The sequence below is a fragment of the Microcebus murinus genome, chromosome 8, assembly GCF_040939455.1.
Source record: "Microcebus murinus isolate Inina chromosome 8, M.murinus_Inina_mat1.0, whole genome shotgun sequence".
In the NCBI taxonomy this organism is placed as follows: Eukaryota; Metazoa; Chordata; class Mammalia; order Primates; family Cheirogaleidae; genus Microcebus; species Microcebus murinus.
In genome coordinates this window covers 80,605,549-80,747,416 of record NC_134111.1, presented here as the reverse complement: position 1 = coordinate 80,747,416, position 141,868 = coordinate 80,605,549, and the positions used below count along the sequence as shown (strand labels likewise).

Here is a 141,868-nt window from a genome sequence, read left to right as displayed (position 1 = left end):
ACAGGTTACCCTCACATCTTGATGGAATGGGACTCAGGAGTGAACATGACAGAAGAAAGATAATTCACTGTGTTAAAGGAAGACATGGAACATCACCTGAGGTTAGATCTTCCTGAAAATATGTGTGGAATTAAAGCTTCAATGTTGTTGGGATCAATGTGATTAAAGGATGAAGTCATGAGACTTTGCTAGTTACTTCAGATCTCCATCCACGACTGTGTAGCCTGTCTCCCCAAGAAGCATGGTGCAACGTTTATGGATGGCTATGGGTGAGACAGCCCTGCAGCCAAATCCACGTTCTGCCACTGCAAGGACCATCTGTGATCCTTGGATAAGATATTTAACCTGAGAGCACCAGTTTCCTGCTCTTTGTAAAACAGAGTTGTGATCATGTAAGCACTGACTGAGACAGATATGGTCTCCGCCTGTCAAAGAATAATCACTTAAAAAGACTGCAATATTGTGACATCCTCTAGGTGTAACGATATGATGGTATAATAAAGAAGCAAAATCACCCCAATGTTATTTTGCCTCAAGTATTTTCATAATGAAAAATGGTCATCTAATTGGAAAAAAACAGAGCTACATTTTAAAGGGAAGATTAAATTCTAAGGGAGTTAAATGGCTCTTCATTTCTGAAGCCCCAGGAATTTTTCCTAAAGGAAATAAAAGCAACAGGGTCAGAAGCTCCAGATGTCAGGCAGGTGGGGACAAAGAATATATTCATAGTATGGTAGAGACTTTTAGGAGTGTCTGTCATTTGTGAGTGCAATGTTATAAGTCAGAAACTTCCCATTGGATTAATATGATTTCATTTGATATGGATGTCTGAATGTGCAGCTAGGAAAACAGGACTGTTTATTTAGGATTTGGCACCATCATGTTCTAGCCATATAATCTAAGCTACCCTAGACTCTCTCTAGAGATTTAGCTGTAAAATAAAAATATATGTCCTTTCTATCTCATAGAATGTTTTTTGAAAAATCAAATTTGATACTGCCTATTTAAAACATATAAAGTGCTATCTCTTTACACACATAAGATGGGATGACTGTGATGATATTATAATAGGGCAAATAATGATCCAGATCTCAAAAAGCAGAGGACACTTAGTCAAACTGCTGTCCCTTTGTATAAAGTTCAAAAACTAAAAAGTCAAAAAGAATTTTAAAAAAGAGAAAACACAGACTACAAATTAACACTTAAACTTAAAATTCTTCTAATTGTTAATGATCTCACACATGTAGAATACAGACTCTTGAGATCTCATACCTCACCTGTCATAAGCTGGATGCTTCCGTCCCCTCCCTGGAATTCTGTGTTGAAGCCCCAACCTCCAGTGTGATGGTGTTTGGAGGTGGTGCCTTTGGGAGCCAGATATATGGAATGAATTAAAGATCTGATGATTCAACTATTTTCTGGCACTTTCTGTATCTGGAGAGACACAGGAAAATGGAGGACAAGGGACAGTAATCCAGCTGCTTAAAATAATTACCTACAGAATATGGTCAAAACAAATGCCCAGATTTCTGGGTCTCTGAGTCAGGACAGGGGTGGTAATTTCTTCATATGCGTTTTAGTTGGCAAGGGCTGCTTTGTTTCATAAGAAATGCTTTTCTTTGAAGTTTTTCCTCAATGGACCTAGTAGTAATTTTGGCAATAATTTCTCTATCAGACCTGGATATGTTTTATGTTCTATGTTTTATTCTGTGTCTAGGTCTTCCCAGGCAGTTTACCCCAAGTTGGGACTGGCCATATCAAGGCCGAAAGCCTGATGTCAAATCTAGAGTCCCACAAATAAAGTTGGCATAAGAGATTTACTAGCAATATGTGGCTGAAAATTAGAGAATGGACCACTGCAAATAAGACTATAGCCCAGGATAAAATTGCTGCTTTTCCCTGGCTTTACTTTGCCTTCATACTTTCCCCCAGATGACCACAGATCTATGGGGCAAACCCTGGAAATGTAAATGCTGGGTCAAAGCTTAAGAACATTTTTTAGAATTTCTATTATGTACATCAATTTCCAGAAAATTTACATAATAATTTTAAAACTACTAATTTGAGAGGCAAAAAGGGCATCTCATTATTTTAATTTGCATTTCTTTGAATATTAGTGAGAGAACTTTTTTGGATGTGTTTATTAACCACTTTTACTGCTTGCTTTTTAAATGACCGGTTCATGTCCTTTATCCAAAAGGCCTATTTTAAAAATAATCACAGCACACTATAATTAAAGGACACAGTTTCTTGGAACAGATCATTTCCCTGTATATTGTAAAGAAAGGTACTACACAAAGGTATTGACATTGTCAGGTAGTGAATGTAACTTGGAGAATAATAAGTACAAGTAAAGTTCTTCTTTCTACTTTTTTAAAGCACTAGGCTTTTATTTCTGTTCTAAGAAGGGAGTGATGGAATATAGGTTAGTGTTTTCCAAATGTATGTGCTATTTGTGCTCATGCCTTTTTATTCCAATTCTAAGCACTGAGAATTAGTTTGTTATACATACATAACAATAATCTCTCCTTTTGGAGTTATCAGCTAAATGTTTCATTATTTTATGGGACTATAAAACTTTGTAGTTTTAACTAACAGCTCATCTATCTAATAGAAAATTCTCAAGAGAAAAATGTATGTGTTTTAAAAAAAACTACCATTCAGCAGCAGCACTAAATCAACAGTCTTTTTTACACTAAATTGTTATTAAGGGAACCATCCCTTGAGAGAGAGGTAATACAATCGTAACATGTTTTGGGTTTACCCATCCTGCATACCCAGATTAGACTGAAAAACAGTTTTCATTATATTTCTCCCCAAATCTCCAGAACCTCTAGTTAACACTTCTCAAACTTTTTGCATACTATCTCATACCCTACTCTTACTGGTTTTCCTGACACATATACTCAAGCTTCCTCAAGTCCACTGGCCTAGCCTCTTTTTAACATAAGATGTCCACCCTGTCTCATTCCACCAGTCCAAACCCTTAAGGGCCTGGTCAATTCTCACCTTCCCTGAGAAACCTGTTCTAACCTGTCCAGCCTACACTGAACTCTCATTGTGTTTAACTGCTATTGCATTTGTTTTCTGTGTCACACATGCTACTGCCTGATCACATGCTCTCGTTCGGGTTTTGGGTATTTTTCACATAGATATCTTCTCTTCCAAATTAAATATTAAGCAGAGACACTTGTTCCCTACTCCTAGCTATATACACAGCACTTAACATATGACCTACCAATTCTACTCCCGTGTATCTACCCAAGAGAAATGAAAGCCTATTTCCACACAAAGACATGTACATAATAGCTTATGGAAGTTTCACTCAAAACAACTAAAAATTAGGAACATCCAAATATCCATAAAAGTGTATGGGTAAACACACTGGATATATCCATAAAACTCAACAATAGCTCTACGTGTGAGATGCTGAACAAGAGACACCAGATACCCCTGTGTTCCCCATCTATTCATATCCATGCTTTTTAGCAAATTCCTGCCCAAGGTCTAAGAATCAATTGACACATGCTGTGCAAACATGATTCCATTCATGACATTCTGCTTGTACCACTGAAGCCCGTTTTCTTGCTAGGATTAGGTTAGTTTCACTGACAATAATCTCCCTTTTGAATAACTCAAAGTCAACTTATTAGGGCAAGTCACTAAGAGGAGGGTATTCATTGTACAAGGGCGCGGGTCCCTGGGAGTCATCTTAGAATTCTACCTGCCACAAATAACTACCATAAAAGGCTTCCATTGCTACACTGAATTTTCAGATGTGACAGCATTTTGTGATTTATTCAAAATTTAATTTGAATAAGTGATTTATTCAAAATTTAAGTGCAGAATAGTTATTTTATATTATAAAAATTCTAAAACTTAATGAAAAAATTATATCTATTACTATCAATTATGACGAGATGCCAATTTTTAATAAATGGGAAATAATAAACACCTGGAGATGTGTTTTATCCAGCAACCTACTGGAGATACCTGCAAGGTTCGAAGATTAGATTTTTTTTAACTGATTCTAATACATTTAGGGGAAAAAGGGAAGGAAAGAGAATTCAGGCACTGAAATAGGTTCTTTGCATATACTTTATTAATAATTCTCACAATAACCTATCGAGGTAGACATTATTAACTGTACTTTTCCAGATAGGGAGGTAAATAAATTCTGAGGGGCTCAATAAATTTCCCCAAGTCAGAGTTGGTAAGTGGTGGCTCAACAAATACAGGTTTTAAAATAAATAATTTATGTGAAAGGAAAGTGAGATGAATAGATTGTGAGATTTACTGCAAAGAGTGCAGAACTCTGTGTCTGAAGATTTGGGTTTACTAACCAAGAGAACTTGGATTAGTCCGTCAACTTTTTAAACTTTCATTTGCTTTAGTTGTGCAGGGGTTCAAGAGGAAAAAAAGCATTATTTTTCTCACCAATGTGCAGAACCAATAAAGTCGTATACATAATGGCTTAGCAGACTAGAATGTCACCTTTATTACTGATGAAGCCAATACTGGAGAGGGTGGCTTAGGTCTACCAGCCAATAGTCCCTACCTATTAAGTGTAGGTTTCCAGGCAAATCCACACAAGCAGCAGCTAGTGCTCTACAACAGACACACTCGATAGTACCTGGATTAAGAAATCAGAAAGAGACCTACATTTGTGGGCTTTTATTAGATGAGGTTCCAACCACTTGAGAAACATGGCTAATGGCTGCACCTAACAACCAGGTAACTCACTCCATTTCCAAGGAGAACGGTAAGATCAGGGCAAGAGGCAGGGGAATTTAGAAGTCTTCATTCAAGTAGAAGGGAGAATGATACTTTAGGTAGCAAGACAAAACAATGTATAATATATAGAGAATGCACTGATCTTATTTCCAATAAAACATACTTTTTTCCCTCAATGGTGAGGATAAAATTCCTGACATACATAACTCATAGACAGGGTTTTTATAACATCCAAGACAAGAGGAAAAAAGGCATTACTAAATTATAAATATTCTTATTAATGTCTGCCACTGTCATAATTCACATACAAGCATCTTGTAAATTTAAAGCTGACATCCTTTCACTTTGGACTGCTTCCTCTGCTATGTAGCTTTCCTGAGCTACAATGACAGTTTACGTAAACTGTCATATTGAATGGAAACTTGCTAAGAAAAGTTGACATATTAAATGGGAACTAGCTAAGGAAAATAACACTTACTGAGAAGCTACTCAGTGCCAAGGAAATTTGGTACATGCTGTTCACTGAATCCTCACGCTGTCCTTTAATTAGGTTATTAGAGAATTCCTTGGCTCATAGAGGTCATGTACCTCGCCCATGTTCATAGGGCTAGTGAGGATGAAATCAGAAAATGCCAATGGCACTGGAAAACTGGTTTGGGATGATTCTGTGCCTTTGAATTTTTCTGATGCTAGAGACTTGTGGATCAGGAATGCTCTGTGCAGCACACACTTACCAAGGGTCTCTTCATATGAAATTTAACATCCACATTTTTATTTTTTTTTTTTTTTTTTTTTTTTTTTTTTTTTGAGACAGAGTCTCGCTTTGTTGCCCAGGCTAGAGTGAGTGCCGTGGCGTCAGCCTAGCTCACAGCAACCTCAAACTCCTGGGCTCCAGTGATCCTTCTGCCTCAGCCTCCCGGGTAGCTGGGACTACAGGCATGCGCCACCATGCCCGGCTAATTTTTTATATATATATATCAGTTGGCCAATTAATTTCTTTCTATTTTTATAGTAGAGACGGGGTCTCGCTCTTGCTCAGGCTGGTTTTGAACTCCTGACCTTGAGCAATCCGCCCGCCTCGGCCTCCCAAGAGCTAGGATTACAGGCGTGAGCCACAGCGCCCGGCCCGACATTTTTATTTTTTATTACTGCAGTTGACTACCTGCAGAAAAACACAGGCTGAAATGATTACTGAATATTTCACTTACTCCAGGAAGTCTTCCTTTGTGAATCATTGGAGAAGCAACTATAAAACTCTGACCCCAAATTGTGTCAATGTACATTTACCCTGATTCTTCCTTTGTGCCTTACAATGTGCAACAGCATTTCAACAAAGTCTCCCGTATTCCCATGAACACTCCCAGAAATCAGCTGATGCCTGAATAAAATTTTTGCGTGGCTAGCCTGGTGTCGAACACGGTTATTTGTTAGACACCAAGTGATAATGGTGGTACGAACCTCAGAGTCATACTTTGCAGAGTCACAGGGGCATGTCTCCCTCTCCCCTACTGTCCCAGTCTGTTCAGCCTGCTATAACGAAAATGCCACAGACTGGGTGAATTAAACTACAAAAATTTATTTCTCAGTCTGAAGGCTGGGAAGCCCAAAATCAAGTTGCTGGCAGATTCGATATCTGGTGAGTTCCCACTTCCTGGTTCATAGACAGCTTCCTCGCTCTGTTCTCAAATGGCCACAAAGGGCGAAACAGCTCTCTGAGGTCCCTTTTATCAGGGCACTAAACTCATTCATCAGGACTCCACCATCATGACCTAATTACCTCCCAAAAGCCCTAATACTATCATATGGGAGACTAAGATTTCAACCTATACATTTTGAGGGGACTGCTGAAAGCAATCACCTATCAATCCTGCCTTAGATCCCTGAAAGAGGCATTTTTCATTATTACAGAAGGGGTGGGAGTGGGAGCCCATAACAGGGGCAGATGGAAGAGGGACTGAAGAACTTCAGAGAATAGAGCCCATATTTAAGAAGATGATCAAGGCATGTACTTAATATTACGAGATCAAGAAATAAAATGATGTGTCATTGGGTGGAAGCTACATTTTAATAGATGGTTCAGGGAAATGTTTTCTTTTTTCTTACTCTTATTACTTAATTGCTTGTGTGGGATGGGGAACAAGTCCAAAAATAATAGTCAAAACCTTGCAGGTATTCTTAAAAATGGATTTGCATATTGTAAATGAATTTCTGCTGACCAATTCATGTGGTAACATGAAATATTAGCTTCACAAAAGAACAAGTCTTACAAAAATACTTAATCTTCAATCAAGCAAAGCCTATCTTATGAAAACCCCATATTTGCCAGCCCAGATTTTATTTATATGTATAAACACACATTACAATCTAACAGTAGGTGTTTTAATTTAAAAAAGAACTATTCTAAAACATGGATAATAAAATTCCTTCTCAAGCTTACCTGGTTGGCTTTCTTTGTAACACTTTTTAAAGTGCTGGTTTACATTTTAAAACCTAAGATTTCAAATGAACTGCTTAACGCCATATTATCTTGGCAAAAATGCAATCATTACTAAAAGAAAAACTCAAAAACATCATAAGGCTAAAAATTAATGGTATGGTAAATTGGCACATTGTTACAATGTATGAAACGGCAGTGAAGCATTCATTAATTCCTTTTAGAATTATTGTGCCTATATATTGCATTAGACTCTGACAGGGCATAAGGAGCAGGCCATGCCCAGGTTACCTGATGTGCATTTATTACGTGTATGTGAGGAAGAAAAGAAACCCTGGAATCCATTTGGACCTTATGAAGAGCCAGAAAAGGTTTCCCTATTCCTGAGAGAATAGTAACCCAGGCAACCCAAAGAGTGCTGGAGCCGCCGGCATCTGGTCACCCCTCCGAAGCCAGCTCTCCCTTGCTCCCTGCTCCATCTACTGAGGCCACCATAGTAGTGATGCAGCTTCCCTTCCAGTTCCTCCCTTTACTGCTTATACACACAGTACCTGTTTCTACTGCCTTCTCTGGAAATCAAAATGACCGAGAAAGAGAATTTCATCGGATCCATAGGTACCATCCAATGTGGAGACTTTCTGTGGAACAGAGTCCTCGAACCAGATCTCCTCATAGGCTGGGGGCTCTGGTACATCTAACCTACGCAGAAAGTTGCTTTAGGAATAAGAAAAGGGTGGATTAATCAGCAATGATCATGATAATCAACACACATGACAAAAATCATGGGGCTTATACAGAAGAAAATGCTTGTGGATCTTAATTCTGAAGGGAAAACAGCCATGGCAAGTCCCTAGAGTTCCATGGCCTTGTGGCTAGCTCACCAGTATGAACACATGTTATGGAGAGGAAAAAATGAGTACAGAAAGGTCCCTGCCTTCATAGAGCAGCTAGTTTCAAATTATTAACAATGTGCTTTAGCTGGGATTATATTAATATTTAGGTGTCTTCACAAGAGTTTTGCATTATCTTCTACCTAAGCTTATAGAACTTCCCTCCCTGAGCCAAACAGCATGTTTCATGAGAAACACTTGAAATTAGATACTCAAGTTAAAATTTCTTCTTGAAGTTCATAGGAGGGATGCACTACTTTACAAGGATACTGCATTAAGTTTACATCTTTTTTTGTTTGCTTTTTTTTTGAGACAGGGTCTTGCTCTGTCACCTGAACTACAGTGCAATGACGTCATCATAGCTCACTGCAACCTCAAACTCCTGGGCACGAGCCATCTTCCTGCCTCAGCCTCCTCAGTAACTAGGACTATAGAATCGTGCCACTATGCGTGGCTACTTCTTCTATTTTTTTGTAGAGATGAATCTCACTCTTGCTCAAGCTGGTCTCAAACTGCTGGCCTCAAGCAATCCTCCTACCTCAGCCTCCCAAAGTGCTAGGATTATAGGCGTGAACCAGCATGTTCAACTGCCAAGTTTACATCTTTAAAAAAAAAAAATTCAAAGATTTTTGTAACCAACATGATTCTCTAAATTTAAAAAAGTAAAAACAAGTCTCATTTCTATATTCACTTAATGACATTCTTTAAATCAACAAACTTGTCATGTTGCTAATAAACAATCTCTGAGAATAACATTTGCCTCTATCAATAAACCAAACCTTTATCAGTCTTTATATCACATCTTATGATTATTTTATAATTATTACCATCACTAACCTGCAAGTTTCTTGAGGCTAGGAGTAGCATCTTTCAACTCTGCAGCACCAGTACCTAGCCAAGACTACATGTTTAACACGTTTGTTGATTGAATGAGTGAAGGTACCGCTTGGATTTAGTTGCTTTTAAAAATAAATGCCTTTTCAATTCTAAAGCATAATCAATATGCATTTAGGCCATTAGATTTCACAAGTGTGATAAACCAAAGATGACCCTCATAGAAGCAATCAGTGAGTGGTAGAAGGAAGATTACAACTAGTGAGGAGAGTTAGTATTAATATAAGGTAGCAGTGAATGTGGTGTATGCCTTCTATAATAGAAAGTTTTATAATATAAAAACCAAGTAAAACAGAAATTAAAGGCATGTTAAAAATAGGGGCTACTGTTTGGAGAAAGATCCAGAAGACAGGACAGTAAGGGATGAAGAGCAAAAGAGGAGAGAAGAGTTAATCTTGGAGAGGAAAAGGAACTCTTTCTCCTTGGGGATAGGGTTAACAGTACTATGGATGATTTGAAAAATAAGTTCATCTAGTTCACACAATATATTAAAAATGTTATAGACTATGTGAATAGACTATCTGTACTCTAACACTGGGTCTGAGGAGGCATGAAATTCCACCTAAAAATTATATTTTGTTGCTGCCCTGAAAATATATAAGAAAGTTCCTCATTCATACATATTTTTTCTGGAACAACAGTAGGACTGTTAATTCTTAGTCTGCAAATTTTAAAATCATTGGATATTGTAGTAAATACAATTATCAGAATTAAAACCTGTAAATCTCATCTATAAGATGATTTAAGCATGAACATTTTAAAACCATCAGCTTATTCATATTGCTACATGAATTAATATATTCTTGATCAGAGGCAGTTTCTGTTATACACAATTTAGGTTTTCTATGGTTAATTAAACTTGGGTGGAAGCAAAACAAAAACAAAAAGCATGTTAGCACCATTCAGCTATGTTAATAATTATTTATTATGTTAATAATTTTCTCAGTGAATTTGCATACCCCTGTGCACACACACAGAGCAATTAGGGAAAATGCTGCAAAATCAAAAAAACAATTGAGAACAAAAGTAACATGAAGCAAAATAGCCCCGATTGATTTATTCCAGAAGAAACTTCTATTCACTAAGTGGTCCTTACTGCCAGTATAGAGCAGGAAAGTGTTGCTAAAAAAGTATTGTGAATAGCACATACCACGTCAATGAGAAGTGGCAGACAAAACTCCCAGTCTTAAGGCAGGCAGACAGAATGTGTCTGATAGCAGCTTCTAGGCCTGGATTAACCTTTAAGGCAGTGAGCATCCCTCTTCCATCATAACCAGAGAGCTTGTATGTCTGAGAGGTCTCAGCCTGCTTCTTCAATGTCACCTACAACTGCGTTCACTTCCAACAGAAAGAAGAAAAGAGCAATTCTCTGAGATCTGAGTAATACTTGTAATTTCTACCTAAGGCATTTAGTAATGTGCACAGAAAAGATAAAACAGGGCCCCTAAACAGTAGTGGTGTGATCAGACAGAACAGACATTACTAGAGGAATCACTTACAGAACACCAGGATGGGTCTTCTTTCAGCAGTCTGAGCCAGCCTCACCTACGAAGTCACTCTTGAATGAAACCATGCTTAAAAGACATGACTTAAGGGGGTTAAACTATCAGATTCTGTGGGACTAGAGCTGTCAGATGGGTTTCTCCCAGATGACGTGGCATGTTAGCAGCAGAAATGCCCATGAAATTCTATGGAAAAATCTATAAAGGTACCTACCAAGCTCTGCTGCCTATAAGCTAGCTGCTTAAGGGACTTAATTATAACTAGACATTCTTGAACAACCCTGAAGTTCTGCTGCACTTTCAAGACAAAGAGAGGCAAAGAGAGTAGCAATTCCAGGGTTATTTGCTCCCAGAAGGGGGCTATTAAGATAATTATGTATATCCATGTCCATAGTTATAACTATGTGATAGGATCTCAAGGCATATTTTTGCATATTGAGCTAATTAATTTTTTTCTTCCCACTTATGTTATTGTCTGTTCTGATTTGTTGCAGAAAACAAGAGAAAAAACTCATTTTTAAAATAGTCGTGAATAAAGAAATATTAATGCCTTTTTTTTCAACAGAGAAAACATTACATCAAATAGTTGATACAATTTTTAAACACAATCTTTATAAAATTTCATCTGATATGGGTTTCAACTTCTGGCCAGGGACCAGATTTACCCTCCTTCCTAAAACAACTAAGAAAACCAGGCAAAGTATATAAAACTACAGTTTTTAAGACAGTGGATATCATCCAGTAAAGGACAATAATCCTTGGGAAATGGAAAACAAACAAGGTAAGTCCTATCTATCCCAAATTATACCTGGAAAGTTTCTAGGCTGAGGTACAGAGAGGAATAACTGAGGAGGACCCTGTTCTACTCTCTGGGTTAAGGACATGGAGTTAACAGTCCAGGGAGAACAAGGCAGCTCGAGTTCATAGGAGAGAATAGCCGAGGGGTGAGAGCTGCACAGAGAGAAACCCCCAGAGAGCTGTTGAAGATCCCACTCAGGTACCCCGCAGAGAAGTGATCATATCCATGAGAAAACTACCTGAGGCCAGGGAAGGAGCCATCAGAAACGGCAGTACATTCTCTTTTCGCCTTTTTCTAAACTTAGAACAGTTGGTTCTTTGAATTGGGAAAGAGGGAAATATTTTGACAGTAAATGTAAAGAGCAAAAAGGATCCTCTCACTTAATTTCATTAAAATCAAAGTCTTGCCTTTCCACACTACCCAGAGAGGGGCCCATACAGTGCTGTTCTGGATTCACGCCATAACTTAAAAGGAAACTTTCACAATGTCCGGAGCCCCTGACGCCCTGCAAATGAAGGAGGAGGATGTCCTTAAATTCCTTACAGCAGGAACCCACTTAGGTGGCACCAACCTTGACTTCCAAATGGAACGGTACATTCACAAAAGGAAAAGTGACAGCATCTACATCATAAATCTGAAGAGGACCTGGGAGAATCTTCTGTTGGCAGCTCATGCCATTGTTGCCACTGAAAACCCTGCTGATGCTAGTGTCATATCCTCCAGGAACACTGGCCAGCGAGCTGTGCTGAAGTTTGCTGCTGCCACTGGAGCCACTCCTACTGCTGGCCGCTTCACTCCCAGAACCTTCACTAACCAGATCCAGGCAGCATTCGGGAGTCACATCTTCTGGGGGTGACTTATCCCAGGGCTGACCACCAGCCTCTCACAGAGGCATCTTATGTTGACCTGTCCACCATTGCTCTGTGTGACACAGATTCTCCTCTGTGTTACGTGGACATCCCATGTAATAACAAGGGAGCTCACTCAGCGGGTCTCATGTGGTGGATGCTTGCCCAGAAGTTCTCCGCATGCGTGGCACCATCTCCCGTGAACACCCGTGGGAGGTCACGCCTGACCTCTGCTTCTACAGCGATCCTGAAGAGATTGAAAAGGAAGAGCAGGCTGCTGCTGAGAAAGCTGTGACCAAAGAGGAATTGCAGGGCGAATGGACTGCTGCAGCGCCTGAGTGCACTGCTACCCAGCTGAGGCTGCAGACTGGTCTGAAGGCCTGCAGGTGCCTCTGTACCTATTCAGCACGTCCCCACTGGTCTGCAATTCCTACTGCTCAGGCCACTGAATAGGCAGGAACAACCACTGAGTGGTCTTAAGTTCTTCCACAAATTCTTAAATAAAATGGAAGTAACATTGACGGAAAATAAAAATGAGTTGTTTTGTTTTTTCCAAAAAAAAAAAAAAAAAAACCAAAGTCTTTAAGGTGGGGCTATTCCTATATACATATATATATACATATATATATATATAATTTTTACAAACAGCCTTGAATCTATCATTTCAATGGTGGATATATGAAGCAAATTTGTAAATGTATATAGATATATAAGGCAAATATATAAAGCATTTAAAGTTTATTTGCTTTCAAAGAAACTTTCAGTCCTACTTTCTTTTTTCTTTATTTAGACAGAGTCTCACTCTGTTGCCCGGGCTAGAGTGCTGTGGCATCAGCCTAGCTCACAGCAACCTCAAACTCCTGGGCTCAAGCTATTCTCTTGCCTCAGCCTCCTGAGTAGCTGGGACTATAGGCACACACCACCATGCCCTGCTAATTTTTTATATTTTTAGTAGAAACAGGGTCTCACTTTTGCTCAGGCTGGTCTTGAACTCCTGAGCTCAGGCGATCCTCATGCCTTGGCCTCCCGGAGTGCTAGGATTACTGGCATGAGCCACCACACCCCACCTTTACTGCTACTTGCATTTGGAAAAAAAAAAAGAATTACATTTCTGAATAGAATATATTAAACTATTTCTAACATAAACCTCCACCTGAAAACTACAAATTCCTAGATGTAAAAAGTTGTTGTGAAGGAATAACTTAGAAGACATTTAAGGCTCAGATAAAGATGTTTGGGATTGGGCTCCCCTAGGCCCAGTTGTCACTGTAGGGCTTCTTCCGCTCTGAAGAGCAAATACAGAAATTTTAGGATCAAGTACTTTAGGGCCCTCTAGTGGCCACTGCTCACCACTGCAATCTCGTTTTGGTCCATCTTGACCCTAGCAATCTTGGAAATACCTTCTTCCTCCAACCATATGAGCAGGAACAACTTTTACAGCATCTTGCTAAATGCCATTAGCAATTTTTACAGCATCTTGCTAAATGCCAATGTCCTAAAGGTTAGAGTTTATCAAGTTACACATTTCTTCCACTCTTACACAAATATTCTAGAAAATGTGAAATTTTTCAATGCAACAAGCAGCAAATGACAGCAGGGCCAAATTCAAGACAGCTAACTCAAAGGATGAAATAAGGGACATTACTACAATAAAATTATCTCTTCATAGCTTTTGAGTTTAACAAATCAAAAATATAGATTTACGGCCGGGCGCTGTGGCTCACGCCTGTAATCCTAGCTCTTGGGAGGCCGAGGCGGGCGGATTGCTCAAGGTCAGGAGTTCAAAACCAGCCTGAGCAAGAGCGAGACCCCGTCTCTACTATAAATAGAAAGAAATTAATTGGCCAACTGATATATATATAAAAAATTAGCCGGGCATGGTGGCGCATGCCTGTAGTCCCAGCTACTCGGGAGGCTGAGGCAGAAGGATCACTCAAGCCCAGGAGTTTGAGGTTGCTATGAGCTAGGCTGACGCCACGGCACTCACTCTAGCCTGGACAACAAAGTGAGACTCTGTCTCAAAAAAAAAAAAAAATATATAGATTTACAAAAAAATTTTAAAAATTCTTTCAATAGTGAGGACATTGAAAACAATTCCTAGGGCAGCAACCACTGATTCACAAATACATTGTTATTCTGTGGCTTATCAGTTTCAAAACACTTCACTTGGATCTCTACCTCATCTTTCTTCTCTTTTATTTTAGCCTAAGACATCAGAATGTATGTTATAGAGCATAAGTTTTCTTTTGGGTATACATTGCGGATGGAAATATTGTTCCTAATTTCATCATTTTTTTTGTGTACTCTTTTCCTTTATTTGCCTGCAATGAACACATTTCCCAAAACTTATAACTATTGCCTAGAGTATCAGTTCTCCTTGAGTTTCATTAAATCTTTTGTAGTTGATATGCCCTAGTTTATATAACCATACCTTCCTAGTATATTAGGTATTTGTTTCTAGTGTTTTACTATTACAAACAGCACATTACTTAGCATTTCTAAAAGTTTGCCTACTTCTGAACACTTCATTAAAAGACTGTTAATCCAAAAATCTGATCAAATTTCAAGTATGTTATTATTACAAAGTATTCTAGACAAGAAAACTACTTACATGCCATGATATGCACTTACATGGCCTAGAATGGATTTAAACTGTAATAAACTTGCCCTAAACAGAGGTACTCACCCAGCCCTGGTTGATCAGACTTGGCCAAGCATCCTTTCTAAAAAATAATCCCTAATCTTTTAAATGACAATCTCTTAAATCAACCAAATAACTTAATAAACAGGAAAATCTAACAGTATCTATCACATATAAACATATCAAATGTCAACTACTGAAAATTTCTACCTTGCACTTCTGCAACATTAGTGGTGAACCAAAAAGGAAACAAGCAGGGAAAGTGTGGAAGCAAAAGTGACATTTTGTTCTGTCCTTACTATAAGTCTGTCAAATGACAACACCCAGTGAAAGGGGGAAATTTATACTTTGCAACCTACGATAACCTAAAAAGTCACCTCATTCAGTTCAAGTTCCCCAAATCAATGAAACTTTGGGCATTTCCTGAAAGTTACTGCAACTCTAACAAATACATATTATACCTGATTATGTAATCTCTGCAGACATAATACTTTAAAAACACGTTTTCTACCCTAAATAGACTAACTGTAAGCTTGGTCATGTTGGGAGGAAACCTTTCCCTCTGCCAATTTAGGTTTAAGTGGTTTTGGGCTTGTGAATTAATTGACAACAGATTAATAGGAGAAAAGCTTATTCTCCGTGCATGAGGGAACACTCTATAAGGAGTCAACTCCCAAACAGCTAGGGCTTCAGTGGGGAAGTATGAAAGGTTCTGATAAGGTTCATTTACACAATTTTTTTTTTCAGAATGTCACAGTTTTAAATATTAGTCACCACCCTGTCTGGAAACTCTCTCAGAGAGAATTAATGATAGCAGAAATCTTGGACGGCTTTGCTTTTTGTCAGAAAAAAGGCTTCTTTCTATAGCTATTGTTTATTCAAGTGTTTTCAGTTTAAAGCAATCTTTATGCCTTTCTGGTGGTTGTTGCTTCCTTCATTTCTACCATTTGAAACCACGCATGAAGTTTCACAAAGAGCTGGATGACTTGCAATGGAGAAAAGACTTGGATTAGAAATTGACAGGTAAGAGAGCTGCAAAATGAAAGAAAATAGATTAAAACAGAGAGAAAAATCTAAACACACTGCCCCATGAAGTCACTGAACCAAGCCTCCCAATCCTGGGAATAGGTCAGTCCAATTAAATGGTTGTGCCTCATTTATCTGACATAGAATGTTGACCTTTCCTTTCAAATGATGTAGATTAGACACTATTTGTCTTGTCTGATTTACACAGAAACAGCATAGTCGCCAATGAATGCACAAATTCCTCTTTGTTGGGCAGTCAGCATATCTAGGACACAAATTTGAAGTACAACAAAGGCTAAACAGCTAACCTCTTTTTCTTTTCTTTTATGGTTTTATTTTTATTTTGTTTTATTTTGTTTTAGAGACAGGGGTCTCACTATGTTGCTCTCGAATTGAACTCTTGGACTCAAGCAATCCTCCTACCTTAGCTCCAAAGTTGCTGGAACTACAGGTATGAGCCACCACATTTGGCTAACCTGCTAACTTCTAATTGGCATGCTTCCAAGGTCTGTATAGTGGCACTAAATCCTTGTTCCATTACTTTGGAAACGCTTAAGATTGTTCTTTCTAGATCACAAGTTTCCAGACTTGGAAAAAGCATCCTCATTACTGAATGGAACTTGGTGTTGCAATACATGAGTGGATTTGTCTCATCCGGTACATCTACGTGGTATCACTGTATGTATGATGGAGGCCAGGTTTGTAATTTGGCTAGCATTCAAAGTGGGATACCTGGTGAGGAAAGGCACTGGACATCCGAGTCCGCATGGCCCTGACCACTTAGGTAAAAACCCTTTACCTCATTTCCATATAAAAATGAGACCAGTGTTGTTTACAGGCAAGGTCAAGGTGGAACCTGTGACCCACCAGGTTGTAGTCCAGTCTTTCACGATCCTTGGCATCAGTCATATTGGGATCTGCACATCTTCACTTTCAATGTGCCTCTGTCAGGCTATAAGAGCAAAACAAGTTGTAAACACCTGGTGGAGAAACCCTTCAGTTTGGCCTTTGTAACTATACAGATGTATTTTATTTCCTCACAAGGTCAGGCCAGAATTTTGGTCCATCCCTCTGTAGTCATGAATGTTGGGCAAGCCAAGTAGGGAAACAGTTAAGCCATTCCATATCCCACTAGTTTTTCCTACAAACCAGGAGTACTGTCCTATAATTTGACATTCATTCACACTGAAATAATTAGTTGCAGTTTAAGCAACAATGTCAATGGGTCCTGAAGTGCTATCTGTGAAGTACAACCATAGAGTTGGATTGCAATAGATTTCTGAAATGTTGCCCAGAAAAGGTCCAGTGCTGTATTTATTTTATTTCAGCATATATGGGGGTACAAATGTTAAGGTTACATATACTGCCCCCTAACCCCTCGAGTCAGAGCTTCAAGTCTGTCCCTCCCCCAAATGGTGCGCATTGCACTCATTATGTATGTATATGCCCATACCCTCCTTCCCCCTCCCATCTGCCCGACACCCGATCAATGTTATTTCTATATGCGCACTTAGGTGTTGATCAGTGAAACCAATTTGCTGGTGTTTACTTGTGGTGCTTATTTTTCCATTCTTGGGATACTTCACTTAGTAGAATGGGTTCCAGCTCTATCTAGGAAAATACAGAGGGGCTATATCACCATTGTTTCTTATAGCTGAATAGTACTCAATGGTATACATATACCACCACATTTTATTAATCCACTCATGTATCGACGGGCACTTGGGTTGTTTCTACATCTTTGCAATTGTGAATTGTGCTGCTATAAACATTAGAGTGCAGATGTCTTTTTTATAGAATGTCTTTTGTTCTTTTGGGTAGATGGCCAGTAATGGGATTGCTGGATCAAATGGTAGATCTACTTGTATCTCTTTAAAGTATTTCCATATTGCTTTCCAGAGAGGTTGCACTAGTTTGCAGTCCCACCAGCAGTGTATGAGTGTTCCTATCTTTCCGCATCCACACCAACATTTTCAATGCAGAGATATTTCCTTCCAATAGTTTTACTTGGGTGAAGGGTTAACCTTGAGTTTCCATGGAGGTTTCTCAGTGTCAAATTAATTTGCCACAGAAGGAGATAATTTTGCCTTCCTACTTATGGATACTATACCCTTTTACACATCCATTGTCCAAAATAAGCCCACCAGGTATTTGCATTGGTGATAACAACAACCAGTTCAGGTTTTTCTGCATTATCTGGATGTTAACCTAACAAGCAATTAGACTAATTAGTTAAGATGGGTAGGATTTGGAAGACTAGCACAAGTTGGTGTTGGGTTTGTGCTAGAATTGTCAAAAAACAGTAAGGTTTAGTTGAACCAAGACCCACACTGAAAGGAAGACCACTGTGGAGGTTAAGACAAGCAATCGCCAGCTAGTCTTTCCATAAATGAAAAGGAAGGGGTTTTGTTAAAATTTCTAGGTCAAAGAGTTTTTCAAATCAAGGAGGGAAAAGGTTTTAAGGAAAGATAGGTGGAAACAAAGTTCTTAATCTTAGATCTTGGGTAAAGCTGTCTATGTTATGATGTCATCTGCCTCTGAAGCCTGTAAGTTGGTACTGGATAATCTTCAATTTGAGCTCACTCATAGATACGGTCTTCTAATTGCCATGGTAGTGATTATCTGGGGTCATGTGAATCCAGGAGGCCTTTTATTTTGATAGCAGTGCTTCATAAGTTTCCTCCTAGTGAGATAACAGTGCATGTTTTCTCCTTCTTCTTTTTTTTTTTTATTTAAGAGTTGGGATCTTGCTGTGTTACCCAGGCTGGAGAGCAGCAATGTAATCATAGCTCACCACCACCGAATTCCTGGGCTCAAGCAATCCTCTTGCCTCAGCCTCCTGAGTAGCTGGTACTACAAGTATGTGCTACCATGCCTGGAAACTTGTTAAAAATTGTTGTGTAGAGATAGGGTCTCATTATGTTGCCCAGTCTGGTCTCAAACTCCTGGCCTCAAGCAATCCTCCCACCTGGGCCTCCAAAAATGCTGAGATTAAAGACATCAGCCACCATGTCCACCCAATTTGATGTATAATCTGGTCAAAAGGAAAGGCAGAGTTTGGAACCTGGTGAAGGCTATGCCTTTTCACCTATACATGACACATTCCAAGTATGTTAGTTCTTGGATATACCTAGCCATAGCATTGAATCACTCAAGTCCCCCAGATGTTCACTCAATCCAGTAATAAAAGGTTTAGAGATGCCAGTAGGCATAGTACGGCCAGAAACTGTTTCAAAAGGGGTCAATTTACATCCCTTTCTTGGTATATTTGGATCTTTATAAGGGCCAGGGGTAATGCTTCTGGCAATTTGAATACAGTTGCTTGCAGGTTTTTCCCAGACTTTTTTTTATGTTTAGATTTTTACATTCCACTTGCCCTGAGGATTGGGGATGATAGTGTGTGTAAAATTTTTAATGATTACCCCAGACTCTTTGCAAGAAAATGACTTATTTCTTCTGTAAAGCAAGTTCTTCAGTCCAATTCAATCCAGAAAAGCAGGCCAAAATGAAGAATAATCTCAGTCATTAGTTTCCTTGCCATTGTTGTGGCATTAGTACATCTAGTCAGATGGCATTTAGTCTATCTACTAAATATGCAGGCAATAACCAAACAGTGAGAATAAACTAAGGTTGGAGGTAAATCTATAAAATCTATTTGGAGTGTCTCAAAGGGCAATGTAAGTCTTGGAATATTTCCTAGGCTATGCTAATTACTCCAGAAATTTATTGAGAATTATAAGTCATACATTAGGAAATAATGTGGTCAGAAATATTGTGGATGCCAGGGCAGAACCAATTGTCTTTTAGCTCCTACAGCGTCCCCCACTTGCACATATGTCCCAGTGGATGGGACACAAGTGCAAGCCAATATGTCAAAGAATACAGGGCTATACAAAGTCTATTTGGTCCAAAGTACAATCTACCTGACAATTGTTTGGCACCCTTTTGTAGCCACGTATCTTTTTCAGGTTGTGGGGCATTTGCCTGATAGTTGATATTATTCATGAATAAGGGCTGGGTTGCAAGCTGGGTGTAGGAGGTATAGGGGGTCAATTTTCAGCTGCCATTTAACAGCTTTGTCAACCCTATCATTTTCTAGAGATATCATGTCAGTTTCCTTAGTATATGCTAGACAGTGAACAATAGCAATTCTAGTAGGAAGATGAACAGCCTGCCATAGAGTAAGAATTATATGCCCATTGGAGATACAAAAACTGGCAGACGTCAAGAATCTGTGGGACCTCCAAATTATTTAAAAATAGGGCAGACTCCAAGGACATATCTGGGCTCCATGCAAATAGTAGTAGTTTCCTATTTTGCCAATGTACAAGCTCTAGTAAGAGCTATGAGTTTGGTGGCTTTGGCTGATTTTTGTGGCAGGCAAAGAATATGTTTCAAATGTTTCATGTGGAAAAACTATGGCATAGCCAGCTATTATCTTTCCCTGAGAATTTCACTGGCAGGAGCCATCACAGAATAAAACATGTCTAGATTGCTCAAGGGTGTGTCTCAGAGGTCTTCTCATGATTTAGAAACCATTTTTGTGTTCATAAGGCAATCAGGTGGAAGGGAGTGGGATTCTCCATCATCAGAAAGGACTAATGGAGTGGCAGGTTAAGAATATTACAACAGTACAAGATGATGGAACGGTTGGTTAGTAGAGCCTATTCATAGGTGATCTGTCATCCAGCAGATATACCATCTTTTGTGGGCTTGTAAGAGAGCTGATACAGCATGGGGAACATAGAGGGGTATGGGGGCAGCAGTGTATGGATACTGGCTTTGTCAATAAGGGTGGCAGCTGAGGCTACTGTGTATAAACATAGAAGCATGCCTGATGCTAATTAATACGAGAAATATGCTGTGGGACATCTACGTTGACATGAGAAATATGTTATGGGGGGAAAAAGATTATCCTATGATGCCCATAACAATCCCATTGTTTTTATGGCAATATAGGTGAAAAGGGTTGTCAAAATTGGGTAGTCAAAGGGCAGGGGTTATGGACAATGCTAACTTCAATGCTTCCAAAAGGGCTAGTGCCTCAGATCGCCAGGTAAAGCGTTCTGTGGCTGTAAAAATCTGAGAGGAGAGCATATAATGGTTAGGCAAGAACAGCAAAATTGGGAATCCACTAGCATCAATAGCCAGCTGCCCCTAAAAATTTGCATAAGTATTTCTTTGTCTTTGGAAAAGGGATGGATAAAATTGATTCAAGGCATTTGTGGGTGAGTTTTTAGCACCCTGTCTGGTTTGTTTGCAAAGTAGAAGGTCATCAATATACTGGGAAAGAGTGGAGCCTTTAGTAAATTTTATAGAGCCTAAGTTGGTTTTGAAAACTTGGAAAAATACTGAGGAGGATTCATAATAACCTTGAGGTACACAAGTACATTTTAATTATCTGTCCTTAAATTCAAACACAAAGAAGAACTATAAGTCAGTGTGCAATGAATGGTATCGAGAAGAAAACTGGGCAGAAGTCAACCACTATAAACCAGGCTGTGCCAGTAGAGACTGAGGTAAAAATGGTGGCTGGGTTAGGAATTATTGAGTTGTGAAGGATCACAAAGGAGTTCATGAACTATTAGATCTTGCACAAATCGAGAAATATGATTTCCTCCTGAATCAAATTCGCCTTCTTTCTTTAGTAGTAAGATAGGGGTATTACAAGGTGAGGAGGTAAAAATAAGGACATCTTGCTGCAAAAAGGGAGCCTATAATAGTTTTAATTCCTCATTCTGCATGACCAGTGAGGAGGTACTGGGCTATAGATATAAAAGGATTATAAAAGAACATTATGAACTATGGCAACAAACTGGATAACATATAAGAAATAGACAAATTTCCAGAAACAGACAACCCAGCAAGACTGAATCAGGAAGAAATAGAAAATATGAACAGGTCAGTAACTAGTAAGGAAATCAAATCACTAATTAAAAACCATCCAACAAAGAAAAGCCCAAGACCAGATGGCTTCACTGAAGAATTCTACCAAACATTTAAAGAATTAATACCAATGCTCCAAAAATCCTTCCAAAAAGTTCAGGAAGAAGAACACTTCCAAGACCATTCTTTGAGGGCAGCATTACCCTGATACCATAGCCAGACAACAACATTACAAGAAAAGAAAATTATAGGCCAATATCCCTGAAGAACATAGATACAAAAATCCTCTACAAAATACTAGCAAACCAAATTTAACAGCATATTAAAAGGATCATTCACCATGATCAAGTGGAATTTATCCTTTGGATGCAAGGATAGTTGAACATATGAAAATCAGTATAACATACCACATTAACAGAATGAAAGACAAAAACTACAGGATCATCTCCACTGATGCAGAAAAGCATTTGGCAAGAGTCAATATCCCTTCATTCTAAAAAACACTTGACAAAGTAGGAATAGAAGGAAATTATATATAATAAAAGTAATTTATGAAAACTCCACAGCTAACACCATACTCAGTGGTAAAAGACTGAAAGCTTTTCCTCTAAGATCAGGAACAAGGCAAGAATGTCCATTCTGGCCACTTCTATTCAACACAGTATTGGAAGTCCTAGCCAGAGCAATTAGGCAAGAAAAAGAAATGAAAGGCATCCAAGTTGAAAAGGAAGAAGTAAAATCATCTCTGCAGATAGTATGATCGTATATGCAGAAAAGCCTAAGCCGGCCGTGGTGGCTCGCGCCTGTAATCTTAGCACTCTGGAAGGCCAAGGCGGGAGGATCGCTCAAGGTCAGGAGTTTGAGACCAGTCTGAGCAAGAATAAGACCCTGTCTCTAATAAAAATAGAAAGAAATTAATTGGCCAACTAAAAATATATAGAAAAAATTAGCCAGGCATGGTGGAACATGCCTGTAGTCCTAGCTACTTGGGAGGCTGAGGCAGAAGGATCACTTGAACCCAGGAGTTTGAGGTTGCTGTGAGCTAGGCTGACACCATGGCACTCTAGCCCGGGAAACAGAGTGAGACTCTCTTCAAAAAAAAAAAAAAAAGAAAAAAATCCAAAAATAACAAGTGTTAATGAGGATGCTGAGAAATCGAAACAGTTGTGCACTGTTGGTAGGCTTATAAAATGATACAACCACTATGGGAAACAGTATGGAGGTTCCTCAAAAAATTAAAAATATAACTACCAAATCCAGCAATCTCACTTTTGGGTTTTTACTCGAAAGAACTGAAAGCAGAGTCTCAAAAAGGTATTTGCACACCCATGTTTACAACAGCATTATTCACAATAGCAAAGAAATAGAAACAATCTGTATCAGTCAGTGTTCTCCAAAAAACAGATCACACACATACATATAGATAGATATCATATATATTATATATAGATACATAAGAGGAGATTTATTATGGAAATTGGCTCACATTGATTACAGATTTGAAGAAGTCCCACAACATGCCATTTGCAAGGTGGAGAGCCAAGAAAGAGGGTGCTGTAATTCGGCCCAAGTCCAAAGGCCTGAGAACCAGGGAACCCTATGGTGTCACTCCAGTCTACTCTGAAGACCAAAAACCAGAGAGCCCATTGGTATAACTTCTAGAGTCTGAAATCTTGAGAACCAGGAGCTCTGATGTCTGAGAGCAGGAGAATATCAATATCCCAGCTCAAGAAAGAAGGAAAGGGGGTGGGTGGAAGGAGACAAACAAAATTGACAAACAAAATTAACCATCATACAACCCAAACTTCTGTGGAAGGATAAACAAAAGGTAGTACATACCGTGTTTCCCCGAAAATAAGACAGGGTCTTATATTTATTTTTCCTCAAGAAGATACCCTAGGGGTTATTTTCAGGGGATGGATTATTTTTTTAAGTATGATACAGCAATCTACATTTATTCAAATATAGTTAAGTCATCTTCTTCTGGAATATCATCATAACTCTCCAAACCCCAAATTCCATCCTGAATTTCTTGCGACTCTATCTCCTTTAGAACCATTGGCCCCAATCTCTCCTGTCGAGCAACAGAGCTCTCATGGGGCAGATGAGAAGGGCTGCTTGTCTTCTTTACCACTCCTCAAGGAAATGTAAGAGCTGTGCAAATGCTGGGAAGCCACGCCCATCATTAGGTCTTATTTTCGGAGTAGGGCTTCTATTGCAAATGCTTAGAAATCCTGCTAGGGCTTATTTTATGGGTAGGTCTTATTTTCGGGGAAACACGGTATACATAATGGAATATAATTCATCCTTATAAAAGAAAGAAATCCTATCACAGGCTTCAACACGGATGAACCTTGAGAAATTAAGTGAAGCAGCCAGTCACAGACAAACATAGTATGATTCCATTCATATGAGGTATCTTAAGTAGTCATATTCATAGAAACAGAAACAGAATGGTGGTTATCTCAGGCTTGGGGGTGGGGAGAAATGGGAGTTAATGAGTTGTACAAGATGAAAAGGTTCTGGAGATCTGTTTCACAGTATGATTGCACTTAACCTTACTGAATAGAAATCATTAAGATGGTAAACCTTATATTATGCATTTTTTACACCCCCCCCACATACACACAAATCAGAGTGCTGATTCAGCACATCCTGCCCAGAGTCCGCAGACCAGGGCGCCCTGAGAAGCCACAGCTTCCTGGTGGAACCCCTTCAGCCGCCACCTAGAACAAGGACCACACCCAGGTCGCTATCTGCCCCCAACAAGGAAGTGCACAGAGCAAAAAGCAGAGCAAAGTGGGCCAAGGTGCACTAGCTCAAGTAGCACAATATGCAGGTGAAGGCAACGACTGGGCCCCCACGAGTAATTTCATGTGACCTGTGGTACAGACTGAAACGCCCACCTGTGGACACTGAAGGGCCGCTCGCGGGAGCCCATGCTCGCTGCCCCTACATTCGCTGCGTCCCCAACTAGAAGAAGTTTGCCGCGCGGCGCGGCTGCCGTGTCACCTCCATCTTAGTTGAGCAGAATAACTGGTGAGTGTGCAAGCACATCAACAAGCCCATTCACTCCACCATCCTCAGCCTGGACCGGCACCCCAATGGGAGCTGGGTATTCCCAGCGCACATCAAAGAGGTGGGGGAGCAGCCGACACTCAGACCGTGCGGCTCCAAGACGCCCTTTGGAGAGCAAGCATCCGGCAGTAGCTGCAGCTGGGTGCGCGGCATCTGCTTCTCAGCCAGCTGGTGGCGCGGGGCTGGGTTAGCCACGCAGCACTGTGTGCCTGGCCAATGCCAACAAGAAGGTGGCTATTGCGGAGACACTGCCTTCCTCGCCCAGAAAAAGCCTGGTGGGAGCAGCCCGCGGCTGCTTCCCGGTGCTGTCTCCCAAATGGCGCGGCAGGACGATAAGCTTCTGCAGACGGCTGGATATGCCCAAGCAGAGCCCTCAGCACAGTGACAGCCCGAGAGCGACTCCAGAACCTCAACAAGAAGGCGAGCAGGGAGGCCAGGGCGGTGCCCCCCCCAACTCAGCCTCAGCCAGAACTCAGATCTCGGGGCTCAGCGCGGACAAAGCCAAGAGCTCGCAGCTCTGCACCAACCGGACTGTGGCATGAGCGCTTCAGAAGTGAAGAGCTTGCGGTCAGCCTTGAAGGGCCTCAAGATCAAATGACCTGAGAGCAGTGCGTCGCCCTGCCCCTGGGGAAGGGGGGGCCAAGAGGGGCTTGGGAAGGTCAAGGGTCGCTTTGCTAAATGTTTTTAAGGTACCAGTACATCTCTTCATGGGGGGCATTCCCTCAGAAGGGGAGCGGACATTGGGGCACTTTTCTTACCTATTCAAGAAACATGCGCCTTTTTCTCAAAGAAATGTTTTCATTTATGTAAAAAATGCCCCCACAGCACTATGCTGGTCATGAACTGCATTAAAATATAAAAATGTAATTATGGGGCAAAAAATAATTTTTAAAAACTTTTTAGTTTCCCTAAGCCATTAACCCAGGAATTTTATAAGATAATTAACTTCCCACACAAGAGACTTCTGGGTGAATGGGGACCGGAGAACTCGCTGCACCTCCACCCACTTCTTTTGCCCTGCAGGAAAAAGCGGAGGCAGCAAGCCAGAGGTGCCCACGGCGCCAGTCTGCGACCTCCCCACCTCCCGGCGCAGCCCAGCCACCTGCCCAGCCACCTGCCCAGCCTTCTCTACCCACCCACTCTCACCTTTACCCCACGAACCCAGGGAGAAGGTGGATTCACGGCTTCACGCCCACAGCTGCTACAGGTAGTCGGAGACCTGCCCCCCACTACACCAGAGAAGCTATAGCGTGAGCCACGCCCACCCTCAAATTCAGCCAATCGCAAATAGGAAAGGGCCGGACTTCCCTGAGTGCCCTATCAGGAAAGCGAAAACACAGGAAGGATGGGAAGGCCAATACAGCCATGCCCATCATTGGCCAAAATGAACCGTGGTTTAAGTGAGACACCTTCTCTACTTGTAAAATAGAGGTGAAGAGAATGGACAGAAAGGACCGACGGTGGAATTGCCAGGCCAGGCTTGTGCACCAAACTCCATTCATTCTCTTTTGTTGTTAATTTCTTCAAGCAGATTCCAAACTAAGTGGAGTAATCAGATTCTCAGTTTATTGTTAAGTCTTCTTTATTTATAGTACAAGTCTCCAAAAAGTCAAGGCAGTTATCTTTTAAGTAACATGTCAATCATATAAAACAGCAAGAATCAAAGTAGAGAAATATATACAATATAATACATTAAGTACTTTTGATATTGTTGAGTTTTTCATATTAAATAAACTGTTATGATTTACAATGTCGTTTCTCTAGTTTAAAATTCAACCTGTCAAAAGATAAAATGTACATTTGTACAAAACTGACACAGCAGTATTAATAAAACTGCTAATGATTGTAATTTTTATTTTTTTTATAATACACGCACTTATGTTACAAAAACAAAAAAACATTGCACTAGATGGTTTGAACACTGCGTAAGTCAGTATGTTAACACTTAAGGAACAATGAACGGCTTGATCTGTTTCACCACCAGGCTCATTAACAATAGTTTTACTCAAGCTCAGCAAACTTTTTCTACAGGTAAATTATATTCATTGGTATTTTTATATAAGCCCATTGCTAAAAAGTAAAATGCCAAGAAGCTGATGGCCACAAAGCCATCTCAAAAGCTGATGTCAATCTAACCTTACTAATTACATTACCCAATAAAAGCCAGAGCTAGAAAACTACTCACAGCTAAATCATGGAAAAAAATTATTAATATAAGACATTTTATAGTAGGAAATTTTGAATATCTATAAAGTATTCAACAAACTACAAAAGGGCTTGCAAGAGCTTATTCTCAGTAGGCTAGAATAAGAAAACAGTAAATCCTTTCTAGTTTTTTAAAATAAGTTTTGATGGCATCAAAAAGCTTCACATTTACAAATAAGATTTTTATACAAAGCAACATGTTGACATAGTTTTCTCTTGCTACTATCAATTATTCTCAGGATTCACGCTGCATTCTAAGGAAGGACGTATTAAGATTTCTTCCTCATTCCTAACTTTTCAACACTAATACTCTCTAGGCCTTGAAAGGAAATTCAAGAGAGGAAAATAGTCAATGCCAAACATTGAGTAGCATAACATTTGAAACATCTTATATATATAATAGTGGTCTACATAATAGCAGCAAGAGGCCAGGCATATAGTTCTACCACTCAAAACAAATGGTTAAATTTTATATTCCTCCTTCATTAACACAGCACAGACATTATTTTTAAAGGGACAAATTGCCCTTGTAAGGTGGTAACTACTGGTTCAGAATATACTATATTAGAATTTTTTAACCATAAAATTACCTACAAGGCAGTACTTTAAAACATAAGTTTTTTAAGTCATGGACAAGGAAAACAAAATCAACATGACACATTACTGTCAGAAGCCATTCCCATGAAGCATTCCTGCTATACATATAGTATTGAAAATAAAAACAAGGAAATAACTTTGATTACAGCTAGGGGTAGACACCATATACTTCAAGTGTTCATGACTAGGGGGGTACAGGAAATGAACAGGATAAATAACCCGAAGTATCTTGACTGAAAAAGAAATGAACAGAGAGACAAAACAGTGTTGGCATTTCAAATCAGACAGAAAATCCATTATTCCTGCAAGCGAAAGAAGTTAATAATGTTCCACATATCTTTCACCTCTATACAACTCCTTTCCTAGTCTTTGATGTCAAAACTAAAGTCAATGTTTTGTGTATCTTCAAAAGGCACATACACATGTTTTAAAAAGAGGTTGGGAGGGGTTTATCATCAGACCAGTCGTAAGTCCTTGGTAAAATTGCTTCCAGCTTTTATCCAGAACAAACCACATTTTTAATAAGCACCAAATACCAAACTACTACCTTCATTCTCTAAAGCAAACTTTCCAAAATATTCCTACTTCACGTACTTATGATACACTCTATAACTGAACATATCCAAATTACTTATTATGTGAAAATTAACATGCTATTATAGGTAGCTGAAAGAGTGGAATACTTAAAACTTTATAAATCCACAAATTATCCTTGTTAGAGAAAGAAGACGAGAGGTAATATTGTAGGGTCATAGTTATCTCCTCAAAGGCAGTTTAGTACTTCCAATCACTTTTAAATCAAACAAAAATGATGACTATTAAACAAGCTCCTTACTAAGAATAATTTTATCTCTTAACATTTCTCAGTAGTCAGAACTAGCCAGTATGTAGCAAGTTAGAAAAATGAGGATGTCCCTATCAGAAATTTTTTAACTTTATAGATGCCACTTAAATTGCTGGTTGTATCAGCAAAGACATTTTACCTCTATAAAAAACAAACAAGTCTTTCCTTCTCACTCAATTTTTTGGATTGGGCCTAATTCATTTTTTATAATAAAAAAATTTCTTAATGATTTCTTGATTTAGGGATTTAATAACTGTAGACTCATTTACTAATGATAACTATGTTTCCCTAAAAATGGAGAGAAAACCTAGAATATGAGCATATGCAGATAAGTACAGTTTAATATATTAATTACATAAAAGTTTTAAACAAGCTTAAAAAAATAGTTCCAAAAAAGGCTTAAAGTTAATGGCTCTAGTCAACTGTCACCCACAGAGAAGACAGACTTTTTAAAACATTAAACACACTCAAGAACAAGTCAAATTGAGAAGATAGAGAACCTTACAAGATTCCTAGTTTAAGTCAAATTTCTCAATAAAACAGTAAGTGCCAACCTGTTTAACTGGCCATTTATGGAATAAATCAGAATTTTTCTAAAGGTTTCAGAAATTCTGATAATAGGCAACATTAAATTATTACATAAAAAACACAAAACAAATTCAGCAGCTTTACAAATGCTTTCTAAGTAAAGAACATGTTAAATGTGACACCACGAAAGTCACAATCTATGACACATTGCTTTCTTCTTAAAACAACTGAGTTAGCAACTAAAACAACGCATTTTTTCACTCTATCTACTAATCTCTAATCTTAGCCCTTTCAAGTCTTAGGTGAGAAAATTTTCATGCAATTTCCCAACCTACAGACAGCTAATCCACAGGTATCAAAAACCAAAGTGCAAATCCATGGAATTATTACCCTTCAAAATTATGGATAGTCTAAAGAGCCACAGAACTCAAAGGCCTTTGCACAGAGTGGTGAATATGATTAAAAAATAAAACATATAGCTTATTTTTGGTCCTTTGTTCCTGCCCTCTTTTCCTTTATCGTCCATTTCAAAATATGTGCTTGATTGATTTCAGCAATTCAGACCCAGGCCTGTCCAGTGGTCTGGTACCATCAGGAAATACTTGTCCATTGCTTCACAAAATCTAGTTCTGTACAACTCTGGAGAGACCACAGTTGGCATTTTGCCTAAGATTATGAAAGAGAAAAGTGAAAGAAGCTATTATATAATTGATCAGGCAACCAACTATGCTCTTTCCTATAAACTGCCATAAGGATACATATGGAATGAGGAGATAAGGTTATCAACTATGCCACATGCCATGGGACAGGGGCCTTCCTGATAAGAGTTTCTATTTTAAAAGACTAGCTTTTGCCTAGTGATGAGACATGTTTTAAAGCAAAAATGAGACCAGCAGTGCTTAAAGAATGCAGAAGATCTCAAGTGTTAAGAACAACCTCTTATTCAGAACCTCTGGCTTTTTTTTTTTTTTTTAACTTTTTATTTTGAGAATCTCTGGTATTTTAACACAAATTTATACCCAGTATTTCCCTATCTATACTATTCCTCTTATTATTTGGTCATTTTAGAAATGACAATGAATTAAGAGATAGTCACTTATTTTATAGAACTAAAAAAATAATCAGCACCCACTTTTTAAATTTTAACTAATAAGAAGTACATGAGAAGAGTTTAAAGAGTAAACAAAACAAAATTTCTGCTCACCTTGTCCTCCTAAAATTCCTGTTGATTTTACAACCATCTCAAGCTTTTTGTCCCATGTAAATGTTCGAATATAATCTGAGGGTAGAGGGCAGGAGGTGAAATTAGCAGTAAAGTCATGCAAATGATTATTACTACCATGTCTAAAATAGTTAACTTTCATGAAGTGCTGATGATATGTCAGATGCTCTTCTCAGGGTTTTCTCCATATTAATTTATTTAATCCTCATAATAATCACAAAGGGCCTCATTTATTAGTGACTTTTTTTTTTTTTGGAGACAGGGTCTCATGCTATTACTCAGGCTAGAGAGCAGTGGCATCATCAGAGCTCACATTAACCTCAAACTCCTGGACTTAAGTGATCCTCCTGCCTCAGCGTCCTGAGTAGCTAGGACTATAGGTATGCACTGCTGCATCTAGCTAATAGTGACTTTTTTAATTCACATTTTTTGATAAAGATAATGAAAATGGAAATCAGGAAGGTGAGTAGAAGGGGCTAGAATGAAAAAACAGTATTTTTGAAATTTCAAATGAAAGTCTGTAGAAGTAGTCAATGAACTATTACTAGACCAGGTTCAATAGAATCTTTATGTTTTATTCTATCTTCAATCATGAACTCTAAGTAAGGCAGACTTATTGACTTACCTATAATTCCGACTACTAGCTCATTGCTAGTATCATCTCGCCCAACCAGCAAAGAATAATCTATAATGAGGTGGCTAGAAAGGAAATGGGAGTCGCTATGGATCGAGGTTCTCAGCACAGCTTTGGAATGAGAACGAATATACAGAGGATTGTCTCGAACCATCTTTAGGAGATTTTCATCCAGCAAGACCACATCACAGCTCTCTTTCCCAGTATCAGTTTTTACATTTCGATTCCTAAGTGAGCCCTTCAAATCAAAAACCTAGCAGAAAGAAAATCTTTGTCATTTATGTGTGAGCTGCCAAAAATGGTTAATTAATTCAATTTAAAAGGCAGAAAGACTCCTGTAGTTACCATCATTACATACTCTTTTGATCTTTAAATTTAATAATTTTTATAACTTAAGTCACTAAATACATGCTGATATAATTGTATAATATATAAAATACTTGGTAATATAATTATTCTTTTCTCTTTTTTTTGAGACAGAGTCTCACTCTGTTGCCCTGGGTAGAGTGCCATGGTGTCAGCCTAGATCACAGCAACCTCAAACTCCTGTGCTCAAACAATCCTCTTGCCTCAGCCTCCCAAGTAGCTAGGACTACAGGCAGATACAACCACACCTGGCTAATTTTTTTCTATTTTTAGTAGAGACAGGGCATCACTCTTGCTCAGGCTGCTGACCTCAAGCGATTCTCCCGCCTCAGCCTCCCAGAATGTTAGGATTACAGGCATGAGCCACAGCGCCCAACTTATGGTAATATAATTGTATCACATGAAATTAATACCTGGGTACTCAATTACTGAAACATTTCAGAAATACACTGGCCAATTTAATCAGCTTTAAGATACATTAATGAAAGTAACTCCAAAAATACATCTGGATCATAAAAGCAGCATTAAAAAATAGAGAGATGCAAACAGTCTAGGAAACAAAGTTTTGATAACAAACTCTTATAATGGCAATGCAGAAGCAACAGCGTTATTCCAGGAATATTTGGGTGGTGTAGGAAAAGCAATGCATTCAAAGGTTAGGACCAGTACAACCTGGAGGGTACTCCACAGACCAGTACTGGTCAGTTGCTTCTGGCTCACACTGATATTAGGGAACTAGTGCCAGAATGTAAATCAATTACATCTTTAAGTACACTGTTTAGTTCAGCTGATGTTTTTCTCATAGCAAGATGTTCTCAAGGAAGAAAGCACTACAAGAAATTACACTCTAGCACAAGCTCCTTAACTCATCACAGACTGGAAACAGTTTAAGGATCAGCACTTTGCAAAGCACTATTCTAGAACCTAGACCAACCTAAGTTCTAGGAATAGCTAAGTGATATTAATAAAGTACTTAATTCCTCTAGGCCTCAGGTTCTTAATCTTTAAAACTGAGATGTTGTAAGTAGATCTGCCTTCTTATTCTACCAATTCTGTGATTGTATAATAGAATATTGGATATGTTAAATTTTAGGACCAATCCACATCAATAATTCTTCTTTATTCTTTCCTCCAAGGCTCAACAAAAGTTAATTTTGGAATAGCAACCATAGTTAAATATTTACTATAAAATGTTATTCTCTGATTCATTATATTCAAAGACCAAAAGTACAAAAGGTTCCAGTAGCCAAATGTTTCACATACTCTAATATCCTTACCTGTGCCATCTTTCTCCCATAGAAAAGATTTTCCATGACAAGGAGATCTAACTTCTTCTCAGTGTTGTTCTGAGAGTTCTTATAACCAATTCTGTAAACTCCAAGAATTTTGGCCAATGCAGTAGGCCTCTAATCAAGAAAAGAACAAAGTAAACTCTTATCAAAAAGAGTTATTTATAATTTAATACCAATACCTAGATTATCTGCATAATGTCTGAACATGATTTTCTATTGATATGACCAGCCAAAGGACCTTGAATGAAACTCAAATCTTTGAATCTCAGAAGTACGTATAGCAGCAATGCCAATAAAAATATCAGATCCTTAACATTCTTCCAAAAGATAACCCTTCGGTTGCTCAATTTCAAAAACTTAATTAGGATATGTAATTTCCCCCAATGACAAATAATAAAAATAAATCATAATTTACAAAAACCTATGTAACTCTTTCATAATCTTACAGGGGGTGGAGTCACCACTCAATGATAGGTGGGCAAACCTGGGCCATTGGCCTCTAGTAATGGGAGGCATTCCCTCATTTCTCAATACATGTTTCAAATTTCTCTCTCAGTAAAATTACTGAATGTCCAGCTAATTTCACCCAGTCTTAATGTCTTAAGCTAATTTTTATTTACATACTAATGAAAAGCAACTTGCTCAAGATATTTGGTTCCTCATTGGCAAAGGTAGGAAAAATATGCTTTGAAATCTCTGCATTCTATCACACCTCAATAGTACAACAGAGATCCAGTCATGTCCTGTTCATATCTTACCTCAAGAGAAAACTGCCATTATGACTAACCCTCAGGATGTGAAAAAGCCCAGCAAACTCTGATTATAGACCAAAGTTTGGGATTTCTACCTTTTGTTGAACAGCATTTGTAATATAATTGAAGTAGTGTGGTGCAAAGTCGAGGAATGACTGGACTTCCAGACGAGGCATTTGCTTCAAAATGAATCTATCATCTAAAAGGCAGAAATTTCATGTGTTTATTCAATCACAATATATACTGTAATCTGTAATACATCATTCCAAAGATCTCAAATGATTTGGATGCTTTATGATTGTAAGAGATATTTCTGATGTCACAGTGAAAATTGTGATTAGAGAACAATTCTCCACTAACCAAAGGGCTAGAAGGGATACTGAAGATTTACACAGTCAAGAACCCTCTACTTTTGGCAGCTGCATACCTAAATTCATTGCTAGATGATCTACTTTTTTAGAACTACTAAAGAAAACTTTATAAACTCCCTTGTTAATAATCCAGTAAGTCACATTTATGAAAGTTCTTATCAAGCAACATCTCTTCTGTTGCATTTTCTCAAATAATTATGTTTTCAATGGGTATAGAGAATGGAATGTGAAGTACAAATTGTCATGATATTCTGTAAACCTTTATAGGTTAAGAACTTGGCCTTTCTATTTTGAGGTTAAATATTTCTATTTTTACCTTTCTCTCACCAGTTCTGAGGTACCCTTTTGAGTTTTCTAGAAGTTCTCTGTTATTCTTTATATTTGGAAAACTCAGAACTAGAAAGAATTTAGTAAAGACTCGATCAGTGCCTGGGTCTCATTACAAACATATACATGTATATTCTTTTCAGTATTTTATCACATCCTTTAAAATTTAAGAAAAGAAACAGTTTGCCAATAGATGATACCATACTACCTCAGTTCAAGTGATTCATAAATCGCCTGAAGGGAAAAGATAGAGATTAACCTATAAATGACTGGAAAAGATTTACCTTCGGTCGCATAGAAGGCAGCTCCTGATTTGCCTCCTCGGGCCTGCCAGGGCGACGAGTGGGAAAGGGAACGAATGAAATCTTCCTCACTGCTGCCCAGAATCACCTCACGCATCTTATGAAACTCTCCCGCATAGTAGAGCCGACAGTAAAACTTTGCATTTGCATCAGAAAATTCTATAAACAGAAGTTTTTTTTGTTTTGTTTTGTTTTTTTTTAAATGTGTTTTGTGATTCAGAAAACATCTTTTCCTTCTCCCTTCCACTCCCAGCCCTGGCCCAATGCAACCATTTAAGTTTCTCCATGATAGTATTTTTCATGTTAAGTCTAAATCCCTGTTTATCACAATTCTGTTAAAGTGGTCTTCAAAGGAAATTAACCTCTTATGACCACCCTCACATTTTTTCAGAAAAAATATCAAACAGTAATAAGACTCATCTAATTTTATATTAGTTACTATAGTTTCATCATGGTACTTTTATAGCAATTCTTAACAAAAATCTTAAAATTTACTGTAAATGATATTATTCTTGATCATATATTTCTGGCAATCATATATACAATTCTGAATGTTCTATCAATGCTCTATGGCTCTAGATTATACAATAATATTTAAATATTAGAAATTAAATAAAAGCATATTTTATAAATTAAATTATAATTTAATTAAGTTTCTAGGTTAAATTTCTTTATAAATTAAATAATGTAAATCTATAAACTAAATTACAGTTCACATATAACTCAGGTCAGTACGCAAAGTTAATATTCATTTAAAGAAACAGGATATTTATCTAAAATGAAACTAGAAGTCTTAATAATAGAGTTTAACCCAAATACAGTTCCCTTCCCCCAACCAACAATATATTATTTCATACTTACGAAGTTCCACATGAGGATTTGTGATTTGTTTCTTTTGTGTATCTCCTCCATCTACCTCATCTAAAAGGTTTAATATCATTAGTAAAGACAAAGTTTTAAGTAGTTATCAGTTCATTTTGCCCTTTTCCCCCCCAACATAATAAAAATTAGCAAATCAAAGTAAAAATATCCAAGTCAAGTCACTATTAAGCAAGCATTAAATACACAATCAAAACTATGTAAACAATTTCAATGTATCTTTTGAAATTTCAATTTTTAGATTAAAAAAGAGAATTCAGGTTGAATAATGTTTTTTACATTTTTGAGTGATTTCTATGATAGAAATATAGTAACTCAGCTCTTATACCAAGAATTTCCATGGCTTCTTTATCAGAGTTTTATGGCCAGATTTCCTCATGTATGTGGAATAATGCTTCCCTGATAGTTAGTGCCACCTTATCATATAGTAAGATATACATATAATAATATAAAATGTATTAGTCTACTTAGAGCTATTTTGTGTGTTTTATTTGTCTGGCAAACCTACTGCCAGATTCACTCTGTTTAATTACCATAGATTTGAAATACATCTTATTATCTTGAAGAACAAATCATTCCCTAAGTTTCACATTTCGAAATCATTTTTTCAAACATTGAAGCCTTCCAAGGATCACATTTAAACACCTACAGCCTAATAACAACCTATAGGATACTAAACAGATATCTTAATTACTAATTAAAATTTATTATAGCAGTTGCTATTTTTTAAACTACTAATCATGGTCTAACACAGGGATTAATAAACTATTTCTATTAAGGGCCAGAAAGTAAATATTTTATTTAGTTGCAACTATTCAACCTGCCAATATAATATGAAAGTAAGCATACAATAAGTAAACAAATGAGTAGTCCTATGTCCCAATAAAACTTTATTTACAAAAACAGGTCAGCATAGTCTGCCAATTCCTGGTCTAAACTCATAACCAAACACAATGAGGTAGATATAGATTTTTAAATATCAAAATGAAGGTGGACATAAATAGACACAACCTTACAGGGATAGGAAAAGAATGAAAACATTTAAGGGAATAACAGAAGGAAAACATTTGAGTATATATTCATACTATGAATTATATATTGAGATAGATGTTTTACCTGCGTAATGTCATCTAAACCTTGGAAGACATTTTGCCACTTTACAGATATAGAATCTAAGGATTTCTGATGCTACTACAGAGTGATAGCAATGAAATCTGTAAACAGACTCTCGAAATTCCATGCTTTTGCCACTCTACCACACTGAGGAGTGAGAAGAGGGGAATGCCACAGCTTCCGCAATAAGAATTATCTACATAAGGCTCTAAGGAACATAAACAACTAAAATAAATAAATCAAAGCCTAGAATGAGTACATTTGGTCTCCTTTAACACACCTTGAGACTCAAGGCCTTGATTCTCTGTCCCCTCCTTGCCCATCTGCCCAACTTGGTAGTATGCACTATCTGCTCCACGTAAAGTCTCTCTCTTCTGGGAAGAGAGATCAGGGCTTTTTCCTGCTGTTCCTCTGAAGAAGGACAACATTCCAGAAGGCTTTTTGGCTTAAAATAAGAAAATAACATATTAATTTTAGGTACAGGTCACTGCAACTAGAAAATAAAAACTTTCAATTCATTCCTTTGTTAACAGTAACCACAAATCTGAGTAATGCAGACACAGTCAGTTGCACAGATTATTATTCCATGTGCTGCTGTTTTTGAGTAGTCAAGCACCCTTAGAAACACAGATGGAAAGCAATACTCAGCTAGTTGAGTATAAAAATCTGAGAAATTCTCTAGAAACCCTTTCAAAAATATCTTTCAATGACAGTGAATATCTTAAGCAACAAGATTAAATTAGGGTTGAGTTCTTGTCATATTGCAATATAAGGCAGGCTCAGTGGCTCACACCTATAATCCTAGCTCTCTGGGAGGCAGATGCGGATCGCTCAAGGTCAGGAGTTAGAAACCAGCCTCAGCAAGAGTAAGACCCCGTCCTTACTAAAAAAACAGAAAGAAATTAATTGGCCAACTAAAAATATATATAGAAAAAAATATTAGCCGGGCATGGTGGCACATGCCTGTAGTCCCAGCTACTCCGAGGGCTGAGGCAGAAGGATTGCTGGAGCCCAGGAGTTTGAGGTTGTTGTGAGCTAGGCTGACGCCACGGCACTCTAGCCCGGGCAACAGAGTGAGACTCTGTCTCAATCAATCAATCAATCAATCAATCAATCAATCAATAAATAATAAATAAATAGTATTGCAATATAGCTAATTAAACTAACACAAAACAATTTCACAAGCTAAAAAAATTCAGTTACAGGTAACATATTTGTGTCATTTGTGTTCCTACATTTTAACACAAGAAAATATAAGGTTCATTTTTAGCATTCTTCAAAAAAAAAAAAAAAAAGGGCAATAGGACGGCCAGGATTTAATAAAGCTTGTGCTATACTTTTATTCCTAGTTTTGAGCTTCCTTCATCATACTGTTAATATGTATGCTTCTAATCTTATAAATTTACCATTTATAAAATCCATGGAAACTATACTTAGGGTGGTAGACACTATTTTGGCCTCCTCAGTATCTACTATCTGGTTATAGCTAACAGAATTCTGATTTTGGGGAGCAGGAGACAGCTATGTGTGAGCCCCAGGAAATGGATCATAATTTGTATGAGCCAACCAAGATGTGCTGATCCCTGCTCTGTCAGTCTCCTTCATATCAGAGGTGGCCCTGAGACTCAGTTCTGACCAATGAAACTAAAGAGGGAGTTTCTGCTTTCCTAATAAAAAAGAATAGCTGCAGCTCACACCACCCTTCTTTCTGTCCTGAAAGTGGACAAAAATGGAACATTTTTGACCATGAGAAACTTAAAAGAATCATAGAGAAATTATCCCTGTACTGAAATAACAACACTGAGCAGCTAGACTATTGCCAGCAACTGCTCATGTCCAGGTGTAATTATTTCAGAAAAATAAACTACCATTTGTTTAAGCCCTTATAGTCAGGTTAATTTTCTGCCACTGGTAGCCTGAATACATTTCTAACTGACACAGTCAAAGAGACCCAAACCCAAATTCAACTCCAGCTCCATCACTGACTATCTAATCTTGAGCAAGTTACTTAATCTAAACCTTAATTTTCTTTCTGAAAAATAAGGATATGACAAATAATACTTTGAGGTTATTATAAGGGTTAAGATAATAATGCATAAAAATTTCTTTTCATAGTGCCAATAAGGCTATAAAACTAAAAAAACTTTAAAAAAATAACTTGCTATTTATATCTTAGGTGGTACATTTTACACTGAAAGCTCTAGGAAGGAAGATTCTCCTTTTTGCATAGACCAAGGAGCTTCTAAGTGTTTCAAATTCAATACTTCAAATTTACACTTAAGGTAAGAATCAAAAAGGAAAAGTAAAACATCTATAAAAGACATATAAAATGTTTAAATTTCTATATATTTCAAAGACCAGAAGTAGTAAATCCTTGCCAGATAGCACTGGTTTTTATGTGTTTTCTTTTTCAAACCATAATTTTAAATAAAACTAATTATAAATACTTCATTTGTAATCTTACTTGGTTGTAGATCTGCTTCTGCAGAACGGTTTGTCTGTCCGCCACTGATTTCAGGTAATCTAACAGGGCTGCTACTCTTTGGTCTGCTGTCTAAAGTACTAAAATGAAAAACAAAGGAAAATTTGGTTGTATACTAGTTTTAGATAGAAAATAGCAAGTAATCTGATTCCTACATTTATTAACTTCCCACCTAACCCCACCCACAACATCACAAATCTGATTCATAATTCATATAAACACAGGTTGGAACATGGAAGAAAAAGTCTTTAAATATCTACTGTATATTAAAAAAAGTAAAACACTATAACTATAAAAACGCATGGAAGTATAGACTTTTACAATATTTTCCCCTAAGTCCATTAGCATTAGATCAGCACCTGTAAGTTAAACAATACAGAAAATGCCAAATTCATTTTTCTCACACTAGTTACCATAATAATTCAGATGAAATTTTATCATGTTAGTAGAGCTGGAAACCCTATTTCACTAAGAATCATAACAGTAGGCCTGCGACAATTTCTACATAAATGTCTAAAATACTGAACACGCTAAAAGAACTGGTTTGGATTTTTTTTAAACTATTAGGATCTTTAGCTATAATGAACAATTCACAGATATTTTGGATTACAAAGCCATGTAGTAGCTTACCAATTTTATAAGTTACTATTTTTTAAGTAACAACAACTTTTTCATTTTTTTCAAAAACATTTAAAGTTTAAACCTGTAATATATATTGAATAGCTATAACAATTATCAGAAAACTGTATCCTAAGGGACCGTTTAAAGTTTTTTGCTATATTTGAATTTTGTCTCTATTATTTGTTGTCTCTATCAAAATATGAGTGTCATTATCTAGATATTAGAAATTTTTATACTGATAAGGTGCTGTAATAAAACTAAAGTACAAGCATATAGAAAATGATGATCTAACTAAATCAAAATAGATTCTACTCAATCATGAATCACCTATTTGTTGGAAGCCCTTCTTCGGCACTGTTCCACAGAGTCGCTTTAGACAATTCCTCTAAGGCATTTCGGTATTCTTTACAACTTAGGGAAGAAATAGATTGAAAAATGTTAAACATTAAGTTCTACTTTAAAAATAAATCCTGTGTTTTAGAGTAAGTTTTGCTTTATAGAAGCACAATCATTTTAAGTGCACATAATTAAATACATTTTGGTTAACTAACAAAAGCAATTAAGCAGAAGCTTTACAAGGAAGGTCAATGTCTTCACAGAGAATAGAAAATACAACCCACCAACTCACCAAGCAGTATCAATATCTTCAGCAAAGATTTAAAAAGCCTGTGTACTGACACTTGGATCAAATGACTTCAGGGGTTGAACAGGTTAACTTTAAAGTCTGAATTCTCAGGGTTTAGTACTATAGAGAATAAAGAAACTTCAGAGTGCTTTTCTACTTAAAGGTATTAAACTTTAATGGAAAAAATTTATTTTTAATGTTCTATTATCCAAAAATAATCTGACTCTTAGACCAGCAGTCTGGGAGCCCTGCTTTAGATAAATCTAATGGCATGGAACAATAGAGGCATGTTAGGATATATTATTTTTCCAAGACATTGAAAGAAAATGACCTCAACTAGAATACTTGCTTCCTAATAGTAAAAAAAATATTTTTGATTTGGTTGACTTTCCTACCTTTCTTATCTATTATCAATATAGTGAGAAGCAAATACTATCTTCATATAGGCCAAAAGGTAAAGATTTCATCATATGGAATCTTACAAAGGAAAAAATTCCTAATTATACAAACAGTAAACTCTAAACTCCATAAAGGTAGAGGCACATAAGTCTATTTCTTTCACTCCTACATATCCAATACCTACTATATCGTTTTGTAGATATTTAAATATTTGTTGAATAAATGGGCTTCATATAACCACTATCTAAAAAGTTTGATCTATTTCAATGGAAAAATTTGTAATTAAATATCCTAGATTCTACTTAAAATAACTTCAACACTTCCAAGATACTCCTAGGATTCAAAAGTTTTGCTGTTTTAGGCATACTATATAAATTTTTTTTTTTTTTTTTTTTTGAGACAGAGTCTCGCTTTGTTGCCCAGGTTAGAGTGAGTGTCATGGCTGTCAGCTTAGCTTACAGCAACCTCAAACTCCTGGGCTCAAGCAATCCTTCTGCCTCAGCCTCCCAAGTAGCTGGGACTACAGGCATGAGCCACCATGCCCGGCTAATTTTTTCTATATATATTAGTTGGCCAATTAATTTCTTTCTATTTTTAGTAGAGATGGGGTCTTGCTCTTGCTCAGGCTGGTTTCGAACTCCTGACCTCGAGCAATCCACCCACCTTGGTCTCCCAGAGTGCTAGGATTACAGGCGTGAGCCACCGCGCCCGGCCTATATAAATATTTTTAAAGTAGGATACCTCTTTAAGATATATGATAATGGTGTAAATTAAAAAGTCAGAAATGTCTATAAGGTAAGGCATAAGAACAGCTTACAGTAGGACCCCCTTATCCACAGTTTCACTTCCCATGGTTTGTTACTCAAGATCAACTACAGTCTTAAAATATTAAGATATTTTCAAAGAGAAGGAGAGATTACATTCACATAACTTTTATTATAATGTATTGTTAAAATTGTTCTATTATTGCTGTTAATCTCTCATTGTGCCTAATTTATAAATTAAACTTTATTATATGTATGTATGTATAAGAAAAAACATAGTATATTTATGGTTCATAACTATCAATGCATTCAGGCATCAACTCGGAGTCTTAAAACACATCCCCCATGGAATGTGTTTTAAGGCACTACTGTACTCTAAGTAGGAACACTTTACCTCATATGTGTGTGTGAAGCAGGAAGGAATGGGGGTGAAGAATATTAGTAAGCGAAGAATATAAGAAAAGATATTCAGATGATATAAGGCAAGATGGATGTTCCAAGTATTATGTCAATAAGTAAATTGAAGGAAAGGATCAAGAGCCACATATAACAATGGTTAGAGAATTCAAGAATCAGTAAATAACTTGCCTACTCAATTTAGTTATTAGGAGCTTGCTTAAGAATCATCCTATACCCCATTATTTGGGTAAAGGAAAGGTTTTCAGGTACAAAGAGAATAGGCTATTATGACTAAAGATATATTTTTGCTTATAATTAATCATTTTGCTTATACAATGCAAAAGATCCCCCCAAATAAGATCTATGGACATACATAAAATACACAGATATAATCACAGGTGAAAAAGTCTCACGAATAATTACCTGAGAGCAAAAGCAATGATGGAGCTGGGTTCCTTCTCACAGACTGCAATAGGCACTCGTTCATGTTCATACATCAAGTAGTGTTTATCTGGATCACTGTTCAAATTTTTTGATTACATAAGTAAATAAGAATAAACTTTGCAAAAAATCACACATAAAAACCATTAACACATTACGAGTAAATCTCAGAACAATTCTGAGTTAAATAAATACTGTACAATAAGAATATAATTAAGAAAGCCGAAATGTATGCAGATTCTGATAACGTGAATCAAATAGGCTACAAAAAGATATCAAGAGAAAGTTGTTGAAGGCAATTAGAAAATTATCAAAATTAGGTTTCAAATCGGAGGGTTCTGAAATAGTCACTTCAAAGAAGTTTCCATACTACCCAAGACTTTGGTCATATTAATCTCAAAAAGAATTTACAATGAACAGTGGAAGTCTAAAATATTTTGTTCTATTATAAGCTTTAGAGAAGTCTTCTAGAAATTGTGGAGAAGATATACTACTAATCCAACAACAAATAATACAATATAGCCACTCTATTATAATGTGGAAACTCAATTTTGTGCACCTGACTTCTACTCTAACTGCCCTAGGCACTGTTAGGCACCATCATTCATTTTATTCATATTTAGGTGCTATTTTCCAAGCACCTAATGTGCCAGGGATATAACATGGAGAAAAGCTATTATTAAGCACCTTACATGTGTGAGATGTTAACAGTTACAATGGTGAAAAAAATAGGCATCACAGAGTTTACAGTTTTGTGAGGTAAAGAAACAAATAATCCTACAAATAAATATAATCACTGTATAAGTGCTATGGGGGAATTACTGTGGAATGAACATTTGCGTTCCCCCTCCCCAAATTTATATGTTGAAATATTAACCCCCAATGTGATGGCATAAAGAGGTGGGCACTTTGAAAGGTTATTTAGGTCATGAGGTCCTCATCAATGGAATTCATGACCTGAGAGAGCTCTCTAACCCTCTTTCTACCATGTGAGGAACAAAGAGAAGATGACAATCTACAATCCCAAAGAGGGCCCTCACCAGAACCCAACCATGTTGACACCCTAATCTCAGACTTCTAGCCTCCAGAACTGTGAGAAATAAATTTCTGTTGTTTATAAGCCACCCCGTCTATGGTAATTCATTACAGAAGCCTGAACTAAGATAGGAATCACCAGAACATATAACAAAGAGAACTAATCTGGCTAGGGGAAGGGTTGGGGAAGGTCCTAGTAATGTTTGCCTAAGAATAGGACTTAATGATTAAGAAAAAAGGTAAGAGTATGAAGGATCACAGCCCATTCAAGAAATTAAGATATTCGGATCTGAGGTAGAAAAAAATAGGGACCTTATACATACTACTATCATGTGACATATCACATACTATACTGAGTCTCTACTTGTCTCTTCTCCAAGATCATGAGCTCCTAAGAGCAGTGATTTTTCTTCCTTATGAATCTTATTCTACATCATAGGGCACCAGAGTAGGCACTAAATAAAAGTTTGAATATTGACTGAATAAACGCGTAAGTTAATTAAGAAAAAATAGAAGTTCTGACTAATGTTCACCTTTTGGATATACTTGTACCACCATAACAAGAACAGCATTTCATGGCCACACAGGTCAACCAGTGGAAGAAAAACAAACTTTCACAGCCAATCTATATTCTTTCCCAATCTGAGTGAGCCCAGCACAAAAAGATCATATAAAAACTACTATGGGCCACTATAATTCATCATCCCTGCTAGAACAATGGCATGTCTCAGTAAATTATTAGGCCAGTAATACCATCCTCATATACACCCAGCAATGTTTTTATTATTATGAGATAACTGATACAGCAGTGTATCTTCAAAAGAAAAGATATATTGTTTTCAGAACCAGTAATATTAGAATTAAACAATATTAGGTAATGCTTTCTTCATCCATTCATGTACTATATAATGATTACATGTTCTATAAATTACACTGTATCAAAAGACATCTTTTATTATGATGAAATGAAATCTAGGATTGAGAAATACATGTATACCAATAAACTTTATCTAAATATGTAGACAAGTCAAGAGACTTTTTTAAATTAAGGAAAAATAAAACCACCCAATAGCCACTGGCTTTAATAATACTTACAAAGGAAATGGAATAGGATTATAGCTATTTCCTGGAAGCAAATTTGCAAAGATGGCTTTCATGGTTGACTTTTCTTTCACCTGACTATCTGTGGATCCCAGCAAATGTCCATCAAACACATCTAAAATGAAAAATAGTCTACTTATATATGAATATTCAGAGAAAATAAAGAGTAAAAAATATTGACTTTATTTCTTTTCCTTTTCAGAATACAAACATATGCACACTATAATTACTAATTACAGTTTAAAATTTCTGATTTGGATGAAACAAGAAGCAACTGTGAGGCATACACAGCACTGACTCCAAGGGACTTTTTTTTTAAACATTTTTAAAACTTTTTTTTCAATCATTTAAAAATATTTTTTAATGTCTCTGAAATTGAGATCATCCCACAATCATTACATCAGCCAGATAGCAGCCATGACGGGATTTCTGCTTAAGCAAGCATCAACTTAGTCACAGCTGTTCGTGTTGTCACTTCAACTCAGTTTTGTGCACTGTGGCTATTACACCTGAATGTAATAGAAATTTTAAAGTTAATTTCAAAGTTTATACTATAAGTAAGTAGTTACTGCTTAAATAGAAAGCAAGGAAAGAGAGGAGCAAGACGTAAATTTGCTGTTATGGAGCAAATATTTGTTGTTGGAGAAATTGCTGCAATTTTCTTACTTTCTTACAAAGCTACAATCACATGCTTTATGAAACTTAAGAGAATAAGATCCCCAGAAAGTAGATGAAGCTAAATGACATTTTGTTACTGAGATATTTACATACCAAGTAATACAACTAAAGGAAGAAATAATATGTTAAAAAGTTGCATCTAAAGAAGCATTTTCAATAAGTACAAAGTAGAAAAATTCCAAGAGATAAGAAAGCATCATTCCAAGAGATAAGAAAGCAACTGCTACAAAGAATTAGCAGTTTTTTTCTTCCTTGGAGACACACATATAGCAAAGATACATCTTTCAGTCTTAGATTCAGTGAAGTACAATGAAAGTGACTTAAACTGTACCTTCAGAACTGCTGGCCGTATCTGGCTCAGGGGGCCCTCCCACTGACTGCTCAGACAGGACATCAGGTGGAGTAGGCAACTGGAGATGGGAAGAACTGGTAGAGCTCTGGCTGGACAGGGTAGTTAAGAAGCGATCCTCTAAAGAAAAATACACTCTTAAATGAGTCATTTACCAATATTACATCCATTTATTTCTATCTAATATTAATTTTCTAATGTCAATTCATATTTCTACTTTCTAAAACAGAATTTTTACTTTTCAAAAGCATCTAGGTCAAGTAGCTCATGTCATAGAAATAGACACAAAAATCCAGAAAGGTTATATATGACTTGACCACAGTCAAATCCTGGTAGCAGTACTGCAACTGTCAATCAAGTCTGACTCCTATCCAACTCTTCTCACTATACCACAATGCCTACCTAAATATTAGTTCATTCAGTTTAATAGAGAATGAAATTAGGATACTGTGGGGAAAACTACGTCCTTATTCTAGGGGAGAAAGAAACCATTAAATCATAAGAGAAAAACAGAAAGAATTATAAATTGAGCTCTTGTTCTAAAAAGACAGTCTACATAAATTTCCCCACAAAGTTTCTATGATGACACCAACTTATTCAATGAATACTGTGAAAGACATCTTGTGTCTAGAAAATATTTTAGTGACATTAAGGGGGTTGACTTGGGACAAGCAAAATAGAAATCCAATTTCCTTTTTTCTATTTCTTCTTCCTCTAATAACAGCACCCTTTGTATTTCATGTATTTCTATAACCTAATTTTATCTTCTTGCAATACACCATATGATAATCTTAAACTGATAAGGGTTACAAATGCTCTACAGAAGAGAAGTCTATGAACAATTGCACCAGAAAAAAATGCTCAAAGTTGGCAGTTAAAAATAATTTGTACACTAAGAAATTTCTTTAAATCCAATGGCAAATGATCACTAGACTTAAGAACCAACCTTTTTCTCCATTTTGAAGTCCTGGGGAAATATTCCGTGGAGATGCATCCATTGCACTTATCTACAGAAAAATAAATACTTCATCCTTAAGGAAAACATTAAAATAACATTAAAAAACTTTTTAGCCTGGTGAATCTTAGACTTTTTGGTCTCAGGACTTGTTTATACTCCTAAAAATTACTCAGGATCCCCTTAAATTAAGTTTTTGTTTCCCTTATTAGAAATTAAAACTGAGGAAGTTTTAAAATATGCATCTATTCATTTAAAAATAACAAGTCTACTACATATAAACGTAAGTAACATTTATTAAATAAAAACATACTTATGTTCCAAAATTAGAAAAAAATAGGTGGAAAAGTGATATTGCTTTACATTTTGACAAATATCTTTAATGTCTAGTTAAATAGAAGACAGATTTATATCTGGCTTTTGCATTTAATATGTTGGGATATATTGTTATGACTGAAGTACATAAAGAAAATTGGCTTCATGCAGATATGCAGCTGAAAAAGAGAAAATTTCTAGAGTCCATGAAAGGGTCTGAGACTCTCAGGAGTCCTTAAGCCACACTTGAGAATAGTGTTCTAAATAGAGCTCACTTCTTAGCATTAAAGCATCTGGGAATACTCAGGAGTATCCATTGAGCCTAGTAATCTTATATTATCTAATGAATCTTCTGAATTCCTATTATCTATATATAAGAATATATTTAGAATGACTATAAGGCCCATGTCCAATTTCATTACAAAGACATTTTTTTGGTCTTCAATTATAGGTCACCATATCAGAGACACCTCCCTGGCCACTCTATATAAAATAACCCACCACCTACTCCCTCAGCAATACTCTCTCGCTCCCTCTCTTATTTTTGTCTTCACAGATTCTTTTACATATTTTTTAAATGTTTATTGGTTCATATATTTATTGTCATTAGGCAAATGTTCCACAAGGACAGTAACTATGGTCTTTGTTCATAACTGTATGCCTTGACCTCAGAATCATGCCTACCACATAATAAGTCCTAGAGAATTATTTATCATGTAAATACAGTAGTCCTCCCTTATCCATGGTTTCACTTTCTTAAGTTTTAGTTACCTATGGTCAACCTTGGTCCAAAATTATTAAATGGAAAATTCCAGAAATAAACAATTCATAAATTTTAAATTGCATGTTGTTCTGAGTAACATATGGAACCTTGTGCCATCCTGCTCTGTCCTGCCCAGGACATGAATCATCTCTTTGTCCAGCATATCCATGCTGTCTACACTATACACCCCTTAATCACTTAATAGCCAATTCAGTTATCAGATTGACTATCGTGGTATGGCAGTGCTTGTGTTCAAGTAACCCTTATTTTACTTAATAAGGGCACCAAAGCACAAGAGTAGTGATGCTGGCATATTGCTATAATTGTTCTATTTCACTATTAGTTATTGTTAATCTCTTACTGTGCCTCATTTATAAATTAAACTTTATCATAGGTACATATGTATATGAAAAGACATAGTATAAATAGGGTTCAGTACTATCTGTGGTTTCAGGCATCCACTGGGGATCTTGAAACCTATCTCCTGTGGACAAGGGCTACAGGATTTGAAATCAACTTTCAGCCTTTCAAAAGATGATCATCTGTTGAATGATTTTATATCTTCAATTCTGTCTACATGTTATAATTTAAAGATCTTACACCATCAACTTTACAGTTTGTTCAGTGAGCAAATGGAAAGGCCACCAGCAAACTACATTAATCATTAATAACTGTAGACTAGTTTTCAAATACTAACATACATATCATCCTCAGTAGCCTTATTCTTACTTAAGGAAAAGTGATTCCTACACAGTTGTGTAAGAGACAAAAAGGAAGAATTCATTATTTATCACTAAATAAGAAAACTATCTAAGGCACTTGAATCCATGATTCCATGAAAATATTCTTCTACAAATACTGCACACTGTACAAAAAGAAAATAATCTCTCAAAAGCTCTTGTGATAGAAGATGAAGCCTTTATAAGATACTGGCATTAATTCATGTGAAATACAGTCAGTATGATAGGCAGAATTCTAAAATGGCCCCAGATTCCCAGCCCTTGGTATATACACACCTTCTCTCAATTACTGAATCAAATACAGACAGTCTCTGACTTATAATGGTTCAGCTCACAACTTTCAACTTTGTCTTTATGATGGTGCAAAAGCAATACACATTCAGTATGCTCCTTGACTTCCAATGGGGTTATGTCTGTATAAACCCGTCATAAACTGAAAATATCATCAAGTCTAAAATGCACTTTCAACATTTAAGATGTTTTCAATTTATCATGGGCTTACCAGGGCATAACCCCATTGTAAGTCGAGGAGCATGTGTACTAAATTAAGAATTGCTGTGAAGGGACTTTGCAGATATAATTAAGGTCCCAAATCATTTGAACTCAACATGGGGAGATTACCCAGATGGACCTGTCATAATCCCATGATTCCTTAAATCTGTGTCTATATAGATCAGAGACAGAGAAAATAAGTGATTTGAAGCACAAGAAAGATTCAATGCACTGCTACAGGCTTTGAAGATGGAGGGGATCGCATGGCAAGAAATGCAGCCAGCCTCTAGGAGTTACAAATGGCTTCTAGTCAACAACCAACAAAAAAAACAGGGACATCAGTCCTACAACTACCAGGAACTGAATTTTGTCACCAACCTGAATGAGCTTGGAAGAAGATCCTGAGCCTCAAATAAGACAGAAGCCCAGGCCCAAACCTTGATTTTAGCTGTGTGAGATTCTCAGCAGAGTACCCCAGCCATATGTTCCAGAACTCTGACCTACAGAAACTATGAAATAATAAATCTGTACTTTTGGACACTACGTTTGGAGTAATCTGTTACCAAGCAAGAGAAAACTAATAAAGTTCATAAAGACAAATTAAATCAACATGTAGAACTTACCCAGTTCAGATACCTTAAGAGAAGCTTCTCATTTAAGTACAGAGATAAAGAACATCCAAAACTGTATAGTACAATAAATGAGGACTCTATTATATGCTCAGAGCATCCATAACTTTTCCTCTGTAGCACTTGCTATCACCATGATGCTATCTTCAGTGATGCCAATGGATAGGAGCTTTCATAAATATTTCAAACAAATGTACTGTAACAGGTCATTTTATTTCATGCTAGGATATAAAAGTAATCCAGGTCCTATTTCCTTGAAACCTCATAATTTCAAAATGCAAAACCCCACTTGTTATTATTAATAAAGTATGTATTAAACTACCACTTATAAGTGTCATAAATAGAACTAACTATATATCTATCAATGAAGGACCAAAGACAAGACTACATTTTATTACCTTGCTTTCCTCCCCTTGTCTCAGTCTTCCAGGACTTGGAGGAACAGAAGGTCGCTTTCTACCCTTTTCCTGCTGGAAAAGGTCCTGTAACCTATGGCCAAAGGAAGAAGCAGCAGCAACAACAGAAGAAGAAAAATACATGGTTTTATTTCCAGCACCTTCAATGAGGTTTATAAATTTTCTCTTTACAACCCTGAAAACATAATAAATTTTCCTATTTAGATCATAATAGACTTTAAAGTTGTATATAAATAAGACTAAGTATCTTATTCTGTATTTAATTGACTAACCAAGTGCTCTTGCTGATATGTCTATAGCTATAAAACAATAGGAAATTATTACAAAGAAAAATATTTCTAAAAATATTTAAATAAAGGTTTAACATAAACATGCCAATATATTTGAAGTTGCTGGCCCAAAAACCAATAATCACTCTGGCATACTCAGTTAAATATGATTCAATGGAGCACACATTTGAAAAAGCATTGTTTCAAATTATATTGGAAAAAAAGGCTATTCTCATCTTTAGTTTTAAATCTTCACAAACTAAAGATTTACATATATAATTTAAAGGATAAAGGGATAGGAGGGTGATAAAAAACAAAAGCTTCTATAACTTGAGAGTAAAATGAAAATTCATAATAAAACTTTTTAAATTTAAAAATACCATGGCAGAGCAATATGGCAATAATATTAAAAGGAAACCAGACTGCAAAATCATACCTGTTATTCCAAGCTTGTAGCACTTCACAGAGACTTTGTTTCTTGGCAATGAGTGACTCAAAGACTGACTGCAGTTGCTGAGGGGTATCTACAGAGGAAGACATGAGCCTTGCTTGCATCTTCTCAGTCCAGTTCTTGAACTCGCCTTCTTCCATCTACAAGGAACAGAAACAATTTCATAACCTGAGGCGTTATATACACACACTCCCAAAAGAAACTTCTAGTAAGTTAATAGTTACCTTTTGTATTTTCTATAAAAAAAGAAATGAATTACCTCTTTTTGTGCAAAAATATCTTCCATTTTTTCCTCTCTTGTTTTGCTAAATGTATCAGTTTTCAAAGATGCAAGTCTTTCATCAACAGCAAGATACACTTGTGAAACCCTAATAGAAGATGGAATCAAATGTTCTATCTCACATAAATAGGAAAAAAAGATGTTACATACAAAACTATAACTGAAATATGTTTTCTAATTAAGAGTCACATACAGGCCAGGCATGGTGGCTCACACCTGTAATCCTAGCACTCTGGGAGGCCTAGGCAGGTGGATCGCTCAAGGTCAGGAGTTCGAAACCAGCCTGAGCAAGAGCGAGACCCCGTCTCTACTGAAAAATAGAAAGAAATTAATTGGCCAACTAAAAATATATAGAAAAAATTAGCCGGGCATGGTGGCGCATGCCTGTAGTCCCAGCTATTCGGGAGGCTGAGGCAGAAGGATTGCTTGAGCACAGGAGTTTGAGGCTGCTGTGAGCTAGGCTGACACCATGGTACAGAGTGAGACTCTGTCTAAAAAACAAACAAAAAAAAGAGTCACATATAATTTTGCAGAGCAAAAAATACCTGAAAGCACATACTTTAAAAAAATACATGTATATATATTTTTGAGACAAATTCTTGCTCTGTTGCCGTGGGTTGAGTGCAGTGGCTTCCCCATAGCTCACTGCAACCTCAAATTCCTGGATTCAAACAATCCTCATGCCTTAGCCTCCCAGGTAGCAGGGACTGACTACAGGCATGCGCCACCATACCCAGACAGGGTCTTTCTCATGTTCAGGACGGTCTTGAACTCCTGGCCTCAAACGATTCTCCAGCCTTGGCCTCCCAAAGTGCTACGATTACAAGCATGAGCCACTGCACTCGGCCTGCTTTATAATTTTTACAGTTGTTTGTTCTATATGAGTTTGACCTCTTTTTTAATACTTTTCCGTATTGTCTGCATTTTCACTTTTTTACATAAAGCACACATAAGCAAAGTTATTTACACTTTCAAAGCAAGTTAAATAAACAAACCTGATACATTAAAATAGCTGTACATTACAGACAGTACTAAACAAAAAAGGATAATTAAAGAAACTAGAACTTACTTTTGAAAGAAGTCCTTCAGATCCTGAAGAAGAGACACTTTTAATGGGGCCTGACGTTTAATGAATATTTTGGGGAGTGGAACACATACTTCAAGAAGCCGAATGGGAGAATAACTGAAAGAAGAAAAAATACAAAAAACAGTAGAAAAATAAAAAATATTTTAATATCTTAAGTGGAGCTGTATCATGATGGCCAACTAAATCTTTAAGGCATAAGAGAAAATAAAGCTTCTGCAAAATGGCATTTTAAAACAATCATAAAGATACCTAAGATAACTTTCAACAAATATCCTCCCCAATTTTGGAAGGGTTTTGTTTTGTTTTTTCACTGCATTGTGGTGCCATCATTTATCCTTTGAGGCTATCCTCATCTGCTATAAAAACAAAATGAATTTGATATAGACCTTCCCTATGAATAAAGAAAGGAACTCCTTCCTAAGATTAGCTTGGATATAGGTATTCATTATCTTCCCAGCTCCTGAGGTTTCTTAATGAGTCTTTATTTCCTTTCCACCTGAGAATTTATATTGACTAGTAAATGCTACACCCCACCTAGACCCTAAATTCATGATTAAAGCTCTTGCTTAAAAAAGGAAATGAACTCTAATTAGCAAATATTTCCTGAGGGTCTATTATGTGACAGACACTGTTTTAATTGCTAAGGATGTAGCACAAAACAAGAACCAAAATTCCTGTCCTCATAATTCAGAAATAACAAAATTTCGGTAACAAAGAAAACAAATATTCAAAATATGTACCAGGTGGTACATACTTTTAAAAAAATAAATTAAGAAAGAGAAGCAGGCAGTGCTTGGGGTGGGAGGATATCAGGGCAAATGAGATTTGAACCAATACCTACAGAATTAAGGAAACAGCAGGCAGATACCTCAGGAATGAGCAATTCAGAGAGGGAAGAACAAAGTATAAGACTCTCAGGCAGGAACCCACCTGACACACATAGCTGAGGCCCAGCTAGGAGGCCAGCAGGGCTGTAGTGGGTAAGTGGGGGAGAGAATAGAGCGGGGACTACAGGCCAGTAAATGGACTCTGGCTTTCACTCAGAATGAACAGACACTCTTTGGAATGTTTAGAGCAGAGGAGCGACATGAGCTGATTTTCCTGAAAAAGGACATTTCTGACTGCTTTTTGGGAGCAGACTGCAGGGGCAAGGCCAAAGGGAGACTGGCAGAGGCTACTGCAACAACCTAGGTGAAAGATAACAGAGGCTCAGCCCAAAGTAGTGGTAGAGGTGGTGAAAAGTGTTTAGACTCTGGATATATTTTGAAGGCATAACCTGAAGGCTTTCTCAAATTATTTAATACCACAATGGGAACCATCCACTCTTTGAACATGAAATTTTAGTTCTATCAGAAATATTTGATTAGCCTTATGCTAGTTAATATCTTAGGAAATACTCTGACAGACTGTAGGATGCCACAACAATGGTTAAGAGTGAAGCCAGTAGAAGAAGATTGCCTAGGGTTCAAATCTTGACTCCATCATTTACTAGCTCTTTAAGTGAACATAATAATAATACCTATTTCTTAGGAGTAAATAATACTGAAAACTCTTAGCAGAGTCTGGCCCTCTACATTTGAAAGGATGGAGATGGGCCAGGTGCAGTGGCTCACACCTATAATCCTAGCTCTCTGGGAGGTCGAGGCGGGTGGATCGCTCAAGGTCAGGAGTTCGAGACCAACCTGAGCAAGAGCGAGACCCTGTCTCTACTAAAAATAGAAAGAAATTACAGGACAACTAAAAATATATAGAAAAAATTAGCTGGGCATGGTATTGCATGCCTGTAGTCCCAGCTACCCAGGAGGCTGAGGCAGTAGAATTGCTTGAGCCCAGAAGTTTGAGGTTGCTGGGAGCTAGGTGGACACCATGGCACTCAGGTTAGCCTGGGCAACAGAGTGAGACTCTGTCTCAAAAAAAAAAAAAGAAAGAAAAGAAAAGACAGAGATGGAGAATGACACATATCTACAAATTAATTCATTCTAGTAATAGTGAAAATGTTACTATAACATTATAGTTATTTATAATGATTATGTGATCAGATACAGATCCCTTGGACTTCTTACCTGAAAGATGCCACCATTTGGTTATATGAGAAATACTGGTGATAATCATGATGGATGGAGTGACCACATGGCTCAGCATTGGCTCTACGAGTATACTGGTACCCATAAAATCTAAGTTCCAGGTATTTTGCAAATGACATGGACCAGGACTCATTGGAAAGAGCAACAACTGGTGTTACCTAGAATTCAGCAAAAATAGTTTATCTAATCACATATTGAGAATCTTCTTTAAAAATTATATATTTTATCTTCTAATATAAACCAAATACATTCTGACTGCAGAAAACAGGGGAAAGAAGGAAAATTCAAAAGTGTGTGAACAAATGTAAACCTGAAAGAGCCAATCCTTCAAAATGGATCTGGAGTGGCCAACTGGCTCTAAATTTAAAATAGAGCCAAGCAACCATTTGCTAAGTAGAGGTCACACACTCTACACTGAGTTCTCCAAAAACCTACCCTTTTAACTTTGAGACTCATCTGAACCAACCAACCAACCAGAATTCGCCTACCTTGCCAATCAGAACTAAGAAAGTTTCAATCTTTCATTTGCATAAATGAATCTAACTAAGAACCTAGGCAGGAACTTTTGCTATAAAACCTGAACCCAGAGGATCACTTGAGCCCAGGAGTTTGTTGGAGGCTGCAGTGAACCATGATCATGCCACTGCACTCAACCTGATAGACTAGCCTGGGAGACACAGCGAGACCTCCTCTCTTTTAAAAAATAAAAACAAACCCAAAAAGCTCTGAAGAATCTCTTCATTCTCTGGAACACAACACATCTTCAGTTTACAACGAAGGCTATGTCTCCCTGGTTTGCAAACTGCTCACTAGAATAAAGTCATTTTTTCTCCAAATTCCTTTTCAGAGAACTTTTGTTTATAGGTGGGTGGAGCTGGGAGTGGTGATGGAGAGCAGCATCACCAATAATCCTACCGTTAACATCAATAAAATAGTATATGTTTATTTTCTTTCTATATATGAATATATATGTTAAATACATAGCCACACAATCAGTGTATTTATAAATAGAAACTCTTTCCTATAATTAGCTTTATAAACTTTTCTTTTTTTGCTTAGCAATATATCATGAATATTTTCCCCCATAAAATAATCTTGTACAACTTTTTAAGTAGCTACAGAGTATCTTATTATATAGACGTATATTTAACCAATTCTTACCCATATACATTTAAGACTTTATTAGTTTTTCCTTATTAGGATGATGCTCTGAGGAATATCTTATATATACATATTTACAAATGTCTGTAATTATTTCCTTGGAATTAATAAAGGTGGGAATTGTTATGTCAAAGAGCACAAACATTTATACCGTCCTTTGATATTTTTTGCCACAGTGTCTTCCAAAACAGGTACACTGATTTACACCATCTCCAACAGTATTTGAGAATACCAATTTCCCCTCACTCTTACCAATCCTAAGAATTAGGACTGAAGTCTTTTAAATATGATTTTCTTAAAAAATTCTTTTAAAAAGGCATTTTACTGGCTTCATTTATACTTCTTTGACTATAATGAGTAAAATTTATTCACACTGGCTATTTACATTAAATTGCTTTGTCATATCCTTTGCCCATTTTTCTATTATAATGGAATATAGAAATTTAATATTAAGTGTATTTATGTTTGGTCACATATGGTGTAACTTCTCCTGACACCAGAAATTTTTCATTTTAGTGTAACAAAACTATTTGCCTTTTCCTTTCTAGCATACCCCCAAAAGCAGAGATTTTGTTTTAAAATAAAGTGCATCTACTGATGCATGCAAAACATAAAAATCAAATTTGAGTTATTCATTTAGTGCAGTGGTTAACCTACAAAGTTCACATTTTCTACAACAAAACATTACCAGCTATATATCAGGAAACTAAAGGCCTATAGGAATAAGTATGAAAGTAACACTGATAATTGCTAGAAATAGTTTCATGTCTGTATGTTTGCTGATACAGGAGGAAGTTTGATTTTGCCTTTCTCTGCCACTGATTAATGTAAGTCACACATTTATTATTTTATCTGTGATTCCCATATGCACCTTCCAAAAGTATACTCCAAAATAAGCCAATTAAGACAGAAATTAACTTAAATTTGGTACATACTCACTACAAACAATTTAGATAAAAATTATATATTAAAAACATAGTATTGGCATCAAATTATTTGTTCCAGAGTTAGAAAAAAGAGGCATACAGAAGAAATAAGATGCATGCCCTTTTCTAAAGAACATACATAAAAACAAGTACAAATCAATTTCAGCATGGTCTCCTTCTGTATCTCTTAAGACAGAAACATTGATATAGGCTCAAGTTTATCATACAAATATCCTAATATACTGCAGTTATTGCTTTATAAGTCCGTCTCCTCCCTTAGTGGAGAGAAGTCATTTCTTAATCTTTTTCCACTCCTAGGGCCTACCATAGTACCTGGCACATAGATGGTATTAAATAAATCTTTGCTGAATAAACAAACAAACATAATTGAAAATTGTCAAGATACAATCTCCAGATATTCTACTGGACATGGCACTTGTATTTTTCTTTAATGACTGATATATTCCCAAGATGAGATCTTCAAAAAACAAATATTAGATTGAACATACAGCACTGGAAAGTAAAATAAAAAGAGCCTAATGACAAATAACAAATCTAAAACAATACAGACCACCCTCCCACCAAAAGAACTACACAAATAAATAAATGACACATAAAATATTATAGTAACAGAGAATATTACCTGTTTGCAGATTCTGCACCAAGAATATGTGAGAATTGTATGTTGATATCCAGGTACTGGAGAATCTAACTCCTTCAGAATTATCTGCACACAGCCTTGGCCATGGACAAAGCGCCGAATGTGATGCACCATGGGGGTATCACAGAACATGCTAGGACACTGATAAGAAGGCCTTTGACAAACAAGAGAGTCCTTCTCACATTACGCATGAAACAGAGAAGCCATATATAATGAATACTGGCTAATCAGAACCACTGTCGATAGTGCAACATCCTCTTTAGAGTAACAGTGACTGGTGAACAATCTCTACAGAGACTCAAGCTGCTCTGAGACTGCAGTTGAACATCCTGTCTTCAACTATAGCATTGTGACTTGCATTCTTTAAGCACCTTCTATATGCCAACAGTTTTAAAACATTTCATTTTACCCATTAAAAGCCTGACATTTCTGGAGATTGTTATTTCCTATAAAGGGGATTTATAAAGATTAAATTACATGTGTTTTGTCATGTATGTGGTGAGTGACAGCACTAGGAATTAAAGTAAGGTCTAGCTAATTTCAACATTTCCTTTGCCTCTCATGTGACTCACTATAAAAACAGACATGCTAAAAATGTCTCAGGGAAGGCAGGGTAATCAGATGAAGGAAGATATGAGGAATGTACCGGATAAGACATCCCAGTATGAATATGAAACAGACTACTTCTTTGTATGGTATACTCTGATACGTGCTATGAAAGTAAGGACCCACACAATAATATGTGACATCCAACCCATGTTTATGTTTCAGGTTGAAAGTCTAGGCATCAAAAATGAACAATGGAATATATAAGGAAATTTTCTCTTACCTGAAACAGTATCTCTCTAAAAATATTCCTAATGTAAGATCATTCTTTCCATAAAATTCCATCGTTACTATCCTAAAAGAAGAGATCATCTCTTAGAAACATAAGAATTACCACACACCAAAGATATTTTGTGAGACCACAAATTCTGATTACCCTGTTAAATGTATAATATTTATAATGAAGTATTAAACCAGGTAATATTCTCTGTTCCTAGAGAACAGGTTTTATCTCATCTAGTAAAACAGGTTCGTCCAACTGCACTACTTCTATAAAAGAAAAAATAAAAACAGGTTTAGGCTATCCACACTATAGCATCTTTTTCATTCCCAGTACATTATTATCTTATGAAACTATTTAATGAGGATACATAAAATTATAGTACTGAGTGAAACTAGTTAAGAAGAAATAAAAGTTTCCTTTACAAAGGTTTAATCCCTATCAACATAAAGTGGGATTCCTGCTCTCTAGTCCACACCTTTACTGAGCATGGAGAACAGCAGCTCAAAGCACCAATTCTTAACTTTGTTTCTAACTTATAAATGCCCACAAATAAGAAAGTTTGGCCACATACCTGTCAAAACCCACAACTGATTCAAGCCTTGACCTAAGAAGTCCATACACTCCCAAAGAAAATTCCTAATAGGTTCCTCCAGCCCAAGTCCTCCTGCTGGAGCTATACTACTACTAGAAGAATCCTTGATTTTACTGCTGAAAATAAGTGCTTCAGGTGTCCAAAATCAAAATACAGAACACATTTTGTGAGGGAAACAATGTTCCAAAATAAGCAGTTATGTTCCATTCTATTTTTTAAGCTAAAGTATGTAAGGCTATATATGTCTTTGCAAGACTTTATCATTTGAAAAATATAAAACATTATAAAATGAGTTTCTATTTCTGTCAATCCACTTAGAATTACGTTTTAGAATAAAACCCATTAATAAGGCAAAAAGGCTGACTGCTTTTATAAAAATGATATGTGAAGGAAAGTCTACCTAAATTGTATGTGTTATCATCAAAATGCTTTTAAACTAGATTTTGTGTGTCAGCTTTCTTGGATTTCTATGAGCATCCCTAATATGAAAATATGAAACGTCAAACACTCCAAAATCAACTTTTTGAGCACCAACATGATGTCACAAGTAAAAAATTCGACACCTGACACCTTTGCTTTCTGATAGTTCAATATATACAAACTTAATTTCATACACAAATTAAAAATCTTGTACAAAATTACCTTCGGCCTATGTTTATATGGTATATATGAAAAATAAATTAATTTAATGCTCAGATTTGGGTCCCATCCCCAAGATATCTCATTATAAATGTGTAATTATTCCAAAATCTGAAAAAATCCAAATTCCAAAATCTGAAACACTTCTGGTCCCAAGCATTTTGGATACTCAACCTATATAAATTTCTCCTCTATCCTTCACATTTTTTTCACTGTTGACATACTCTCATTAACTTCTACCCATGAACAAATACATATTTTCATATTTACTTTACAAGTTTAAAAGTTCTATCAATTCATATACACCAGCAGCATGCCATATACCTAAAAACAGTCCTAATGGCTGTATTTTTTTTTAAGTTGCTGGAATTCTGTTCATAAGTGCAATAGCGTAGGGAGATAAGAATCTTACCAAGGACTGACACAGGCACTGGGCGCATTGCTGGACTGGGCAGAAGAGCTGCTGAAGAGCACGCATAGTCTCTGGTGGTTAACGGGATTCAGACAATCCACCTAAGAGAGAAGGAACAGATGAGTGACCGCAAGTTGGAAAACATTCCAATCTCAATGAATGCTTCTAATACCAAGCACATTCCACTCTATTTGGAAAGCCTCCAACCTTCACTATAGGACTACTGGTGAAGATTTAAACCTATTATTACAAGAAACCAAGTATAAGAAAGAAGAGAGTGGTTTTTGAAGTAAGACAACTCAAAAAGTTTAAGTTAACCTTAAAAATAAAAAAAGATGTCTAGGCCAGGCATGGTGGCTCACGCCTGTAATCCTAGCACTCTGGGAGGCCGAGGCAGGCAGATTGCTCAAGGTCAGGAGTTCGAAACCAGCCTGGGCAAGAGCGAGACCCCCGTCTCTACTAAAAATAGAAACAAATTAGCTGGACAACTAAAAATATATAGAAAAAATTAGCCGGGCATGGTGGCACATGCCCGTAGTCCCAGCTACCTGGGAGACTGAGGCAGTAGGATTGCTTGAGCCCAGGAGTTTGAGGTTGCTGTGAGCTAGGCTGACACCATGGCACCCTAGCCTGGGCAACAGAGCCAGACTCTGTCTCAAAAGAAAAAAAAGATGTCTAAATAGCTTGCTTTTTTAAATACTCTTAGTTTTACAAAACTACATTAAACTATTTAGAGGAAAAAGTTAAATATATCCGTATGAAACAGTCTGAACTGATGGCTAGATGTAACATCAATCTGAGACACCCAGAAATCTAAATTCTACGGTATTTATTTAATCTGTGGGCCGGGCGCGGTGGCTCATGCCTGTAATCCTAGCACTCTGGGAGGCCGAGGCAGGTGGATTGCTCAAGGTCAGGAGTTCAAAAACAACCTGAGCGAGACCCCATCTCTACCATAAAAATAGAAAGAAATTAATTGGCCAACTAATATATATAATATAAAAATCAGCCGGGCATGGTGGCGCATGCCTGTAGTCCCAGCTACTCGGGAGGCTGAGGCAGGAGGATCACTTGAGCCCAGGAGTTTGAGGTTGCTGTGAGCTAGGCTGACGCCACGGCACTAGCCTAGGCAAGAAAGCGAGACTCTGTCTCAAAAAAATAAAATAAAATAAAATAAAAAATAAAATAAAATAAAATAAATATTTAATCTGTGCCTTCAGACTCCAGTATTGTTGATGAAATAAAAAATCAAAATATTTTTTAAATAAATAAAACTATCTATGCTTTATGGCTGTTTCTGATCATTACAAAGGTAACACTTACTCTCTGTTAAAATTCAAATAGTACAGAGGTACATGAAGAAGCTCACGAAACACATAAAGCCTCTCCTCTTCTGATTCCATCCCACTTCCTGACTGAGTAGTTTGACAGTATTGTTTTAAAATATCCATTTTAGGTATTACAGTGTCTATAGCCTTAAATTGAGATAAAATGATATTCTATAAAAAAATAAATAAATAAAATGAAATATCCATTCTAGAGCCAGAAACAGTGGACACCTATAGTCTCAGCTACTTGGGAGGCTGAGACAGGAGGGTTGCTTGAGCCCAGGAGTTTGGGGCAGCTTGGGCAGCATAAAGAGACTCTGTTTCTAAATAAAGAAATAAACAAATAAATAAAAAATAAATCCATTCTTTTTGCTAGCTCTTACACATACACACACATACACCTCCCCTAAGTAAGTACACACAAGAGATTTTGTTTTTATAAAAATGAGATGATGCCATATATATGAAAACACAACTTGCTTTTTAACGCTTAAAAGTATATCATGGGCCTTATCCAGGTCATTAAATGAGATTCCACTTATCCTTTTTATTGCAAAAAACTGGAAACTTCTTCGATAAACATCTTTGTACAAATATTCTTACAAAATGCAAGCATCCTTATATAAACATGCTTAATTATTTCTGCAGTAAAAGATTATAAAAAGTAGGAGTCCTGAGTCAAAGGAATATACATGTATAAGTAAATTAAGAGACTTACCACTTTCTATAAATTTATACAAATGTGTATATAAACATAAATTTATATAAATTTATATAAAACTTATGGAAGGTATTTTTTCACACTATCTTTAACCATAGCTCTTTTACCACTTTCCTTTTTGCCAATTTCACAAATAAAAAATTAATTAGCACCACTATTATTCAGTACTTCCTTGACTACCAATGTAATTGAACATCTTTTTGTTTGATTAAACAATTGCTTTTCCTTGTCTAGAGATGGATTTGTCCCATTAGTTTTATTACTACCATTTGTTTGTGTCCACAAACAAATCTTCCTTAATATGCTCTCAATTTCATTCTAAAACGAAAAAAAAAAACTACAGTCATAGACAAATAACAAGTTATAGAATTTTATGTTAAAAAAATAAATAAGGCCGGGCGCGGTGGCTCACACCTGTAATCCTAGCACTCTGGGAGGCCAAGGTGGGCGGATTGCTCGAGGTCAGGAGTTCGAAACCAGCCTGAGCAAGAGCGAGACCCTGTCTCTACTATAAATAGAAAGAAATTAATTGGCCAACTAATATACATAGAAAAAATTAGCCGGGCATGGTGGTGCATGCCTGTAGTCCCAGCTACTTGGGAGACTGAGGCAGCAGGATTGCTTGAGCCCAGGAGTTTGAGGTTGCTGTGAGTTAGGCTGACGCCACGGCACTCACTCTAGCTTGGGCAACAAAGTGAGACTCTGTCTCATTCATAAATAAATAAATAAAGACTCTGTCTCATAAATAAATAAATAAATCTAACATTTTTTTTAAAAATGCACCCATTGCCTACAATAAGCTTCTCTCACCCTCCCTGTCACTACCATCAAAAGGATCAAAGAAGCATCACACCACATCCAAGTCATCCTGACCGAAATTATAAGCAGCTCCACACTTCCCTTTATCCCAGGACTCTTACTACTTTACTGTGCTCTCATCTTAAAATCCTAAAACCCATTTCATTACTTTATAATTCTAAATCACACATATTAAAGTAACACAGAAGACAGCAGACTCAAAACAAACAAAGCATAGGAGAAAATATACTTACAACTGCAGGCAATTTGTCAAACTGGCTCACCTTTGTTGACCACACTGCATCACTCGGAATCAGCCCTCTCTCTTCGTCATCCTCAGTTTTGCTTCCTGATTTACCACCTGAGGTACCTGGTGCATCCTTTGAATGAGCAAAAGGGTCTGAATTTTTTTGCTGAATTCTTCCTCCTCTGGCTCGATAATCAGCCAGCATTCTACCCAAGCTCTGGCTATTGCCCAGATGTTCAGCAATTCTAGTGCTCACTAGCTCATGTGAGGGCAAGACTTGAATAGACTTGGCCTGAATACTTCCATTCATGCCCTGAAGCCCAGAGAGATCCCTAAGTAGCTGTTTCTTCCTCCTGTTGTCCATTTCTTTGAACTCTTTATTGAGGAGAGGAGACCAGTAAACCTGCTCTGCAAAATAATCTCGGGTAGAGCACCTCATCCCCTTTTCAGTTAAAAGGAAGGGTTCTCGGAATGTGATTACTGGGGAGATACAGAGGATCACATCTTTTAATTCCTGTTTAAAGGCCAAAGAATAAGTCTTTCGTTTATCTTCAGAGGGGGTGACTTCTTCAGTAACATATAATCCAGAGTCATCCTGTAGAGGGTCTCTAAAGGCTCTCATCTGGCTTTTAGGATCCTGTGGTTCATCTGTTTGCAGCAAAGACTCTGGCTGCTCATTGCCTACAGCATCCTGTTGGTCATCCACGTGGAGTGGTAACAAGGACTCTGGTACTGATGGGAAGAAAGCACAAGGGATACCTGCAGGGCAAGCTGTTGTGGCATATTCTTGGTGCTTCAAAGAGGCAACAGCCTGTGGAACACTTTTACTTTCCTGCTCACTCTTCTCAAACACAATCCTTGATTCCAGCAAAGTGCTATCATCAGAAGGCAGAGACTCAGGAGGGATGTCAGGCTCCCAGGGGAGGGAACTTCCACTGTACTGCTCTTGTGCAGTCCCCTCAGGCCCCCGTCCCTCAATCAGAGAATGGAATGAAGAGTTTTGCATTAATGTGGGAGGCATAGCAAATTCATCCATGAGAAAGGAGATTTCCAGTTGAGAATGATAAGCTACACAAATCATGAATATTAGGATCTCCTTAACTCGAGCCAACTCATAATCAGAGCCTCCTCTAAGCTTGATTGTACAGCCTAGGTGCTGTGGACAGCCTTCAAAAAACATCAGTGTTTTGGTTTGTTCTACAAATAAACAAACAAATAAAAAAGTTAACAAGGCTTAGGAAGTCCAGACAGAATTAATTTACTATCTTAACATCTACAAAAGAAAAACCCTCATGTGAATAAGACCACAGTCGCCTATCTTCACTTAACCATTACTAATAGATATTTTCTACTGAATAAGCATTGTAGTACTGATGAGTTAACTCATTTCCTCAGGTCCCCAGTCTCAGGTGAATCCATGCTAAAGATCACTCACCATTAGGCAACTGAAAAATCTGCATATAAAATTTGTGACAAGTGCCCAGGTGTGGTTTCGTAAGTAGCTGGTCCATCGACATTACTAAATCACCCTGGGTCATCCGACTGATTCGTTCTAAAACTTGCTACAACACAGAAAAACATCACATTAAAAAATTAGAGAAGAATAAAAATCTTAGTAAATTTAATCAGAAAAATAATTTAAAATTTAAAAATAACCCTCACAATCAATTTCCTTAATTTTAATAACTATATGACAAATAAAATTTTTTTGATTCTATATTAGTCTACACTTGGTTGCTTAATCAGTAATGTGCCCACTAAAACAAACTATATTCACATTAATAATGTTATCAAAAGGCATTTAAGCATGACAAATTAGTACAAGATACTGTGGAAAAACCAAAAAAAACTTTCTAAAATTGGCCTCTATTCTGCAGAGGGTACACTTTTCAAGGGAGAGAACATTTTTTGCTTGTGCAATTCCCCAACCACATTTGGATCAACAAGTATCTACTGATTAACTCATGTTAATTCCACCTTTGATTGTATAGATAATCAATCACATTTTCTTCTGATCTGAGATTCTCCAGTCTTAAATAATCAAATAGCTGCCATGCCTTCTGTCCCACTTTCAATATGTATAGTGCAGCAAAGAAATAAAGATTCCTTTATACCTACTACGCATGCACATAAATTTCAAAGGTGTAATTTCTTTTAATAAAAAAAATTAGAAAAATAAGGACACTCACTGATTTTACATTAATGACCAAAGTAATGCCATGTTCCAGTAACATGTCCTGTGCAATCCGAGACACCGTTTTCTCAACTAGAACCAACGTGGGTCGAACATCAACTATTCGCTGAACGTAATTCTTCAAAAATTCTCTTTCCTAAAAGGACATTTTTTAAGAAAGACACTTGCACCCAAATGTTTACAGCAGCACAATTCACAATTGCAAAGATGTGGAAACAACCCAAGTGCCCATCAATATGACTGGATTAATAAAATGTGGTATATGTATACCATGGAGTACTATCATAAAAAAAAAGAAAAATAGTGACCTAATACCTCTTATATTAACCTGGATGGAACTGGAGATAGTTCTTCTAAGTGAAGTATCACAAGAACGGAAAAACAAACACCACTTGTACTCACCATTAAGTTGGTACTAATTGATCAACACTTATGTGCACATATGGAAATAAAACTCATCAGAAATCAAGCAGGTAGGTAGGGGGGATGAGTAAATTCACACCTAATGGGTACAATGCACACTATCTGGGTGATGGGCACATTTATAACTTTCACTCAAACTGTACAAAAGCAATTTTTGTAACCAAAACATTTGTACCCCAGTAATACTTTGAAATAAATAAGATAAAATAAAATAAAGAATTCCCTTCCCTAAGTAAGATAAATCAGAAATATTATGCCTGGTACAATTCAAGACGTGGACATAGGCCGGGCGTGGTGGCTCACGCCTGTAATCCTAGCACTCTGGGAGGCCGAGGCGGGCAGATTGCTCAAGGTCAGGAGTTTGAAACCAGCCTGAGCAAGAGCGAGACCTCATCTCTACTATAAATAAAAAAGAAATTAATTGGCCAACTAATATACATAGAAAAAATTAGCCGGGCATGGTGGTGCATGCCTATAGTCCCAGCTACTCGGGAGGCTGAGGCAGGAGGATCACTTGAGCCCAGGAGTTTGAGGTTGCTGTGAGCTACGCTGACGCCATGGCACTCACTCTAGCCTGGGCAACAAAGTGAGACTCTGTCTCAAAAAAACAAAAAAGAAGACCTGGACATACATATTAAAATATCATAAGCTTGACTATCAATATCAACATCAGCCTAAATTTTCTTCATCCATAAATAAATCTGTAAGCAAATTAATTCAAACACAACCAAGAATCTCATTCATCATTTCAAACTGTTGATTATGCTGACAATAGTTTCAGGAGAAATTCGTTTCTCTAACTAATTTTACTTTGAAGAATTTTCAATTCTTAATAACCTATAAGATAAAAGCCAAGAATCCAATTCACTAGCTCTCAGAGATTAAAAAACCAGAACAACAAAAAATTTAACCTCAAAACTCCTAAAAGTAATTTCTAAGTGCTTTTACTATGGTTATAAATTCCTTTTATATTCTGAAACAAACCAGAGTATCTCTTCTTGTCTTGTGAATAACTGACTCTCTAACAGATGATATTACAGCTACTTCCTAATTCCAATCTGCCAATAGATCACAGTCTACCTAGAACAGCTATACTTAACACACTGACTGCCATGCTAGAAAAAATTTTTTTTTCCTTAGGGCCACGGTGTTTTATTACAAAAATAGAATAAAAATTTTGAAAACAAAATGATCCTTTCATTTAATGAAAAATTTCTTTTTCATTGTTTTCTGTGCATAAGTTATATGCAACTTGAAAAACAGTTCACATGGCTCCCAAAGGGAAGAGACGTGTGAGTTACATACGCTTCATGAGGCCCCAGGCTCAAAACTAGCGTGAGCTAAATACAACTCAGATGGCAGTTAATGTGTTAAAGACCTAAAACATAATGTTTAATATAATCTCATCACAAAGTCTTCATTTCAAAACTAATAAATATTGTAAATAACAACCAGAGTTAAAATAATACAATTCATTAACTGCTTCATAACATTTCTGGGCTCCAGATGAGAGACAACTGAAAGTGAGTATGTGGTCACTCCTGCTCAACATGTAAAGGTATTTTCTGAGCAAGACTGTATTAATGTTCACTGCTACCAGAAATGGACAAGCCTATTACTTGCAATGAACCTGCCCTGCGATGGAGTATATTTCTTCTCTCCTTCCTCTCTCTGTCTTACTGATAAAAATTACACATTTCAAACTCACCCACTATTAACAAAATGGAATTTTTTTACTGAAATGTGTTAAATTCCTACTTTGCTTATTAAATTGTAATTTAACAGCATTTAAAATGATTTCATCTGTGTAGCTCTAATAAAGTATAATTAGAATAAGTTGATTATATAAAAATTTCTGCCTTTGGTACAAGAATGGCAAATAAATTTCCTCTCAGTTCCAGCTCCAACCAACTATGGCTGTTCATGAAGCACCATGTTAAAAAGAAGGCCTGGTCCAAACTCAGCCAGGAGCAAGTATCAGGCACTAGGCCATAAGAATGGAACATATTATAGTAGTGGTGGACCAACAGAGCTGGGAGGCCCAGCCTTATGAAGACAGTACAAAGTCACAGGCTAACCTTTGTTTCTCGTCCTCCTTTCTCTATCTCCCTTTCAGCTTCTCAAATTAGTTATTCCCCACTGGGTGGACAAAAAAAAAATAGAAAAGAAAATGAAAAAACTCAAATCAGGAGTTAAAACTATGTTTGAAAGCATTGATGAACAAAATGCTTTATGATACATGAGTTAAACCATGCTTCTGAAGTTCACATCTGCCCAGAATAGACCTCTTTAACATGAAAAGACTTCAGTCTGTTAATCTCTTTGAAGTATGGAGTAATAATAAACTGAATAATTTAAGTATAACTTTTTCATAAAGAAACACCTGTGGATTTTAGTTATCCTAACTGAGCAACTCTAAGACATACAACTTTATGCATTTTAACATCTCTACAACCAGGATGTATCTGACAATCCATGTAGTAGTGACCTAATCTTGTGAAAGTCTTCTGCTGACATCTTCTGTGAGATACATCAAAGTATCTTAGGTTCCATGAACAATAAGAATTATGTTTCCCTTTATTCTCATTGAGTTCTCTTCTGAAAACTCATAGTAAATCAGAGGTAGAAAGGCTGGTATAAATCAGTTAGAACCCCTCGTTTTTACTGATAGCATAGCTGAATTCCAAAGAGGAAAGAGCCCCAGATAAAAGAGTTCATTAAGTAATATAGTAGAGTTTTATAAAGCACTGTGCCTTTCACTACAATTAGGTTTTTCTTCTTGGTATCTATAAATTCAGTACAAAAGTGATTGCTTCTACCACTCTTGGAAAAATGTTATTACCTATGAATTTTCAAGTAATGCTTTTCCTAAATGTTCCTGGAACCAGGTATAAGTGTTTCCACCATACTAGCATATACACATTCCTGAAAACCTTCTAATTTTTATGACCATAAACTAAAGTTAACAGCATTTATGGGAAAAAGAGGGTTGGGGCAGAAAACCTAAAACCTACGCAACTTCATATCCATAGCACCAAAAAAAAAAAAAAAAAAAAAAACCTTAAGAGAAAACCTGTACACCCCAGGCAGACAGCACAGCATGGCTAGAGGCTGCCTCAAGGGAAATTTAAAATACACAAAAACAACTGCAACACTACAACTAAAAATGGAGCTCTGAGCAGTAGAGCTACCAAGAGCCATCCAGGCCTGGTGGTGAGCCTCTCTGGGAAGAGAGCCCTGAAAGCAGATGCTTACTTTTAATTTCTTAAAACAGAGCTGAATGGGCTCCTGCCTGTTTTAGTAGCCAAGCTGAAGCTGTTTTCCTTCCCAGCTGAGGGTTATAGTCCAACTGCAGCTATTCGGGGTCCCCTTACTTGGGAAAAACCACATTGAAACCAACACAACTTGTATCTAATGTTATTCCCATTTACCAACTACATATAAGCTAATCGATGTGTTAGAAATGTTTTAGTAGAATACACTATATTATATAAGCCAGAGTCTCCCTCAGGCACCTGATAAGTTAGAGAAGTTCTCACAATAAATCAATGACCTAAGTGGGAAAGGGAAACCAGCATTTGGATTTTACTTTTTCCTCCGTATATTCCCAAAGAGTCATGTGTTCCCTTTAACACATTGAAATTTTAAAAATAATGAGTGACAGGTTTTAGTAAGCTAGTTCTAAAGTATAATGCATGCAAGTGTCATTTACAATAACTTTGTGAAATATAACAAGAGCAATCAAGTTTCTTTGCCTATTCAATTTAATCAACTACAATGAGTCAAAATAATTAAGAATTTACAAGTATCATAGTATACAAAAATCGCTCCAAATTATTATTTACAGTAATAAGTTTTTACCTGAAGTACAATAGGATCAATGCAAGTAAACTTTGTTTCTTCTCTGTAGAGATACTCAATAGAACACTTCAACAGAAGAATTTTGGGGTTTTTAATACAAGAATTCATCTACAAAAAATGAATAGTTAAAGCTTTTAAAGGTTTATACTTTGTAGATCTCCTTTAATAATAACTTTAAATTCATACTGTTCATAATTCCTACTAAAAGTATCTCATATTAGTATTAATATACTCTCATTTAGTTCTTCTGTGGTAGTGTCTCATATTTTTTCAAAGCAAATTTGTTCACAGCAATGCAAAATTCTTCAAAAATTAGCTTTGTTTTCCTAATACTAGTTTAATCTATTCCTCTATACTCTCAACTATTTTTTATTTCCAATGTTGTAAGAGACATCATGCCCTCAGTGTGTGCATGGAAAGCAGGGAGTGTTTAAAGATAGGCTATTTGACACAATCCAAGACATCAGCAACTTTTGAAAAGCAAATTTTAGTCTTTATAAAATCCAATTTAGTCTTTCTAAAACTCATTATGTTGCCCATAGTGGGCAACATAGTGAGACATCTTGGGCAACATAGTGAGACAACATCTCTACAAAAAATTTAAAAAATTAGCTGGGCATGGTGGCACACGCCTGTAGTCCTAGCTACTCAGGAGGCTGAAGCAGAAGGATCACTTGAGCCCAGGAGTTCAGGGTTACAATAAGCTATGTTCATGCCACTACACTCTAGACTGGGTGACAGAGCAAGACTAGACTCTTTGTCTCTCAAAAAAAAAAAAAAACCCACCAAAAAAAAACAAACAAGAGGGAAACAAGAGGAAGAAAAGAATTAAAAAATTAAAATGCCTCTTGAACATATTTCTAACAGAATAACTTTCCAAACAATTTTAAGTTGGCAAGCTGAATTTAGCAACATAAAGTTAAAAAAGAAAACCTTAAAGCAACTCTAGAAGAGACTTAAACAATATACCATAACCAAGCAACTAAAGCCACAGGCAGAACAGCCTAAGCCCTGCAACTAAGGTTTCAGACTGACCACACTTACAGATCCCAAACTGGCAAACGGTTCTGAAACCAGTGACTCACTAACTAGGAAACTATATTTGGGGCTCTTTTAGCAACTATAAATAAAAACTATCTCTAAATATGATCAGTGGGGCAAAACAGTCATTCATGCATGTTTTTACCACATCCACTTACAATTTTCTTCAATTCCTGAAAAAAGCACAATATACTGACCTCTTAATTCAACAAACATCATTTTAAAATTTTCCTTTAATAGGTAATGTGTTGTTTTAGTAAGACTCTATGTGGAAATACTGACCTAAATCACTGCCATGAAATATTATTGAATCCAAGAATACTTTTGTTTATCTGTGGATGCTAACAATTTTTAGGAATCTTGACGCCTTACAAACAATAAATTATTTGTTTCCGCTTAGAAAAGAATGAGAACAGGACTATGGTTTATCCATCTAGTTGCTCAAGCTAGAAATCTGCCTCAACTTTTGTTGTAACAAAATCAGTATCCCCAGAGGTGGGGCCAGGATATCTTTTTAATAAGTTCCCTTGGTGATTCTGAAGCACAGCAAGGTTTCAGAATACTGCTATATATCAATGGCATCGCAAAATGTGAGGACCAACAAATGACACTGGAAATATCTGGAGTGCCTGCTTTAAAGACAGTACAACCCTTCCCCTATCCCCCACTACACTCCCACTCTCCTAAACCTATGCAATGAGAATTTCTAGGGGTTGGGCTTAGGAATCAACTTTTTTAACAAGGTCTATAGGCAATCTGGCGATCCTGATATACACTGCACTTTGAGAATGAGAAGCCTTCCAAATAAAATTCAAGCCCCTTAGTGAGATACAAAACCCTCACCTGCTTCCTCCTACCTCATCTGTCATTTCCCATCTTACACTTAAGAACTCAGTTTCCTTAATACCTCAGGTAATCTCACCTGACTCCTTTATGCTAGTGCTAAAAAGAAGCCTAGAGGCTAAAGGTAGAGATACAAAGTGAAAAGGATAACAGAATAACATTGACAGTTCTGTAACTCAGCCCTAGAAGAGAGATCAGTTTTAGAATGCAAAGCCTTTGGAAAAACTCCAGTCTGTAAAGAAACCCTGTCTCCCTAAGACGTAGCAGGGTCAGAATTAAAATGATAAGTATCCTATCATTCTCCCAGTCTGGAAGCCTGACCTCTCCCTTCCCTCTTCTGTCTGGTGAATTCCCACTATCCAAATTTCAATCCACTCATCATTAGCTCTGGGAGATCTCCCCTAAATCTCCAAATTTCACCCCAATTGCATATTCTACTAGGTACTCAACGTTCATTCTCCTTTTCTTCTATGATTAAGGTACCCCAACTTGTTAACTTAGCACACACAGCCATGGTTTGCTAAACTTCACTGTTGAACCGAATCACATTACCTTTTTATGTGCAATGTTCTTCGTACAAACAAAGCCATTGACAACCACAGAATCAAACTTCTTTCCACCTGGGATCTAACGGAACAAGTAAGAAAACAGTAAAATCCAATGATATATCCTTGAAATCCAATCAGATGGACACTATTATTGCTTTCCATTTTTTTTAACTATTACATAACTAAATAAGACCAAAAGTTCCAGAGTATACTTCTTCCTTCCAACCAATGATTAATGGCATGTCAGCATGAAGCCTGTTTTCCCACACTCTACTCCCTAATGTACTATACCAGGTACTCTAAAATATTCACTGTCTAAATAAATGGTGCCATGTGGCAGTTAAAACCACTATTAAGTTAAACATCATAGGCAAAAAAATATAGGATACCGTTACTACATAAAAAAATATAGGATATCATTACTACGTAAATAAAGCAACTACCCACTGATTTTCCTCAGAACAGTGACAGTAATCTGTAAGAATGGGCTTTCTCATAGCTGATGTGTCAAGAGGAAGCAAGAAAGGGAGAAACTAAAATTGAGTTCTCAACTCATCCCCCATCCAACTCACTTCATCCATTTCATCTCTCACTTCCTATGTGTGGCTTCCATGACTCCTAAGTGCATCATTAGCAGAGAAGATGGCAAAACCTCCCGCTCCTCACCTAACACCCCTGAAAATAATGACTCTTTTTAGATGCCCATTAAGAGAAAAATCACAATCAGCCTTGCCTCATCAGTTCCTAGAATTAGCAAAGCATTAACAGAGCTCACTTTTTTAATGTGGACAAACTGACGGATATCCATGTCATCATCCTGGTGCTTGACATCAGGCCGGACTGTCTGAACTACTTGGCAGACCAATGACACAATGATGTCCCTCCAAGATGGTGACAATGAGTCATTATGGAGCAACTGCTGGAGTAGTGCCATCATGTGGTTATGATTAGCCGAACTACAAAAATATTACAAGAAAGAAGTTTACAAAGTTCATACTTCCAGAGACAATGATTCTGAAGACACAACAAGCAGTCTACAAAGAAATAAACATCTTAGTTACGGTTCTCAGATATTCTATACTGAAAGAATAAAATTGAATATATGCACCTTAATGATTTTGCACATAAATGAAATCTGAGAATATCTTCAACTAAGATGTCTCCTTTAATTCCCAGAAATTAAATTTTAACACATAAAATGTGGATAGACAAGCACAGAGTGGGATGCTTTGTTCGATAAGAAATTTCATTGGAAATCAGAAGAGGCTTTATGTTCAAGTATTCTTAGTATTTTTTACTTTATTTAAGGAAGAGGGACTATGCATATGCCTATCAGGCCATTGAAGATTATAAAAATTAAAATTAAAAAGCTCACTGCCTTACAGCAACCTCTCCATAGCTTGCTTCTCCCCATTCTCTTCCCTCAGGAGCTCCAGGTTGTTATGATGCCAGCCCAAAGGTGTGAAAGGCAGCTCTTTGGATTTTTCCTCTACCCGACGATTAAATAAGGATTCTAAGTAGGGTATAAAATAAGCAGTTATTACTTCCATCATCATGTTTTATACCATCTACTGGTATATTTAGAAATTACCAATTTCTCTTTAAATTTTTTAAGTTGGCCAATATAAGTTATTGTTCTAAAAAGGCAAGGACATGTAACAAATACATAAGTAAAATACATAATACATAAATACATTAAAAACACATAATTTAAAAAACTAAAACAGCAGTAATCAGCAACAGCCAAAATCAGAGACAGAACTGTAAGAGGCAAATTTACATATGTAACTAGGACTTTGAAGCCAATAATTACAAACACAGCTTCTGAAAAGGCAAATAAAATGAGATTTTTGCATTGTCCTTTTATTTATTTTGGAACACTAAAAAAGGAGGGTGTTAATTTTCCCTATAAAATCACAAACTGAAAACTGCATTCAACAGAAATCTGAATGCTAGCAGAACAACATGTGACAATGTGGGTGCTGAACTTTCAAGCCCAGCTGATATCCCAAAACAGCAGATGACGGTATGCAAAGTCTATCTATTCAGACAATCTTTACTAATGTTTCTCTTTCAATACTGGTACAGAGGCTTTTTAACAAAATTTTAACAAGATAGACTCAAAAATAAAATATAAATATTAAAACATATTAAATAGCAATTTATGCAAAATTTTGTAAAATCTTTAAATTTTTAAAAGGGTGAAAATTGATTAAGACAAAAAAATTGGTAATAAATGTCTTACAAAAGGTGTTCACTAAGTGATTGTTGAATGTGACTAAATAAATGGAAAGAGGTGGGAAAAGCTTACCAAATTCTCTAACTCTTCCCCTCTTAAAGCAAACCAAACAAAAAAGCTTTCACCCAACAGTCCAGCAAACAACACAGTAAAGCACATGGTCCAAGACACGTGAGGTACAAGAACTGTATATTTCAATTACGTGAACAGCCAGTCTATGAACGTCTAGTTGAACCAGATGCTTGGAGGTGAATTCAGAAGCACTGCCAAGTTACAAGATCAGCTGTACACATGGCCTCCTTCCAGCTTGCCCTACCTTCTTTTATCTGAAACCATGAGAGCCAAAAAGACACTAGGAAGGGAACTTTTCTCCCATTATCTGGGGCCTAACCTGGGAAGTGTTTATGGCCCAATTAGCAATGTCTTTATTCCACAGGAAGTTAAGCAGGGAAAGGGTGAGAAAATGTTTACATTCTTCCACACTCCTTTTGTCCAAAAGAAATCGATCATCAGAGTTAGTTCTTTATTCTCTTCTGCCTACTTCTCTTCCCAACTCCATAAAGCAAGCAGCATCCTTAACTGGATGAGATCTGTTTTGTGGGCTTTTTGACAAATGTGATCATCTTTGATGATGTATATATCAATAGTTTATATTACCTTTACAACATAGGAAAGTATAAACTATTTATGCCTTTAAAAGGGTAAGATTCAAGTTCTACTTAAATGTTTTTTGAGTTTTTTTTGTTTTTTGTGTGTGTGTTTTTTTGGGGTTTTTTTTGAGATAGGGTCTGGCTCAGTTGCCCAGGCTAGAGTGCAGTGTCATTTGCTCACTGGAAACTCAAACTCCTGGACTCAAGTGTTCCTCCTGCCTCAGCCTCCCGAGTAGCTGGACTACAGGCACATGTCACCATGCCCAGCTAATGAAATTCTACTTAAAAGTTTTTAAAAATTTAATTTTTAGCTAAAAGACCTCCTTCTGTCAAACCAAGTCCAAGTTTATATTCTTGGTTTTCAACATTTTCAAAGTCACTATATGTATTAAAAACTGTGTTCCCATGATACTAACATAACCAAATATATTTTCAGCACTTTCTCTATGCCAATCAATGTGCTAGGTCCTAAATATATCTTCATGAAAAAAAGAGACACCACCCCATGTATGGCTGTTGATAAAATTACCTTTGATGAAGGCATCACTTATTGAGAGCTGCTGTCCTCCAGTGTCAGAAATCAAATACTCTGCATACCAGGAAGAGAACAGAGAGGAAGAAGGAAAGGGAAGACGAATGACTACAACATGCCAGCATAATTATACAGAGAACACACCCCCACACAAAGTATTACTCATACTAAACCTACCACTGTCCTACACATTCAAGAAAGCTTTGGGCTAAAATGCCTCTTTATACTTGTTCTGCATACTTCATACTAAACTTAATAGACTTGTATTAATAATTCAACAGAACCATGAAACAGTTCACCTTAATTCAAATGTCAGATAATCTTTAACAAATTATTTTTCTTTTACCAAAAACAAACCAGTTTTTGAAAACTGAAACAGCAATTTATATGACAACTGTAAAAGATTACGCTATTTTTCTCATTTATAACTGTACTTAACAAAGACTTTGTCTATACCCAAGGCACTTCACAAATAGAGAACTCACCTGATAAAATATAAGGTTTTTGTAAATTTCAAAATATGACCTATAAAACAAATTAATACAAAAGTGATACTACTAGGGAATAAAAATATAACTCATCTGGATTTTTATTGGTTTCGAATAAGTATTTTTGTTTTTCAGAAATTCGGTAGAACACTGTCAAATTTTTGCCAGACAACAACTGTTGAACACACACTGAATGCCTTTAAAATATTAAATATTTTTCTTATGAGTGAAACTTACTCTTTACTTCCCCATGAACTTTTCTCTAGGTATGTGACCAAGCATAGCTCAAATAAGGTTCTTTCCATTATGCAAATTAAAACATACCACCTTTTAACTTCTTTAGGTAAAGGGGTTCTCACCAAAATTTTTCCAAGTTCATTTACAAATGGGCTTTAAAAGTCAATATGTTTATAAGCCAGTATGCTCATCCTTTCAACCAAAAAAAAGAGAAAATATTTTACTTAGAAAATTCGAGTGTACCATGCCAAACACAATAAAATCAAGTGAATAAGACAGATGTTATACTTTATTTCTACTCTTCCTTCACAGAAATAGCGCCAAATTCTTTTACTTAAACTAATGTATTGTTCTTTAGAAGCCTTACTTCTCACACTAAAGCTTAAATATATGAGACTCCAGACATGATGAATTTTCCCCATTTTATTATGAAAAAATTTCAAACATGTAGAAAGTGCTGTATACCATCCACCTAGAGTCAAAAATTGTTAAGGACTTGCCATATATGTGTGTGCTTTTTTTCCTGACCATTTGAAGTTACACGTATCATGATGCTTTACCACCACCAAGTCAGCATGCCTCTCTTATTAATGAGGGCATTCTTCTTTAAAGCCACAATACTATTTACATACTTGAGAAAACAGACAATGTCTTAATGTCACAGAATTGGTCCATATCCAAATTTATCCAACTGTCCCCAAAATGTCTTTAAAAGGTAATTTTTTTCCCTCCAACCTGGATCCAATAAGGTTCATACATGGCATCTGGTTATTGTGTCTCTTCATTCTCTTTTAATCTAGAATAGACCCTCTACCTGTTTTCCTTTTTTTTTTTTTTTTTTTTTTTTTTATTTGAGACAGAGTCTCAGTCTGTTACACAGGCTAGAGTAAGTGCTGTGGCATCAGGCTAGCTCACAGCAACCTCAAACTCCTGGGCTCAAGTGATCCTCCTGCCTCAGCTTCCCAAGCAGCTGGGACTACAGGCCCTCACCACCACACCCAACTGATTTTTTGTTTCTATTTTCAGTGGGCCAGCTAATCTTTTTTTCTACCTTTAGTAGAGACAGGATCTCACTCTTGGTCAGGCTGGTCTCAAACTCCTGACCTCAAGCGATTCTCCAGCCTCGGCCTCCCAGACTGCTAGGATTACAGGTGTGAGCCACCACACCCAGCCCGTTTTCCTTTTTTTTTTTTTTTTTAATTTATTATACTTTCTCTTATTTTTTTTTCCTTTTTGCTTGACCATTCTGAGCATTGTACATTTTCCTTTTCTTGATAATGAATTTTGAAAGAACCCATGCCAAATGTCCTGTGAAATGTCCCACATTCTGGATATGATCGATTGTTTTCTCATTGTATGTTTAACTTGCTCCTCCATTCCACATTTTCCTATACACAGAAAATTAGATCTAAAGGCTTGTGGAGGCCGGGCGTGGCGGTTCACGCCTGTAATCCTAGCACTCTGGGAGGCCGAGGCGGGAGGATTGCTTGAGGTCAGGAGTTCAAAACCAGCCTGAGCAAGAGTGAGACCCATCTCTACTATAAATAGAAAGAAATTAACTGACCAACTAATATATACAGAAAATTAGCCGGGCATGGTGGCACATGCCTGTAGTCCCAGCTACTCAGGAGACTGAGGCAATAGGATTGCTTGAGCCCAAGAGTTTGAGGTTGCTGTGAGCTAGGCTGACGCCACGGCACTCACTCTAGCCTGGGCAACAAAGCGAGATTCTGTCTCAAAAAAGGAAGGCTTGTGGAAGCCATGATTTTCACTTTCTTCTCTAGGTTCTACTTGCTAACTTTCCAAGAATGGTTCAGAATCCTGCTTGCAACACATAAATAAAATGTATTATAATTGTGCAACTCTCCAAGACCAACAGTGAAAAATTAATCAACCAGAAGGTCATACTCAGTTTTACAAATTTCTTTAATTAAGAGGTGTTCTTACATAACATAAAAAGCATGAGTAGTTTTGGTTAAAGTACAAATATTTCAACCAATTTTATAAAGCCAAATTTCCTCCTCAACCTTAAAAGATAGAGGATGATCCATAAGAAGATTTAATAAGATTCTTTTTTTTTAAGTTTCTTTTTTTTTTTGAGACAGTGTCTCACTCTGTTGCACACCCAATTCACCTTTAGTTTTAATAGAAAAATAAAAACTATTTGTATTCATTTAAAGAGAAAAAAATCAGAGGCAGAAGAATTCTATTATTCTTTTATATAACTAATGCAAGTTCACTCTGCAATCTTTCCTTTCTATTAATCAGCAGTCATCTTAACTACAACACAGAGCAAAATATTGTATTATATCTCAACTTTACATGAAAAATGTAAAAGGAATAATTCTTGTTAATATGGTAATAAAAGAGAACTATGAAAGCAAGATGCATTTACTTAGGGATTTATAAAGCCCTCAAATTATAGATTCTCAAGGTTGTAAGTGACCTAAGTGGTCAATTAAATAATTACCTTCTTTCTAATACTGGACTGCCTTTATAATCTTTTAACTAAGCAGGCTAAAGCTGTGGTCCCCAGCACCAGGGCTGCAGACCAGTACCTGTCCAGGGCCTGTTAAGAGCTGGGCCACATAGCAGGAGGTGAGCGGACAGGGAGCAAAGTTTCATCTGTATTTACGGCCGCTTCCCATAGCTCGCATCATTGCCTGACCTCTGCCTCCCCCACAAATGTATCATCTTCTCCTGCCCTATCAATTTCATATCACCATAAAAGATGGAAATGGGGTTGTTTTGGAATGACATATGTTGGTTAACCAATGTCAGTGCCCAGTCACCACCAATCCCTTTTCTAAATACCATAGTACATTCTGTTCATTAAACTTTTCTACAATTTTGCCAGCTTCTAATGTCAAGTCAAGAATCCCTTTTCGAAAAAATTTAATGCATCTATCACCAGTCATCTAGACTCTGTGCCACTCTTCATAATTCTTCAAAGATAACAAACTCTGGCTCCAAGATCCCATATCTAAAGTCTTTCAATAATCTGGCATACAGTTTGCCTAAACCTGGCAACAGACTTACTTAAAATAACCAGGCATTCTCTGTCTTCATTACCTTGAACTTTACTTTCCTCTTAGCCATTATCTTTCCTGATAAGATTAATCTTGACAGAGAAAAAACAAGCTTCTTTCAGTCATCAATCAATATATCACTTTTCCCAAACAACTGGTCTAATTTTTCTTTCTGTCACAATATAAATCTTTTCTCAGATATCCTTGGCATTTTCGCCAACCCCTCAGTGCCAACTGAACTTCTGCTATCCTGTCATTTTTCTTAACAGTACTAGCTCCTCTTTCAGATTCTTCCTCATATGAAAGCTGCTGTTCACACATAAACAATCTTTTTAAAGTTTTGAGATCAAAATAATTAAAAAGGGGGGAAAAAAGGGTTGACATCAGAGCAGTTCCAGAGTCATGATTTTTTTTTCAACTGCAGGTGCTTCCCCTTTTATTTTCTTTGGAGATACAATCTGAGGTTGCCCTGTAAAATGTCACCATTGGGGCCTCCTGTTACATTCCTCTCCCAAAGTTCTGAAGTCAGATTTCCTAATGTAAATGACTCGCTATGCTCAGCGGTCCACCTTGTGCTATTATAAATTCTATAATGACAGATTTGACATGATTTTCTTCATGACTTTCAAAACTTCCTTAACTTTCCAAGATGTAAAATCATTAGCAAGTCAAAAGGGTACTTAATTCTCCATTTTCAGCAAAATGAAACTGCCAACAGATATGTCCAGAGAACAGATATCCTCTGACATGTGTACCTCTGACTCGCACCCATCAGTTTATATTCAAAAGCAGCATAATATTCTCCATGTGACCACCATCAACAGATAATTCTCACATAACTGCCACATCTGCTTTACTATCCTTCCATACTCACCCAAATGTTCACCATCATTTTTCTAATTTCTACTTTGAGGACTGCCATAAAGACATATATTTTACTCGTGGTCAAGGCTAGGCAAGTCTCCTCCTTGACCACTTTACCACATCCTCTCTCTCTAAATTTCTTATTTTTAAATAAGATATACCTTTTTATTACTATAACTCTTCAATGCCATTTTAGCACATCTTGATAATGGCTAATGCTGATAATTATGAGAAATTTCTTATAGAAATTTGTTATAAATTTGTTTCAAATTATTTTTAAGAACTTCTTCTTTTCCGATCATATTTTTAGGCTCAAAATAGAAAGTAGCAAAGAATCAGGCAAGCATTTCAAGTCTAAGGGAAGAGACAATTCAACTTTAGAGCATTAAATGTTCAAAATTCAAACTCCAAATGAAATTATGGAAAGAAGTGCTTCATCTTTGTAATGATGACTTTTTAGTTAATATGATATAAAATGATGATAATAATATAATAAAATCCCATAGTTATTTACTCAAGTATTTTTTATTTATTTATACATAATGCCATTTTAGGGCTATAGTTTTTTTTTTTTTTTCTGAGAGTCTCACTTTATCACCCAGGCTGCAGTGCAGTGGCATGATCAGAGCTCACTGTAGCTTCCAATTCCTGGGCTCAAGTGATCCTCCTCAGCCTCTCAAAGCACTAAAGCACAGGGATTGTAGACAGGAGCTACTGGGCCCAGCCTAGGGCTATGATTTAAATGGGCTTTTAATTATACACAACAGAGTAAACCTCATCATCCATTTAAAAAGCAGGCATTTCTCTTCTTACTTGCTGCTATGTTAGATTTCAGTAATGGTTTACATTATTTTTCCTTTTATACCAAATGTCTTTTGAATATGGCCATTATTATTTTTTGAGTCAATATACTAAAGCATCAAATAAGATAGCTAAAAATAAAGAATGAATTCATTTCATACATATCGTATATACATAATAAGCATTTTAAATTATAGTGGAAAGATGTTTTGAAATGTGTGAATGATTTTCCCCCAATCTAGTGCAAGCACCTTAACAGGTTTAGTGAAATACTATGTTACAGGGTAACGGCAAAGGCAAATAGGCTTTAAAATATTAAATGAAGAAAGAGAAAAGAATAGAGCAGAACATCCATGTTATAAATGCAAAGAAATAAATGCCACCTTGGAAGTTGCACATTATGAGAAAAAACAGTCAGAAGTAATTCCTTTTAAAGACTACAAGCTTTAAACTGGGCATGGTGGTACTGAGGGAGAAAACAAGAAATAAAAGGAATAAACTAAAAAAGGTATAAGGAGGAGGTGTGGGGAAAATGAGAAAGGGTGGAACAAAACCCACACCAAATCTCCTCAGCCATATGGGACAGAGGAAGCCAGAAGGACAGGCTGACATGAGATCCTATGGCCCAGCTCTCCAGCATGTGTTTGGATTCCAGATGGTGACTACCTCCTACCTTTTTGGTCAGCAGGGTGAGGGGGCACATGTGGGTACTTGGAGGGCTTCTTGATATGGAAGTTCACGTTGTCCAGCTCCACGTTCAGGCTGATAGAAGCAGCTGAGTCACTGTCCACTGTGGACTGGAAACTGCTGACTGATGTGCGCTTGCTAGGACTGGCAGAATCTTTTAGTGTTGGGGAGGGTAAAGAAATACAGGGAGAGGAGGGGAGTAAAAATGGGTTTTATCGGGGTATTGGAGGAAAGGAGAAAAATGATTTTTTAATATACAAGCCCAATGTGCAATACCAAAATGGATACAGTATTTTCATGTACTTCTGTGTAGACTTAATAAAATTTGAACAAGTTAAATATAAAATCAATTTTTTAAATAAAGAAATATATTGGAGGTTCTGCAGAGAAAAAGTCTGATATCAAAGTGAAAAGGTGAGAAAGTTGTCTGCTGCAATATTATTAGTTCAGTTATTTTTAAGCTGCTGCAAACTACAGACTACAGTAAAATCTAGAAATGTCAGTTGCCTAACAAGATGTTTAAGAAAATACTGTATCTAAGACAAGACTGCTATCAGATGTTTACATTTAGGTGGAGCCATAAATTGTATAGACTTGTTTCAGCTAAAACAAGACACTCATTTTATCATACTTACACAGTAATGACCCATAAACACCAAAATGTTAGAAAGTTAAACTCACTAGCCAAATTATCGTCACCTTCTTCAGCTATCTGTTCTGTGTCGCTGTCATCAAACTTTATGTCTTTAAACCAGGATGGCTCAGAGTGTCCTTCCACAGAGTTCACCGAGTCACTGTCTGGAGAAGGTGTCTCAGAAAATTCTGTACTCTGAAAGGATTAAGACAGGATCCAAGCAATTGACCCTCAATGGCAACAATGTTAAGGCTGTCACACAACAAATAAATTGTAGCCCAATAGTTCTACAAATCTAACAACTGAATAAACTTATATAAAAATAAACAAATTAACAAAACCAAGCTATAAAACAACATTATATTGGCATTCTGCTCTTAAAATTATAATTTTCATTAACTAGAAGGCTTAAGTAGCATATTATGAACAAACCATTATTCTGATACAGATTTTACAGTGTTTCATTTCACTCATTAGTCCTGAGAGTGAAGATAGCTTAGAACTTATTCTAACCCTGGGCGAACTCTAGGACACATCCTAGAAAATAACTTTTAACAAATCATACCACAATAGAATTTGGGGTCATTTGTCTTTTCTAACCATCAAGTTTCTAATTTTAGTTCTCAAAGGTTTTAAACATTATACAGTTGACCCTTGAACATGGGTCTGAACTGCTCCAGTCCACTTATATGCAGACACAGTTTCTTCCACCTCTGCTACCCTGAGACCAACCCAGCAAGACCAATCCCTCTTCTTCCTCAACCTATTCAACATGAAGATGAAGATGACGACCTTCACGATGATCCATTTTTACTTAATGTATAGTAAATATATTTTCACTTCCTTATGATTTTCTCAACATTTTCTTTTCTCTAGCTTACTTTATTGTAAGAACACAGTATATAATATGTATATAACACACAAAATATGTGTTACTCAACTCTATGTCATTGCTAAGGCTTCTGGTCAACAGTAGGCTATTAGTAATCAAGTTTCAGAGGAAACAAAAGTTATACATAGATTTTCAACTGCTCAGAAGATCAGCAACCCTGACCCCCAAGTTGTTAAAGAGTAAACTCTATGTGTGTGTGTGTGCATGTGTGTATGTAACATATATCAAATTATATAAGCCAAAAGTGAAAGTACATCTTTCTTAAAAGTTTTACCTTTAAATTTCCATTTCCCTAACATAAAAAAAGATTTTATTATTATACAATAGTGCTAAACAGTCAAAATGTATTTCAATAAGTGACATTAAATTTTTCAATCATTTTATTATGTATATTTCCTATTAGTTCTATGAAAATAGGAATGTATTAATAAAACTGAAAAACATTAAATGACAAGCAACTATATAATACCCATAAGACAAATTTAAGAAAAGCCATACAAACTGAATCAAGTGTTTGACTCTAATAGGTTTCTCATCACCAGTACCTACCAACTAAATAATGTTTTAACTTTCCTGAAACAGCAGGAAAAACATATTTTAAAAAAGTATCTTTGGGTGTAGTGGCTCACATCTGTAATCCTAGCTCTCTGGGAGGCCGAGGTGAGAGGATTGCTCAAGGTCAGGAGTTCCAAACCAGCCTGAGCAAGAGCAAGACCCTATCTCTGCTAAAAATAGAAAGAAATTAATTGGCCAACTAAAAATATATAGAAAAAATTAGCCAGGCATGGTGGTGCATGCCTGTAGTCCCAGCTACTTGGGAGGCTGAGGCAGGAGGATCACTTGAGACCCAGAGTTGGAGGTTGCTGTGAGCTAGGCTGACGCCACGGCACTGTAGCCCAGGCAACAGAGTGAGACTCTGTCTCAAAAAAAAAAAAAAAAAGGATCTTTGGGTAACTAAACTACTTTTTATTCCTACTGATAAAGACATCAAAACAAGCTTGCTATATTCTTATGAGCCGTAAACACTGGAAAGTACCTGCAGTGGTCTGTACAGTGCATACTCATCTCTGAAAATCTGGTCATGATGACTAACACAATCCAGCCAACGTCCATCAACCATTGCTTGTCCAATTGCTATAGCCTGTGCCCTGAATCAAGATGCATGAAAATAAAGTTTTAAAAGTCAGGCAAAATAATTTCAATAATTTATAATATAAGATACAACCTTAATTTTTTTTTTCAGTTCTAATCAGAGTTGGAATTTCAAATGATCCTTGGATAGGTAAGGAATAAAAACAAGAAAGACTTGAAACAAATTAAAAGATTCTTCCAGGTACCATAGTAATGGAGAAGAACCTATTGGTAAGGCAGTCTTAACAAAACTTAATTTTAATTACAGCAAGTATATACTGAGTACTGAATGCATGCACACCCTTGTTTTACTAGAAGAGTAAAAACATGTTGAGAATAGCATGATTCCTACCCTCAAGGAGGAGCTCAGTCTTGATGAGAAAACAATATTAAATATTACAGATATAGGTATAAAATATATACAAATCTACATGAAATAGACACTTAATAACACATTGCAATATATGGCATTTCACAATTTATAAAGCATTTTAGCCAATATTTATTTCACTTTATCCTCACAGCTTAGTCACAGGACAATATATTTTCCTCATGTTAGAAAGATCTCAGAGATTGAATAACTTGACAGAAAGTGCAAAGCTAAAAGAAGAGATGACCAAAATTGGAACCCAGGGCTTCACTGCTTAAAGCTATTTATGTACCTGTTTTTTCCCATAAGAGGAAGAGTAGCTAATCTGAGCAAATAGTAAAAGCTAAGGGATATGTTATAATAACTTGAAAGATAACAGGACCTGTCATTGTTTTTCAGAAATGATTTGTAAGGTAGGGTAGGACTTCTAGATGGAGCTTAAAGACCCAATTCTAAGCACTAGATTAGAGGACAGCAGGAGAATCCTTTTGCCTTACTCCATAGCTATCTATATTCTCTAATCAAGAGTTCTGTTTTGGAAATTACTGCACTTCCATTTTTAATAAGGTAAATTATGACTCCATTTGGCTCGTTGCCTCTATTCTCTATTGGTTAAAACCCAGATAGGAGAAGGGTTGAGTTATTAGTATCTCGAACCATCAAATGCATAAAAGCAAAGAACACCCTAACCCACAAAGAAATCTGTTACTCTTACATCTTCAAATACGTGTCCTTATTAAAAATAAATTTTAAAATAATGTAAAAACTTCTTTTTTAAGATTGTAATACCTGGTAGCAATGTGTCCATTTCGGATTAGCCAGTTAACTAACTCCTTCCCAACGATGCAGTTAGGATGCGTTCTCAGCCAGTAGCGGTGATCCTGAAACTCCATTCCACTGCTATGATGGCAGATTTTTTTCCACAGATCCTTTAACTGAACACTGTCCTACAATCACATGAAGAGTAAATAAGTACTACTGAGAAGAATGCTACGTACCTTTTCAGATGCTTTCCTGTGATTTTTAGATCCACGAAAGGAAATTCAATTTGGATTTCTTTATAAGATAGTATTATTTCTTTTACTATTAACTACTTCGGTACAGCGCTCACAGCCGCGAAACCTTGCCCACAGCCGGCACTTATAGTCCACAAGACAGTTTGTGCTATGCATTGACAACGAATCCGTTTTGCTCTTGTGTGATGAGGAAAGCTTTAAAGCACTGAAAGCTTGTTTTACTTTACAGGCAGCTTTACTAGGTAACATATACATATATGTTTTCATTACATTATTTTTAAATGTTCACAATTTTATTTTGATAAATGAAAAATTAGAAAAGTCATATCATGGCTGTCGGCTAAAGTTGCTGCGCACATTCACCTGTGGCTATCAACTATAGTCGACGCTCGTACCAAAGTGGTTAAGAACTGTCCTGTTGATCCTATTTCTACCTTTTTCCCCCCAGAGACAGAGTCTCACTATGTTGCCCAGTAGCTATACACAAGCTCAATTATAGTGCACTACAGCCTGACACTCCTGGCCTCAATCAATCCTCTCACTTCAGCCTCCCAAGTAACTGGAACTACACTGCATGCCACAGGACCTACCTCTTATTTCTACCTTATAAACTGTAAGCTTGAGGACAAATGCCGTATCTTCCATTTCCTTGAGTCACTCTTAGGTGAGTAACTAAAAACATAGTATTTTACAAATAGATGAATTCAATAAGCAACTGATTATTATCTCATATAAACAGATAGTATTAAATGTCTGAAAAGTTTTCCATGTGTATAAGAAACATGTTTCCAAGTTCGAACAGCAATCTGGAACCTAACTAAGAATTAAGCTCTCTTATAGGCAACTGAATGGTGATCTTACCAGATGAAAGGTGTAAAGAAAATATCATTGCAATGGGTACAGAATAGTTGACCTATTTCTCAGGTAATCCCAGTAAAAACTTAAGCAAATGACTTCTCTGTTTATTAATAATAGATATGCTATTTCATTTATGTATTTCTTTTAAAAAATAATCAGGGAGACAAACATTTTCTATGCTCAAAACTAGAAATAGGTTAAAGATACTGGACCAGTACCAGAAGAATTTTGCGTTCATCCTCAGTGGTCTCTGTCCTAACATACGTTCGGTTAGCCTGTGGACTGACAGATGTCTCATATGAAGGTACCATAGGAGAACCAGATCGATCCAGTGATAGGTTAGTAATGCTGGCTGATCTAGAAATAAAAACAAAAAGTGAAATCATAGGTGTAAATTCTTCATCAATAAGTAAAGTTACAGAGAAAATTCATTTCTTTTTTTTTTTCTTTTTTTTGGACAGAGTCTCACTCTGTTGCCGGGGCTAGAATGCTGTGGCATCAACCTAGCTCACAGCAATCTCAAATTCCTGGGCTCAAGCAATCCTTCTGCCTCAGCCTCCCAAGTAGCTGGGACTACAGGCATGTGCCACCCCATGCTCGGCTAATTTTTTCTATATATTTTTAGTTGGCCCATTAATTTCTTTCTATTTATAGTAGAGACAGGGTCTTGCTCTTGCTCAGGCTGGTTTCGAACTCCTGACCTTGAGCGATCCATCTGCCTCAGCCTCTTAGAGTACTATATCAATAGCATTGAGCAAGTTTTTATCATTAAAAAAAATTTAGCTAGAAATTTAATTAACTTCTACCTAGAAAAAATGAAACTCACATTAGCTTCCAAATAAAAGATAAACACCAGGAGCATCTATGATTTGTTAGGCACTAAATAACTCATTCATTAGTGCAATATATGTATCCTCCCTCATTTAATCTTCACAGCATCCTATGGAGTAGGTATTACTAGCTCTACAGATCAAGAAAAGCAAGAATCAAATATTGGGAATTTGTCTAAAGTAACTCAGCTAATAAATGTCTGGGTTGCCATTTAAATCTAGGTCTTAACTGAAAACAATGATTTCCCTAATAGAAAGATAAAGATATATTTTAAATAATTTAAGAAATTAGCCTGTAGTCCTGGCTGCTTAGGAGGCTGAGATAAAGGATCGCTTGAGCCCAGGAATTCAAGACCAACATGGGCAACATAGTGAGATAGTATCTCAAAAAATAGGAAAGGAAAAGAAATTATTCACAGCAAAGAGCAAAGTTTAGCAAAGAGTCAGTTAATGGGAAATCACTAATATCAAAGAAATAGTCTATAAGCAATTTTTTTAAATAATCAGTTATTCATCTCTCAGCATATTCCTTCAGTGAAAGAAGTGGCATGATGTATTATTCAATTAATTTAAATCTCTTTTCCAATGGGTACATTACCCATGCATTCTGCTTCTCTAACCTTCTACCCATCTGTGCACATATTCTAACATACCGACAATAGAAATAAAAGAAAATTAGTCAAATGTTGCTGTCACCTCACTGGCCTCTCCTTCTCAGTCTCTTTTTCTGGTTCCTCTTGATCTCTGCAGTCTCAATCCTTGGTCCTTATTTCTTCTTCTTTTTTCTTTTTTCTTTTTTTTTTTTTGAGACAGAGTCTCACTCTCTTCCCTAGGCTAGAATGCCGCTCTCTTGCCTAGGCTAGAATGCCGCAGCATCAGCCTAGCTCACAGCAACCTCAAACTCCTGGTCTCAAGCGATCCTCCTGCCTCAGCCTCTCCAGTAGCTGGGACTACCTACAGGCACGTGCCACCATGCCCAGCTAATTTTTTCTACTTTTAGTAGAGACAGGGTCTCGCTCTTGCTCAGGCTGGTCTCCAATTCCTGAGCTCAAGCAATCCTCCCACCTCGGCCCCCCAGAGTGCTAGGATTACAGGCGTGAGCCACCGCACCCAGCCTATTTCTTCTCTTGTAACACACATTTTCTTGATAATCTCCATTTAGGTTCATAGCTTTAAATACCATCCACAGAAGAACAATACCCCAGTCTATATCTCCAGCCTATACCCCTCTCCTAAATTCTTGACTCATATATCCAACTATCTATTTGATGTGGATGTCTATAGAAGAGATCTCAAATTCAACATGTCTAAAACCAAACTGCTCCTCCCAGTCTTTTCCCATCTCAATAAATAGCATTTCCATCCTTCTAACAACTGAGGCTAAATCCTGAGTCCTGTTTGATGTCTCTCTGTCTGGTTACATCCAATTTATTAGTAAATGCTATTAGCTCTACAATCTAAATATATCTGGAATCTGACCATTTCTCATCCACCTCCCCCACTCTGATCTAAATCAATCCTCATGCCTGGATTATAGCACCAGCTTTCTAAGTGGTCTCCCTGCTTTTGCTCTTACGTCCTACTCAACAGAGCAGCCAGAGTGCTTCTTTCCAAACATAATTCAGATCATATCATTCCTCCAACTCCTCACACAAAACTCTCCATGAAGGTAAAGCTTTTTTAGAGTAGAATGTCAACTAATTACTGTAGAAGAAATAATCGAATTAGAAAATCACCATTTTGCAAATATTATAGTAACATTTGACTTGAGCAAAAATCATAATTGGATACTAAAACTATTGGGTCAAACATTGGTAAGAAAAAGGATATTTATGCAGTCTGAAAGTATCTCCCCCACATATTACTTATTAACTACAAAAGGGAAAATGGTAACTTTACAACAGAAAAACCCAGGACACAACTTTAACAACAGATCAAGTCAGCATCACCAGTGGAATAAACCTCTATCACATCCTTTCTGGAATGATAGATTGGGAAGGATATATCACTCATGTAGTATTGAGAGGAAATACCTCAAAACTCATTCTGTGAGGCCAGCATTACCCTACTACCTAAACCAAAGATGTGACAAGAAAAGAAAATTATAGACCAATGTCTCTCACGAACACAGACACAAAATCCTCAACAAAACAGTAAAATCTCCAATCCAACACCGTATAAAAAAAGTTATACACCACAACCAAGTGGGATTTATCCCAGTTAAGCAAAGCTGATTCAACATTCGAAAATTAACATAACCCACCACATCAACAGGTTAAATAAAATCACATGATCATATATTAATAGATATAGAAAAAGCATTTAACAAAATCCAGCACCTCTTCATTACAAAAATGCTCAGTAATCTAGGAATAGAAGAAACTTCTCCAACTTGACAAAGAAGATCTATAAAAAAAACATACAGTTAACATCATATTTAATGAAGAAACTACCGGCTTTCCCACTAAGATCCAGAACAAGGCAAGGATGTCCCCTCTCATCACTCCTTTTCAACATCATACTTAAAGTAGCTAATACAATAAAACATGAAAAGGAAATAAAAGGTATACAGATTAGGAAGGGAAAAATAAAACCTTGTTTACAAATGACACAATTATCTATATAGAAAATCAAAAAAACTGTCCAAAAGAACTCCTAGTATAAGTGACTATAGCACGGTGGCAGGACACACAAGATTAATATATAAAGGTCAATCACATGAGATAACACCACACAACTATTAGAGTGGCCAAAATCCAAAACTAACAATACCAAAGGCCAGCAAGGATGTAGAGCAATAGGAATTTTCATTCATTGCTGGTGGGAACACAAAATGCTATAGCCACTCTGGAGATAGTTTAGCAGTATCTTATAATATTAAACATACCCGTATCATACAATCTAGCAATCATGCTCCTTGGTATTTACCCAAATGAATTTGAAACTATGTCCACACAAAAACCTACCCAAAAATGTTTACAGCAGCCTTACTCACAATTGCTAAAACTTGGAAGCAACCAAGCTGCTTCAGTAAGTAAATAAACTATGTTATATCCAGACAAGGGATATTATTCCGCACTAAAAAGAAATTAGCTCCAATCTGAAAAGTCTACATATTTTATGATTGCAACTATATGACATTCTGAAAAACACAAAACTATGGAGACAGTAAAAAAATCAGCAATTACCATGAGTTTGGGAGAGAAAGGGATGAATAAAAGGAGCATAGCATAGCAGATTTTTAGGGCAGAGAAACTATTCTGTATAATACTATAATGGTGTTTACATGTCATTATACATTTGCCCAAACCCATAGAACATACAATACCAAAAGTGAACCCTAAAGTTAACTATGGACTTTGGATGATAATGCTGTGTTAATGTAGGTTCACTTGATTGCAATAAATTTAACACTCTGGTGCATTTGTGGGGACAGAGGCTATATTGAAACTTTCTGTTCAAGTTCACAGTCAACCTAAAACTGCTAAAAAAAAAATAAAGTTTATTAACTAAAAAATTGTAAAAATTAATGATGTCTGCAACTTTCAAAATGGTTCAAAAAATGTATATTATTAATACATAAAAAGTGACAGTAAAGCAAAATGAAAATTAGCAAATCTTAATGAAGAATATATATATATTTTTTTCTTACAACTTTTTGCAAGTTTGAAAGTTTTTCAAAACAATTCAAAATTAACTACAAGGCCAGGCACAGTGGCTCACGCCTGTAATCCTAACACTCCGGGAGGCTGAGGCAGGTGGATCGCTCAAGGTCAGGAGTTCAAAACCAGCCTGAGCAAGAGCGAGACCCCGTCTCTACTATAAATAGAAAGAAATTAATTGGCCAACTAATATATATAGAAAAAATGAGCCAGGCATTGTGGCGCATTCCTGTAGTCCCAGCTACTCAGGAGGCTGAGGCAGCAGGATTGCTTGAGCCCAGGAGTTTGAGGTTGCTGGGAGCTAGGCTGACCCACGCACTCACTCTAGCCTGGGCAACAGAATAAGACTCTGTCTCAAAAAAAAAAAAAAAAAAAAAAACAAAACAAAAAAAACCAAAAAAACATTTAACTACAAAAAAGCAAAACTCTCCAATAGCTTCCCATCTCACTCAGAGTAAATGAAAAGTCCTCAAAATTAATTTTAAGGCCGGGCGCTGTGGCTCACGCCTGTAATCCTAGCTCTTGGGAGGCCGAGGCGGGCGGATTGCTCAAGGTCAGGAGTTCAAAACCAGCCTGAGCAAGAGCGAGACCCCGTCTCTACTATAAATAGAAAGAAATTAATTGGCCAACTAATATATATATAAAAAAAAAAAATTAGCCGGGCATGGTGGCGCATGCCTGTAGTCCCAGCTACCCGGGAGGCTGAGGCAGAAGGATCACTCAAGCCCAGGAGTTTGAGGTTGCTGTGAGCTAGGCTGACGCCACGGCACTCACTCTAGCCTGGGCAACAAAGGGAGACTCTGTCTCAAAAAAAAAAAAAAAAAAAAAAAAAATTAATTTTAAGACTGTTCTACTCCAGCCACACAAAATTCCTTGTTATTCCTTGCCAGGTATGTTCTCTCTCAGGAATTTGCTATGCTATTTTGGTTTTCTTGGTACACTAATCCACAAAATGTCCACATAGCTCATTCCTTCACATTGTTCAGGTCTTATTAAACTAGAAGACAGAGGATGTTGTAGGTTTCAAGCTCTCAAACCAATGGGGAATATTCAAAAAAACACTGATAATAGCGAAAGCTGACTAGCAAAAAGGAAAGGATAGTTTAATTCAGCTTTTAGAGCTAAAAAAAATATGACAATTAATCTCACCCTTTTTAAACTCTAATTGTTCTACTCATTACTATGAAAAGGAATAAAAATCAGACACAAAATACAGTGTTTTCATTTGGCAGTTTACCTATTTCGAGCAGGAGATTTCCCAGCATCCTCTTGAACAGATACAAGTCTTGTTGAAAGAGTAGTATTTGAGGAATCTGGATGAATCAAGCTATAAAGAAAATGGGAAAATACTGGGATCATTCAAGACAGTAAGAGGCAATTTCAATGAGGTACTTTAATATTAAAAAACATATTAAATATTTTTCCCTGTAATAATGAGATTCTGAGTCATTTTTGTTCTTCCTTTCACTATGGTGGAAACAACACATGGTTTCTATCTTCAGAATAACAAATGCCAAAGGAATGATAAAGAAAATTCTTAAGTATAGGGAATGCCAATCAAATAATAAAACTGGTTCAATGGGTGACTTACAAAACTCCTTTTCACGTCATAAATACAAGATGGAAGTGATTTTGGAGGGAAATCTGAGTTCAAATATTTTATTCTCAGTCCCCATAACCCACTGCAATAGCACCACAGAGTCTGACAAAGCTAGATCCAAGTGCAGGTTCTATCTCTTACTAGCTGTGTGACCTTGGGTTCATTACTTAATCTCTCTGAACCTCAGCATCCATATCTGTCAAAAGGAGAAAACTGTGCCTACTACAGAGATATGATGATTAAAAGAGAATGAACATTAAACAATTAGCACAGAACCTAAATTTTAACTATTATTCTACCTTTGACATCTACCCTACCATCTCTCAGGAAGTTTTCATACCTGGTTTGTTTTGTTAAATCACACTTGCCAATTCTGGGCTCCCACAATCGGACCAAGCACAACCAAAAAAAATTACTAACTACAGTAAGCAAGAACTGAAGAATCCCTATACTTTGTATTGTTTTATTAAATATAGAATCAATTTTTTAAATTTACAAAATATACGTAAAATATAAAGAATCACAATGCCATAAACACCAAAAGTACCCCTAAAGCAATTTAAGAAAAAGAACACTACCAATGACTGTGAAGTGCCCTACCCAATACCATTCATTTCCTTCCTAACCCTCCACAAATCCAGTTACAAATTTTACATGTATCATTGTCTTCCTTTTCTTTTAGTTTCACCATGTTTGTATCCCTAGACAGTGCATTAGTTTTACAATTTTTTAAATTTTATATAAATTAAACCTTACTGGATATATGATTAGATGATTTTCTTTTCTGCTCCATATTATGTCCCTGAGATTCACACATGTTGAATGTAGCTGTAATTAATTAATTTTTACTTCTGTTTAGATTGATTATATGCTAATTCTTTACTCCCTTAATGGGTGACTGAGAAAATAACTTATTAGAGAGATGTTAGTTAAAAATCTAAGCTCTTTGACATAGCCAGATTTAGTATTATGCTTAAGAAAATAATTTAGCTAAAGAAAAAAATCAGAAACAGATGAACCTAAGATTCTGATTCAAACAACTCCAGGTAACTTCCAAAAAAGCATTAGTAGCACCCTCTACTACAAGGCAGGGCAGCATATTTAGACATACAGAAAAACATGAAATGTTCCTTCAGAAGGAAAAAAATCTAATTTTTTTTGAAATATTACAAATACAAATGTTATAAGCATTCTCCTTCCCAAAGAAGGCTACATTAGGAATTATAAGTCTCAATGACTTCTGTTGCCAACTCACAAATATAACAAGATTATATACACACACACACACACACACACACACACACACACACACATATGCCATGCCCTGTTCCTGCTACCTGGGGTAGAATAGTGAAAAGAAAGGTATAAAGTCTTTTCTCATAGAGCTTACATTCTAATTAGTCAATATTATCACTATCCATAAACATCTATAATCCTTCTGGAAGCAAGTCAAGGAAAAAGGAGAAAATAATGAATTTTCAGGAAACAACTCAAAGAAGGTAAATGTTAACCAATAGCACTCAGAGGTCAGAAGACTATCAGTATTTCTCAGATTTAAATAAAATTACATTTAAGTAACAATACCTTTGCCAGGCCAAATCATCCTCTAAAAATATGTTACGGCTGGCTTTTCTACTCCCTACAGGTGTTCGTGGCTCACTCGGATCAAGTATAGACACAGAGGAAGCAGAATCTGAAAGAGCATTCAAGTCTTCCCCAATGGAATTACTGTCTGTGGAATGAGCGTAACTTAAGGCTATTTTTCTACAATATGTGCAAGCTCGGAGGTCGCCTAGAAGAAAAAAAAAAGAAAGAAAGTTAAGTAAAAGATACCAGTAATAGATTACTTAACAAAACACTTTAAATCCTTGGGTTAATAGTTAACCTATTGATAATAAAAGGGAAATGAATGTCTATAAGATTACCAAAAAAGACATTTTAAAGGAGAGAAATAATTTTGTTAGCTCGGTTATATATTTTAAGAACCATCACTACAGTAAATTCATGCAGGTGTCTAAATTACCTCAAATATTTCTAACAAATTAAGAAAATATGACTCGATAATACTAGAAGATTCTGTGTAAGAGAGCATATTTTTCAAGGTTGCAAAAGTGAAATAAGGTATCTATCACCAAAAGGAGTTTCAAGGAAAAACATTTTTTAATAGAATAAACAAACCAACACAAATGGAAACAATATATTTTCCATAGGCAAAATTTTTGTGAGGCCCTGAAGAGTGGCCTCCACAAGGGGGGCACAATTTTAAGAACAAGCTAATAGAAATTGGCCTTATATACAATATAATATATGGAAGTAAAAACTATAAAAAAAATTCCTATGGTGAAAATTAGGATAGAAATGAAATATTTTGAGGAGGGCAAAGTTATTTAATACTTCTAAATATGTTCTGTTAGGATGAGCCCTGCCCAAATATAAGTTTTCATTTATACCTTGTTTTTCTGTAACGTTTTGAGTGATTCTATAACATTTCAGTGTACTAAAAAAGGAAGTACAATAATTAAACCATACTAATAGCATGTTATTTAACAATTTTCCCTAAATTTTTCCCACTAATATTATAAAACTGAAGTTATACAAAAGACTTCTAAAAGTTAACTATATTGTGGGTTTTTTTACCATAATTACTAACAAGTATAATAAATGGCCTTTAAGTTTTTTCATTTTAAGACTATTTTTTTTTTAGACAGAGTCTCACTCTGTTGCCCAGGCTACAGTGCCATGGTGTTAGCCTAGTTCACAGCAACCTCAAACCCCCAGGCTCAAATGATCCTTCTGCCTCAGCCTCCCAAGTAGCTGGGACTACAGGCACGCACCACCATGCCCAGCTAACTTTTTCTATATATTTTTAGTTGTCCAGCTAATTTCTTTCTATTTTTAGTAGAGACACGGTCTTGCTCTTGCTCAGGCTGGTCTCAAACTCCTGACCTCGAGCAATCCTCCCACCTCAGCCTCCCAGAGTGCTAGGATTACAGGTGTCAGCCACTGCGCCCGGCCATTTTAAGACTATTACATAGTAGTCAATTTTATTAAATTATACAAGTAAAATCAAAATAAAGTGTCACTTGTTACCTTACTAATTTCCAACACCACAATTTAACAAATGAAATGCATTCAAATCTAAAGAAAAATATAACCACTTCAATCAGCACCCCTCCACCAAAAAAGAAAAAAAGAAAAAAAAGAAAGAAAAGTAAACTCCAGTCTAGGATAAATGAAAGTGTTAGAATGTCCTATCACCAGCCAACCAAAGTAGAATTCTGCTGAGGAAGTGAAATTACTCCCTGCAGAAAGACCTTCAATAAACCCCAACAAAGCCTGGTTTGTTTCTTAGACTATAAAGAAAATCTCCCTTAACGAGTCAGTTATTAGAAGAAAAATTATCAAATTAATAAACAGAGCCAAACATAACCGGAAAAGTTTTCATTTCATTAAGATCCTTCATTAGCAAGGTCCTATTAAGTGCATGCCTATATAATGTGATGTGAATACAAAGGTTGATATGACACAGCCCTGGCATCAAAGAACTTGTAGTCCACTGGAGGCAACAGACACATAAAAATTTAAAAAGCTGCATGACAGATACATATATTAGTATTACCAACAATAATAATAGTCATCAATCCCTTTCTATGTGCCAGACATTTTTCTAGATATTTTACATTTATTTATTCAGGGTCACAATGTACAGTGGTGCCCAGCATATACTAGCCCATTTGGGATGCTTAATCTTATGTGTCAACCTGACTAAACTAGTTGTTTGGTCTAGCTTAGATGCTATTGTGAAAGTATTTGGGGGGAATGTGATTAACATTGCACAGTCAGTTGACTTTAAGTAAAACAGATTACTCACCCATAATGTGGGTGAATCTCATCCAATCATTTGAATGTCTTAAGATCAAAGACTATAGTTTCCATAAGAAAAAGAAATTCTATCTCAAAACTGTAAGATAGAAATCCTACAGGAGTTTCCAGCCTGCTGTCCTATCCTGAGAATTTCAGACTCGCCAGCCCCCACAATCACTTGTACCAATTCCTTAAAATAAACCTCTCTCTATATATAAATATGTGCCTGTGTTTGTACAGGGTGGTACCCTATTGGTTCTATTTCTCTGGAGAACTCTAAAACAGATTTTGGTACCAAGAATGATTCTAGAGCAAAAGAATCTTAAAGATGAGTTTTCTGAGTTGATTCTTGGTTTTCAGTAATCGGTTTTTCTAATATGATTAGATTTAAAGGCACTAAAGAGTCTATTTCTGGCCGGCACAGTGGCTCACGCCTATAATCCTAGCACTCTGGGACGCCGAGGCGGGAAGATTGCTCAAAGTCAGGAGTTCGAAACCAGCCTGAACAAGACTGAAACCCCGTCTCTACTAAAAATAGAAAGAAATTAATTGGCCAACTAAAAATATACAGAAAAAATTAGCAGGGAATGGTGGTGTGTGTCTGTAGTCCCAGCTACTCGGGAGGCTGAGGCAGAAGGATCACTTGAGCCCAGAAGTTTGAGGTTGCTGTAAGCTAGGCTGAAGCCACGGCACTCTAGCCAGGGAAAACAGAGTGAGACTATCTCAAAAAAAAAAAGACTCTATTTCCAATAGTAAAGGGAACACTGACAGTCCACGGTGAGATGTGACAATAATGGCACACAAAATGTCACCTATGGAGATTCCTGAATTAGGAAACCTAAATGCAATGAGGATATGTGGATACCAGGGTGGCAGGGCCCAGGTAACAGCACTTAATTGCCAAAGACAAGGTGGGCACAGTCATAACAGACATCAGAGCCAAAGAAGTAATCAGAATAGCCTGATTCAGAGACCTATGGCATTAGCTAGTTAATCATGCTGTCCCTAGAAGTGAAGTAGATGGGCAGTCAACTAAATTCTTACTTGACTTGTATAAGAGGAAGAATTCTACAGCAAGTAACAGAAGTCTAACTTGAATCATTAAAATCAGAGACATGATCCCCCTCAAATCAATTCCCCAACTTGAGCCCTTTACAGACCCAGAACTCCTTGAATAAAAGTAGACTGGGTCCTCTTAAGAAAGAACCCCACTGCACTGCCAGAAATTTATACTGTTAATCTTTCTACCAGCCTTCCCCAAAGGGATTTATAGCCTTTTACTGAGGTTACTATACATTTAGAAGAAGGAAATGGTCAAACTTTTAAGGGATTATTAGACATTGACTCTAAACACACTAAGTCCAGGAGATCCAAAACATCACTGTGGTCCACCAGTCAGAGTAGAGGCTTATGGAGGTCTGGTGGTCAGTGGAATTTTAGATCAGGTCCACTGCACAGTGGATTTAGTGGGTCTCCAAACCTATTCTGTGGTTATTTCCACAGTTCTGGAATATATATTTGGAATAGACAACTGGCAGAATCCCTACATTGGTTCCCTGACCTGTGTGATGATAGATCTGGCCTCCAGAACTGCAAAGAAATAAATCTCTGTTGTTCTAAGCCACTTAGTCTATAGTACTTTGTTATGGCAGCCCTAGGAAACAAATACACCGTTCATATTAACAAGACAAGTTGTATCCTAAGAGTAATGGGAGTTCTAAAAGGGTATTACATAGGGAAATAACCTGACATGATCAAATTAGATTTTACAAAGATTACTAACTAGAGTATGAAAAATGAATTAAAGATAGGAAACAAAGTTTTTTAAAAACTAGAGTCATAATCTGGGTGAAAGATAATGGAATTCTGAACTCTGAGGTACGTTAGGTGAAAAAAAAAGAAAGTGATAAAGACCAAGAGAAAGATCTGCACAATAACAAAAATAATATGAAAGATGTTAAAAGTGTATAACTCTGGATTGGATAACTTCTGCCCACCTTTCACTCCCAAATCACTGTATAAATACACACACCAACCACTCTGGGAGGCCGAGGTGGGAGGATCGCTCAAGGTCAGCAATTCTAGACTAGTCTGAATAAAAGTGAAACCCCGTCTTTACTAAAAATAGAAAGAAATTATCTGGACAACTAAAAATACATAGAAAAAATTAGTCAGGCATAGTGGCATATGCCAGCAGTCTCAGCTACTCGGGAGGCTGAGGCAGTAGGATGGCTTGAGCCCAGGAGTTTGAAGTTGCTGTGAGCTAGGCTGACACCATAGCACTCCAGTTGGAGCAACAGAGTGAGACTGTGTCTCCAGAAAAAAAAAAAAAAATACACAAACCATTGTTCAGTTTTTTTCTATCTCAACAAATAACTTTTCTGTGTTGCCAAAATTTGACTATGTTCCTTATGGAAGAACTTAAGCAAGATACAATTTGCCAAAGCACAGTGTCTCATACAAGGCAAGGAAGCTTTGTACTTTGTAAAATGAAAACTCTCATAGTGATAAAATTAGTAATCTACTCTATGCTAATAATCTTATCTAATAAGTTTTAGTGCTCCTATAGTTTCTTGCTAGCATCTACCATACACTTTTACTCTAGTTATTTATGAAAATTCCCAGCTATTTTATTAAGCAACTATAAAGTTCTTAAAAGCAAAGCTGTATCTCCCTCACCTTTGTGCCCCTGTATCTTACACATAATGCCCAAAACACAAATTGGCTTAATACTGGTCCTATATTATGACTATTTATAATTATGACCTTTAAAAATTGTAAAACTGTCAATAAAATACACTTACCTGTATAACCCATAAATTTTCCAGGGATTTCTTGATTACAGCAACGACTGCAGAAAATCTGCCCACATAGTCGGCAATGATGTCTGCGCCTAAAGGTTGTAAATTTCTCACTACAGTCATAGCACTCTTTACATTGGCTATCTGGCATCCAGTATTGTTTAAGGTCACTATCCTGAAACAATAAAAATGAATGAAGGTTCCTTGAAAATACTATTTATTAAGAATGCAATGGGGCCGGGCGCGGTGGCTCACGCCTGTAATCCTAGCTCTTAGGAGGCCGAGGCGGGCGGATTGCTCAAGGTCAGGAGTTCAAAACCAGCCTGAGCAAGAGCAAGACCCTGTCTCTACTATAAATAGAAAGAAATTAATTGGCCAACTGATATATATAGAAAAAATTAGCCGGGCATGGTGGCACATGCCTGTAGTCCCAGCTACTCGGGAGGCTGAGGCAGAAGGATCGCTCGAGCCCAGGAGTTTGAGGTTGCTGTGAGCTAGGCTGAAGCCACGGCACTCACTCTAGCCTGGACAACAAAGCGAGACTCTGTCTCAAAAAAAATAAAAAATAAAAAATAAAAATAAAAAAAAAAAAAAAAAAAAGAATGCAATGGCAAATAAGATCCTAGCTTTCTTTTACAGAAAATGACAAGCTAATACAAAAATTCACAGGGGAACCCAAAAGGCCAAAATGACCAAGACAATCTTGAAGAACAACAAAATTGAAGGACTTACATCACCAGTCGTCAGCATTTATTCTGAAGCTACAATTGTAGACAGGGTATTGGTGCAAAGATAGAAAAAAATAAAGCTATAGAACACCAAAGAGAACCCTGGCATACCCTCACACATATATGGGACTAATGATGAGATTTACAATGCAACTGATGAAGGATGATCTTTTTAAAAACAATGGCTTGACCTCTATACTTCACACAAATAAAACAAAATCTCTTGTAGAAAATATAGAGTATCTACTGACCCTGGCCTGACTTCTTAAACAGAACACAAAAGGCACTAAGCATAAAGGAGGAAAAACTGATAAATTAAACCACATTAAAATTAAGAACTTATGTGTAAAAATACAGTGTTTATAGCTAGAAAAACTATTAAACTGTTTTTCAAGTGGCATTCATTACACCATCTTCAGTGAGTATGGCATCCCTGTAAGTGCTTAATAAGTAATCTTCCAGTACCTGACTTTTCCCCTCCATGATTTCCTTGAGTCGTTTTAATACTGTACTGAGGCTTCGCAGCTGAACAGCTGTACGAGGGTCATGACCTCCAAAGGTAGGTTCTGCTTTCCTTCTTGTGTCTGAGTCAGATTTAAAAAAAAAATCATAGTTAACAGTCTCTAGTATCTATCTATCTATCTACAAAAAGGTATAAATGTGATGCCAAGGGCCTCTTATTGTTAGTATATATTAATACTTATGTTCTCCCAACCAGTGATAAGGATTACAGTTAAAACTAGTCTTTATTAAGAGTAAGAGGCTATTGAAAGTATTTCTTTTTATCATGTAAAAAGATTTTCACAAGCAAGTAAGAGCCACTTAAGACAAGCACTATCTGAGACTATTGATGGTTTTGAGGTCTGAAATGGGAACATCACTTACATGGCCCAGAATTCATTAATGACTTCTTGCACCCTTTGGTCTCAATCTAAAATAAATAACTGCTAGAAATTTAGCAGAAGAAAAGGCAATCCCAGGGGGTTAACTCAGCCTGGTCTCTAAAGTCAAACAAGAAAGCAATAGGATCAAACAGTTCAGTTCTGTCTTAAGACCATATATCCAAAAGTCTCATGCAGCAGATCAGAAAGAAATTTAATAGCCTAGCCCCCAAAGATTTTGACAGACTTCACAACATCCAGGATGGTAAATTTGCCATAGTAAAATATGACCAATGCCCATGTAGATTAAAACTGTCAGAAAATTGACAGAACTCCAATCCTACCCCTCTGTCACTTAACCCAACCCTGCAGCTCCAAACTGAAAGAGATCTCTTACACTTTAAATAACAATACTGAAGCCAATTCTATCAATAATAAAACAAGCTCAAATTCCAGCTTTGTGGCCAGAATGGGGTATGCCTACCAAAGTTTCCACTTATTATTTCCTTATTTTAAACCAAAATTACAACTGAAATTTCTACCTATTCTGGCTCTAGCAGTTACAAAACATAAGGATGAAGTGAAGGTGGTTTGACAAAAGGAATGAAAATCTTATTAGATTAAACCCATTTACCTAATAACGGGTTTAGTAAATGGGCAAAGAAAGATGGAAAATACCCTACCCTGAATATTCCTCAAACTCATTATTTGCTAGGTTCGTTTTAGGTCTTTGTTTTAGTTGAGTAGGAAAGAAAGGACTACAAAAAAATGAGAGGTTGATATCTCAATCTAAATCTATAAAGAACTTCCCAAGATAATTTAATTAATGAAAGATTCATCTAAACTGCATGTCAATGGAAAAGAACTCAAACTCTGTAAAATAATTTAAATAGGTTTATTCTTAGCCAACTATGTGCAACCATGGCCTGGAGAGCCACACCCAAGAAACCTTGAGCAAGTCTCTCCCTGTGGTTGGTTTACAGTTTGTTTTTATACATTTGAGGGAGACAGAAATTACATGTAAAGTCACAAATCAATACGTGAAAGACGTACATTGGTTTGGCCCAAAAAGGCAGGCCATCTCTAAGTGGGGGATTACAGATTTCAAGATGCCTTTAAAGATTCTTTGATTTGTAATTGGTTAAGGAAATGAAGCTTTGTCTAAAGGTTTGGAATGTTTTAAATTAAGATAAGAAAGTCTGTTAATCAGAGACAAGTCACCAGACATAGACTCAAGAGATCTGTTAAAGTAAATTGAGAACCTGCAGGTGTGGTTTAAACTTCAGCTTGCATAGCCTTAGGCCTGTTAATAAGGTGCAAAGGATATCTCCCAGAAGGGAAGGGCAGGACTAGGCAGGTCTGACCTCCCTTCTCGTGGCCACCAACTCAGTTTTACAGTATTTATAGGGTCCTTTTCGCCAAGAAGGGGTCCTTCAGTCAGCTGGGGAGCTTAAGATTTTATTTTAGTTCACATGCACCTATTTTAGAAAACTTTTACCTTTCTATAATTATATCCTAGTTTCAGCATATACCTCAGATGTGTTGTTACTAATGTATAAGTATTAGAATGAACAAATTTTTCTTGAATCTCAAAACATAAAGCAACTCTCCATGATTTATAAGTTTAAAAAGGAGACAGATTAAGCTATTAGGATCATAATGGCTATGCACAATAAACTGTGAAGCCCTTTGCATTTAGCCACTATAAGAGAATATTAATAGCACCATCCACTGAAAAAGGATAAGCAAGTCCCTTCCTAGAGGCGAGAGAATCACAGATCTTGGATGAAGATGAAAGAGACCCTGAGAGAAAATCTGATCTAGCTCTTTGCCTTTAGGCAAATAATCGTAACTGCTTTTCTTACAAAATAGACATTAGAAAATTAAATAACTTTCCTAAGGTCAGAAAGCTAGTAAGTTGTAGAATTACAGCCTTTTACTAAGGAAAGGAACTTGACTGGCCAAACAGTCCCAAGCTTCTGAAGCTCAAAAGCCTCTGTGGTAGAATCGAAGAATCAAGGAGACTTGATAAAAGAAGATGGTGGGAACCACAGCAAACTAGGTATTACAAGCTCCACCTAGAGGGTTTTTGTTTGTTTTTGTTTTGTTTTGTTTTTTTGGTGAAGAGACACACAAATTTTATTAATGTGTACAAAGGGAAAACCACAGAGTGATTACCCACGCCCCCAACAAGGTTCAGAAGCTTATATACCATCGTGGCAAAACAGGTTATGGGAGAGGGGAGAAGAGGAAGTCTATCGAGGGGTAATAGAGGATTACTAGGGAGAATGAATGAATCCATCTAGAGATATTTAAATTCAAGTTTATCAAAACACCAAAGTAAGGTTTGGCAGGCTGCCAATTTACCCTAAAAGATCAGATTCTAGTCTAACTCCTCAGTTTCACAAATAAAATTGTATCCTATGCTGAATTAAGCATAGGATTTAGTCAAAAGAGCTCCCTCAACAGAAACAGTGTTGCCATGGGTCAGACTCAAGAGCTAAGCAGAGTTTACTGGGTTAAAGATAAAAGTGGATGATTTGCAATAAAGGAGAACTCCTTTCTCCCTTCTCCCCTCTAGATTCTTCCTTCCAAATGGCTAATGTAACCCAGGCTGAGGTTCATTGCCCTAGAATACCTGGGAAGGTGATATAGCCAGCTCTGCTCTAGTCCTTAGGTAGAAACTCTTACCTGCATGGCTTCTCCTTATTCTCCTGGTAGACCAAGTCTCAACTAGCAATAAAATATCCTTCTACCAACCACCATTACCTGCACCTACTTTTCTCTCAAGGACCTCATGAGGAAGATTAGCTACACCAGACCAGATCTGGTGTTCAGGGACACCTGATTCCCAAAGCTGCATCCTTTCCCCTCTCATCATGCCACCACCCACTTTCTTTCTTCCATCACCCTGACTTGGATAACCACTTTGTTGAATTTAACAATCTAACAGAAATAAAACATAAACCAGCCAGGTGCAGTGGCTCATGCCTGTAATCCTAGCACTCTGGGAGGCCAAGGCGGGAGGATTGCTTGAGCTCAAGAGTTCAAGACCAGCCTGAGCAAGAGTCAGACCTAGTCTCTACTATAAGTAGAAAGAAATTAGCCAAACTACTAAAAATAGAAAAAAATTAGCCAGGCATGGTAGTTCATGTCTGTAGTCCCAGCTACTTGGGAGGCTGAGGCAGGAGGTTGCTGTGAGCTAGGCTGACGCCATGGCACTCTAGCCCGGGCAACAGAGTGAGACTCTGTCTCAAAAAAAAAAAAAAAAAGAAAGAAAACATAAACCTTTCTCTAGCCTCTCAATTCTGATACTGATCACCAAGCCATACTCATCAGAAGAGCATGAAAATGAAGGAGATGACTGGGTAGGAAACCAGGATGGAAAACAAACAAGCAAGAGGAGCTCAGTTTATCCAGCCAATGTGACAGTTTGCACCCCAACAAAAACAGAAGGCCAAGACCAAGTGGCAGCCCACTAATGAAGTTGACAGAGTTCTGCAGCTAGAGGCATGCATATCACATTTCACTAGCATCCCAAGAATAGATGCAGAATTAATTCACAAAGTTGAAACTAACCTGTGTTCTCCTGGGGATGTTGCAAACTGTTTTCTGCTGAAACCCAAGCAAGTAATTAATCAAAAAACAGTCAAGAGATCTGTGCCTTGCCTAAATTAAGGTTAAGGACATGTTTAAGAATTTATTTTCAAATGTCAACAAGTTCTTTCACTAAGTAGGTAACAATTTTATTTATTCTGAAGAGTATTTGACTATTACAAATAGCAGAAAAGTTAAGACAATAAACAAACTAGGAAACACAATGAGTTGGGAAAAAGCATACAGAGAGGCATGAGATAAAATCACTGTTTTACCTAATACTGCTGAAGAGCGCCGCTGAAGTTCCTCATTAAGCTGTTTTTTATAAGTTGCAGGTGACCTCACAGATTGTGCCCTTGGAGGCAGCTGAGGGCTGGTCCAACTTCCAGTCGGAGGCTGCTGCTCCCCCTGCACTCCTTCTGCTCTCTCTGTAGAAAGGGAAACCTTGGTGTTATTTGGAAAACTAAGAATCAAGAGTTCAGCAAAGAGAAGAAAGTAGATGAAATTTTTCAGGCAATAATGTATACACATACTACATGCATACATAAAAATTAGGGGGTTAAAAAATTAGGGGTTTTTAGGCCTGGCATGGTAGCTTACCCCTATAATCCTATCACTTTGAGAGGCTGAGGTGGGAGGATCACTTGAGACCAGGAGTTTGAAACCATCCTAAGCAACATAGCAAGACAACATCTCTACAAAAAATTCAAAAATTAGCTAGGTATGGTGGCCCACACCTCTAGTCCCAGCTACATGGGAGGCTAAGGCAGAAGGATCACTTGGGCCTAGGTGTTTGAGGTTGCAGTGAGCTATGATGACACCACCACACTCTACCCCAGGCAACAGAGTAAGACCTTGTCTCCAAAAAAATTTTTTTAACTTAAAAATTAGGGGTTACAAAAAAAAATTCAAAGAAAGAGGCAAAATTGCAGGCCAATAATCACACCCTTGGTATAAGTGATCTTCTGTCTTATTTTTCATTAGAAATTTCTTGGGCATACTAAAGGAAACAGAATGCAAGCTTCACAGAAAGGCAGGGATTTTTATCTGCTTATGAGATAGATTCCTTACACTATTAAAACAGTGCCCAGGCCAGGCACGGTGGCTCATGCCTATAATCCTAGCACTCTGGGAGGCCAAGGCAGGAGGATCGATCAACGTCAGGAGTTCGAAACCAGCCTGAGCAAGACAGAGACCCAGTCTCGACTGAAAAACAGAAAGAAATTAATTGGCCAACTAAAAATATATAGAAAAATTAGCCGGGCATGGTGGCACATGCCTGTAGTCCCAGCTACTGGGGAGGCTGAGGTGGAAGGATTGCTTGAGCTCAGGAGTTTGAGACCAGCCTGAGCAAGAGCAAGACCCCATATCTACTATAAATAGAAAGAAATTAATTGGCAACTAAAGATATATACAGAAAAAATTAGCCGGGCATGGTGGCGCATGCCTGTAGTCCCAGCTACTTGGGAGGCTGAGGCAGAAGGATTCACTTAAGCCCAGGAGTTTGAGGTTGCTGTGAGCTAGGCTGATGACATGGCACTCTAGTCCGGGCAGAGTAAAACTCTGTCTCAAAAAAAAAAAAAAAAAAAACATGACCACTAATAAAATTCAATTACTACTATTAAAATTTCTACTGAGTTAATTAAACTACAATACAGACAAATGAAAGGTAAAAGATATAGGCCAAATTTTTTTAATTCTTTCTCCAGGCAAACAACATATTACTTAAATAGAGCTCATTAAAAAAATATCTTTCCATTTGATGTCATTACATGTACACTTTAATCTAATGGGTTTAAGTAAACAAGAGGCCTACTGACAGTTTCTAATTTTTTAAAAACAAGCCTTTCCTCTCATGTACTGCTCCTTTTAGTTTCATTGCTTTAATTAAAATATTTTGTCCATTAACCCCAAAAGAACAAAGTCCACTCTGTGAACTTAAGGAAGTTGAAGCATATTAAGAAAAAAAAGAACAACAACAAAACAAAGAGCACTACTTTCCCTTTAAAAGAGGATCGATCGCCTTTTACCATTTAGTTTTCAATTCAGACCTTCAGTTACCAATAATTAGTGATATTACACTAAAAATTTTAGTTTTCTCTTACGGCATAAACCCTGGTGACTTATGATTAAAGCTATCAGCTTGTTAATATTTTGCTTTGTTGCCCAGGCTAGGATTACAGGAGTGAGCCAACACACCCAGCCAATATTTTGCTTTCTTACAAAGATACAGCATGAAAGTTGAAAAAGAGAATCAAACCTGTAAGTTCTCTGATCTTTAAGAATAAGACTTACCTTTGTTAAATCGAAAGAGATTTACAAAAGAACTATAAGCTGATTTAAAAGGAGGGTCATCCTGATCAGGAGTCAAAGGTTTAAAGTGTGTGAGATGAGACGGACTAGTGGGAGATCGAGGCAAATCATTAGCAGAATCCAACGTTGGGGAAGTCTTATCATCTGTGGCCATTTCATGAGTCTGGGGAGGAAAAAAAAGAAACAAGCAAAACATAAATTTCTCAGGAAGCCCAAAACTTGATTCCAAATAACATCCAAATATCTGAAAAATCCTATTCTGTTAAAATTCAGATCTATGAAAACCAAAGAGTAATCTAGTTTAGTACCATGTTTCCCCGAAAATAAGACAGGGTCTCATATTGATTTTTCCTCAAGAAAACACCCAAGGGCTTATTTTCAGGGAATGTGTTATTTTCCTCTCAAAGCCTCAGCTTGTAGCATGCACAGGATAGCCAGGACCTGCAGGGGGAGCCAACCTTGTTGGTGGGGCTGCCCGCACCTTTCCAGTCACCTCCGGGATAGTAGCTGTCACGAAGGGGCAAATGAGAAGGGCTGCTTGTCTTCTTTACCACTCTGGGACAAAATGCATAGGTTGTGCAGATACGCTGCGTAGCCACACTCATCACTAGGTTTTGTTTTCAAGATAGGGCTTATATTGCACAAATGCTTAGATCCTGCTAGGGCTTATTTTATGAGTAGGTTTTATTTTCAGGGAAACATGGTATACTCCAAATCAAGGCTTGTAAACACTGCTGTCTAGATCCTAGGAAGTCTCAATCACCAAAACCTATAATTACATACCCAACCGAATTTTAAACATTACTATTCAAATTATAGAAAATATTAAAATTAATGAAAATCTGGAAATAAAACATTAATGTGAGCAGGCAGAAAGAAAAAACAGCATTTTTACATCATTTATATCTCTTTCATTTTAAGGTTTTTTGGAAAAAAGAATACTCAATCATTTATTAAAGTTCTGGGAAAACTGGTTTTACACAAGCATATAAATTCTTAAGTCACAGTCTTATTTTACTTACATTAACTTTTTATTTTAAAAAATAATGTAAAAAAATCAACATTATATTTCCAAGAAAAGGAAATAAAAATCTTTTTTTTTCTGAGATGGGGTCTTGCACTGTTGCCCAGGTTGGAGAGCAGTGGCATGATCATGCAACCTTGAACTGGGTTCAAGTGATCCTTCTGCCTCAGCCTCCCAAATAGCTGGAACTACAGGCACTTACCACCACTCTTGGCTCTTTTTCCTTTACTTTTTGTAAAGACAGGGTCTCACCAACTTGCCCAGGCAGGTCTCCAACTCCTGGCCTCAAGCAATCCTCCAGCCTCAGCCTCCCAAAGTGCTGGGATCACAGGTGTAAGCCATTGCACCCAGCCAAGTCATCCTTTAATGACATTTCTATATAACCTCAACAATTACCTCAAGCTACACTTCATCACCTATGACAACTATTCAAATCAACAAGCTGTTTCCTATCATCTTTCCTCCTAACATGAACCTGGTTTTTCTTCCCTTTAAGCCTCAACTCTGTACTATGTTTTCAATTTTTTACATTTAACATCTCAACATTAAGATGAAACTCTTCTTAAAGGGATTTTTCTCTAAATAACCAAAAATCATAATTCAACCAAAGCAGTAAAGCTAAGCACATCACCAGATGGAGGTTACTGAAAAGCACTGATGTCTATTTTCTGCCATACTGATTTATACTTCAAAGAGAAGAATCATACATAACTCATCATTAAAATGCCATAGTTTATAATGTAACCTACATGTTACAAAGAGGACATTACACTCCTGTAAAGTACTTTTCACATTCAAAATCATATCTACCATTTCATTTTATTCTTACAACAATCCTGGAAGGCACACAGCACTGGCCTCATTACTACATTTTACCTTTGAGGAAACCAAGGCACAATAAACCTAAAACAACTTTCTTGGGGGCTACACAGTCAGTGGTAGAACTGTAACTAGACTCCAAGTCTCACTCCCAAATTGTTCTTTAAATCAAAATTATTTTCGTAGCTCTTCAGACTTCCAATTTGAATTCTCTAGCAATTCAAGACTTTGTCTGATTAACAATTTAATTGATTAATTAATTAAAGCAGAAATAAAACCACTGACTTGAATAGAATTTTGGCAATAAATGTTTATTAGAAGGGATGGGGAAAGGAAAGGGAAAAGAGAAGAGGAAGGGAAAGGAGGAAGGAAAGAAAAGAAGGAAGAAGAAGGAAAAGGAAGGTCTCTAATATCATCTTCTATTGGGGAAAGTAATCAACAATCCTAATGTCATGACACTCCATATTCCAGCATAAATAAGCTTACGATTGGTCAAGTATAAACTCAAGGCCAGGCATGGTGGCTCACACCTGTAATCCTAGCACTCTGGGAGGCAGAGGAGCGAGGACTGCTTGAGGTCAGAAGTTTGAGACCAGCCTGAGCAAGGGCAAGACTCCGTCTCTACTAAAAAGAGAAAACATTAGCCGGGCATGGTGGTGCCCTCACAGGTACTCAGGAAGCTAAAGCAGGAGGACCACCTGAGCCCAGGAGTTTGGGGTTACAGTGAGCTAGGGTGACGTCACTGCAGTCTAGCCAGGGGACAGAGAGACACTCTGTCTCAAAAAAAAAAGGTGTGTGTGTGTGTGTATAAACTCCTTAAAATAAAGTTTATATATATATATAAACATATAAACTTTATTTTTACAAAAAAGCACTGGAGAGAAAGGATGTGATAGTGATAACCCTCAGGCCTCGGAAAACAGCCTACATTCTACTTCCACAAGTAACATCAGAAACAGAGATAGTAATCTTCCTGAAGAGTCCTAGAATTACTTTTAAAGGTTATCTAAACACAAAACTTTTATTTGGCTTTAGAGATAGGAAGATAAAAATCTCATTAAAACACTCAGCAAGTATAGTCTCCGATATACAAATAGAAACACACAGAGTTAATCCTAATAATTACATAATGACACTAGGGTCCTGAAAAAAATAACTTGCAACTCTTATTCTTTGGCACCTTAATAACTGTTTACAACATAAACTAGGAGTCTTTCCCAACAAGTAATTAGAAGAATTAACCTCACTGCCCAAAGACCTCTAATGCATCACCAATACCTCTTCTCATTTCAAGGCTACTAGTTTACATAGACCTACTATACACCACCTTCTGATTGCTAAAGGCAATCAGAAGGCTAATCAGGTATTAAAATGTAGAAAATAAGCTGATCTATCAGCCAATATCAAAATTTTAGCAGATGGAAAATTCAAGTATCAGTCTGGTCATTTCTAAGTATGTAAAAGATTTTAAAATACTCAAAATTTATCTAATAATTCAAGACAGCTGAATACGTGGAATGTTAGCATGAATTAACAAAGTTTTTTTTTTTCAACTTTTGTCTTGACACACCAACAGAAACACTAAAACAAAACCACAACATGATCCATAATACTCTTTCCAGAAAGAAGAAAAGGGGAGGACCCAAGAAATTAGTCTTGCTGCATAGAAGAGATTTGACCTAGCCAATCTTTGTCACAAAATCAAACCCAAGAGAAAGAAATTAAGAACATTTTTTATGAGAATACTGACAGTGGCAGTTTTGGAGTACCCAAAAGCAAGATTCAAATAAATCAGAAATAAGCACACCACACCAAGCAACTACCTCTATTGTCAAGATTACACTAATTTTACAGCACAGGATGCACTGAATCAATACTAGATAATACATACACACACCAGATACATAGAAATAACTGCTTTATACAGAATTCTAGTATTTCTCATATTTCTTGAATGTCTTAGGAATAACCTCTGAATTAGACAGAAGACTCATAATTCCCACAAGTATACACCACATTCCATTTTCATTCTTTCGTTAGGAACATTCTGAGCAATGTGGAAATACTAATTGGGAAACTAAATCTCAAAAGAGATTTGGAAACATAAGTTGAAATGAAATGGCCTCAAATAGCAGAGGCCAACACTTAAGGAGATATACACATATTAGAAACCCCACAGCCGTCGTTTCTGTAGCTCGTTAACTTTCTTTCCCAGCCTACAGATGTACCTGTGACACACAGACTTAGAGCTCATTCACTCTGAAAAAGAACTGGCCTATTCACCGCCAAAATAAGTTCAGACATAGGGGACCAGAGAGGGGCAAGGGAACTTCAAATGTTTCCAAAGAGATCTCTTGAAGAAGAGCCCCACCCGGCTCCCGTACCCGCTGGCCAGACATGGAGAAGCCAGGCAATTAGGAGGACCTATAGTTCTAGCAGCAGGTACTCTGCCCTTCCTTGCCCAGCCTCGGCCGCAGCCAGGCCTCAGCTCCCGGTTGCGGAGCCCGGCTGTCGCCTTCACCCCAGCTTTCCCCCTCCGGCTCTGGCCCGGGAGCTCCCCAAACCTGTCTTCTTCGGCAGCCGCGCTGCAGACCCCTCTCTTACCTGCGCCTCCCGTCGCGACCCCGCTGGCCGCCCTCCACCCTAGCCACCGCTTCGCCCGGCTCTGGCCCAGGAAGCCGGCTCGGGAGCGCAGCTCCGGGATACTACAGCCGCCAGCGGCTGTGGCAGGAAGCGAGGCTGCTTACATGGTTGCTGCGGCTTCTCGCTTCCCCCCGAGGCTCCGCCCCCTGTTTCTCCTCCCCTCCAATCCGCAATCTTTCCCGGGGCCGGCTCCGCCCTCTCGTCCCGGCCAGCCCCACGCTCGGATCTGATGCTCAGGCAGAAGGAGTCCAGTCCGGATAGAATCGTCCGCACCTTCTGGCCGAGATCAGGCCGCCTGAGCCTTCGTAGAGGAAGCCAGGACCAGGAGGAAGGTGCGCGTGAGCATCACGCGTGAGGGGGTCACCGGATGGGTGCGGGCAGGCTCGGTTACCGTATGTGTTGGATACTTTGGGCACTCATGATATGTTACCGCGTTCTCACCTCGGCGTTCTTGTGGCCTGACAATTGCCTTGTGTGATACAGAGCGGGGGCGTTAAGAGCGAAAAATTTTCAGACTTGCATGACTAGCCACACGATCTTAAACAAATCGCTAAATTCTTTAGCCCTCAGACCTCTGGTGTGTAAAGTGGAGTTAATAATAGGACCCACTTCATAATATTTTTTGAGGATTTAGTGAATGCACTTGAAGCGATTGGCACAGTGTCTGACCCAAAGTGATGTGGGGGTCTATCGTTAACTTTTTCATTTAGATTTTGTGTTGCAAATACTGATGCAAGTAAAGTTTCCAGTCCCTCTCTTGGTCAGCCTGGCTAGCATTATTCGTCATTTTTGTCCCGCAAAGAGCGCTGTGCAGTTAACTGCAGAAAACATGCCAAAACCTGCTGAACCCAGTTGTGGGGCTTGGCTAGGGGAAATGGAAAGGAGAGGAAACCTAAAGAAAGGTAGGCGCTATTTTAGTTAAATTCTGCGGGTCCTTTTCCTAAAGAATTTTGTCAGATCTCTACCCAGTTTTCCTTGAGTTGGTCTTTTCAGCAGCTGGAGAGTATCACCGAAACCTGCTGGTACCAGTACAAAGCCAGGTCACCGTCCTCCATTGGGCCCTTCAGCAATCATTCTAGGAGTCTGTAGTCAGCTTGTTTTTCCATTCCTCGTTAGTGCTGCGCCGGACCACCAACAACAACCCATTACCTTGAGTGCCATTCTCAGTGGAGAATCTCATCTCATCCTCTACCCAAGTGAAAAAGCCAAGGTTATTTGGGTGCCACCCTTAACAACCGAAAGACCCCCACCACATTTACCTGCATCCACATCTGCCATGGCCTGTTTCTCTCATCTCTGAGAGAAAAGGGGCCTCTTCTTCCCCAAATCAATCCTCCTGGCCCCCAGTCCACCGTCTCCAGTCTCCCTGGGAGCTTGCACCATTATCTGCAACCTCTCCTTTTCCAGTGACTCTTCCTCCTCAACCCATAAAGATGCTCAAGTCTCTGCCCTCCAAAAAAAAAGACAAAAGCAAAAAAGTCCTTCCTTGTAATTAGCCCACCAGTTTTTAATACTTCATAAACCTACAATAAAGTATAAAATAGACCCGCGGGCCTATTCTGGGAAGCCAAGGCGGAAGGACTGCTTCAGCTCGGAGTTTGAGACCAGCCTGAGCAAGAGCAAGACCCCATCTTTACTAAAAACAGAAAAATTAGTCGGGTGTCATGACTCACACCTGTAGTCCCAGCTACCCTGGAGGCGGAGGCAGAAGGATCACTTGAGCTCAGGAGTTTGAGGTTACTATGAGTTAGGCTGATGCCATGGCATTCTACTCAGGGCAACAGAGTGAGACTCTGTCTGAAAAAAAAAAAATTAAAATAGACCCAGAGAGCATAGGAACAGAATAAATAGTCCAACCAAGAAGACCTTTGGTATATATAGAATATATACAAACTCCATGTATGGTAAAAGGAAACATGTATTCCACAAACATTTTTTCAGTCACTAATTTGACAGGCAATGTGTTGGGTAGGCATTACACTAGGGCTAAAGTTGTGAACATAACACAGTCCATGTCCTCAAGAATCTTACAGTATAATTGATACCTGTAGTAGCTTACAGTTTAATTTCTGTAGAAAGAGATGGAAAACTAGGCTTCCATTTTGGAGAAAAAAAAACACTCAATTTAAATTCTTTTTTTTTTTTAAATAGTGTTTTTGACCATGGAGCAGGAATCAATTTAAATTCTTACCTCATACTAGACATCCAAAATTAATTCCATATGAATTTTCTGTAGATATTTTTTTGGATTCTTTTTCGAGACACGATCTTGTTCTGTCACCCAAGCTGGAGTTCAGTGGTGTAATCATAGCACTGTAACCTTGACCTCCCAAGCTCAAGCTATCCTCTTGCCTCAGCCTCCCAAGTAGCTGGAACTATAGGGACATGCCACCACAACCAACCTGTTTTTCTATTTTTTGTAGATATGGAGTCTTGCCATGTTGCCCAGGCTGGGCTCAAATTCCTAGCCTCAAGCAATCCTCTTGCCTCAGCCTCCAAAAGTGCTGGGATTACAGGCATGAGCCATCACACCTGGTCTAGAGAGATTATTTATGTAAATATCCTCCTCAAAAACTTTCATATGAGCACCCATTTAGGATCCTTGCTGAGACAGTTATTGTTTGATGGTACTATACTTATGTTCCCCTATATGTATTAGCTGCATTTTACTGAAAATAAATAGCTTTCCTTTCTTTCTTCCTTCCTCTGTATTAATTACTATCAATATGGACTCATTTTTTTTCAATGTGTTATAATTCATTACTACCAGTATTCATTTTGATCCTTAAGTTGTACTTGATTTGGTCAGTGGGAGCCCCTTCCAACAGTCATTTGACATGCCTGAGTCCATTTGATATACCTCCATTACTTTTTGAGAACACCCTTACTTCTTTTTATTTTTTTTCTCTCCCCTCACTATTTTACTCTACTTCCATGAGTTCAACTTTTTTAGATTCCCATATAAGTGAGATCATGCAATATTTGTCTTTCTGTGCCTGGCTTATTTCACTGAACATAATGTCCTCCAGGTTCATCCATGTTGCCACAAAAGGCAGAATTCCCTTCTTTTTTAAGGCTAAATAGTGTTTATTCTATTGTATATATGTATATACACCATATTTTCCTTATCTAATCATCTGTTAATGGACAATTAGGTTAATTCTATATGTTGGCTATTATAAATTATGCTGCAATAAAGATGGGAGTGCAGATATCTCTTCTTCAAGATAGTGATTTTATTTCCTTTGGATATACAAGTGTGATTGCTGGATCACATAAGAGTTCTATTTTTAATTTTTTGAGGAACCTCCATACTGTTTTCCATAATAGCTATACTGATTTACATTCCTACCAATAGTGTGCAAGTGTTCCTTTTTCTCCACATTCTCTTCAACACTTATCTCCTGCCTTTTTGATAATAACTACTCTAAGAGGTGTGAGGTGATATTTCTCATTGTGGTTTTAATTTACATTTCTGTGAGCCAGGTATGGTGGCCATGGCACATGCCTGTAGTTCCACCTACTCAGGAGGCTGAGGGGGAAGGATTGTTTGAGCCCAGGAGTTGAGTCTAGCCTGGGCAACATTGCAAGATGCCATCTCTAGCATAAATAAATAGATAATTCACATTTCTCTGATGATTAGTGATGTTAGGCAGTTTTTTCATTTATATGTCCTCTTTTGAAAAATGTGTACTCACATCATTTGCCCATTTTAAAATCAGATTATTTGTTCTCTTACTATTGAGTTATTTGAGTTCCTTATCTATTTTGGATATTAGCCCCTTATCAGATGTATAGTTGGCAAATATTTTCTCCCATTCTATAAATTATCTCTTCACTCTGTTATTTCCCTAGCTGTGTAGAAGCTTTTTGGCTTGATGTAATCCCATTTGTCTATTTTGCTTTTGTTGCCTGTGCTTTTGGGATCATATCCACAAAAATCATTGCCCCCAGACGAAAAAATCATGCTGCTTTTCTCCTATGTTTTCTTCTGTAGTTTTATACCTTCAGGTTTTATGTTTAAGTCTTCAATCCATTTTGAGTAGATTTTTGTACATGGTTTGAGATAAGGATCTATTAATAATGTTATCCTTTTGCATGTGAATATACCATTTTCCCAGTACTATTTAGTGAAGAGACTGTCCTTTCCCCATTGTGTGTTCTTGGCCCTTATTGAAATCAATATTGACAGTTAATGGGTGGATTTATTTTGGGGCTCTTTATTCTGTTCAGTTGGTATATGTATATGTTTTTATGCCATGCTATTTTGATTTCTATAGCTTTGTTGTATATTTTGAAGTTAAGTTGTGTCATGACTCTAACTTTGTTCTTTTTGCTCAAGATTGCTATGGCTATTTGGAATCTTTTCTCATTTCTTACAAATTTTAGGAGTTTTTGTTGTTGTTGTTCTCTGTGAAAAATGTTGTTGGAATTTTGATAGAGATTACATTGAATCTGTAGATCACTTTGTGTTGTATGGACATTTTAATAATACTAATTCTTCCAATTGATAAACATGGAATGTCTTCTTATTTATTTCTGTCTTCAATTTCTTTCAGAAATGTTTTATTTTCAGTGTTCTGGTCTTTCACCTCCTTGGTTACAGTTATTCCTATGTATTTTAATATTTTTGTAGCTATTGTAAATGGTATTGTTTTCTTGATTTCTTTTTCAGGTAGTTCATTTTTAGTATATAGAAACACCACTGATTTTTCTATGTTGATCTTATATCTTACGACATTACTGAATTCATTTATTCTACTAGTTTTTTGGTGGTCTTTAGGGTTTCTATATATAAGATCTTGTCATCTGAAAACAGGGACAAATTAACTTCTTCCTTTAAAATTTGGATGCCTGTTATCCCTTTCTCTTGCCCAATTGCCCTGGCTATGACTTCTAGTACTACATTCAATAGAAGTGGTGAAAATAGGTATCCTTGTCTTGTTCCTGACATTAGAAGAAAAGCTTTCAGCTTTTCATCATTAAGTATGTTAGCTGTGGGTTTGTCATATGTGGCCTTTATTTCATTGAAGTACATCCCTTCTGTTTTGTTTTTGTTTGTTTTTTTCACATCAGACAGGTAATGTGCTGGCGTTGTAACAAGGTTTGAGGGAAGCACATCTCACGCATGTGTGTGAAAACCCAATCATCACGCTTATAAACTACAAAAGGATTGGTACATTCCTTCTATACCTAATTTGTTGGGGGGTTTTTTGTTGTTATTGTTTCTCTAATCCCTTGATGGATTGCTATACCTAATTTGTTGAGAGCACTTCCTTACCTTCTTTTTTTTTTTTAACTTCAGACTTTATTTTTATTTTACCAGTTTTTCCATTAAAGTCCTCTTTCTGTTCCAAGATCCAACCCAGAGTAACACACATTGCATATGTTTGTGAGAGTTTCTCAGTCTTTCCTTTTTTTCCATGATCTTGACAGTTTTGAGGAGTTCTGGGTGAGTTTCTGGAATTTACTCATTCCCTCCTCCCCCACTTCTTTACTTTCTGATTCACCAGGCTTATCTTGAACTTTCCCTACCCCAAGCCTAGAATCAATCATATCTCTAATGAGCCTTGGTTCCTTTTAGTAGGGAATAAAAAACTGTTTGTAAAAATTATGAAAATCAGTTCTGGCTAGGATGCAATGAAATTAGCACTTTCTTACACTGTATGTGAAAAATATAAATTAGTATATCCCTCCTATAAAATGATTTGGTAGATCTAATAAGCACATTAAAAATGTTTACATTATTTGATCCAATAATTCCAATTCTAGCAATCTAAAGAACTGATCTGAGTGTTAAAGAAAAAGATAAAGATGTTTGTCACAGTCACACAATAAAATAAAGAAATGAAAAGGACAGCTGGCACGGTGGCTCATGCCTGTAATCCTAGCACTCTGGGAGGCCAAGGCAGGAGAATTGCTCAAGGTCAGGAGTTTGAAACCAGACTGAGCAAGAGCAAGACCCTGTCTCTACTATAAGTAGAAAGAAATTAATTGGCCAACGAATATATATATAGAAAAAATTAGCCGGGCATGGTGGCACATGCCTGTAGTCCCAGCTACTCGGGAGGCTGAAGCAGAAGGATTGCTTGAGCCCAGGAGTTTGAGGTTGCTGTGAGCTAGGCTGATACCACAGAACTCACTCTAGCCTGGGCAACAAAGCAAGACTCTGTCTCAAAAAAAAAAAAAAAAGAGAAAGAAAGAGAGAGAGAAAGAAGTGAGAAAGGAAGGAAGGAAGGAAGGAAGGAAGGAAGGGAGGGAGGGAGGGAGGGAGGGAGGGAGGGAGGGAGGGAAACAACCAACACAAATGACATGAAAGTAACACAATCAAATTCATTCTAACCAACAGAAAAGACATGGAAGTAATACAAATGATAGATTATTATGTAGTCATCAAAAATTATGTTGACTAAGACCTTACAAAGTAATTTTTCTTCCCTTCACAATCAAACTTCTGGAAAAGGTTTCTTGTCTCCCTTTCCATACTTTCCATACACAGTTGAATCCCCTATAGTATGGCTTCTATCAGAATAATTCTCATAGGATCATTCTAAAAAAAGTATACTCAAGAGGTCCTCCTACTTGCCAAAATTATTTACAGGCCCTGTCTTTTTTGATTTCTCTGTAGTACTCCCTCTTATTTAAAACTTGTTTGTCTGTTGGCTTCTGTGATATCATGTTCTAATTCTTCTACTACCTGCCAGACTCCTTTGCATTATCTTTAGGGGGCTCTTTCCTCTGGTACTATAATTCCTGGCCCTAAAAGATGTGTCCATCAAAGTTCTTGCTGAGATAGACTTTTATTCTTACTCTGTAGTCTTAAATGATATGTACTGTATGTCTTCAAATACTATCATTACAGCTGAAGATACCCAGATTTCCTTCTCCAGCCCAGACACACCTTCTGAACTACAGATACATGTGGCTAACTGCCTCCTGGACATCTCCACCTTGCTGTTCCATAGGCATCTCAAATTTAACAAATCTTAAATTTAACTCATTATATTGGCCATCAAATCTGTGACTCTGTGTATATCCCTTCCTTATTGAATGGTACCCTGTTGCCCATACTTCAAATCCAGAAGTCCTCTTCACTGTTCTCTCTCCCATATTCTTCATGGACAATTAGTGATCAAGCTCTTTTCATTCTACCTCATTTTTTAGATCATCAAAATGAAAATACAACCACCTTAGAATATTTTTAAGAATCCTCTATTATCTGGATGACTATCTCATAATCAAACACTAACAGAAATTGTATGGCCCATGTTTCCATTTGTGTTTACAACAGTATTTGGGACCAGATGATATTGAAATATTCAGATTCTTTTATTGATTAAATGAAAGACAAATGGTGTCAAGGCATGCAATAGTAACGAAATAGAGAAGAGTGGTAGACTAAATAAATTATCACATGGCATCTGGTAGAATAGGTCAGGTAAATTCAAAAGGACCTGCATGTAAACAGTGAGCTTCATATTCACATTTTAAGAAGTAATTTAGTTTCTGACAAACATCATTCGTTGCATTTAATTGATTTGACATGGTTAATGATAATGTGTTGTTTTCTAGTTTTCTTTCTAATCATTTTGTCTATAAATTTATTTTATAGTTATATAAGCGGTATCAGCATAAAGAGCATATATCTAGTTTTATGCATATCTGTAGTAATATTTTAATAAGTCTAGTGATCTACCAAAAAAAACTTTTTTAGTGGGAAAGGAGTTACTACATTATTGGCTTAGGAAAAGTATTTAGATGTGGAGACTCCCATAAGTGCCACCTTTTCTACCACATTGACTTAAAGTCAAATTTGCAGCCCTCTGTAGCAAGTGTTTAGGATTCAGTGGAGTATATCTTGTGATTAAATTTGCCTTGCTTCTCTGTAATATCCTATATTTATTCTTTTTTACCTCATTTTCTTCTATAATCAGTGTTTTTTATCATGCTATATTCTGTGTATCTGATAACTTCCCTAAATCCTTTCAGGAACATGAATGGTATAAATATGCTTACTTTTAGCAGTGGGGAAGGGATAATGCGAACATGATATGATATGGAGTAAAATTTACAATCTCAGGTGACCTAGGGCCTGAGAATCGAGATAAAAATAAAAGCTCACTGACCTCTTTAATCATTTCTACAGGAATAAATGGACGTGGCTGCTAATGTCCCTTAATCCATCTCAAAAACTAATTTGATAGGTTTCTTTCTTTTTTTCTTGGTAAAAATACCAGTGCCCTCTAGCGGCCAAAGGGCACCTTGAGTAGTGCTCTGCATATCAGTTTATCTTCGAAGAGTAATGCAATAACCCAATGCTAGAGATAACTTTTTAAAGATAACTTTTTTAAGATAACTTTTTGGAGCATTGAATCTTGGGCAGCAATATACAGGTATGCTATTAGCCTACAAACCACAATATGAAATAATTTTTTTGAATTTTCAAGAGTAAAGAATACACAAAAAAATCATTTTCTGAAAGAGAGAGGAATTTTTTTCAAATCCACCGTTTTCTAAGGCTTCACATTTCTAGTCCAGCTTCATTGCTCCCCAGATAATGATCCTTTTCATTACCTTCCATTTTTTTTTTTTTTTAATTTTTAGAAAGGGATTCCTCGGGTCTGTTCCGTCCAAACACTGTTGAAGCCGGAGACAGAGCCACGGGACCGCCCAACGCGCTGCCCCTTTCATTATCTTCTAACGCAAATGACGAATGTGGTTTATTTATAGTACACAGCAGTAATTGGAATTATAGGTACGGAAACCCTAAAGACCTAGTCATTGGTGGTGGTGTGAATTGTTTACGACGGCACGCCTGCTTTTGCAACTGTTCCATCCTCTGCTTTGTAGCCGCGCCGACGCCCCCAACGCAACCCACGCTCGCCGGGAGCAACCTTTCTTCTGCCAAAGGCAAGTTCCAGTCGCGCCAGGAAGGGGACCGCCGAGCTGCCACCGTCTGTCTGCCTCGGGGCGCCCCACGCCCCCGCCTGCAGGTGGCATGTGCGTCCCTCCGCCGCCGAGAGTCCGCGGAATCCCGGGACCCAGAGCCCCTACTTCCCGCAGGGGCGCCGGGAAAGCGGCTCCCGGCCCTGCCCCTCACCCTGGCTCCGCCCACCCCGGCGCAGAGGGCGCGCGGCGATTGGCGGCACGGAGGGGGCGGGGCTCCTGGAGGTGGGCTGAGGGGGCGGTCCCTGGGAGGGGACAAAAGCCGGGAAGAGGCGCAGCCCTGACCCTCCCCTCTGGTTCTGGGTTTCTGCGGAGGCGGTGTCCCAAGCCAAAGCCGCTTGGGGCCCAGTTGGGACTGCCTGCCTGTGTGCGTGTGAGTTTAAGCGTGAGAGCGGCTGTGGCGCCCCCTGCTCCTCGCCGTCGTACCTTCCCCGGCAGGTAACCTCGGGCTCCGAGGGGCGGTTTCGGCCCCCACCCCAGCCCCTGGCTGCTGGGGGAGGCTCTAATTCTGCAGATGCCTGGAATGAGGAAGAGAGCTCAGATCTTGGGTATGGGGGAGAAACTTATCGGCGAGGCCTGGGTGCAAGGACGGGAGCAAATCCAGGTATTGGCCGGGGGAAAAGGAAAGGAGGAGGAAGGGAGTGCTGGATGCCTGGATGTACAGAAGGCCCGCTTTGGGGCAGGGGAGGGAGAAATTGGGCGGTGGGGAAGTTGAGTGCAGTGACAAGTGGAGGACCAGGTCTGCACTCGGGGAGGAAACTCGAGCGGTGGGAGGCAGCAAGGACACGTAGAAGACTGGGCCGGAGTGTGAGAGGAAGAAAACGTGCGGCGGCTGGGAGCTGAATGCAAAGAAGGGTGTGAGACGAAGACTTGGGCGTGTACGGCGAACTCAGGCGGCGGGGACTCGCTGTGAGGCCGAATGAATGCGTCCGCCAGGGGGCGGGGATCCTGCGAGCTCTGGCGCGGGTCAGAGGAGTGTTCGCTAGGCCACTGGGGGCGGGGTGGGGTCCAGGGGGTGGCAGAGACACCCCGGCCAGCTCCCGGTGCCTGGGGTTTAAAGGTCCTGGCACCCAGGAGGGAAGGGGCGGGCCCGGTGACGTGGAAAGAGGAATCGAGCCAGCTTAGGTTGCAGCCCCCTTGCACAACGGGCACCGGACGTCTTACAGGCCAAGAGCCTGCTGGTCACAACGTCACTCGAGGACTTGCAAACCCCAAGACCCGCTAACGGACAACGAATCGGGGACATGCCCTCTGACGCCCTCGAGTGTGCACTCGTGGAGATATTCCTGCTCCCTTGATTTTTATTTGGAAGGTGCTTGCGAACCTTAAACTGCCCTTTGCCCCTCTGGATACACCCAGCACTGTACTTTAAACCAGATAAACCGGGCCTCCTTTAAGACTTTGTGTTCCATGTTTTGTTTCGTTTTAGGAGATAAACTGCATTCAAGTGAAACTGCAAGACAGAGAGGACTTGGGGTGATTAGCAATTGATTCACTGCAAAGGTGAGAATTGGCAATGTCCCACTTTCTTGTATACTTGGCTTTGATGTGGCTGTACTGCCTTTAATTGATCTTGGTGGGCAGGCTGAGGCACTGCAAGGGAGTGAGTCAGGAATTATTTCCAATAATAAACTGCAACCGCTTCCTTGTGTCTTCTCTGCAAGAGACTGGTTTTGCCCAGAAATTATTGCAGTTCATGAACTCATCAAAAAACATTCTAGCTAAAATCTTGAGCTTGATGAAAATAAAATTAAATTGGGTAAACAGCTCCTTTTTATTAAACTATTATTATTACAGGTTTGTTTTCTGGAATTGCACAAGTATGTCAGGAGCTTGGATTCATCTGCTTTCAGACTAAATGAACTGATGATTGTTGGGCTTGAAATAGTCCATCCTTCTACAGTTGGGGTTGAGGTGGAGACAAAATCTGAGGGCCAAGGGTAGAGAAGTCAATCCAGTGGGGCCTAAAACCTGTCCCATGGGAATCAACTCCAGAAGAAATACAATGACGCCCTACATTGTAGTAAAAATAAAGCTTCACTTTTTTAGTTAAAAGATGGTAACAATTTCTTGACTAAGTACTATGAGGAAAACTTAATATTTCAGATATACATTACAAAACTTAGAAAGATTATTGCAGAATATATGTTTGGTTTAACTGAGAAGGAAATAGTGAATTAAAAAAATAGTCACTTAGTCTTGACATTTTATTTAATTTTTTATAAAAACTAGATCTGGAAAGTCTTGACATTTTAAGTACAGAATATGACTTTTTTTTTTTTTTTTTTTTTTTTTTTGAGACAGAGTCTCACTCTGTTGCCTGGGCTAGAGTGCCATGGTGTCAGCCTAGCTCACAGCAACCTCAAACTCCTGGGCTCAATCAATCCTTCTGCCTCAAGCTCCGAAGTAGCTTGGACTACACGCTCGCGCCACCATGCCCGGCTAATTTTTTCTATGTATTTTTAGTTGGCCAATTAATTTTCTATTTTTAGTAAGGAGGGGGTGTGTGCCGCTCTTGCTCAGGCTGGTTCTTGCTCAATGCCTGACCTTGAGCAATCCTCCCACCTCAGCCTCCCAGAGTGCTAGGATTATAGGCATGAGCCACCTCACCCGGGGCCAGAATATGACTTTCTTTTAACTGTATTTGCCTTCAGTGAAATATATCCAGGTCATGATGGTTTCATGTTACTATAGGAACATGGCAATAGAAATGTAGTATTGAGGCCAAGATAAGTTCATGCCTCTGTTTTTTTGCTGTGTTTTAAAACAAGGACAGGTGTGACAGTGGGATAAAGCATGACTGAATCATGTGCTTTAAACTATACTGTAAGTTATTCTTGAAATTGCAGATGGGAAGTAATTGACATCCATATCAGTCTGTTTGTTTCTTTGATTCTAGATAAGTACAAGAAAGTTTCCTAGTAATGGTCTAGGGAACCTCCTAAACTCTAGTAAACAGGATTCTAGAATTGCAAATTTGGGAAGTGAAGATGGGCCTGGGGGTTGGAAATCTATTCTAGCTTGTCAGAAGAAACTGAGGCTTATTGTCTACTAATCATTACATTTTTTTATTTAAAGGCCAACTTACTATAGCTCAGCTTTCCAAGAGAGACTGTTTAGGGCTCTTACCTACAATCAGCAATTTGCAATTGTGTTGCTGGAAAAAAAAAAGATTCTGTTAGAGCATCATAGAAGGAACAGATACTTTTAGCATGCTCAGGACTTCCTCTGTCTCTGGGAAACAAGCTCAGGACATGGCCTTCTTTGAAGCCTCACAGTTTCACTTCTCCCAAAGATTTACTCTTACCCTTTCTGGGAATCAGATTGATTGGTATTTGTTACCTCCACACCCCATTTCCTTAAAGTGATGTCTCTTTCCAGAACAATGCCACTTCCCCAGCCCACCCACTAGCAGCTTAACCTTGCCCTTGAACAGCCAGAGAAACAGTCCAGGAGTTGGGATACCAAAGAACATGGCAGGGACATGCTTGTATCCTGGGCAGTAGCCCCTCTATATAGATTTCTCTAATTGAGAATGCACTTTTGTATTTAGCCCCATGTCTCCATTGTCTGTATTATCACTAGGAAAACATAGTTCCACCAGGAATTCTTCATCTTTCACTTTTAGACTTAAAGTTTCCTTGAATATGAGTCACAAAAACCAATTGAATCTCCAAGGCTAGTTATTTTAATGAAAATAGCCTCTTAAAAGAGGGGAAATACTAGCACTCATCATTCTGGTCATCTTGAAGGCCTAGTAAAATGAGTTGTTGAATAGAAGTGTTCAAATTAATATGATAGTGTGGAAATAATCTCATTTCACAAGACAGGCCAATAGTCAAGAATGATGATTGCATTATTAAGGGAATGTTCCAGGGTCAGGGTCAGGCTCCCTTACGCTGCAGCTGGGTGGCCATGGGAAAGCTGTTTTGTTTTTTTTTTTTAACACAGTAAAATGGGAAAATGATTTCCATCTCACAGGATTGTTATGAGGGCTGACTCAGAAACCACGTATGAAACATAACACAATGCTTTATACAGGGAAAGTGCTCAATTTTAATGGTAAATATAATTGTTAAACTAGCTTTTTTATGCTATTATGAATTATTCCTTTAGTAGTCAACAAATTGCTTTTATTTTGCTTCCACTTTATAATGAAATAAATGACAAGGCATATATTTTATCTTTTTTTTCCTTAGGTTTACTGAAGTCAAAATGTCCAAAAAAATCAATGGTGGTTCTGTGGTAGAGATGCAAGGAGATGAAATGACACGAATCATTTGGGAATTGATTAAAGAAAAACTCATTTTTCCCTATGTGGAATTGGATCTGCATAGGTAAATGAATTACTCCTCCATGTAGCAAATTCAGAAAGCCTAATCTGGCTAGAGCAGTGGTGCACACCTATAGTCCTAGCTAGCTACTCAAGAAATAAAGGTGGGAGGGTCCCTTGAGACCAAGAGTTCAAGTCTAGCCTGGGCAATGTAGCCACAAAGCCAGATCCCATCTCTAATAAAAAGGGGAAAAAAAGATTAAAAAAAAAAAAAGTGTAATCTAAATTATTTCAAGGTACGGTTGGCCTTTTTACATAAATGTATCTGTATTTTGTGGATAAAGTTTTTTGTAAGCCTCAATATATTCAGATGAATTTCCTATTTTAATTTTAACATATGGCTAGAAAAACTGGATTAATCATTATTTAGAAGTCAGAAATTATAAGGGGAACAAAGTGATTTCTCAGGTCCTTCTAACCTACTGTTTGCTATGATGATTTTATTTGTAATAAAGTGGTGGCCAGGAATAGCACAATGGATTATTTGTGAAAGGGAAAATAAGAGCAGATATAAGAAATAATAAATCAATTAAATGTAGTTAATACAATTCTGTCCTTTCAAGTTCAAATTTTTCTTTCTTTTTTCAGCAAGAGGGTCTTGCTTTGTCACCTAGGCTAAAGTACAGTGGTACAATCATTGCTCACTATAACATCCAGCTCCTGGGCTGAGTGATCCTCCTGCCTCAGCCTCCCAAGTAGCTAGGGCTACAGGAGCATACCACCACACCCAGCTGATTTTTAAAATTTTCTGTAGAGACAAGGTCTCATTATGTTGCCCAGGCTGGTCTGAAACTCCTGGCCACAAGCAATCCTCACACCTCAACCTCCCAAAGTGCTAGGATTATAGGCACGAGCCACTAAAGCTCAATTTTTGCCACTACTTACTTAGTGGACTTTTCTTCCTTGCCTTTGGCCCTTTTTATAGAATTGTAGCACAGAAAGAACCCTTGAAGTTTCTTATCTGAACCTCTATCTTCCTGTAGAAGTTCCCTCAAATCATTGGTGTCCCCTTGCCCTGTATTTAAGGTGTTTGGGGGCAGATGTGAAAGTATGCGTAGGTTTCTTTTTTTTCCCCTTGTGTTTTTCATGTGCTTGCTCCTACTCCTCTTTGTACATTTATGTTAATAGGGTAAAGTGGCTGAAGACTGGCATTAGTAAAATGTTGAGCAACACATTTCAGCCAAACTATTGGCAACCGTTAAGTGTGTATGTCTTAACCCAGAATTACTCATCAGAATGTGTCCTAAAGACCTGTTATTTGCTTGGGTGTAGACATTTAATTCACTTGGTGTCGTTAAACATCCTTTTTAATTGTTCTAAATCTAAGCTGCTAATAATATCTATATTGCAACCATGATAAGGTGTAAATACTTGCAGAGGTCAGCCAAACATAGGAAATGAAGCATAAAAATATCTTCCAAGTGGGTTAAAGAAGCATTTTAGGAACTCTCTCCTGTTTTAGAACTTTACATGACAATAGGTAAATTTGAATAGTTCTTGCCTGTATAATGGCTGGGATGAGGGTACTTTGAAACTCCTTAGCCTAGAAGCATAAGGAGTTTGTCTGTTTGTTGTTTAATTTTTTAAGATTTCAGAATATTGTGGGGGCATGAACATTTTGGTTACTTATATTGCCTTTATATTGCCCAAGCCAGAGCTATAAGCGTTCCCATCCCCCAGATAGTGCCAAACAGTATGCTCCACATTCATTAAATATGAACTTACCCATCCCCTCCACCCCCCTTCCACCTGCCCTGAACATTATTACTTCTATGTGTGCACCTAAGTGTTGATCATTTAGTACGAATTTGATGATGAGTACTTGTGATGCTTATTTTTCCATTCTTGTGATACTTCAGTTAGAAGAACGGGCTCTAGCTCCAACTAGGATAATTCAAGAGGCGCTAGTTCACCACTGTTTTTTATGGTTGAGTAGTACTCCATGTTATACATATGCCACATTTTATTAATCCACTTATGTGTTGATGGGCTTTTGGGAAAACTCTTATGGACATCAGCCTAGGCAAAGAATTTATAATTTATGAAGAAGCATAAGGAGTTTTAAGGGTATGTCACTATGCCTAGGAGGAAGAGTCAGTGGCTACAGACTAAAGAATTTTTGGAGACGCAAATAAGTTTTAAGTTGTTCCAAAATTACTATTATCATTACTGACCAGTTCTTTTTGAGGGGAGTGGAGTGGTTAGTTTGTTTTGTGTTGTGTTGTGGTGTAGGTAATTTATTCCTTCTTTTCTCTTAGAAATGTTAAGAGAAGCAAAAAATCCACTATATTTGCTGGTAGATTTTTCTGATGAAAAATGATTCCCAAGAACATGAAGACTGCTGACCATACTTCTTCTTAGAGTTTGGATTTGACATTTGTAGATAATCAGCATATCCTATGCAATCGATAAGAGAGTACATGGCTTTGTTAGATTTATATGAATTATCCAAAGTCAAAGTAGTTGGAAATTATTTTTATTTGGAACTATGTCCAGATTGCTATCTCTGTTTGCACCATGAGTTGGGTGGAATATCTAAGGAAAGGAAGATAAGGAGAACTAAAAGGAGAAATCTAGAGGCTTAATGGTTCAGCAGGCTTTGAGAGCTGAAAAACTTTTCCTTAGAGCCTTGGAGAATAAAATAAATTGTTACATTATTTTGTTTTCCTACTTTTTACAGTCACATAACTGTAAAATAGAACTTTGCAGTGATTTTCTGTGCTCCACAGACACCCAGCATTCTTTCAGCTCTGAATGACCTGCAATCTGAGTGTCGATGTGTATTAAGCTATAACTCTCTGGTGTATACAAAACCATTGAGGGATTCCATTACTTACCCACTGAACTGCAGGCTTGTTTCCAGAACAAGAGACTTGCCTAAGAATTAGGGAAAGGTTCACTTTATGACTAACTGGCATTAATGAAGCATCATTAGCATTTTTGGCCTTGACTCTCACATCTATTTTTCTTACCACTTTAATGCCAAAATACAAAAAAATCCTTGAAGCCCTCCCCCCCCCACTTTATTTTTAAAGCACAATATTTACTAAGGGAAGAACAAGATGGTGCTGGCTTACATTTATATGCTAATTATAGGGAAGGAAACCAGGCCCAAGGGTTGCTCTTGTGCAGTCATTGCCTCTATAGGCAAAGGACTGAGTTGGTGTCATTCAGTTTGCTGATAGCTTCCCACTACAACACAGGAAGGCGTGGCCCAGCAGTCCAGCCTGTCTTAGTTCCTTTTCTCATTGGCAGCCATCTTCTGTGTGCAGAGTGCACTAATGCTAAAACTTAGCAGATTTAGGGGTATTTGGAGCCTTCACTCTCTGTATGGCAAGCTCTGCCTGCCATCACTGTGGTCATAGGTTATAACCAATTGGTTTGTCCGAAAAGTTACGCTAATAATTTTTCCTCCCAAGCTATGATTTAGGCATAGAGAATCGTGATGCCACCCATGACCAAGTCACCAAGGATGCTGCAGAGGCCATAAAGAAATATAATGTGGGTGTCAAGTGTGCTACTATCACCCCCGATGAGAAGAGGGTTGAGGAGTTCAAGTTGAAACAAATGTGGAAATCACCAAACGGCACCATCCGAAATATTCTGGGCGGCACTGTCTTCAGGGAAGCTATTATCTGCAAAAATATCCCCCGACTTGTGAGTGGATGGGTAAAACCCATCATCATAGGTCGTCATGCTTATGGGGACCAAGTAAGTCATTTTGGCACAATTCGATTTTCCATATTATTAATACATAACTATATTTACATGCATTTAAATAGACGCAGATACAGGTAAACTTACAGATAGGTACCCATCTCAATACATATGATTTTTTTCAAACATGTTTTTTTCTTTATCCTTTTATTAAGTTATACCATATGATATTGCCAGTTTTATGTTAGTAATTTCATATAGTCCAACCAGATCAGTGGTTTTCAACCCTGACTGCACAATAGGATACCTTTATGAGTTTGTTGGTGGTTTGCTTTGGTTCAGTTTTGGGTTTCTTTGCTTTTTTTGTTTCTTTGTTTTAATTCCAATGCCTGAGTCCCACCCTATACAAGTTGAAATCTGAATCCTGGGGGGTTCAGGCATTTTAATGCTCCCGAAGTAATTCTAATGTGCGAAGTTGAAAACCATCCAAGATTATATTACATGTGATTATATTACATCACTTCAAAAAACTGACCCAGCAGTTGAAAGCAGTCTCAGGAAAGCATTCCTTCCTGCCTGGAAAGAAAGTATCGTTTCTGTACTTTTGTACTAGCCGGCTCATTGCCAAATTAAGCAGAAAAACTGCCAAGTAAAAAACATCCAAATTCTGTGTTGAAACTGAGGCTTCAGAATTTCATAGAAAGCTATGTCTTAAAAGAACCTTAAAAATAGGAATCTCAGGGGGAGGGGGGGAAATGGGCATTTATTGAAACCTTAAAATCTGTACCCCCGTAATATGCTGAAATAAAAAAAAAAAAAAATAGGAATCTCTAGATGCTGAAATCCAGAAGCTTTGAGGTAGCTATCCTTAAAAACAGTGGTTAGGATCGGTGGTTCAGTCCTTGAGGGGTCAGTTAACTTTGTTCCACCCTGTAGCTAAAACTATCCCTTCATCTCGGCCAGTCCCTTCACAGAAACCTCCCAGGGAATCTACGTAGGTGGTAGTGGTACAGACTCACTAATCCTGGGAACATCACCCTGGTTCTTACCAGTTCACATCACATCTTTTTTTTTTTGTTTGTTTGTTTTTTGGTTTTGGTTTTTTTATTATTTTAGCATCAGTAATTTGGGAGAATGACTATTCTGTTTACTAACAACCAGATTAAAAATTCCAAACCTCAGGTTGATTCACTGGCTATTTAAATGTGCATAGACCTTTACAAAGCATTTATGGTGCTTTGGTGCCTCAGTTTCTCCCATTTGAAAATGGGAGAAATAAAAATGAATTACCAACCATAGTGAAAGACTTTATATAGATTTAACATAGATTTTTTTGTTGTTGTTTTGTTCTGTTTTGAGCTATCTCAAAACAGAGTCTCACTTGGTCGCCCCAGGCCAGAGTACAGTGGCATCATCATAGCTCACTACAACTTCAAACTCACTGGCGTAAGCAATCCTCCTGCCTCAGCCTCCCCAGTAGCTGGGACTACAGGCACACTCCACTGAGCCTGGCTAATTTTTCTATTTTTGTTAGGGAAGGAGTCTTGCTCTTGCTTAGGCTGGTCTTGAACTGACCTCAAGTGATCCTTTCACTTTGGCCTCCTAGAGTGCTAGGATTATAGGCGTGGCCACTGTAACCATCCTAGATATTTAATCTTTACTGTTATCTGATTGCTTTTTTTTTTTTTTGAGACATAGTCTCGCTCTGTTGCCCAGACTAGAGTGCCGTGGCGTCAGCCTAGCTCACAGCAACCTCAAACTCCTGGTCTCAGGCAATCCTCCTGCCTCAGCCTCCAGAGTAGCTGGGACTACAGGCACATGCCACCATGCCCGGCTAATTTTTTCTATTTTTAGTTTGGCTAGTTTCTTTCTATTTATAGTAGAGACAGAGTCTCACTTTTGCTCAGGCTGGTGTCAAACTCCTGAGCTCAAGCAATCCTCCTGCCTCGGCCTCCCAGAGTGCTAGGATTACAGGCGTGAGCCACCGCGCCCGGCCCATCTGACTGCTATTTTGCCTACTGCTAATAGTATTAATCTAAACAATTACATGTGGCTGGTACCTGACTCTGCAAATACTCTGATCCAAATTGTTGAAGAAGGTACAATGCAGCAAAGACTGGTAGGTGCCTAGTGTGTGCCAGGCATGTCTTTCTACTAGAATAGCTCAGGCCCACAAGGCAGGCGGCTGAACTTGAACATCCCATTTCTAAGGATCATCATCCTATTACCGCTGCTTTTAGAGTAACTGCTTCATATGGATAAATCTTGGGCCTGGTGTTAGTAACAATGATACTGTGGAGACACTGAGCCCTGACATTGTAAGTAAGGACCTGACCCCACCCCAGGTCTTTTGACCTGGATGCATTATTTCCACTACATCACATTTCCTTCCTTGTAAGACTGGTGTAAGAATCAAATGAGATGATACAAGTTAGGTACTTAAAGCATCTAGCATATAGTAAGGACAAAGCATTAGTTCTCTCATCATTATCTTCAGTAATACAACTAGTAGTAATATCACCCCCCTCTGGGAAGACCTCCCTGATCTCCAGGACATGGTCCTCTCTCTTCCTCTGTCATTTATAGCTTTTTGGTCTATGCCCTCTTTTGACATTTAAAAGCTCTTATATTGCTTTTCACATATATATGTCCTTATCAAGTTAAAAACTTTCTAAGGGACAGTATCTTATGGTATCTCTGTCCACTGAAAAAACTGCCCTGTACACCGTAGGCACCTAATATTTATTGATTTTGGGGAACTCTCAGGACCTCTTCATTCCCATCTCTTAATAAAAAGAAGGTTGAGCCACACTGCCCTATTTGTGTAAGTGTCCTCTAGCTCTACATTGTATGATTATTTTCCTTATAATTCCTGTTAGAGTAATTTTCTTTTTTTATACTTTTTCCCTCCTACACAGTACAGAGCAACCGATTTTGTTGTTCCTGGGCCAGGAAAAGTAGAGATAACCTACACACCAAGTGATGGAACCCAAAAGGTGACATACTTGGTACATAACTTTGAAGGTATGTGTGAGTTCATTATAAGCTACCTCTTTTGTTTTTTACAAATGATTTAGATAACATTATTATTGGTTTTTTAAATTAGTTGTGTGACTGCCTAAAAATACAACCTGAATCAACAGTATTTCTGCAGAACCCTACTTGTAACATAAAAAAGTAATTGGCTCCCATGCCTTCTTGTGGCATGGATAAAGGCACAAAGGGGTTAGCCACTTAATTGGAAATGCATATGGGCAAAGACAAGGACATAATTATGCAGTCATCTTAAAACATAGAGGGAAGGTTGGCAGGAGTCTGTTGTACATGAAATATATAAATTAAATGTTAATAGTCCCCAAATCACCCGTCATGTAATCCTGCCCTTGGCTCTGGTACAGTTTGTATTTGGAAATGGTTGCGTTATCTGTTTGCTGAAATTTTCTTTTTGTCCTTCTGGGTATTTATCCCATGGAAGTGGAATGTTTACTACTTTTTTTTTCTTCCCCAGCCACACTGCTGCATCAAAGGTACATTGTGGCAAATCCCACCCAAAAGTTGCTGAAAGGACCAGTGGTCCCTTTTTTTCCACTATTCAAGTTGCTGAAAGCACTCACACACAAAAAAATCCTAGCACCTCCCTGGCTTGTGTTTTCCTTACCACCTCCAAATCATGTCATTTTAATAGAATCTAGTTCTGCGGGTTTCAGCACCTTTCACATTCTAAGCCCAAGTTTATTTACCCTGGGCATTGGCATGGCTTCAAGTTCTGTCTTTTAGTGATAACAAAGTTTAATAAGAGTTGTGAAACACCAGTGACTATACACGTAGCATTATTATTTCTGCCAATTACAGTGGGAATGCTTGCTATCCTCCAGGAAATTGTGAGAATTTTCGTTCAGTATTTGAAATGCAAATTTTTCTCGATGACTGAGGGTTGAGTGCACCCTTAAAGTTTAAAATACATGTTTAGGAATTAGTAAAGTATGTAAAAGAAAGTTTGAAAATTATCCTCTCTTGAGTGTATTTCTGGTTCATATCAGTAGTTTTTGGTATTTCAATATCTTCAGGATCCTAAAGACCATATGTTTTTCTCATTTGTATTGCCTTTCCAAAACAAGTCAGAATGTCCTTGTCCAGAACTTAATTTTCTCCCATATGTGCCTTAGCAACCCATGGAATACTCAGTTTGGAGGCCTGCCTTGCCTTCTGAAGTCTGGTCTCATACATGGGAGCTGAGAATTAGGTCCTTTGGTTGTAGTGGTTGACTTTAGCCTTATTACAACTAAACCCCATGTACCTTTCTGTTTTTCTCTTATTGGCTTCCCCTCTGTAGATGGTGGCGGTGTTGCCATGGGTATGTACAATCAAGATAAGTCAATTGAAGATTTTGCACACAGTTCCTTCCAAATGGCTCTGTCTAAGGGTTGGCCTTTGTATCTGAGCACCAAAAACACTATTCTGAAGAAATATGATGGACGTTTTAAAGACATCTTTCAGGAGATATATGACAAGTAAGTACAGTTTTTTTGTTTTGTTTCCTTTTTCTTTTCTCTCAAGCTGGTATTTATCATATAGAATTTGCATCTCCCTATCCTTTTGATTCTGGGACAAATCAAGTGAAAATTATCACTATCCCATAAGTATAAGGGCAAAACTGAGATTTAAGAGGAGTGAAACAAAACTTATTCTGAGTTGTTTTCAGAAGATAAATGTGCTCTTAAATAAGGATTAATGTTTGAATAAAAGTGCCCCGTTAGTGATAGAAAGGTCTAATTTTTCAAGTATGTGAATTTCTGAGTCAGACCCTTTTACATTCTTTCTGAAGCTTATAATTTAACCCTTTGCACTCGCTTGCTTTTTTCTCAATTCCTTTATTCTACTCGAGATTTAATTTTTTAAAGACCCCAGATTTTACAAAGTGCGGCAGTAGAATGAAAAACTGGAGTTTCTTTTCATACAAACTTATTTATTTGGATTTTTTATTTTTCAAATTATTGATACATTCAAAGAGTAATTTTAATCTCTATAATTTTTGCTAGCTGTGTCCACACTCGACATCCAAGTGCAAAGGGTTAAAGTTCTGTTTTAGCGCAGTCATTTGAACATAAGTCTAAATTTATAACAACTTTGAATGCAAGAACACATGAGGTGAGTATATGTTAACTTTCAAAATGATGTAACTTCTTTTTAGGTGCAAGTGTTCAGGCCAGGACTTGCGTTTTAGATGAGAAATCTTTCCTGAGGCATTTTGATTTCTCTTCCTGCTACCAATCTATACTAAGCCTAGAAACTGTCCTGAAATAAATCTAGTTTCCTGAATAATATCAAGCAATAGAATAGTCTTTTTTTTTTTCTTTATTATACTCTTAAAATAAGCAAATCTCAAGACTCTGATCAGTAGCATATTGAGAACTGTGAAAAGTAAAGTAGTAGTTGGGATACTCTACTGTCTCACTTAATCCTTACACCTTCCCTGCAAGGTGGGTAAAAAATCCTCTTATGGATGGCTAAATTGGGGTTTCACAGCTAGAAATTTGGCAGGGATTTGAGCCTTTGTCAGATTCCCAATTTAGTGCTGCTTCTATTAACACTAAAAAATACTGTGTCCCTCTCTCACCCACACCCTCTTTGAGAGAAACAGATGATGTCCTTAACAAAACCAACTATCTTTTTTATTGTTCTCTTTTCTCTACTGTTTCTTAGGCAGTACAAATCCCAATTTGAAGCCCAAAAGATCTGGTATGAGCATAGGCTCATCGATGACATGGTGGCCCAAGCTATGAAATCAGAGGGAGGCTTCATCTGGGCCTGCAAAAACTATGATGGTGATGTGCAGTCGGACTCCGTGGCCCAAGGTAAGGAGCCAGAGGGCCAAATGCAGGTGGAGCTCGGCCTGTAGCATTTGGCTCATTCCACCATAGTTCTCCAATTTTGGAAGAAGGATTTTGTAGCCCTTTGTTGTAAAATCATGCAGTGTTAGGACTGTAAGGCATCAAGGTCCATTGTCTAATCTGACAGATAAGGCAATTTATCTCAGACTGGCAAGGAACTTTACTCAGGGTCACATGGAAATTAACTCAGTGGAGTGACACTCCTGGCTCCAGCCTATCTGATCTGAAAATTGCTCCTTTCTCTACTCCCATTTTCCTTCTGGAGAGAATATAAAAAACCACGGCACTCTGGCAAGGAGGGGTTAAGTAAGAGGCCTGGATTGTCTAATTACCAAGGGGGTAGGGGTCTCCCAGAGCTCATTCATCTGGCAACAGGCCCTAATCATGCCTCTCTGCTGGCCTTGAAGGCTGTTCTGGTACTATATAAAACAAATGTGTTTGCTGCTTAGCTTTTTTTTTTTTTTTTTTTTTTTTGAGACAGAGTCTCACTTTGTTGCCCAGGCTAGAGTGAATGCCATGGCATCAGCTCAAACTCCTGGGCTCAAGTGATCCTACTGCCTCAGCCTCCCAAGTAGCTGGAACTACAGGCATGTGCCACCATGCCCGGCTAATTTTTTCTATATATATTAGTTGGCCAATTAATTTCTTTCTATTTATAGTAGAGATGGGGTCTGGTTCTTGCTCAGGCTGGTTTTGAACTCCTGACCTCAAGCAATCCGCCCGCCTCGGCCTCCCAGAGTGCTAGGATTACCGTGAGCCACCACTCTGGCCACTGCTTAGCTTTAAACACCAAGAAGTTGAGCAAAGAAGCCCAGGGCTGTTCACAGAAATTTAGGAACCAGGGGTTTCAAGCCTAGGGTGGGAACCAAATCAACAGAAGCTCTCCTTTCCCTGATCTCCTCAGTGCCAAGGCTTCCTCCATCTCTGTTACCCAGGCTAGCTGTGTAAACTTAAATCTCCCCAGATGAATGTTTGTGTTAACTTAAATTGTGTTTGCTTTTCCCCAGGAAGTACTTTTTTTTCTTTCTCTTATAAATGTTAAGTGTCTCCTGTCAGTGTGAAAGGTAACTTTTATGTCAGATAAATGAGTTACACAACTCTCTTTTCCTGCCTTCTGTTTCTCTAAGTCCTCACAATCATTTGTACTGAAAGCAACAGAGGAAGGAGTGACGCTTTGTGATTATTCCATGATGGGTCAGGAAAACAATTCCTTAAAACCAGAGTTCTGGGAAAGGGACCCAAGCGATGCCATTATTTTTAAATATCCTCATAGCAATAAGAAGAGAGCATTTAGAGAAATATTTAAAATGTAAATGTCAAGTTATGGAGGTTCAAAGGTCTTGGAAATAAGATTTCTAAAGCACAGCATGCAATAGTGTGCTGAGAAGAGACCTTGACCAAGGCTTTCTGTGCAGAGCCTGTAGATAATGTGACCTTGAGACAGCTAAACAGAGTAACAGACAGCAGCGCGCTGTCCTTTCGTTCATTCTTCTCTAGAGACGTGAACTACTTTGGACTTTCGCCATTTTAATTATATCCTCAGTTTTGACAATGGCACCAGCCCATGTCTCCTGACATTAATAGACAACCTGGGCATGGGTATGGTCCTGAATTTATCTAGTCAATAAGTATTTGAGTATCTATGAAGTCTCAGACCACACAGTGCTATGGAAGGAATTACTAATCTCACACAGAAATTTGTGCTAATTGAACCCAAAAAGACTCAAAAAAAAAAATTATAGTTAATCTCCTAAGTCTCAGACAAAAAAATAAAATGTAGCAGCCTATTATAAATTTACATTAGTAATTTCAGCTGCTCTTGAGAGGTAGCAAAAATTGAGAAAAGGGTTCTATGAATTCTTGTGTAAAAGAATGAATGAAAGAAGAAAAATTAACTGTACAGACTTATAATGTGGTTCTCTGAACAGGAAACCACAGAAGAGGATTGTTTCATTGAGGGTCTTAAAGAGACAAAGAAGGACAAGTGGGATGTTCTTGAATTCAACCCACCCGTCCTGTTTTCTTGGGGTTTTTTTCCCCAGGAAGGGTCTCACCCTATCAGCTGGGCTAGAGTGCAGTGGTGTCGTCGTAGCTCACCGCCATGTCAAACTGCTGGGCTCAAGTAATCCTCCTGCCTCAGCCCCCAAAGAGCTGGGACTACAGGTGCATGCCACCATGCCTGGCTAATTTTATTTTTATTTTTAATTTTTTTGTAGAGGTAGGGTCTCACTGTGTTGCCCAGACTGGTCTTGAACTGCTAGCCTCAAGTGAGCCTCCTGCCTCAGCCTCCCAAAGTAGTAGGATTATAGGCATGAGCCTTACCTGCCTTTCTTCCCAGTCCTAGCAAGTATATTAGCAGCTTGAAGGCAGGAGACAGCTCTCATTCATCTTTATTTCCCCAGAACAGCAGAGCATCTGCATATAAGAATAACAGTAATATACTGAGCTCTTTCTATGTGGCCAATACTATTAAAGGAATATGAATATATTTTTCATATATATTTATGAATATATGTATATTCATCTAATCCTTTAACAACTCATTGAATAGGTGCTTTCATTATTCTTGTTTTATAGGTAAGAAAACTGACCACAGTAGCTGTGAAGTCACAACACTAGGGTGAAATGCATGCAGTCAAGCCCCTGGGCCCTCCATCACAGAGCAGGTGTCCCTAAGATAAGTGAGGAGAAAGTAGAGCTTTTCCAGGTCTTTTGACTCTGATATCTGGAGCAGGGAGTCTGCTTTCTGAACAGCAGAAGAATTTTTTTTGTTTGTTTTTGATACATAGTCTCACTTTGTCACCTAGGCTAGAGTGCCAGCCTAGCTCACAGCAACCTCAAACTCCTGGGCTCAAGCGATTCTCCTGCTGCAGCCTCCCAAGTAGCTGGGACTACAGGCACATGCCACCACACCTGGCTAATTTTTCTATTTTTAGTAGAGACAGGGTCTCGCTCTTACTCAGACTGGTTTCGAACTCCTGACCTCAAGTGATCCTCCCGCCTCACCCTCCCAGAGTGCTAGGATTACAGGTGTGAGCCACCGTGCCCAGTGGCAGAAGAATTGTTGATGACTCCGTGTGCTCCATGTACTTCGTTTTCCAAGACCTGTCAAGATTGAATCATTTGCTCTCGTCTCTGAGAGACCAAGTGCACTTTGTGTAGTTGAACCTAGTGTTTCATGCTCTGCCACCTATAGGTTATGGCTCTCTTGGCATGATGACCAGCGTGCTCATTTGTCCAGATGGCAAGACAGTAGAAGCAGAGGCTGCCCACGGGACCGTAACCCGTCACTACCGCATGTACCAGAAAGGACAAGAGACGTCCACCAATCCCATTGGTAAGATGGTGTTTACTTCTACATTGGTTTCCAGTCAGAGTGTGCTCTCCAAAGGACTCAGTGTTTTGTGTGCAAAGTCATCACCAAATAGCTGATTTGTTCTAATAAGAGCTATTTTAATATGCCTCTTTTTTTTTTTTTTTTTTGAGACAGAGTCTCACTTTGTTGCCCAGGCTACAGTGAGTGCCGTGGTGTCAGCCTAGCTCACAGCAACCTCAAACTCCTGGGCTCAAGCAATCCTGCTGCCTCAGCCTCCCAAGTAGCTGGGACTACAGGCATGTGCCACTATGCCCGGCTAATTTTTTTCTATATATATTAGTTGGCCAATTAATTTATTTCTATTTATAGTAGAGACAGGGTCTCACTCTTGCTCAGGCTGGTTTCGAACTCCTGACCTTGAGCAATCAGCCCGCCTCGGCTTCCCAGAGTGCTAGAATTACAGGCGTGAGCCACCGCACCCAGCCTAATATGCCTTTTAAAATACACAATATATGCGTGTTTCTAGTTTCTGGGAGAACATGGCTTACAAAGAGGAGTGTTATCAACAAGCCTATTCCTTTACTTCGGGTGCAATGAAATGCCACATAAGGCTACATACCTAAAAGCTACTTGGGTAGATCCTTCCAACAAGGTTTCAAGGACAGTACTTTCTGAGATTACAGCCTGGAAAGAGGAGACCAATATGGACAAGAAATGGAAGAGATTGTGACCTCCCTCAAATTAGTAAATGCCTTAAGCTGCAAGCACTAGTACCACACTGTAAAAATGCACTTTCTTTTAAAGTTTCTATTTGGTAAAAAAATATTTCTAGCTCTCCTAAAACTTCTAGCCCATATGGATAACATCTAATGAAGTCTATCACCTAAACAAAAGCTATTTTATTTGGGATATTATGACACATTTGGGATTCCTATAACTGGCATGATTGGAGTGTTGTCGTTTTCCTCTTTCAGCTTCCATTTTTGCCTGGAGCAGAGGGTTAGCCCACAGAGCAAAGCTTGATAACAATAAAGAGCTTGGCTTCTTTGCAAAGGCCTTGGAAGAAGTCTGTATTGAGACCATTGAGGCTGGCTTCATGACCAAGGACTTGGCTATTTGCATTAAAGGTTTACCTAAGTAAGTATAAGATGCCCAAACTCTGTGGTCAAATTAGCACTCATGCTCACTGGGCTCAAACCATCAGTGCTTTTTGGAATTATATGAATTGTTATTCGTCATCTAGTTCAGTGGTCAGCAGACATTATCTGTAAATTGTCAGATAGTGAACATTTTAGGTTTTATGGGATATTCGATCTTTTTGCAACTACACACCTATTCAGATTTGCTGTTGTAGCAGGAAAGCAGCCATAGACTAATCCATAAAGGAATGGATATGGCAGTATCCTAGTCAAATTTATGTTCAAAACCAGGTTGCAGGCTAGATTTGGTCCATCACCAGGCTATGGTCCGCTGACCTCTGGTGTAGTTGACAATCATTGAATGATAAGGTTCTATTTAATTTTAAGAAGAAAATTATAGACAATTAGAAATAAGGGGACCTCAGAGGCTATTTTATTCTACTCCTTTATTTTCTTTAACTTACAGATGAGAAAAGTAAGCAGCACAAGTATATGATGTCCAGTTTATCGTAATTCCTTCCTTAAGTATCTGTAACCATCAGTCAAATATCTGAGGGCCCATATATTGCCCAGGGTTTTTCCAAGAAGATGGTAGCCAGTATTCCGGTTGGATTAGCTGCTAATCAGAGACTCCTCCCTCAAAGTCAGAGTTAGTTACTATCACCCACCTCAAGAAACACTACTAAAATTTGACATTAATACCATGTCCCAACCAGTATATCCTCAGAGATCTCAGGGTCAGTATACCCGAATGATGAGGATATAATCAATCACTACGTATTTCTTAAATTTCCAGTGGGAATACAATGTTTGAAATGTTCTTACCAGTATAATACCTTTGTAGTCTATTTGATAGGCATCTATCAGCAGGGTAATGTTAGCCAGTCCCTTGTCTTCTTGTTCTTACATAGAACACTGATAGAAGTAAGAGTATTAAAACTTTTTGTAAGGACATGAAACAATTTGTGGAAAGGTGGGTAAAGGTTTGCTCCCCGAATGGGTTTTGTTATCTTTAAGAATAAGGAACAGGAAATGGGATGATTTTGGTCTGAACTCAAGCTCTGTGATAGTTTCACCCTCAAAGCTATATGGCTAGAAACCTACTGTGAATGTGGGTGTAGATAATCCTCCCCCTCAGGCTGCTGAGAGAGGTTGAGTCCCAAGCAAGGGTCAGTCCTATGAGCCTTGAGCACATTGTAGATTCATAGCTTGTTAACATTAATGGATTTTCTTCCAGAAATAAATAGAATTTAAGTAGCATTTCTAGGACTTTTCTCCCACCCACAACCATATCAGAGACAGACTAAATTTTCTTCTTTTTTTCCTTCCTGTTAGTGTGCAACGTTCTGACTACTTGAATACATTTGAATTCATGGACAAACTTGGAGAAAACTTGAAGATAAAACTAGCTCAGGCCAAACTTTGAGGCCATACCTGGTTTAAGAGGATACATGTTTTTTGGAAACTAGGTCCACCGGTTTACATTTTTCTGTATAACACTCAAGGATAAAGACAAAATCAATTTTGTAATTTGTTTAGAAGCCAGAGTTTATCTTTTCTATAAGTTTATAGCCTTTTTCTTATACATGCAGTTATTGCCACCTTCATAAATGTGGCAGGGAACTTGTTTTAAATTTTGTTTTATTTTCTAGTAATAGCCTAAGAATTAGGTTAGTACTTATTTGTATTCACTGTCACTTTTTCTCATGTTCTGTTATAAATGACCAAAATCAAAGAGTGCTCAAAAGGGTAAATGATAGCCACAGTTTTGTTCCCTAAAATATATGTAAAATAGAAACTCACTCCCTTGCCCTCCTGTCCATGACCTTGGGCATGGGATGTTTTGGTGTTACAGATGTCCCATTACGTGAGGTAGAACTGTACATTCAACTTGCACATGATAGGAACAAAGTATGAGTGCAATTAAAATGTGTTGAAGACATTGCTGTCATTTTTGTGAAGAGCTTGTTGAATGTCTCCAACATACTAAACATTTTTGAGGCCACTGGAGAGTTTGGAATCCAGAATAAATACTACCTAGAGGTTTGTCGACTGTCTCTTCCTCCTCCTGGCCTGGCCTGAGCATTATGCTACCCTCAGTAGCATATTTCATCCAAGTGCAATAATGTAAGCTGCATCTTTTTTGGACTTCTGCTGGCCTGTTTCATTTCTTTTATATAAATGTGATTTCTCAGAAGTTTAATAAACACTATTCTAATCCTGTTCTTCATCTGAACTGTTAATTTTAATTAAAATTAAGTGCTAATGACTATTCTGAGTTTTTATTTATTTGATGTACTTATATGCCAAGCATCATACTAGCCATAGGAATTTGATCTGAAAAAAATCTCTGCTCTCAAGAAGTGGAGAAAAATGGAAAAGTGAACAGTAAGATATGGATGCTGCAGTGAAAGGAAAGAGGGCCAAAGAAGGAACTAAAGGGGTAATTAGAGAATATTATAGAATAGATCCTATCTATGCACATGCTAAGTTTAGGTATTATCTTGTAAGCTAATAGGGAGCCAGTGAAGACTTGAGAAATAATGGACTTGATCATATTTTTATTTTTCAAAATATTCTGGGCAGCTTTTATAAAGAATGGATGGTGGGGGTTGAGGGGGGAGTGTTTGGCACAGTTGAGGAAGAAAGACCAGTTAGGAGGCTATTGCAGTACTTTCGGTGGGAAATGATGTAGATCTGACTGGAGTCGTGGCACTGAGAAAAGAATAGGATGGATCCCTGCAATAAGGAAGTTGGATGGGTCTTGGCAGGACCAAGGAGGTGTAGAGGTTCAGAAAGAAGAGCAAGTCAAAAAACTTCCCAAGGCCGGGCGCGGTGGCTCACGCCTGTAATCCTAGCACTCTGGGAGGCCGCTGAGGCGGGTGGATTGCTCGAAGTCAGGAGTTCAAAACCAGCCTGAGCAAGAGTGACACCCCGTCTCTACTATAAATAGAAATTAATTGGCCAACTAATATATATAGAAAAAGTCAGCCAGGCATGGTGGCGCATGCCTGTAGTCCCAGCTACTCGGGAGGCTGAGGCAGTAGGATCACTTGAGCCCAGGAGTTTGAGGTTGCTGTGAGCTAGGCTGATGCCACGGCACTCACTCTAGCCTGAGCAACAAAGGGAGACTCTGTCAAAAAAAAAAAACTTCCCAAGTTTCTGGCTCCATACTAGAAAGGCTAGTCCACACCCTAACATCTTTAGGAGGGAGGCTCTGGTGAGCTTTTGCATTCTCGCGCCTTAAAAGTCAGTAAGTTGGGGTGATGTTTCTTGGCTATTTCTAGTCTGCCTTCCTGTCAGGCTTGGAGTTAGGCTGCAGACACAGCCTCAACACAGATTCCCTGGAAGACCCAAGGAAACGGAGCCTTTCAGAATGCTGTGGGGTGGAGCTGATTCAGGATGAGCTTTTGACCCATTTCTGACAGGGATACTCTCAAGATACACCCCAATCCGCACCATGGGCCTAGAACATCCATTTTAACAGGAGGCCCTCATGAAGCAGAGGAGTGCATGGCTTGGGTAGTTCATCTCTGACCAAATTGAAGTTAGAATCCAAATCACATCAGCTTTCCTAGGGAGGGAAATCAATTTTCACATAAGATCAACCAGATCACGAAAGCAGTAGAAAGAAAAGCATTGCTTCTAGTTAAAACGATTAAGAAAACATCAAGAAAGAGGCAATCAATGTTTTCATGTCCTATACAAGACTTTAAGATATTTTAACAAAAGGTTTTATAACCCATATAATCTGTATTTCATGAAAAGATTAAGACTAGAAGATACATTACAAATACTGTTTCTTGGCTTTAGCAGTATTGAGCTGGTAAGTTCATTTTCAACTTGTCTTTGCCTCAATAGAAACGCCAACAATTCATTTTAACATTAATGCCTGTAGATCTTTTTTTCAATAGGATAGAGTGGGATTAGAAGAAAAAGGAACATAAATTCTTTCTATATACTTCTATGCTTTCTTTCCATTTAATTCTCACTGAAATCTTAAAAAATTGGTTGTATATAGCTGATTTTTTTATAGGAAAATAAAAATCAAGTTAATTAACTCAGGTGAAGCTGACAGGCTCTTCCAAAAGACCGCAGGTCTTTCTCAGTCTCTCTCTCTCCCTCCACCCTCCTGAAAAATAGATATTTAAAGCCCCTTGATGTCCAATATACTAATTAAATGTAGTGTTCCTTCAGATTATTGGACATTTATTTGGCTTTTCATAGAGTTCAAATTGTTTTAACATTTTAAACTTTACAGCCAAAAAAGTGCTTGTCAAAATATGTATTGCACTCCCCTCCTCTCATCTAAACTTAGGCTTTTTCCCTGTGTAACTGTTAGAGCATCCATTTCCTCTCCCACTGACAACATTTTAATAAATTTGAAAAGTGTTTGGTTTCTTCTATGCTTTTGCACCAAATAGTAGCCTACATGGTAGGTAGCAAATCTGTCATCACTGTATTATGGGGAGGTAAACTGAGGCAATGGGAGGAATTTTTATCAAAGTTGCAAAATATTAGGTCATTAAATATGAAATATCTCATTTCAAATCAAAAGTTTGGTTTATAGGCCGGGCGCGGTGGCTCACACCTGTAATCCTTGCACTCTGGGAGGCTGAGGCACGAAGATTGC

General features: G+C 37.6%; 2 protein-coding genes, 1 non-coding gene and 1 pseudogene across 13 annotated transcripts; 2 read left to right on the top strand and 2 right to left on the bottom strand.

Annotated features, from left to right (window-relative positions):
- Nucleotides 1-11,737: 11,737 nt before the first annotated feature.
- LOC105864313 (small ribosomal subunit protein uS2-like) lies at nt 11,738-12,581 on the top strand (annotated as a pseudogene).
- A 14,000-nt stretch (nt 12,582-26,581) lies between these two features.
- Nucleotides 26,582-110,088, bottom strand: PIKFYVE (phosphoinositide kinase, FYVE-type zinc finger containing). 9 transcript variants are annotated; one of them, XM_012752097.3, is made up of 43 exons: nt 109,915-110,088; nt 105,450-105,630; nt 103,430-103,582; nt 103,137-103,172; nt 99,142-99,260; nt 97,952-98,123; nt 92,868-93,075; nt 90,921-91,010; nt 85,410-85,548; nt 84,107-84,264; nt 82,853-82,964; nt 80,972-81,119; nt 80,277-80,444; nt 74,182-74,241; nt 72,147-72,276; nt 71,539-71,719; nt 70,768-70,842; nt 68,332-68,439; nt 64,043-64,183; nt 63,289-63,415; nt 61,891-63,050; nt 58,760-58,860; nt 57,117-57,188; nt 56,270-56,441; nt 53,519-53,697; nt 51,438-51,551; nt 50,348-50,456; nt 50,074-50,228; nt 49,351-49,441; nt 46,005-46,065; nt 45,041-45,178; nt 44,026-44,146; nt 41,878-41,973; nt 39,595-39,678; nt 38,629-38,726; nt 36,445-36,609; nt 35,034-35,093; nt 34,155-34,331; nt 33,268-33,371; nt 32,406-32,534; nt 30,754-31,015; nt 30,111-30,185; nt 26,582-29,572 (listed from the first exon to the last, which is right to left on the bottom strand). In XM_012752097.3, exons 2-43 carry the CDS (start codon nt 105,619-105,621, stop codon nt 29,457-29,459), a joined length of 6,336 nt encoding a protein of 2,111 aa, XP_012607551.2. In that variant the 5' UTR covers nt 105,622-105,630; nt 109,915-110,088; the 3' UTR covers nt 26,582-29,456. The 9 variants fall into 9 exon arrangements, with proteins under 9 accessions (XP_012607551.2, XP_012607553.2, XP_012607552.2 ...); XM_012752099.3 differs by having other exon boundaries at nt 80,990-81,119; XM_012752098.3 differs by having other exon boundaries at nt 103,137-103,169.
- A 4,935-nt stretch (nt 110,089-115,023) lies between these two features.
- LOC142872458 (small nucleolar RNA U13) lies at nt 115,024-115,127 on the bottom strand. The gene has a single exon (XR_012920715.1). It is a non-coding gene; the product is annotated as a small nucleolar RNA U13 (small nucleolar RNA).
- Nucleotides 115,128-119,162: 4,035 nt separating this feature from the next.
- IDH1 (isocitrate dehydrogenase (NADP(+)) 1) lies at nt 119,163-139,460 on the top strand. 3 transcript variants are annotated; one of them, XM_012752111.3, is made up of 10 exons: nt 119,163-119,337; nt 120,329-120,402; nt 123,099-123,236; nt 126,652-126,943; nt 129,808-129,913; nt 131,223-131,400; nt 132,593-132,744; nt 135,977-136,117; nt 137,071-137,233; nt 138,571-139,460. In XM_012752111.3, exons 3-10 carry the CDS (start codon nt 123,115-123,117, stop codon nt 138,659-138,661), a joined length of 1,245 nt encoding a protein of 414 aa, XP_012607565.3. In that variant the 5' UTR covers nt 119,163-119,337; nt 120,329-120,402; nt 123,099-123,114; the 3' UTR covers nt 138,662-139,460. The 3 variants fall into 3 exon arrangements, with proteins under 3 accessions (XP_012607565.3, XP_012607568.3, XP_012607566.3); XM_012752114.3 differs by lacking the exon at nt 119,163-119,337 and adding an exon at nt 119,365-119,503; XM_012752112.3 differs by lacking the exon at nt 119,163-119,337 and adding an exon at nt 120,017-120,211.
- Nucleotides 139,461-141,868: the final 2,408 nt, after the last annotated feature.

What these genes read in the sequence shown, in the direction of transcription:
- PIKFYVE (XM_012752097.3), bottom strand. Translation starts at nt 105,621, where the DNA reads ATGGCCACAGATGATAAGACTTCCCCAACGTTGGATTCTGCTAATGAT. An exon ending in CAAGCTATGGAGAGGTTGCT is followed by an intron (nt 71,720 to 72,146) that starts GTAAGGCAGTGA and finishes ATATTTTTGTAG; the next exon opens with TTCGGCTAATCATAACCACA. An exon ending in TTGATCCTATTGTACTTCAG is followed by an intron (nt 64,184 to 68,331) that starts GTAAAAACTTAT and finishes ATGTCCTTTTAG; the next exon opens with GAAAGAGAATTTTTGAAGAA.
- IDH1 (XM_012752111.3), top strand. Translation starts at nt 123,115, where the DNA reads ATGTCCAAAAAAATCAATGGTGGTTCTGTGGTAGAGATGCAAGGAGAT. An exon ending in CTTGGTACATAACTTTGAAG is followed by an intron (nt 129,914 to 131,222) that starts GTATGTGTGAGT and finishes TCCCCTCTGTAG; the next exon opens with ATGGTGGCGGTGTTGCCATG. An exon ending in TTTCAGGAGATATATGACAA is followed by an intron (nt 131,401 to 132,592) that starts GTAAGTACAGTT and finishes ACTGTTTCTTAG; the next exon opens with GCAGTACAAATCCCAATTTG.